Consider the following 138852-nt stretch of genomic DNA (forward strand, 5'->3'; position numbering starts at 1 on the left):
TAAAACGGCGTTTTAAGCGGCGTATCTATAGGCAGACGGCCACCCATACTGGGCGACGGGCGGCGAGAGAATATTCACTGGAAACACTCGCTGCTCAAGATTGAGCGACAATCGTGTAATTACACTGACTTTGTATGTAATCTCATCGGGCGAAAGATTCGCGTTGCGTCCGGTTTGAAATATGCTAACAGCTCCTAGCCTTGCATCGAGCAACACCTCGCAATCCAGACCAGAAAGGACGATGCAATTGCCGCTCATTAACCAGTTACGATGAAATGGAATGTTTTCTGTTTTAAAAACCCCTTCTTCTGTCATTACTAATTAACTTTAGCAAACACATTTCCATAGCAACAACCACGTCTCTCCTGTCTCTCTCATTTGTCAAGGCAGGACCGGGTGACCTTTCAGTCAAGGATTAAGTGTTTCAGTTTAGTCGACCATCTTACCAACGCACATATAGACTTACATTTCAATGCACGAGTGTGTACACACACACACACACACACACACACACACACACACACACACACACACACACACAAACACACAGACACACGCAGGATGTTTGTAATCGTGTGTTTTTGGCTGATTATAAAAAGTATGCATGTTCTAACAGACACACCATCTGAATGCAATATTTGCATCATTCTTTCATCTCACTTATGGGTGTAAACGGCAGAATGTATCATTAACAGTCCACTCCGGATCTCCTGTCCTCCTCAACCGAATGAACCTTCACATCATTTACTCATTAATGCAACAGTCACAAACCTTGCAACTGGAATAATGCTGTGGCATGATGTAAAGTAAAAAACCAAAAGAATTTAGATGCCAGCTTATATTAGCAGTCGATATAATATGCAACAGTGAATAATAAATATAAAAGCCAACAGCAACTTCAACTTATGTGAATTAAATCGTACTTTAATAACTTTGCTCATTGAACAGTCATGTCCTACATTAAGCACAAGAACTGCTGATATATATACATTTTTTTTTGGCCTTACAAACAGAAGTACACATCATGGGACCTGCTGTAAAAATCTAAGGCTGCCGCAACATGTCTGCATTATGTAAATGTGTACCGAGGAGTCTAAAGGGAACCAGTGCTTATTGTCCGTCAGTGGCTTTTTTATTAAAACTTACAAGACTCAAACCCTCCTCTCCTTTGCACCTATGGCAACGCACAAACACACACACACACGCACACACACACACGCACAGTCTTGTATTTCTATCCTTGTGGGGACCGTCCATTGACTCCCATTCATGTCTAGCCCCTAACCCTGACCCTTACCCTAACCCTAACCCACACCACAACAAAGCCTAACCCTAAAGAAATGTTTTTGCACTTTTACTTTTTTCAGTAACAACAACATGGTCAAGAAAACACTGTTTCTCCTACTTAGGACCGGAAAAAGGTCCCCACAAGGCACGTCGTTCCACGTTTTGCTATCCTTGTGGGGACATTTGGCCCCGACAAGGATAGAAATACAAGAACACACACACACACACACACACACACACACACACACACATACACACACACACACACACACAATTCACCCCCTCCTCAAGACTGTTAAGGTGGGAGTTAAAAAAAAAAGAAGTGAGATAGCCAAGTCACCAGCGAGCAGCAGTATTTAAAAAAAACCCAAACAAACAAACAAAAAAGCAAAACAACAACAACATGCAGCAGGTCATGCACGGACCAGCTCTTTGGGAAAACTCCCAAATAATAAAAATACTAATAATAATAATGGATTTTATTTGTAACGCACTTTACATTTGAGGGCAAATCTCAAAGTGCGCAGTCTCCCTTTGATCAGCTCAGGCCTGGAGTCTCTCATTCTCTGCACTGACTACAGATTTGCCAGGAGGTGGCAGCAGCACAATTCACATTTCAGCATGTGTCTGACATCCACAGCATGTGTCTGAGGCAGGACTGTGTCTCTGAGGCAGACACCCAAGGAGCCTTGCCAAACTTGCGAGGTCCTCCCAAGTAGACGGAGAGTCATGGCAACGCTTGACTGCCATGAATAATGAATGGATCACAGGTTCACTTTACAAGGAGCTTTTCAGGTTCACAAACCCACACGCGCTATATTCTCATTATCCGAGTGTGAACTGCCGTCCAGCGGACGGCGGCGCATGCCAGAAAACACTCACAAGTTCTGCATTCTGCTGAATATTTCTGAGAACACTGCTTGACAGGAACCCAGACATTTCAAATGCAATATCAGCAAGAAAATGAAATCATGTAGATGCAATTTTTGTATGAGGTTATCTGTTTAATTCATGCTGTGTGTGCACGGCGATCAGCATCTTGAATTACTTTTTGCAAAGTGAAACAGTTAAAATGTTTTAACTTAAATCTCAGGAACCTTGATGTTGTGGTTTAATCTGCTGCTTGACACATTTTGGAGACAAACTCCTCTGCAGCCAGAAGCTGCTAAAGACAGTTGAAACTTCATTTTGTGGTTTGTAGGAGGATGATGTGTCAAGGCGATGAGCTACAGACCAAAAGAGATCAAACGACAGAAGAAGTGAATTGTGCAGCTGGTGCCAGACTTTAGGATAAACTGTCATAAAAACCTTAACACCCGAAAAATGCTAGTTGTGTGCTCATAATTTTGTATTTGTGCAAAAAAAACCTCACAACTCAGGTTGCCTTTGTCAAGGCAGACACACATTAGAATATGCACACACACGGTTGAAAGATAAAACATGCCAGGCTCGTAACTGCTGTCCTCAAAGTGCCAGTCACAGTGGATCAATTTTCTAATCTTCACTGGCAGGGAGCCGACAGAAGAGCAGCTGCAAACAAAACAAGTTTAACAAAAGAACTTTGCAAATATTGAAGTTAATAATAGCGCTCAGATTTGTCAGACACATTTTCTGTGAAGTAACCGGTGAATTCCCCCCCCCCCCCCCCCCCCCCCCCCCCCGTGTGGCTCTGAGGATGTAGGCCGCTGACAGAAAGCACATCTCTGTCATTGAATTTTGCCTCCTCTGTTACTGAGCCACAGAACACGTTGGGGTATGAAGTGGCGAGACAGAGAGACCAGTCGGTCTGTGACTTTCTGCCAAAGCATGATGGAGTGATGCCCGTTTCCCATAATTCCAGAAGATAAATTTCCAGACCAATCAGCCCTGCGCCTGTATATCAATGTGGTCATGGAAATAATCCTAAAACTTGAGAATCAAGACCCCGTGTTGTGTAGCGTGCAGCCGTGCCCTTGAGTGTGGCACTTAAACCAGATTGCCCGTAAATCTCCAGCTCAATACAAGAGGCCCTCCTGTCAGCTGTGACGCACCTAAAAAGCTCTCCGGATTCAGGTATCAGGGACATTAGAGGAGGAATTAGAGTGAAAACAGGTGTAGGATGCTGCTGGAGGGTATCCAGTGTCCATATGACTCACAGCTAAATAAATCATTTTCAATTAATTTCTGTCACAGCAGAGGCAGGCGGCTCCGGAGTTTCGATGAATCTCTTGGGATATAGATATCACAATCCCTTTGGAGGTGTCTTCTTGTTTCAAAACTAATTTTCTTTATTTATTTGTGTGTTAATAATCTGTCTACTCATTGACTTCAAAGCAGCCCTTTAAAAGAAAAATAATATGGAATGAACACACACAACAACATGGAATTCAACATGGTTTAATGTTCAGACGAGGCTGTGAAAAAAGCTGCATGCCTCCACAGGCCCCTTTGTGATTGACTAATAAATTTTAATGGCCGCTTCACCTCGAACTTCTCGTTTGTAGAGCTGTAAAAGTCGAGAACATACTTTGTTGGCAAGATTTTTTTTTTTCCAATACCATCTACTCCACCAAGAATAAATCGTAAATGGATTTTTATTGTTCTTTCAGAAGAGAGATTCCGCAGAAAGGTCTGATTTTCGGTCAGTAATGTTTTGCTTGCTGCTGTTCAATCAATATTCCGTTTATATTATGATGATGGATGTAACGGTCTCAAAGTATTTCTTTCTTTTTTCTGGTTTACCATGCCAGTTTTGAGTGATGTTGACAGAAGAAGACAAGCTGTACAAGTTCTTCATATCAGACATGAATTCAGAGTTGATAGTTCACCTCACTGGTAAGAATGAAAACCACCCATCATGCAGCCGAGAACAAAAGGCAAAGCCATTTCATCGCCTGTGTGTCTCTTGTGTTTTGTTGGTGTCACTGTGCTTGGCATTGTGCTCCTCACTGTTTTCCTTGTCATGTGCATGATTTAGAGAGCTGTTCTCCAGCGAGGGTACAGAAAGTAGACTGACCTAATACAATATTCAGCAAGGTTCAGCTTTGAATTGACTATTAATGCAAATGTTGACAGAGAGAGGCTGCTTTGTGCAAATGAAATGCAGACATGTATAAGGGACAAAAAAAAAAATGTTTCTAAGAAAATGTATGTATATTTGCTTATTCGTTCTTTATTTTGAAGGTGACCACGCTTGTCAAAGGACCAGAAAGGAGAAAAACTAGTTTTCTTTAAACTGTAAACCTGAAAGAAAAGACACAAGTCATGATTTTTAATAAGTTAGTAATTTTCTGTTACTAAACTAGTGACAAAATGAAAATATTCACAATCCATAGAAAACATGTTCAGTGTATCAGCCTAGTTTTTGGTTGAACCTAAATTTTTTTTGAATGATACTGAAGCAGAGTTTTAATTTGTCCACTGGATCAATGACTTTTCTAAGTAGGTTATTTCTATGAAACACGCTTTTTTCTTGGTTTGTTTTTATACTTGTTTCTTTGTCTTTTCCAAATGTTCATCTCTACTGGTCCCTGTGGAAGTCGCTCCCATATAAACAAATCATTTTATGTTGCTGAGGCACCATTTCCCAGAGTAGGGGCCGGAGCACATGCTCATGTTGAAGTATTTTGTTTCTGGAATAAGTGTTTCAGGGAAATTAATCTCAGTCTTGTATTTGAATCAAGTTTAACATTTTAGCGTTGGGTGGGCCCCAGAAGGTTGTCTGATTTTTATCTGGACTGTGGCTAAAGTGTTTCACGGTTACTCCCACAAGCAGTGTAATGGTTTTACAGTGTAGTTTGATGCAGCTCACATTGATGCTCCCTTTATTTTCAAACTGTCGTACTCATTTGCAATCCCACTGAAAAGGGAACTCACCCGACTAAACCCTCAAACCACATGCTTTGTTGTCATCTCATCTATTATTGAGCACCAATCGCATCATTTAGATTCCTTATCTCAATCACTTCTTTGTTCTTTTCACCTGTGGTGTCGAAGTCATCAGAGGCCTCCAAGTTATTAAAACAAAGCCCCGAAGTAACATAAAACCTCTGTGCATAACAATAATGCTGCAAAAGCAATTTCAAACATTTCCAAAGTGGGAATTACAAAACAATCAACGCGCCTCCTATAATAAATATAGATGTACAAACGTTTGAGGTGATGTTGGTGCAGAAAATACAATGATATTGTAAGCGATAAGATATTTCTGGGGTGCAACTGAAACAACAAAGAAACCAAAGATACACGTGCATGTAATATGGTCAACAATACCTTTAGAAATTATATTATTTTGACACCTTTAAGATTAAACTTGTGCTATACATTAAACTCTAGAATGTGTATTTTAGTCACTAACTTGTTCTTCATGATAATGTTCTGCTCAAAACACTTAAAGACCTGGCTTTGATAAGGCATTGCCCTGAACCTCAGACTTTTAATGCAATACTTTGAAGCTCCATGGTGTTCATTTTCGGAGGCCAACATAAAAAAAACAAAAAGGCTGATGTTCTATTTATGTTTGCTACGGGTCCACGTGTCTGTGGAGGAAAACAAAGTTGAATAACACTCGCAGTACAAATATCCCTGAAGTGAAAGCTGTCTGAAGTCAAGGACACTCACAGTGAGAGCCGCCTGTGAAAAATGACCAGCGCTCTCAGCAGGACGCCAGTGGGGTCAAGGGTGTTGCTGATATTCTTGGTCTTAATGGACCAGCTCCGTCACCCAGAGGAAACCAGGCAATGACTGCCGAGCCTCCGAGTGACCCTTTCTGTTGACTAAGCACAGCTCTTGCTTCACTGGGTTCCTTTGGTACAGGCTTTCTTTTTTCTACTTCTTCTCCTTTTTTTTTTTTTTTACCTTCTTGTCACTGTGATCAAAACACAGTCCAGTAGGTAAACACATGGATTTGGGCAGTAAAGTGGTGCTGACTCTGCAATTGTCTGACACAGCATTATGGTCCACCTTCAGAGTATCAGAGGCAGATTACAGAGAGACACACAAAGCAGGACAGCGGCTCATGCAAACTTTATTTTTATTCATGAACCTAAACCAGAACAGTTGAGTATTTATTTCTGACAGTTACGTACCAAATAGCAGTTGTAGTCAGTCTAATCCATTTATAGCATGAATGAACACAGATGTCATTTATAAAAGAGAAGAGCCTACATTATTTAACAGGAATCCCAGTAAAAATTAATGACTTCAATGTATCAAAGTGTTCATCTATTTTAATCTACATGTTTTTTTACACCTTATATTATCCTTTAGATGTTTTAAAAGCACAATGCAATACAGAATTTGGTTTTATGAAGTGATTGTATACTCAAATACGTATATCAGAGGGGTTTCTTTCTTCTAACTTATTTATTGATGTAAATTATATCAATAAATATGTTGGCGCTTGTGTATTTAATGGAATGCCAGCCTCTGCTACCACTTGGGGGAGCAGTGATCACTCACAGACCATGAAAGACTAATGCTCCTCTTCTAATTATAGCGACATGAGAATAAATCTTCAAGAGAATGAAACTCACCCACTGGGACAGCCAGGCTTTGGGGGTCTTATCTCCACATGAAAATGTGTTATTTACAGAAATTAACATTCGCTTTTGTTCTGATTTTAAATATAATCACTAGCTTGGCGTTTTCATTATAACGTGTCACGCAGATGATTGTGAAGTCTGAGTTTCTGAGGGTTTCATTGGAGTTTGAAAATAGTTGCATGCAGAAAAATTGCATAGGTTAATTGTTTTAGTCAATTATTGAACTGGGATTGCAATAGTGTTCCTTGTATCCACAGACACTACACAAATGACCCAAAACAGCAGGAGATTTCCTCCTGAATTTTTTTTTCAGCAATACACCAAATACATTACAAAGAGGACAGAGGGGATGTTTCAGATCAGAGTTCAGTCGAATGAAATAATAACTGCCTCAGACACTCCTAAAACTTGCACCCTCGATAGAACTGTGTTCTTCTGTGTTCATTGTGATACGAAATCTAACCTGTTTCCTGTTGGTTTTAATTTTAAATAGATAGATAGATAGATAGATAGATAGATAGATAGATAGATAGATAGATAGATAGATAGATAGATAGATAGATAGATAGATAGATAGATAAATAGAGCTTGATAAACGTCCTGCCGCTGATTCCCCGGATTGCGCATAAAAGAATCAAGATATGATTAAGATGCCTTGTGAGTAAGACGTCTTGTCGATCCTTCGTGTACCTAGAACTGAGGAGCACCCCGCTCATTCACTGGACTTGTCAGAAAAATAGGGGGGCTCTTCCGCCTTCAGTAGGCGGGAGGTGTCACGTGACCCGGGGTCTCAGCAAATCAGGAGTAAGTGCGCATTGCGATCCTGTGCAGAGGGGCTGTTTTATTGAAGGGGCTGTTTTATTGAAGGGAAGCTTGTGATCAATGAGCGAGTGGAGCTGTCCACGGTGCTGAAACTAACTTCACCGTGCTCTGACTGGCTTTCAGCACCATGGACAGCTCCCCTTCCGTCAGAATGAACGCACATGTGTTAAACTCCCTGTATTTTTACACGTGAAACTTCTTTTCTTTCCTGCATGAATTATTATTATTATTATTATTATTATTATTATTATTATTATTATTATTATTATTATTGTTATTATTATTATTATTATTATTCCTGCTCCCATGGATGATGTTCTATTTAGATCTAATGTTACAGAAGCAACTTTACGACTTAAGTGCAGCTGAAGCAAAGGAAAGGCTTATGAGCAAACCGTATAGCTGTGGTCCAAATCCCTCCACAAATACAAAAACATAACTCCAATATCGTCTAACAGCTCTAGAACTAAATTTGTTGCTGCTGCTACGCCAAGACGTGGGGATGATTGGGTTTTGGCCTCTGTTTTATGCTTCCACAGCTGCTCAATCTCGGGTAGTTGGCTGTATTTCCTCGGGGTGATATAATTCCTCTTTTCCATTAATAACCAGGCCACCAGCTCTCACATCAATCTGCGGCTGCAGACACAGGCCCTGGACATAAAGGTGCTACAGTCCTGCATGGTCACACGGTCAGCAGCCAGTGAGGCTGAATGAAATCAGTTGCGTGTAAATCAGCACTGACAGCGAGATACGTGTTTCCTATGAAGTCAATAAATGAGAATTCAGCAAGGGATTTATGAATAGAGCTGTTCGACGGCTGGTGTGTGCAGAGGCAGTATCTCACAAAGCTGATGTGCATTGATGAAGTAACACTGAGTGAAGAGGAGCACATCTTTTCTGTTTCTCTGGCTGGACTTTTAAGGGGAAAGTTTTGTAATTGTGCGAACGCACAGGTGGATTTGCAAAGCGGCACTTAATTATATTAACATCGGTTAATTGTTCAGATGAGACCGGGGTTTGCGTCCCACGGTTGCAACCTTTTCATGACGTCGAGCCAGTTGTTTTGGTTCCCCCCTGCCCAATCGGAGGCTCCTCTCACAATCTACCGGAGCCGAAATGGATCTATTCACGCAGCGGCTCTGTCCTGCCGTCAGGACCAGAACGCCCTTTGTCGGGGGCTCTGTGGTACCTGGCCGCTGCTGCTTTAAACGGCAGCACTGACATGGGAACTCCGTTACAGCTGCAGAGCGATTTCTTTCCAGAGCAGCAGTTCCAGCACTGTAAGTATCAGCACTACTGCGGGCGGGAGGATCGGCGCGGCCAGCAGCACGACCAGCGCTGCACCTGCAATACCTGCACCGGTGATGCCAGAAAAAGCCTCGTCTTTCGCGGGACGTCGCCGACCACTGTGGGAACTTTAAGGACACCTTCGGAAACGTCTTCGAGGCAAGGCTGCCAGTACAGCGTCTGCGAGTTCACACCCTCTAGTCATGGTAGTTCCTCCAGACATCATCATCCTCACCATCAGCAGCAGCAGTGCCGCGATCGGCAGCGGGGCAGCCTGGGCAGCAGCCACAAAGACAGTAACTCCTACAATGAAATAGCCATGAGCAGCTGCAGATACAACGGCGGCGTGATGCGGCCGCTGAGCAACTTGAGCTCGTCCCGTAGAAACATACACGAGTTTGATTCCGAGTCCCAGCCTTTGCAGCCCATCTCAGCCGCAGATGCGTCGGACACTTTAGTATCCAAGCCGGAGAATAATTCCACCACCCTGATGCCTTACGCATCGGGAGACGGAGGGGGAGGCTGCAGCCACAGCGGCGGCAAATCGGGGAAAAAGAAGAACCAGAACATTGGGGAAAAGCTGGGACACAGGAGGGCCTTGTTTGAGAAAAGGAAGCGGCTCAGCGACTATGCTTTAATCTTTGGGATGTTTGGGATCGTTGTTATGGTTATAGAGACTGAACTCTCGTGGGGAGCCTACGGAAAGGTGCGTATTTACTCCCAAAGTGCTCGTCTTGCAGCATCACCCACATCCACACTCAGAGCGAATTCGTTGACACGAGACTGACACTGGCCATGCGTGTCTTTTTATTTATTTATTTATTTATTTATTTTATTTAACAACTTCTGTGAAGAGTATGAATGAAAAACAGCGACTTGGAGCAGAACGGGTCCGGGCTCACCGTGCCGTGTCCCGTCCACATGCAGGCCAAAAGGCCCACCGCTGTCCAACCATGAAGGGGAGCCCCAATAATACTAGAGGAAACTGCATTGTCAGAATATGTTGCAGTGCACCTGATCAACCTGAATGATTACTGTTTTCTTATCTGGCACAGACATAGTATGTCATGTAAGAATGTGTTTTGATGCCTTGGTGCTGTGTCCTTCTTGGCTTTAGTGTTGTTGCTCTTTTGCAGGAATCCCTGTACTCATTAGCTCTAAAATGCCTGATAAGCCTTTCTACAATCATTCTCCTGGGGCTGATTATCATATACCATGCAAGAGAGATACAGGTAATGTTGGACCACTTTCCTTCTTTTTTTTTAACTGTTGATTTTCACCACAGGGAACTGTCTGGCAATAATGCCAGCAAGATTGATCATGTTCAGTAAATGTTTAGTTTAATGGTGAAGCTGTGAGCATACACTTGATGTTTTATGATGGGGTTTGTAGTATTTACAGTGGGATTACATGTGATATTTATTGACTTAGTGAAAATCCACCTCTGCCTAAAGGGATTTTTTCATCATGTATAATTCAGCATTAACATTTAAAAACACAGGCTTTGAACAACTTGACAGGCCACATCTAAAAACCAAAAAGTCTGCTCAGCTCCACAAATGCTCAACAGTAAAGTATTTTTGCACTTGTAGACTGATTGTCATCTACTGGAGCCACTCTGCTCATCAGTGGCACATTTCGATAAGATTTAGGAACTTCCTCTCAGGTGTCAGGAGATGACTGATTGTCAACCTGTCCTGAGATGTTCCAACACTGCAGCTTTATGACCTGGCCTTGAAGCATTATTGCATTACTTACAGTTCTTCCTGCACTTCAGCACTCGTGTCTTTGTTAAGCAGCCACTAAATTAACGGTGCCACTTTCTGCTGGATGCATGTTGCCAAAGATGCTCCATGAATCAGAGGCATTACGGTACTTTCTGCTTTTAATGAAGTCAACTTGAAAGGTAAAAATAGAACCCCACTTGAAAGAAACACAACTCAAGCATTTTCTGAAATCTTAATTGACAGGATATTTAATCATGATAATGGATTTACTTTGTTTTACACAAGATAGTGATTTTCAGAATGGCTTTATCTAAATTTTGCAAGCTCAACCAGCTTTATCTGCAGTAATGGCTTTACTTAATTAGGTCTCAGATTTAACATGTAGAATAGATTTTTGTGAAACCTAAAGAATAGGATTGAACATCCATTTCTTATCATTAGCATAGGAAACTTGCATTAACTGCAGAATGTTCATCAGCTCTGTTGGTATATTTAGGACTTACAAGTCCTGTGGGAGTATCAGTCATTGAAATAACCCAACAGTAAAATGTGTCACCCCCCTCTTCAGATCTTGCATTGTAAACCTTTCTTTATAAAGCATGATAGAGAAGCACAGGCATCATTACCATATTTCAATGCACAACAGAGGCTTTTTCATTTTCCCTGCAGACAGAACCCAGTAGCTGTTTATAAATTAGAATGCATACTGTAAGTTTGCAGTAGAGTATCAAATTCATTCTTTCCTCCTCCAGTGTGTGCACATTTCACTCAAATGCTGTGCAAATTACTACTTTCACGGACAGAGTTTCCTCACCTTTTGCTTGTACTGATCCAGATTATTATAGCAGTTTAGATGTGATACAAAGGCACATTGTTTAGCTGGTTTCTACTTTCAGCAAGCATTCTGATATTGAGCTTTATCAGTCCTGCCTTGGCTGCATGCTTGTTGTCCCTGCTCCCATAAATCAGTTTGCATAAGAACTGCATTGTTCTACCTTGTTTGATTACAGTGGAAAATACATCCCTACAGTTATGATGCAGAAAATATGGATATGAAACCTGAATTTAACATGTTTTAAGAAGGTTTGGCAAATTAAATATTTGCTCTCAAGTGCCTTTTCTTTCTTCGTTATAACCAAGCTGAAAATGTAGCTCTGGGTGAAAAGCTCCTCTTTCAATCCCTTTAATTGTCAGGAGCTGAACATTTACCCCACAGGAAGGCTGTTCGAGCCTCTTTGATCCAGTCTCCTCTGACAGTCACGTCAATGTGCCAAACATTTTCCACCCTAGGTAGCGCTCTCTTCACGATAAAGACGTTTCCTCCTTTGCTGACCTAGAAAACTTTATTAAGGCAATTGTTTGCCTCTGAGCTGATTACTGCAATTCACTTCTCAGCACATAGCCACAATAATTGAAGTGGAAGCTGGAGCACTATGAATCACAAACATTCTAATGTCACTGCAGTCTTACTCAGGAAACCTTCCCCCGAAATATATAAGTTGATTATACGGTCTGTCATCAAATTCATCAAGTGCTTTTCGGAAGTGACTATCAGCCGTTTCCCGGGACCGACTCTGTCTGACTATTTGAACCCAATTCAGTGTTTTTAACGTCAACTTCCTCCACACCAGCTGCTCTTTTCCTTCCCCGCCTCGGGGTCTTTTGTGCCCGTTGTTGTTAATCTGTCATTACTGGGTTCCTGCAGACTGACATATGCACTGGTGCAGACACACACACACACACTGTACTTGCAGACCCCCAGTTTGCACGTAGACACGTTACACACACACACACAGAGGAATTCAGTCGAAATCCATCTTGCTAATGACACACACATGCACACAGAGAACTGCTGAAATGTGTCTTTCCCTCTCATTTCCTCTCCGCTCCTGTTTCATGTCACTCAATGCAACACTTTAACAAACTGTTTGGCTGGAAACATTTGATAAAAAACACAATCCAGCCTCAATTGTGTAAAACTTAAAGGTTGATTGAGTTAAATGGACTGGAATCTAGCATTAAGCCCTCTGAAATTAAAATATGACAGAGTATTAAATTAATCCAGGAGTCTTAAATCAGACTTACAATTCACTTTTTTGTCAGTGGTAAGGAGCTATGTCAGGTGCATGAGCAAACCACTTATCCTAGTGAAATGCAAACCTAATATGCAGGTCCTTTTGAGAATATCCTCAAACAGACAGTTTCTAAACGATACGCTTCAAGTATTTTCCTTATGGTTTCATAATTTAGCTTCTATAATGTCAAGCGACTTGGTCATAATTAAAAAAGTAGAGCATTTTTCTTGTTTAGTGCTCGGAGTTAAACTTTTAAAAAGTGAGATGGAAATGATGTAATTAACTTGCAGGTAGCATTATTGATGTGGAGCACGTTGTTTACAATTATTCATTTTTACCTCTATACTCTGTTCGAGTGAAGTTAATCATAACTTCTCTTCATCTGGGATGAGACTGATGAACAGTTTAAAAACTTTAAAAACATTTATTCACAATGACAGAACGAAGAAAAAGGCAGCAACTCTGAACACTGAAAACCGTTTGGATTTTGATATTAACGCGAGTAAAAAATTTTCCAGTCATCAAAGGGTTGATGAAGCCACGTTTCTCGCTCAGCTGTGGATGAGATGTTCTGTGACTCACACACGTTTCATTCGACTCCATGTGCATCATTTTATCAACGATAATGTGATGTCTTATAAACTGAGCTGCAAAGATCACAGGGGTCATTTCAAAGAAAAGATTCTTCTGAATCACCGAGGGCACTAAACAGCTGTATTCCCTGCTGGTGTTGTGTGCTCCCTTTAATTACTTCAAAGGCACTGATGTGTAAATTTGGCAGTGCTACAGGAAGCATTTTCTAAATCTTCTCATTACATAAAGACATTAATATGTGACTATATTATTGAGTAGTAACATATTATCCATTGTGAAAATCTCTCAGAGAAATATGACCAACAATCTAGATCAGCTGATTTAGAGAAACGAATGCAAGTTTTGGTTATGGAAGAAATGATAGTGAAGACGTACATAGCTGTTAAAGAAATCTAAAGTTTTTTGATGTAAATATAAGTTTAGGCTAAAAGTCTAAACTATATTACGGAGTTATAAAAGTTTTCAACTTTTTCAATGTCCAAATGCTGCTCTAGAAATAAACTTGCCTTGCACCATCTTATCAAATCAGATAAAAACCAGCACAGTGAAGTAAAAGGTGAAATATTTTCATCTGAAATGTTGCCGAGTGGAAGCTAAAGGTCATGAAATACAAAGTCTGACGAAGGAAATATACTTTAAATATGTGCTGCATTGAAGTTTAGATACTTGTCACTTTAGATTATGGCTTCCAAACACAGCGTCACCCCACCTGAACCCCCGCTTGGCCATTTGAATCCACTTCTCCTGCAGCTCTATACAACACTGCGACTTGCTCGCTGTTGATCTTTACTTAATTTCCATTGAGTGAGTCTCTGAGAGTCCAACTCACTTGGCAGTGTTGCAACATGAACTGCTATTTCTAAAGTGCACTTTGTGGGAAATTTTGCTCCTGCAGTGAAATAGATTATGCATGCACATTCATGTGTACTCACAGATGCCTGTCAGATGTAGAAGCACAGTTCAGGATGATGAAACATTTCCCCACCATTTCCATTACTTGTCAAACTCAGTAAATGCCCTCTGATTTTATATAAATCAGCTTTCTGCTTTTGCTTCTTTTTCTTTTTTAATAATTCAAGTTTTTCTCCGCTGTATGCCTGGGAAACTCCAAAGGTCAGGTCGGACAGGATAGGAGTTGGACAACAGCTGTCATTTCAGTTGTTTTGGGATGCGTATGCGGTGCTGTACTAGCACTGATGGGTGACCTACGGAGCTGCAGTGCATTAATGGGGAGGGATATTGTGTCCCTGTTATGTTCAGTGTGGCTGGATTCGTCCCAGTGTCGGACAGGAAGTGTAAAGTTTATTCCTCTTTCTGGGCTCATGAAGCATTTTGCATTTTCCTTTGAATAGTTCAGAGTTTGTTCCATTGATGTCTGTTGCTGACAGCTGGCGATCCACAGAAGCCATTTTTAGACTTTTAAGTTTATGGGGGTTTGTTGTGTTGGCAGGCAGCATCCTGCAGTACAGCATGAGTTTAAATGGAGAGGTTAGCATCTGTGGCTTTTGCTAACTTTGATTTGTCATTGTCACAGGCTGGTATGAAGTACAAGCTGGGAGCCTCTTCTCGATCGGTCTGCTGTGGTGGTTGATGAGTTTGGTCTCTCTCTCTCTCTCTCTCTCTCTCTTTTTCTTCCAAGCAGGCACAAAGTGACATTTTCAAAGTTTTCTCTCTTCTTGTCACATCAAAGGCTTGTTGCTGGGGGGCTTTGTGTTCAGGCCATTGCTGTGTCACTGTACCTTCTGATGACGGATCTGCTGAGTTTTCTTAAACTAACGCGAAGCGCTTTGGGGACTCTTGTGTCTTTGATGTGTGTGTGTGTTTAGATCGAAGCCAGCGCCGATGCTTCACAGTCACATAATGTTACATTTTACAATCTGCAGAAAAGATAAAATAACAACACACCGTCCAAACTGTGCCAGCGAATCCTGCCAAAGCCTGGCTTGGCCGTGCCTGTCAGCTCACTCCTGGGCGCTGCTGCTGCTGCGTATGTGTCCGAGATCTGGTGTAACTGCAGGAGACACTCTGCATTTCTCACAGTGAAATCTGTCCTCTACCTGAGACTCCAGACCGGAGTCAAATAACCACCACTGGCTGGTGACCTCGCTGTTTTCACTGAACATACAGGCTTTCAAGGGCAGAAGATACCCAGCCTCCCAAAGGGGTGAGAATCCCACAGATAATTTATTTATGGTATTTACCCAAATTGTACCCTTCGTGTCACTTTCAACATGCAGAGGATTTTAGATTATTAATTTGTCGAGCCTTGGCTGCAGCCACAGCGTTTTAGAGAATGAAGATTTATACAGGCTTTTACTTTGGCTCCGAGATCGTTCACTTTGCTGGAATAGAAGAATTGCATATGGAAATGTGAGACTTAATCTCGGAAACAAAAGCAAACTGAATCTGCCACTGCTTCAGATTTACTCCGCAAAGTGGCCTCTTAGTGGCTCACTTTGATATCATAAATAAAGCATTGCATTAATGTGTAATTGGACTGAACCCCTCAACCTAATTCACTAATGAGATTGAGCGATTTCATTCTCAGTGACAAGATATATGTTCCCATCTCCACATTACACAGATTAAATATTGAGCTGCACTCCATTAGTTATATTGGGAGTAGTGAAACCAGTAACCAACCCAGCTAACGTCGGCAGGTGAGCTCCTCGGAGACGGCGCTGCGTTGAAGCGGGGGAAGGATCCCAAACCTCCGCTGCACCGTCTCCCAGCCTGACATTAATGCGAAATCCCATGATGAGAGTATAGGGCATGCACTCTTAGTGATTAGACCGTATTTTGAGTTCATCAGAAAACAAGTTGAGTCCCGAGAGAGAGAGAGAGACGGGAGTGAAACGTGACGCCCGGATTTGTCCTCAGAAACAGTCGTCGCGTTGATTGTTTGTTCTGTGAGCTCTGTTGAGCAAAGCAGGAGGTTATTACGGGTGAGCTCCTGCACTTTAGTGCCACTGCGCAGAAAAGAAGAGAAGACAAAAGAGGGACATTTGCAGCGCTTCTTTGAATCTCCAAAACAGCTGTTTGCAAGTTAAGATAAGGAGTCAAGCCGAGAAAGACAAAGATGTGCAGGTCCGTAAAAATCACAGAGAGCTGTTAAGTCATGGCGGCGCTGTGGGCTGGAGCCAATGTAGGTGAAGGGTTACTTCCTGGACATGTCTCCAGTCCATCACAGCGCGAACACAATGACAACCACACACATTTTCACACCTGCAGGAGCTTTGGATGACCCTAACAAGCATGTCGTTAGACTGTGGGAGAAATCCACAGTGCACAGAAAGAACATGTGAAATCCACATTTAAAATCTGCATTAAAAAAAAAAAGAACTCTCAACTAGCGCCACTTCAAAGTACATTAGAGGATTTTTTTTTTTTTTAAGCTTTGGAAAATACAGCAAATTGTGGTCATTTTATCATTGTAGAATTTAATACTCGTTGAGGATTAGATGGTTTGGTTAGGCTCACTTGATTTTTCATTCCATTTTGGGGAAAAAAAAAAAACATTTGCATCGTCTGGTCAACATCTTAACTTTGTTTTCAGGCCTCCTTCAAAATTAATGATGTTCTCGTTAGCCAAAGCTCTTCTAACACGATGACAGTTCCTGCTGCACAGCAGCGTCCAACACTTCACAAAAAGACAACCGTCACAGAGCATACAGCATACAGCGTAGCGGTTAATGTTTGCCTAAGCTGACACTTTGAATTCCAACAGTTACTTTCCATTTACCTTCATGGTGTTTGAGTGAAGGCAGACTACAAAATATATCAGGACATCCCATCTATTTTGGATATAAACTGACCCCTTACAGAAGAATTCATATAGAATGAGAGTGTGTGTCGCATAGCTCTACCCAAAATTCAGTTTGTTCATCCCCGTGGCCGGAGGTCATTCGCCCGCTGCTGCGAAACTGTTTCACGGCAGCAACTGAATATAACTGTCAGTACGACTGTCCTGGCTTTGCTGAAAACTGAAAATACTGTAAACATCACTCCTGCTATTACTGTGCGTGCATTTCACCTACACTTCCACGTGCGTGCGTATGTGTGCTACTTGTGAGCCACTGTCCCATTCGAAGTATTTGAACTGTTTATGTAGCACAGAGCTGCTGTGATTGAATTCGCCCATGTAGGATGGATAAAGTCTTATCTTATGTTATCTTTCTTTAATTGGCTGTCTTATTTAAAATGTCAAAAGCCAGGTGTGAAGTGGAATGCAGCGTCGATGGAACAAAATGAGTGGAGCTGTTTACTTTTTAACTCATTATCTTTACCTCTGGTTAGTGAAGCTTGTGGAGGCGCCAGGCTGACTAACGTGACATGATCAATCATTGGTCAAGTTCCCAATAGCAAGAGCGTGTCTTCACAGGAACATGAAGTTTCACACTTTGATGACAGAATAATGATTAAAAAAGCAGTGAACAGAACAAATACCTTTGCTGTAATTTGAAAGCAACAGAGGGTTGTTAAGGGCGTTAGCTAATGATTGTTCCTTTGGCTGCAGATTAACAGCGTTTGCGGTTGAGGGACTCTGAAATCGCGCAGCAGCGACCCCACACAAGATAAGACAGCATTGTATCACTGTATCAATTTACATTTCATTTCATCATGGGGATCAATTAGAGTATCACTGCTAAAAGTAGCGGCATTAGAGTAATACATAACGTTAGTCACAGCGTTGTTTATACAAAACAGAAACGGCTGTTAAATCAACTCTTTTCACTGAGCGGGTTGACTCAGGTTACAACAGGAAAGCAGTCAGTTTGTGTCAAATTTGTGTAGTTTCTGTAAAGTGCTTATCACAGTATGGATATACAACGATTAAAAAAAAGTGCCACTCTTCTATTAGTGAATAAAATGGCACAGCAACACGTAGGGCTCATATCTGAGCTGTCCTGGTACTTTCAGTAACTCTGAGGCTCTGCTGCCCTCGACTGGTCTCATCATTCCAACAGTCCGGACAGAGATCAGCAGCTCTGATCACAGTGAGGGCCACAAAAATCACATCCTCACAACAGCACGTGCGATTTGTGAATGAGCACATCTATCGCAAAGATTTATTCAAGTTATGGTAGCTAACTGATTTTTTAAAAATTGGAACCTACGTCTCTAATTGTAATTACCATTTTATATTATTTGACCTTGAAATAAACTGTATTAGAGTAATTTGTAACAATTTCGATTGACATCTGGTTAAAACATGCTCAGTATGATCACAATCCGCCCATTAACTGTAAAGCAGATGATTTATTCATTGTTGGAAATTAGCTTGCAGAACAAAAGCTTCCTTGTCTTTTCATTAAGGATGGCACACTCGCAAAGTGCCAACCTATTAGTGACCTCCGCTTTTCATGACCAGATTTCCGTCCGAAAGTTTACATTATCTAACGCGGCCGTTCCAAGTCCTCATCCGTGTCTTTGAGTTGCACTTTCTTCTTCTTTTAAAGTGTTTTGATGCACTTATGAAGGACAGATCTGTGGATGAGGGGGAGTTTGCCAAGTTCACTGATGGATTTGATGTTGCCCGGCGTTTTGTGCTTGGCAATACTGCTGCTCCTCCTCCTCGCGGGGTGAGTTGGCCCTCCTCTCCTTCCAAATATTTCAGCATCCCCGGTGCGGTTCTCAAACTCAGAGGCCTTCTAAAAATAGTATTCTGATTCTGCTTCGTTTTCTGATGGGCATCCTCTGCCAAGCACAGACATAACTGTGTTACTCGGAGGGATTTTATTGATACCGAGCTCAAATGAGTAAAGAATGGGGACGCATTTGGCCCGCGTGCCACTATGGTAGACACGTCTGAGTTGGTGTGACTCAAAGCATGCCCCTCACATGCTAAACTGCAAAACGCTGTTTAACCAAAAAGAGCTGCAGTGCGCCAGAGTGCTGCCGCCGTCACTTTCGGTGCTCGCAGAGAGCGGGGCTCATACAGGAGGCTGGATATTGAACGCCTCGCTAACAGCTGGCTGTTCACCTGCCAATCGTAATCATGCGGTTCCCTGCAGGTTGGAGTCGCCCCAAACCCCACCTTCCTGCCCCCGTCTGTCACGGGGCGATCAGCACCGAGTTTCGCTCTGCCCTCGATGTTCAGGCCACCTGGACCAAGCGGACAGAGAAAAAGGAAAGGCTAACCCAACATATGGCAGAGCATGAAACAGTAGACGGCTTTTCATTTAAAATATAGGGTTTTACTTTGAAATGGATACAGGAAGGCACCACGTTCAGCTGGACGTTCTTATCTTACGGACAGGAACGAGTTCTGGAGTCCTGATCTGTGTGTTGTGGTTAAGAAAAGATGAATTAGGCAAAATAAATTAATTTAATTATTCTTTCTGTTCTCATAGTATATTGATTTATGCAGATTCCTTTATCTATCAAAAATCAATAAGGCAACAGGTCACTTTAACTCAATCTGACCGGCACAAATTAGATTTTTTTTTTTTTTTGGTCACTTTGAATGCCTTCCTAGTTGGTTCCTGCTGTTTCAGATGCCAGTCCTCACACGTCGGAGCGTTGTCCAGTCTTTGTGAGCGTCCTCGCAACAGTGAATAAGATCATTTCATGTTATTTATTCATAGGCATTAATTTGTTATCTTCCTGTAATCAATTGAATACTTCCCTGGCTCACTGGCTTCTCTTTATTCTGCTGGGTGTCGTCGCAGCGTGGTGTTTTCTCGGTTCAGTGTGTTTTTCCACTGCAGATGTTGCTTCTTCCACGTCTTTGTCATAACTGCTTGTTCTGCTGCTTGCATGGAATATTTCATGCTCTGAGGTAAAGGGCCCTTGAGGATTGTATTTCAGGTCATCCATTACCATAATTGCTTTTACTCACCAAGTAGGCTTTCCTTATGCAACCTGCTTTTAAATGTTTAATCACATTGTTTTGAGGTAACAAACTTTGTAACTGCTTTTGACAGGGCCGGTTTGTTGCTTGAAACGTAAAATAAAACGCGGCTCACGCTGTGTGCAAACAATAGATTTAGCTGCTTTCCGAGCTCTAATTCTGTAAGTAACAAAACCGTAGCAGAGCGAAGTCACAGCTTGTGTTTCCGTGTCTACATTACACTCCGCTGGAAAGCCGGACAGGGCGAGCTGTGGTTAGAGTTACACACTTCTCTGACAGATGTCAGTTTGTTAAAGGAGCTCGGTGTCGCTCATTTGATATGAACAACTGCCTCTGAAAGTTTAATTCATTTGTTGTTTTTAATCTTTGAGGGAGGGGGGGGGGGAGGCGGGCTTTGATTGTGGCTTTTAAATAAATATAAAGGAGGTAGTTGTAGCATTTGTTCAGGAACATGTGTTCGTTGTAGCATCTGCTGGGTTTTTCTTTTTTTCGTGATGTGCCAATTTGTTGACAGATGAAATATCTTGTACAGTAGCTGTTTGGCTCGTAAGTGGCTCGGAGGCTATAATAAGAACACAGTGCTCAGAGAAGTTTGTGTGTTAGAGTGAAGCGGCGGCCCTCGGAGCTGTCAGCGTCCAGCATGTGGAGCATTCATGTATGTCTGTGAGAGAAGCGGCAGCGCGCGGTGTTATTGATTGCTTTTTTTTTTTTTTTTTTCTTGTGTGCCTTTTTTTGTCCTTGAGTTAAACCCATTGACTGGGAGCTTTATTTTCAATACAAGAAATATGACTTTTTGAGCGATTCCATTTCATGAATCAGGGTGAATTTACAATCTAGGTCACTGATCCCATTAGCTCTCCATGAGTGGGACGATTTTTTTTTTTTTTTTAACTTCTATAATGAGGATTTCCAAATTATGCTAAATTGAGAGTAGCTGGCACGATGCCGAGTCGTGATGTGTCCCTCCAGTGTGTGCTGAGCATTACGAACATTTTATTCATCAGTCATAAAACTGCTGTTATGAAAGATATATAAGACATCTACTGAAATTAGAGAACAGAGAGGCTTTACGGAAATTAACTGGACTTAACTGAGCTCAATATTCATCATCACATTGCATAAAGCTCACTTTAGATCAGTGCTTCTGGAAGAGATTTTGGTAGGTCTCACATGAGAGACGTCAGAGAGATTCAGCTGAAGGAGAAAAATATCGGGGTGTTTAGCAGGATTTTTATTTTGTTTTTCATTTCTCTTCAATATTCTTTCTATATTCTGTATATAATATATCACAACTGCAATGAAGATGAATTATGTTTGAATTCTAAAAGCCCTAAGGTGCAACCAATCAACAGTTGCAGACATCCATGAAGATTAACCAGATATTTAAAGTTATAATGGTCTAATTAGAAGAACAAATGTGATGCTTTCTCCCCAAATGGATTGTTTATAATAACATCTTATCATGTGAAAAACATTAGAAAGTTCCGCATTCAAAAGGTGAGAAGAAACACAATTGAGCTCAAGCTCGGTGAGAAGTGGTTCACTGTCGCTCTCTTCAAGTTAAAATATGTAAATTTGAAAAGCATTCGGGGCTAATATGTAAAACAGCCTTTTAAAATGTGTGTGACACCGTTCAGACCATCGGCTTTACTGAGATACAGCCATGCAAATATGTTTGCAGGAGTGATTTAAGAGCAGATGAGGAGCTCGCCACTCTGATCCCCTCAGGGACGTTGTTTAAAAGAGTGTTGGTAATAACAGATAAAGTCCAATCTCCCTTAATCCGCTGCCTAGATTGCTGGATTCTGGACAGAGCCTTGGTCTGAGACTTTAGGGTTTGACCAGGAACATAAAGGGTCAGAAGATCTGACAGGCACTTAGCTCTAAATCCAGGACAGGCCTCAAAAGTTACCAATAAAACCTGTAAATCAATTAAAAGTTCACTGGAAGCCAAAGAAGAAAAAGCTAAAATAGGTATGATAAGCTGACTTTTAAACTAAAAATCCTGCCAGCAGGCGCCGTTCGCAACAAAAGAACCTCCTTCTTTAATAACCTCCTGCAGTAATTTTGATGATGAGCAGAGGTGAAAAATGAACCGCATTGTTGAGCTGCGGGCAAAAATATTGTACAGGGTATCTGAATAATTCTTCATTTTAAATCCTGAGGAGTCGCCGGACATCCCATAATTCATTACCAAGCACATTAGGGAGGTTCCCGACAAAATGTAATGGTGCAGTTTTTCTTGTCTTTTCTTTTTATCCCCCACCTTCAGTAAGGCGTCTGCTCTCACGGCATAAACAGCCGCCAGGAAACCTCACTCGTATTTGCTGACAGCAACATTTTGTGAAATATCTTCTGCCATTTGTGACGGCTCGGGGAGGAAGAGGACCTTGATGTGATTGAGTGGATGGAGCAGCGGCAGCTGCGGAGGAATGTCAGCGTGGCGCGTCAGAGGGAAAGAATTATTTAACTAATACAGGGAAAGTTAAGATGATCTGATAGCGTTTAATTTGCAACCAACGGCGGCAGAGAGGGGCGGGATTCAGATAGTCTATCTGCTGCTGTAGGCACGATCGGGGATCTCTGCGAGCGAGCTGGTGACGGCAGTCACGGCCTCGGCCCATTAGTTCGGGGTGAACACACTGCGCAGTGAATCTTCTGACTGAAGATAGCCGCAGATTGGATTGAAAGTGATGAAGAGGGGGAGAGAGGGTGAACAAGAGGCAGGAGCGGCAGCAGGAGTGACCATGTGAGCACGCTGCTTTATATGACGGCAGACAGGCTGGGGAAGAGTGATGAGAGGCGCTGAAATTCACTGGCTGCAAGGTCCCCGAGTGAAACGGCCTACCTTCTGGCCAGGGTGGCCAGGCGATCAGAACCTAATGCTAATGTGGGGGTGGCAGATGTTCTCATCAGTATAATGCTTTGAAGTAGAAATTGCTTACTGCACGCTGCTAATGTAACACATTTTATCTGAACCGGATAAAGAAGACCGAAAATGGAGAGAAACAGAGGATGCAGGGGGGAGGTTTGTGGCAGAATTTCACCTTAAAAAAACATTTACATCATCCACAGATCACATTATTAAAAAAAAAATAAAATGTTTCTTTGTTACTGGAAGGAGCCTTGTAAATATAATCCACAGAAATTATTATGTCAAAAACATCAAAAATATCCATCACTGTTAATCCTCAGAGTCAACGGATCACAAGATGGCCTCAAAATGTCTTGCTAAAAAATATAAAAACTCCAAAATATCGAGTTGAGATGATGTATGACAAAGTAAAGCAGATGGAATTGCAAAGCGTTTCAGCTTTCTTTCTTTCTTTTTTCAGTACTACTGCTGCTCTAAAACATACCCACTGGTTAAATTAAAGAGACAGCAACAAATAACATTTATTCTTAATTTAGTGTCTTCTTCTATCTTCACAACAGCCATTACACACCAGACAGGACACTGTTTACTTTGAAAAATACAGAACATATAAGATTAGTAACAATCTATCCGTAGGTGTTCTTATAATATGGTCAAAATTACAACCAACTAGTTGGAACAAACACAAAATCATAGAAAATCAATCAATCGTTTGGAAAATGCATTCAGAAAAACAAAGATGTGACATTTCAGCCTGCATCAGATTGTGCTGTTTATATCTGAGGGGCATTTCTGACCTTGACAGATTGAAGCTCCCTGCACACGATGTGAAAGTTATTCTTTGTTGTCTCGGTCTGAACCTCTTGTGCTGCAGCTCTTTTAAAAACGTGACTCACAAGAAGCGATTCAATAATTTGCCGGCTTATTTTTTAATGGGTTTAATGATTTCCTGCTGCTTGCTGTGTCAACATGATGAAAATGTTAGATGTCGTTCACCCTCCGCTGGCCTCACGCTGCCCTCTCCTTGCAGTTATTTATGGTGGACAACGCAGCCGACGACTGGAGGATAGCCATGACATACGAGCGCATCTTCTTCATCTGCCTGGAGATCCTGGTGTGCGCCATACACCCCATCCCGGGGAACTACACCTTCACCTGGACAGCGCGTTTGGCCTACTCCTATGTGCCATCCAAGACGGATGCGGACGTGGACATCATCCTGTCCATCCCCATGTTCCTGCGGCTGTACCTCATTGCTCGTGTCATGCTGCTGCACAGCAAGCTCTTCACGGATGCCTCGTCCCGCAGTATCGGTGCACTCAACAAGATTAACTTCAACACGCGCTTTGTGATGAAGACCCTCATGACCATCTGTCCCGGCACTGTGCTGCTGGTCTTCACCATCTCGCTATGGATCATCGCTGCGTGGACAGTGAGAGCTTGCGAGAGGTGCCTGGATCAGTTTCTCACGCTATGCCGTGCTGCTTCGCATTAAACATAGATAAGGCATAAAAATAGATAGTGTACACACATTGTAGCGCAGTTTGAGTCCTGGTATCAAGACAGAAGGATTTTACTCAGAGAAGATTAAAAGCTTGTACACACGATCAACATTTTGTAAAACACACCTTCTTTTTTTAAATCAAGCCGTAATGTCAGCTGCTGTAGGTATACTGAAAACTGGTCAATCTGTCATATTTAATTATTTATTGCAGATACCATGACAACCAGGACATAACCAGCAACTTCCTTGGAGCCATGTGGTTGATCTCAATCACATTTCTAACCATTGGATATGGGGACATGGTTCCACACACATACTGTGGGAAGGGAGTCTGTCTCCTGACTGGCATCATGGTGAGTTGAAAACAGAACATTGGTGGGACTGTTACTGTATGAACCAGAGGATTTCAGTGTGAGAGGATGAACCCCGTTTTACTGAGCTTTAAAAACATCGGGCTTCCATCAAAACTCCAAAAATCACGCTGTGTAATGCTTTGCCAAGCTGACACAGTGTGGTTGAACGTAATTCCATTGCACAAACAATTAATTATTTAACTAAAATTATGTTTTGTAATAATAATTAATATTTTTAGAATACTTTTTTTTAATTTTATTTTATTGTGAATTACTCTCAAAATGAGATGGAAAAGTCAGGATTGAAAAAGGCATCCCCCTGACCACTGGATTTTTCCTGCTGGGCCTCTGAAGCTCTCTGGGGCCCTCAAGAGGAGGCAGCTGCCTCACGCTGAAACCCACTGTTGTACAGCTCTTTTAGATTTATTTCTTCCTCCTATATCTTTGTCAACAAATAGTCCTGTTTATTGCAGAAACGTTATTCAAATTCCACATAACTTCAATCACATTTTCCAATCACGGTGATATATTATAGTTATAAATTTAAAAATACCATTTAGTGAATGGAGAAAATTCACAGTGTCAGCTGTCCTGAGCGTCACATTGCCCACTGACTGCAGCACCAGTGTAGATAAAGATGATCAAGAAAAAAAATGTGACTTAAAGGACCATGACAGGACTTTAAAGATCTATCATGCTGATATTATAAAGAAACAAATATTTCACTGATTTGAGCATCAGCCTCTCTCACCTTATACATTGCTAATAATTCATGAGTGAAGAGAAGGGCTGGGGAGAAAACGTGGATGAAAAAACCCACATGGTGTGTGTGTGTCTCTTCTCGTTGCCTCTCAGGGAGCCGGCTGCACTGCCTTGGTGGTCGCTGTGGTGGCAAAGAAACTGGAATTAACCAAAGCTGAAAAACATGTCCACAATTTTATGATGGACACCCAGCTAACAAAAAGAGTACGTAACATTTTGGCGTTGTATGAGAAACGTTGTTTTAATTACCTCTAATTTGTTGGCGAGCTAATAAATTGTTTGCGTTTCGCTTTTTAGGTGAAAAACACAGCTGCGAATGTTCTCAGGGAGACGTGGCTCATCTACAAGAACACCAAACTAGTGAGGAAGATGGACCACGCTAGAGTCAGGAAGCACCAGAGAAAGTTCCTCCAAGCCATTCATCAGTAGGTGCCGCCATCTTAACCCTGACCTGTCAGCTTCTGTTGGTCTAACACTGATCTTTATCCAGCAGCCCTTTCCTTTCAATCATCGGTGCAACACAAACCTGAAATCTGAATTGTTTGACACCTGTAGCAAAATAATGTTCTCATATTATCGAAACACGGTGACTTTGATTGCCATGTTTCAGCCGACGTGACAAACTTTCCAGATGTGATGATGAATTGTTCAAGTGAAATATGCATGGAAACTGGATTTATGTTAACATTACTGACACACGGGAGGCTGATTTAAAGCATTTATGAAGGTATGCGTTGGTCTGTTTAAAAGAGGCTTTGTTTAACTGTGTAAAACTCAATTGCACCTTGAAATATTCTGGAGTTACAGAATTCACAGCAGTGTAATATTGATTTCGCTCTCGCTCACTTCTCGCTGTCAGGTCGGCTCTTGCGTGTTTGTTTTTGCTGTGAGACAGGCGTCAGGCTGACCTCAGGGCCGACACATTTGGGTTTCTACTTCTCTAGCGGCTGGTCAGTCACTTACCTGTCAGCTAGTCTTTTAGTGGGTCCCCAAGGACCCCAAAGTGCTATCTCACTCCAAAACAGTATTGATTTTAGCCTCACCTCACTGTTGTTTTTCCTCCATCTACAGTGCTTACCAGCACATCGACTCTGTGGCTTCTTTTATTAACTGGCTATCAGCACCTCCTTTATTAAAATATACCAGTAAACGCACAGTATATTTTCAGTGTGTTGCTTTGTGCTCAACTAAAACGTCTTTTTTTCTTTATGTGGTTTTCTGTCAGTATATGGGTCTGTGTGGTCTCTCATGTGAAACTTTGATTTACTCATGAATCTTATCTTTATGTTTTAATGACATTAGAAAGTTAAATTGCAAAAAAAAGGAAAAAACAAAATACAGAGAAGCTGTCTCCTGCCGCTGCTGCTGCTGCTGCAACCTGCATCCCGATTTGTGCTGTTTATTTGCATTTTCTTGCCCTTGCAACCCATTTGGCCGTTGCTGTTACGTTTGGGTGGTTTGCAGCAGTGATGACAATGTCTTACGTCCGCCTTCGACTCTTGAGAACAACATATGGCTCTGAGGCTGAGGCTAAATCTATGAAGAGCCTGATTCAGTGGAAGAAAGTCACGTCCAGCTCTGTGTGACACCGGCTGCTCAGCATGGTCCCAGCATCCTCCCGTCACACCTTCATGATGCAAAGATTTCGCTGCCTTTGCGAGATAGAGTGCTCACAGCCCTGTGGGGAGAGTTTCGGGTCTTGCCCGCAACCTATATATGCCAGGTGTGATGAACAATCTCTGGATTGAGATTAAAGCAGAATAGGACAAGCGGAGGGCGGTAAATGGCCGACAGGTGTCCTTGACCTGTCAAGTGGCTGGCAGTAAACATCAAATCAGATGTTATCATGTTTGCTCCCTCCTGTAAAAGCCGCGAGACGGAGCTCGCGGTCCTCATCAGTCACAGTAAAGAATGAGAAGTGTAAACCCTTGCTAAATGGAGCCACGGACGCTTTGAGGCACTGTCCGTGTCGCTGAGTGTTTGCTCACTTTAATGGAGAGGTTGTTTTTATTTGCCGCGTTAACTGATAACTGGGATTAGGACCAGGCGAAAAAAAAGAAAAAAAAAGGGGGGGAGGATTAGATTTAGAGCACGAGCACAGCTGCAGCCACTGGAGAACAAAACAAAACAAAAAGTCCTCTAAGAAACGCCAGTTCCAGCGCAAAATAAGTGAGAGATGATTGCTGCTCCTCAGAGGTGAGGCGACAGTGTAAAGATGAGGGTTACAGCAGCCAGACTGGAGCAAACAGATTTCACCATCTGAATATGTTGATCTGATGCTGTAATAATTCATTTGTCTACTTCATGTTTCCTTTTTTTTTTTTTTTCCTGTTTGTGTCAACACAATGCAATAGAGCTCGAAAGTAAGTCTTCGCCTCACACGTAGATGCAGACCTGTCGTGTGCATGCTAACGAGAGCTTGTCCTTGAACCCGATAATGTTACTAAAAAAAAAAAAAAAAAAAAAAAAAATTACACTCCCTCATTTGATAAGTGAAATTCATGCCTCGAAAACGTTGCATCCAACTGCTTGACGCGACATGATGTCGTCATTTATTTCAAGCAGCCACAAAGGTTTCTATTAGTTCCAATGAGAGGCATGTCATTATTAGTGTCTACATTTCTCATCCAGTGTTCAAGTTTTCAAATTACCACTGCAGACACTCAACAGACTTCTGCTGCACACCGTTTCCACACCCACAGATGCATATTAAGTGAATTTCAGTTATCAGTGATGGAGGGTGTTTTTCTTTCCATTTCTGCATGGATGTGATGAGACTTTGATCTTTAATCAGAAAGCCACTGATTAAACTCCAATCAACTGTGTTTTCACATACCGAAGGATGACAACTAGAGCTCTACAGAAGACGGACCTGCAAGTTGCACAATGTGTTATATTACCTCCAAAAGGCAACCGAGCTGTCATGCTCATGTACAGACCGGGGCTCAGGGTCATCTTTCGGCGAGTGGAACCATTGTTACGCCTGTTTGACATTTGCAGCCACATTTCCTCCATTTCCCTGTTGGATGACACAGTAGCAGAGATTCGGTACGACCACGCCTGGCGAAACAGCGTACGGGCAAGGACATGCAGCTGTCATGCAGGAAGAAATAGGAGAGTTGGCGGCAGATGTAACTCAAACGCCGCAAAGGTCAGACGGTACAATGTACCGCGCCGCAGCTATGGTGTCGCACACGTGCGGCCGAATGTCTTACAGTCCACGGTGGCTGTGAAATCGAGTGTCTCGGAGCTATAAGACTGTCCCCTCTGGGAATGCTGTCCCTTTCCTTTACACAAGGTCCAAGTGGGAATCATAGCAGGAGGCACAACGCTGAGTGCTTGTTAGCTCAGAGATCAGTGAGTTGGAGAAGCAGGAAAGTGACCTGAGCCGAAGGTCACGGTAAAGCCTCAGAGCAATTCCGCTCAGGCTGGAGAGGCTGCGACTGTGACCGACAGTGTAATGCTGTCAGCAGGGACAGAGGAGTTAAAAAAAGAAGAAGGAAAAAAAAGTCAGGCCGCTGCAAAATGTTCATGCCGTCCATTATAGAAGAGACGCATTTGCATTTCGGTCCACGATGAGGTGAACGGAGGTCACAAAAAAGAAAGTATGCTGAAAAGATGTTTAAAAAAAAAAAAAAAACATTGAGCTGCACTAACAGAGATTGCCCTTACAGATTTAGTGGGCTTTTGAAAAGCTTAGCGTAGCTGTTTTCCCCTGATGAATAACAAGCAGATTCACATTGCCCATTCAGAAAGAGAGCAGCCCACCAGGACTGATTGACTCAAAGGAAAGACACGCAGAATATAAAGGACAGGATGAGGTGGTCGGCTCATCGTGACCTCGAGCTGCCACAAAAAACAACTATTGGTCATCCAACTGTGAAATGCATCTAACAGGTCTTACATCAACTCCAGAACCATTTAACATTGATAATCTAGTATCTATCACATTTTCAGGAGACTACTTCCTACTTTCTTTGTTTGGTTTTGAAGGGTAAAAATGCTGTTTTCCCGTCGTATTCTCTACAGTCTGCTGTGTAGGAAGCTTTTCAAGCTTCAATTGCCAGACTACAGTCCCTCCTTTGTAGTTTAGTTAAGTGACAGTGCACCCTCTGTCGGTCTAACCTGTCACGGTTTGCTTTTCCACATTTGCTTGTCTTCAGGAAACAGACACCTAATCCTGTTTTTGCACAAAAAACTGGTGCATCTGAACTAATTAGGAAAATCCCCAAAGGCCCATCAAACCCCTTACGGATCATGTCTGACGTTTACTTTGGACATGCACACCACATAATGATTGCCTCACTAAAACGGCATCGATTTCTCACTTGAATAATGGGTTTATTAATATCATTATTATTGACAATGGTATTATTTTATCACGGTGTGAAACAGTGCCAGACTGACCACCGTGATATTACTTTCTTTATTGGGTTATCTGGAATCTAACGGGCCTGTGGTGTTTCAGGAGGGCAGAAGAACCTCTTTAATATCTCAAAACCACATGTGGTTGACACGCTACAATCCTGCACAGTTGCTGTTTTTGAGCTCCCTGAGAAGCGGAGTGAAACTAGGCTCTAGGAGCCTAATTAAACAGGAGATGTGAATTATTTAAGCATGTTGCATGGAGTAGGTAAGCTATTTTTTTTTCCAGATATTGAGAGGAATTTCAGGGCAGCGAAAATGGATTTATAGATTAAATCTCACAAGCCGAGTGTCACAGGAGGGTTATGCCGTTGGGAAACTCTATGAAAGAGTGTTATTTATTTATTTTTTTAGCACGAATGAAAATTTGATATGAATGCATTAAAAGTCAAACTGTGAAGAGATGTAGATTTTTCCCTTTTTTCTGTCTTGAAATGAAAACAAAAGCAAATGTAAGTATCTGCTGTGCAGAGATTAAATAGGAGCCTAATAATATTTGGCATTTTAAATATTAGATCATGTATAATAAGAGAGAAAAGCAGTCATCCAGTCACTTTCGTTGCTTTGTGGAGTAGATAGAGGCCTCGGTGAACCCTGACTGCACCGTGTATGCACTCTGATGTGAGTTGTCCTCCTGTCTTCAGTATTGGTTGAGCAGGAATCAGAGCTGCTCTCATGCTCCTCTGAGGCAGCTCTCCTATTTTCCCCTGTGGTCTCCTCTCCACTTGCATGCAGCTCAACCAAACAGAGTGAACCCCTCCCCTTCCTGCAATCCCCCGCATTTCTCTACACACATCCTGTGCATGTCCTTAGGAGTGCTCTCCATGTGTATGCCCTGTGTGTGCACAACCTCAGAAAGAGAATGACCGCTTCTGATCGCCGGTTAATTCATTGGGTTCTGAATGGTCTTGTGTTCAGATTGAGAAGTGTTAAAATGGAGCAACGCAAGCTGAATGACCAAGCAAACTCACTAGTGGACCTTGCTAAGGTAAGATAGACTAACAGTCTCCTGCTGCTTTGTGCATTAGGATAACAATCCTTTCCTCTGTGTGACTGAATTCAATGCATGCGAGTTCACACCGCTGAATTGGTTGTGTTTTCTAATATCGTCAAAGTCTACAGGTGTCAAATAAACAGACAGGCTTTACATCTGGGTGATGATTCTGGTTAACTGCACTCAGACTGAAACTGCGTGTCAGATTGTGTGGGTATTAAATAATAACATCTCTTTATTTTGCAGCGTAAATTACCGCCCCCAGGACATGATCTCCTGAAAATTACTCAATGAAAGAAACAAAGAAACCCTGTTTGCATATGCAAAGACCCAGTACAGTTTTTCACTTGCTGTATTCTCTGATGTTTGTCTCCAGATGCACTAAACAGAAGCCGACAAACCTTAGGGAAAGACCAGGCAGTGCGCCAGCCTGACACAGCAGAAACAGCAACCTGGGAAGGGAGACACACTGTGATCTGATGATTCAGCCAGAAATAAAGGCAGAGAGAGGGAAGCTAGAAAGGCAGAGCGCTTTGACATTCAGAAGTACACCACAGTCACACTGGATACATTCCAGCATGTCATGAAAGGAATTAGTTAATATTGCCTAATCACCCCGTGGTGTAAAACAGCAGCGAGAGTTGGGATATGACATTGGGTAAGGTGGCCGGTGGCCAGTACGCCTCAGCTGGAGTTTTAATTGTTGTTATAACATTCTGTTGCCTTCAGAGGGCACTGTGGATTCGGTCTTTTCTCGCTCTCAGTGGGAAGATGGGAGCTAAATAGAGCTGAACATATCTTTGGAAGATGCATCGCCACTGCAGTGCTCTGTGAAATTCCTCAGATCACATTGTATCCCCTTCAATTCATCATCGCCACTGTATTCTCTTTTAGGTTACGTTTCCTCCCTTTCTTTGTGAAAGCAGTGAAGCATTTGCTGAACGCCGTTATTCCTCCACAGCATTTCTCTCATTTACCATTCAGGCTGAATTACATGTCCTCAAATTGCAAAATTGCTCACTGAAGCTATAGTTTGAAACAATCTTCAGCTGCTTTCCTCTCTCTCTTCTTCTCTTATCATTTTGTTCAGAAATAGGCTGATGGGACCATTTTAAGGTTTTATTTCATGGCTGAAGTGGATCTATAATAACCGCCTGTATTCTTTGCTCCATCAGTTCTCTCCTCTATTTATAATATCTCGCGAATTAATGGGTTCGAGCTCTTTTGAGCAGCACTATTCAACATGTACTGCTCTGATTCCTCTTTTTACAGAAGAGGCCCTCACCTAAGTTTCTTAGAATCTACGTTTGTGACTGCTTACAAGTCACGGGTGCTCTTAATAGCGGCAAAACCATGACATTTCAAGATATTATGGATTAATATCATTATTATTATGCTCAGTCATCCGCGGAGAGCTGATGCTTCTTTAGTTCTCACGGATTCACATAGACAGTCAATTCCAAAGTTCCTGCCCCAGATAAGAAGAGGACAAGGTAAGTGATGGATCCCATCGCCTGCGAGCTGCCAGGGGTTATTAGACTGTTCAATGAATAATACGCCAGAAGTCAGCTTCTCGCAGGATCACTCCATGACACCTATATTTGTTGATGATCACACTGGAAGAAAGAACTTCGGAGATTATTGAAACCAGCAGCCAGGGTGTATTTTTAAAGACTCCTAACAGATGGCTGATGGATCAAAGGAGCGGAAAGCATCACGCCAAGTCAGCAGGCACCTTTCCTGTCTCGTCAAGGTCATTGAGTAATATACTCCAGTCTGCCCGGAAGCACGACTTGCTGTAAATGGTATAAAACTTGCCCTTGTGGGTCAGTTTCTAATGGAGATTGTGATTGCAATGGAAGCTTAGCATTTAAAGCTCAAACAAAAAAAAAAGAAAAGAAAAAAAGAGAGAATCTTGAACTAATGTTTGTCTGGTCTGACCTTTTTTGATAGATGATGGAAGGTATTTTCCTTCGTAGGGGAGTTCCTCAAACGCCAAGACTGCTGCCATGGACTCATTCACATTTTACATTCCCTGAATTTGAAGTTTAAGAAATGATTTGATGTGTTTCTTTTTTTCTGTCACCATTACATATGTACATTATATATCTGATTAACAAATTTACGCATAGGTTAAAACAAATCTGTTTAAAATGATAACCCCATACCATAACCCCTTCTCTTTTTTTCTGAGCCGGCAGACTTAAACACACAAACTTAAACACCTTCCAGAGTGTGGTCGAACGAGTCCCCTCAGACCTTGAACACCACTTCAAACCAACTCACAGCAGACGTGCTATTTGTCCTGAAAACCTTCCTGTTATTTATTGTTTTGTTTTGTTTTGTTTTTTATTAAAAGATAAAATTGTGAAGTGATTGTGAATTGTGAATATGATTGTGAACTGTTCTTGAGACCTATAGATGATTTAAAAAAGATGATACTTGCTGTGTAGGGGGTTTCAGTTTAAATATTTGTTTATAGTAAGAGAAATAGTGTCAATCTGAATCTCTTGGTTTCTTGTTTTTCCTTTCCTCTTCTTCTCAGAGAGAACACTGAGCACTTTCAATTTCCTGTTCAATGAAGTGTCTATTTTAAAATGCAATCTTGTTTTCATTTGCTTTGTGTTTTTTATTTGGTTATGGAGAAACCCAGCACTCTCAGGATGCCTTGTAAAGGTGACACCAGTTTGGAAAGCGATGCCCATTAAGCGCGTTTCCCTCTCTCCTGTTCCAGACCCAGAACATCATGTATGACATGATATCGGACTTGAACGAGAGAGGCGAGGACATGGAGAAGAGGATTGCCCTGCTGGAGACAAAGCTGGAGACTCTACTGAGCAACTTGCAAGCTCTGCCTGGACTCATCAGCCAGGTCATCAGCCAGCAGCACAGGGACTTCCTGGAGGTGCAGCTCCAGCCTTACGACAAACACAGCCCTGAGCGCTCACAGTCAGTGTCTCGACGGAGGTCGTCCTCCACAGCACCGCCCACCTCCTCCGAGAGCAGCTAGAGTCCAAGGGGATTGCCTCCACTGAAGACTTTTGCCATCATATGGCCAAGTTGCATTTATCGTAAAGCCTTATGGTTTCAATAAGTATTATCCAAATTCTGATGACAGAATCCAAGACACTGGGGACAATGCATTTTAATGGATAACTTCATGCTGTTATTTGTTTTTTATTACCTCAGAAGATGTTGTTATCCTTGCCCTGGTGACATGACCACAAATAATGGCGCTTCCCTCAGTACAAAAGGCCTATCGACGAGGCTATGACGAGAACTCTACTCCATCTCTATGCAGAGGTAGCCAGTTTTAGATGGCAAGATTACCAAGTGTGAAACTATTGCACTAAAATAGTGCTTCTCACAGACGTTGCGCTTCTTGCCGGCTCGGTTCTGTTGCTGTGTTCCTCAAAGCAAACTGAGAAACCACTGAGAAAATCAGCCAGGAAGCATGTCAGTGACAGTGAGGAACAGTGCTGCGTTTTAAGGACTGGAGTGAACTGAGAGCAGAAGGCAGTTCAAAATCGCTCCTACACACTGTCACTCAGAGATAACTTAAAAAGCTTGAAATGAGGAAAAAAAAGCATATATCTTTTAGGTTAGAAACAGCATCAACTATAGCGGTTTTCTTTTTTGCAGAGTGCCCCTGTAGAATGACTATTTTTGGGGCGACGTTGCAAATAATTTATTCCTCTAGTCAAAATGAATGCATCAAAATCTGTACTTGCACTTACTTTTTAATCAATGCACTTCAATGCTGACTGACATATGATATAAAGATGCGTTGCTCATTAAAATAAGAACATTTGAGATGTTTGGGCATGGGTTTATTATTGTCAATCCTCAAGTCGTGGCTAAGTGTTAATGACATAATTCAAAGCCCCTTTTTTTTCCCCACATAAAAGCATCAACAGAAACCAGTAGCAGTTTATAGAAATGTACTGAGTAATCATAAATTCAGTAATTATCCCACATCACGCTGTGTCTCACCTCCCGTCCTTCTTTCATATGCTATTTATGCTTGCTGTCATTCCAGCTGGGCACCAAGAAATGCTGAACAACAACAATAACGACAACAACAACAACAACAACAACCATAAACCGTATCTACCTTTTGAAAATAAAAAGCCTATTTTTATATACTATGATGAGGACAAGCACACCTCCTGCAATTAAACACAAACAATAGGATCTAGAGAAGGCAGATTCAGCATATCTAGCATATGGTTTAAGACATTTTGGACTGGAGATCAGATACATAACATTTTCTATGAGATTATTTCCTAATCCATAATTATGAACTGATTTAAAAACTGCAATATTCTTCAGACTGTGTTTATTTTTTACAGAAAATGCTTTGAGTGGCACTGTCGGTTGCGCTGGAAGGGCAGAAACTGGTGACCCCTATTTCAACTGACTGATATTTACTGGATTTTGAAGTTTGAATGTCCAAAATTTGTATTGAAATACTTTTGATTTTGATTTAGATGTCTTCCTCGGCCATTTATGCAGTCTGTCTCCATATCAACTGTTTGAAAAGCCCTGGTGTGCCCAATATACCCTCGAGGCATCAATATTCAGTATATGACTGTAGTTGTTATTGTAACCTATTCCAGGTTCGCAGAGCATCGCATGGTTCAGAGATCTGACGGCCGCTCATCCAGACAGTAGCACTGATCTTGTTCAACCAGCTCACCCTCCAACCAATAAATCAATCAGAAGGTCAACACAACTGCAGATGATCAGTCCACACACCTTAGCAGCATAGAAACCAATGAGAGATTATACTGTATGCGACTTAAATGATAAACAATTAAACAAATTTAAAAAAACACAATTTGACAGGCCTGTGTCCTTCTGTTAATGTGTGATCATTTATACTGGATATGATGATATCAATTCTGTATTCGTTGTGTGTCTCCCTGAAGAACAGAAAAGGAATTACATGTATACTGTTAGATATCTAGAAAAGTCATTTTGTTCACCCTGCATCTGTTCAATTTCATTATGCAACCTTTCCCACTTTTTCACTGAAGGAACAGTATGCAAACGTGTTCCTCAACCTGCACGAAAGGGTCAAATTTTCCCTCTTCCTTTACTTGCAGGCTCGATAGTGCTGACAGGTGGCTGAATGGGAATCCAGCACTGTAGTTTCGCGCTCACCTCGCAGCAAGAAAAGTCATAGATTGAAATACCAGAAGGGCATTTCTGTGTGATGTTTGCATGTTCTTCCCGTGCATGCCTGGGTTTTCCGCAGGTACTTCCTAAAGATATTTCCTCTCGTAGTCCAAAAACCATGCATATGAGACTATTTGGTGACCCTAAAATTGACCTTACAGGAGTGAATGTGAGGATTTAGTTATCTCTCTCTCTCTCTCTCTCTCTCTCTCTCTGTTTACCCTGTAATGGACTGGCGACCTGCATAGGGTGTTTCCTGCCCTCACCCATAGTTCCATATTGAATGTGTGTGTGACTGTCTACCTCTCTCGGTTTGCCCTTTTATGTAGTAGTAAGGTGTCCAAGTTTTACTCTGCCTTTGTCCATAGTTATCTGGGATCAGTTTCAATGCCCCAGGACCCCACATTGGACAAAGGAGTAAAGAAAAAAAGACATGGGATTGTGTGTGTTGTACAGTGAACCAGGTGACATACACACACAACGATCAACTTACCCACACAGAATAAAAGATAATGATTTTTTTCTTTTTTTCATTAAAGCACCCGTGGAACAACCACAGTAAAATATAATTTTATATTATAACAACCATATTGATCACCTTCTTTATGAAGTTTTAGCCAGGAGGGGTTCTATCACAGCCCATCGCAGGGCTAACAGAAGCAAACTCAAACACATACACATTCTCATGTCATTTTGGCTGTTTTGAGTGTTAAGGAAATGTCTAAACACTCAGAGGAAGAGCACTCAAACGCCACATGGAGAGGCCAAGAAGTCCTGCAGACAGGTAAGGTTGTGAACCACTGCACCACCCTGTGGCCAGCATCTGCAGTCGTTCTCAAATTCATATACAGAGGAATTATGTGACAAAAATGATCCTTATAGTGATGTAGTCTCAATAATCCAGGATTAAAATCAATAAACATGAGAGGTGATGGAAAACTGACCTTTGTGCCAATTGATGGTATTTATATCAGACAAATGCTGAATGTTTGGAACAGGGAAACGTATTAAATTAACCAGATTAAGTTACATTTTAAGGATTACAACTCAAAATCCGCAATGGCACCTGCAAAATATATAAAAACAAACAGGTGTGAGCTGAATTCCTAGACTCAAATTAAAGCCAAGCAAGTGGAATAATTTAGAAAAAAAAAGATTTTTTTTTTGCAATTTTTGGAAATAATTTTTTGGAAGGACGCTTCAGTACTTACCCAGTACTTTGTTAAGCATGAGATACGTGCGCAAAACTGTGCTATCTCTGCGTGGAGATTCATTTCTCTAAACTCTTTCCACACTCGTTTTCCTGCGCGTCAAAGCTCAGGGCACAGCGCGCCTCACGAGAGTCTCGCAGTCTCGCGAGATTTCCAGCAAGCCGGCGCACAGCCGCAGAAGTGTAGCGTGCATGCTAACGCAGCACCCAACTTTTCCCAACTTTCATTAGAAATCTCCCCACTTCCTCTCCTTGTAACGTGAATCGTCCCCTGGAAGCGCCGCCAACATGAGCATACTCGCCAAAATAGCAGAGATCGAAAATGAGGTGAGGCGAAAAGAGACTCGTTGAATCAGTCACGCTGTAGCTAAACACTGACGCTAGCATGGACGCCGCTCAGCAGGGCCTCGGTTTATCCTCCTAATATTTCTGATTATTAACAGTTTATAACACATATTGGGGCGGTGTTTTGAATTAGATCATGAAGTCAGATAGATGAGTTTCGTATCGTCGCTGTCGTTGATAGTGGATATTTATTAATGAGGGTTGGCTAGCTGGCTAGCAACCGCGTAAAAGCTCGATGTTGTAAAAAAAAATCACTTTCCACTGAAAATGTACAGCTATCCTGGATTATTATTTATTATTATGAGGTTTCCTCTATCCAAACATGCAAGATATGACCGTAACGTGCCTGTCATCTAAAGCAGTATTCCTGTATTGGTTCGTATTTCAGACTGTGAACTATTATAGTTCACATAAAATGCCACATTGGTCAGGTTGTGTTCTAGTTTGACATTATTTCTTCATTTACTACCATTATTTTACAAGACAATCACAAATTAGGATTCTTCTCATTCCAACTTTTATTTTCACACATACTAAGGTGGGCATAGTACCTTCATATACTAAAGTTTTTGCAGTATACAGTTGCTGAGTGAAATTGTTAAATAAAAATTGTTAAATAAGAGAGTCTAAATTAAGAAACAAATAATTTTTATTTCAAAATGTTAATAAATGCATGCTATCAATGACACATTAAGGAATTATTAACTTCAAGGATTTTTTTTTCTCCAAATAACCCATTCTTGTCAGATAATCTTTTCCCCTGAATTTTCAAACCTTGTCAACAACACAGATGAGTAAGGATTAATTTTAGGATATTTATTGACATAAATAATTGAGCTTTATAGTTTGTTTCGTGGGACACAGAATACTACAGAAATTATGTGTGACACTGATTCCCCAGAATCAGCTCCATGTGTGCAACTTTATTACACAAAAACATCACAAATAGTTGGATAATGAAATTGTTTGACAACTCAAGTCGTGTTTTCAGTGAAAGTGAAGACAAAAGAACCCATTTACTGACAGAAATGTAGTTATTTTCTTTGGTTGAGAGGCTGCTTTAGTCTTCATGTTGTTCATGATGTGTTATTTATAGAGCATAATTATTTAAAAGATATTTTGTGTTTATGTTCCATAAAACTTGAAAAAAAGCTATTGTTGTATTTTTAGTTTCCATAGAGAAGACACATTCTTTCTATCATTGTTTCATGCTCGGGATTTATAGGTTCCGTTCCCGCCATTGATTGTAGAAAATAGATCACTTTAGACGCGTAAAAGCATTTTAACCTCTGAGAAGCCTCATGTATGATTATGATATCTTGAACTAACATAACCAAGTGTCTTCATTTCTGAAAATCAAAGTATGGTTCCCTGAGACGAGATTGGTGAGGCTGAATGTTCTGTAATTCACTGGAAAGCATAATAAAGTGAGTGTGAGCAGCTGAAATGTTTTCCTGCTCAGTCACAGACAGAATAACTCGGTTATTGCTGTTAATATCGAGCAGTTTTTTCCTCCTGCTGCAGAGAGTTTGTGTGCAGTCATGTAAATTTGGCTTCAATTGATTAATCACAGGCAAGTTAATTGTCATGCGGCAAACTCACACAATAAAATCCATGTGCTTCATAAGATTTCAAGAGAACGCAGTGTTTACATTCTGTTTATTATGATTCAGACCTGTTGGTAACTGTAGGAATTCAAGCATATAGTGGCCAAAACTATAGAAAGTTATCTTAATTTTAAGATTTTTTGTAATATTTTTTAACTGTTTTTTAACAGAAAAAACTGTTGGCTTGTTTTTGTTCTCTGTATATTCCAAAAACTGACTTTCATCCCTGTTTTCCTGCTTATTGTAGATGGCCAGGACGCAGAGGAACAAGGCCACAGCTCACCACTTGGGTCTGCTCAAAGCACGTCTGGCCAAACTGAGGAGGGAACTGATCACACCTAAAGGAGGCAGTGGTGGTGGAACAGGAGAAGGTGAGATCGCAGCACTGATTATTCACACCACCCATCACTTATATCGACTAGTCTCACCTCTAAAATATTTCAATGGTCTGATTTTTAGGTTTTGATGTGGCAAAAACTGGTGATGCTCGCATCGGCTTCGTGGGTTTTCCTTCAGTGGGAAAATCTACGCTGCTCAGCAACCTTGCGGGTGTATATTCTGAGGTTGCTGCCTATGAGTTCACCACCCTTACCACAGTTCCTGGAGTCATTCGTTATAAAGGCGCCAAAATTCAGGTACTCGAGGTTCTTGTTTGTGTAATGGCTGCTTAAATAGTTTACAGTTTGTTCATTGTTTTCTTCTTTTTTTTCCCCCCACCGCAGCTCCTGGATCTACCAGGAATCATTGAGGGGGCCAAGGATGGCAAAGGCAGAGGAAGACAAGTCATCGCAGGTGAAGAAGGATTCACAAATGTTTGTGAAATCTGAGACTGAAATTAATGCATTTGACATATTCAAGTTGGACGTATGAACATTGATTGATGACACCAGAATGCTAGAATGAACAGTTTGTCTGTAGTAAGAGAACTGCATCATTACTGTACTGAACAGTCCATTCAGTCTGAATCTACTGAAGAAGGGACTCCTCCCCCCCTCCGAGTCATTTGGTGTCTTTATCTCGCCCCTCCCTCTGTCTCCCTCTTCCAGTGGCCCGGACCTGCAATCTCATCCTGATAGTGCTCGATGTGTTGAAGCCTCTCGGCCACAAGAAGCTAATAGAGCACGAGCTGGAGGGCTTCGGCATCCGGCTCAACAAGCAGCCGCCCAACATTGGTTTCAAGAAGAAGGACAAAGGAGGCATCAATTTTACCGCGACAGTATGTGTCACCCCATACTGCACGGCAGGACTGTAACACAGAGGTGCAAGCGTTTGGATTTCAGCGAGCCACGGAAATTAAAATGCATCTTGCTATCGGCAAAAATTAAAAAAAGAAAAGTCTTGCTAGTACAGCAAATAACTGTTGCCTCTATGGTGGAAATTCAAACTATCTGGATTCCCCTTACAATGTGCAATATTCATATTGTGCTCGCTTCCACAGAGTGTCAATTATTAATGAAGTTGGATCTTTATGAGTGTGAAGTATTTACATTTTCCCCCTGTGTGTTTCGTCTCTCCCTCTCCAGTGCGCACAAAGCGAGCTCGACGCCGACACGGTGAAGAGCATCCTGGCTGAGTACAAGATCCACAACGCCGACATCACTCTGCGCAGCGACTCCACGGCGGATGACCTCATTGACGTGGTGGAGGGAAATCGGTAAGCTGCTGAAGTGCCAGAATGGGCCCGCCTCCCTCCCTCGCTCGCTGGGAGGGTGGGTGGGTGTGGCCTGCCGGAATCTTAAAAGTGGATTCCCACTACACCAATGCAGATATGCAGTGAAGAAATGCTGCTCGTGTGTCTCACTGCACTGTAGCCAAACGGCGAAGCAGCTATCCGATTAATGGGCGACCAAGAGTCACACATGCCATAAACTAGAGCTTTTTTTTTATTATTATTACATATGAAAGAATGCTGCTGAAGAATCGCAGAGACTAACGTGTGCGAACGCTCTGCATCTTTTCAAGAAATAATAGTGAATGTAAAGTAGAAAAATTAGCGTTATACCGTAACTATGTTTTATAGTGTCTCTCATTTTTATGTGCTTGTCTCATACAGCTAAAAAAAAAATAAAAAATATTTTGACCTTGTTGCCTACAAGTAAGGAGAAGTGGATTTGTCTTTTTTTTGTTTTGTTTTTTTACTTGTGTCCAAATGTAGTAATGCAGCTTCCAGCGTGCTGCAGTAACATGATCACGGCAGCAGCAGTAGATGGGATATATCAGTCAGCGAGTGAACACTTTGTCCTCAAATCTGATGGGCTCGATACATGAAGACCACAGTAGCGTGTGCCGTGGGGCGTCTCCTAAGCTGCAGCTTTCGTGATCTTCGTCAGTGTTTGTTAAAAGTGGTGACATTGTCGTGGGAGATTAAGGCTCATTAATCCACATCGAGGTCCCACCTCGGCACTTAACAGGACTTAAAATATCTGCTGCTCGCGTCTTTGGGTTGTTTCTGCAGCAGAAGAAGGAGCCGCCCAATATTAAGCAGGCACGCTTCACGTTATGGCTGATTGATGTCCGCAGTATTTCTTCAGAGGTTAGCAGAAACTATATTTAAAGGCTCGTGGCAGCAAGGACACACTGTTCTCACTTTCCTTGAAGAAATCACAGAATCAGTCAAGACTGCAGCACACTTAACACACTCTGGCTTTTTTCTCATCAGGGTCTACATCCCGTGCATCTATGTGCTCAACAAGATCGACCAGATCTCCATCGAGGAGCTGGACATCATCTACAAGGTGCCGCACTGCGTGCCCATCTCCGCCCACCACCGCTGGAACTTCGACGACCTGCTGGAGAAGATGTGGGACTACCTGAAACTCGTGCGCATGTACGTCACTTTAAGGAACCGGTGGAGATTTTTTTTTGTTGTTATTTTGAGATGTGCTTGTTGATTTTTGTGTTTGTTTGTCTGCAGCTACACCAAACCCAAAGGCCAGCTCCCCGACTACACGTCTCCCGTCGTGCTGCCCGACGAGCGAACTTCAGTGGAGGACTTCTGCCTGAAAATTCACAAAAACCTAATCAAAGAGTTCAAGTAGTGAGTATCCGAAACCTGGCTTGAAAAAACCTGACCCTTAATACTAAATAGTTGTTGTACACCATTCATTGGAGAGGTTATATATTTTTTTCTGTTATTTCTCATGTTTTGAACAGATTTACAAATTTAAGGCCGAATCCCAACAATAGGAGCGGCATCTCCCCCAAATATTTTTTTTTTAAGGTTATTGGTAATATTTATTAACTAAAAGATTTAACATACTCTGTATTGTCACAAATTAACATTTTTTCTTATCCAGGTTATAAAAAAAATAACATCAGTGTCTCTGAGGCCCACATACTGAAAAATTAAATAATTTAACTATATATTTAAAAAAGGAAAGAAAAAACTTCTTCACTCTGTTTGGTTAAGGTAGATTACCTTTTAATATTGTGGCACATTATTGGTTAACCATAAGTTGCAACTACAGCATTGAGATCCTGAGTCAAACAGAGCAGCCGTCAATCAAATAAATGGGGGAAAAAAAAGTCTTTCCTTAGCTGGAAAGTAAAATTTTAAACAAATTTCAGTATGATATCTTTTTATTATTTAAATTTCCAGTCTGTGGCACGTACCAAGCAAGCATTAAATGTGCAGTTTTTATTGAAAGTGATATAAGATGAGAGCTGGGATCGTCAATCAGACTGTGTGTTGCTGCTGTGCAGCATTTAACCATCCTCACGGGAGTCGAAGAGTCAAACGTGCGCTTTAGTGCCTTTGTCCTCAAAAGGTGTCCTCATACAGTAAAGGTTGCAGGGTTGGTGGAGCCATCGTTGTTGCTCAAGCTAAAATAAAGTACCCGTCTGCTTTGAGATGAGCTCAGTCGTTTATTTTTGTTTATTGGTTTTGAACATTATGAATGAAAAGCGGTAAATAACTCTCTGCCCTTTGTTTTCCAGTGCACTTGTGTGGGGCTCGTCTGTGAAACATAATCCACAAAAGGTGGGCAAAGATCACGTGTTGGAGGATGAAGATGTTATCCAGCTGGTGAAAAAATAAATTGAAAAAAACGAGGCGATCATTTCCCTGCATGGCCTGTGTATCACAAAGTGTTCTGTACAGTCGAAAATCTCCAAACAGAGCCCCTTTGTCATGTGGTTTCAAGTTTTTTGGCTTTAATTTAACACCATGAATAGTTCATATTGAATGCTGGGTAAGGCTTGCAATAAAATCTGAATATAAACTGTACAATAAATACATAATAAACCTGTCTTCTCTGCGCATCGTCATTTATTTGAAGCGTTGTAGTGAGATTTAGCGTGTTTTCTCTGAACTGAATGCGTCTGGTCTCAGACTGAGGCGTTGCGGAGTGTATCAGGCAACAACATGCCACAAACATTTCAGTCTGGCTCGGAGAGAGAGAGAAAAAAAAAAAAGGTCTCATTTCAAAGCTGTGTCCAGCTAAGTGATTTATGTGACATTGATGATGAAGGCAGTTATTCAGGCCCGTCTCCCGCTCCCTCTCTCTGGTGGGGACGGCCACTCAGGTTAATCAGTTCATTCACTCAGATGCAGTCTGGTGGGGGGGGGTCACCGGATGCCAGCTGTTCACAAGTAACTCCGCCGAGTGAAATAAAAGTTTTATCAGAGCCCGGTGCAGTTGTGAAAGCTGGCACTATGTCATATCAGTATGTAGCAACCGGCCTGCGGTGGAGTTGCGGGGGCCATTTTGTGCTCGTGAGTTAGGTGGATAGCGCCACTGCATACGTAATATGAACTGTAGCATGACGGAGTCGGCCTGAACGTTTGCAGAACAGGACTGCCGCAGTGGTTTTGAAGCTCCAGTCAACTGCGGAAAAGACGTTGGCTTTTCTAAATGTATGTTTTTAATTGCTTTGCGAATATATTGAGAAACGGCCTTCAGGAAACAACATTTCACAGTAACTGAGCATAGATCAATGTAAAATGTTACATTGCAAGGATTATAAATCGCATGTTATAACGGCGAAAGAAACATCTCAGTACTGGACGGCCAGCGTAAGAAATGTTCTCTTGGTTTAAAACATGTTGCATGAACACCAGCTTAAAGTGCGACTCGGATACAAAGCCAGGTCATTGTCAAAATCATCGTTAACACAGCGGTCACATTGTGTTTGAGTCCGAACATCAATGAACGGAACCATTTGGGCTCGTATGAAGAGATAATTTAATGAACAGCCCAAACAACAGAGGCTGGCGACACCTGCGACACTTTAATGGCGCAATAAGGATGCTCTCAGGAGTGTATACGAAACAGTTCCTTTAAAGCAAAGGGCCACTTTTTACTAAAAGCTGCAGTGGTTGAAGGTAATGCCTGTCTGTCCAGCAGTAACAGCAAGATCGACCCTCCTCCGACGCCGCCTCTTCCCCACCCCCTTTTACCCTGTAAATTATAGCAGCACTTTAGCTAATGAAAGAGTTGAAGACTGGGCACTAATAAAAGCCATTAAGTGAATAAAGCACTTCCCCCTCTAACAAAATTAAAGAATCTACCCATTTGGAGAGGGAGGACTCTGTATTAATATTTATGAAATGCGGAACCCAAGCGGCCCCCCCCGCCTAGACTACCCAACCCACATCCAATCCCAGCCTGACCAAGTCCTCCTTGCCAGTGCACCTATCCCAAGAGAACATCGCCAACCCCTCCTAGCTTGAAGGAGGGGCAGGAGATGGGGACTTGAAGGGTGCTGAGGACGCAGTCAGGACAGTCTGTCTCCAGTAGAGCTGGCTGGAAGACCCCAAGACTCAGCTGAGAGCGGCCAGCCGCCTCCGACGCCGCTCGACCCGCCCGCGCCTCGCCTCCGCTTTGGGCCCGGCGGATGGGAAAGGTGGGTTCCTCGGAAAGACCACATGCGTAGAGGTAGCTTTTCAAAGACAAGTGTTAAGAATAACTCTTGAGTTTGTGTTTGTCAGTTTGGTCGGTCTTCATGACCTTTCATTGGAAGAAGATAGGATTTAATTTATTTGCTTTACATCATAGCATTCTTCAGTCAGGTTTGAAGCTTAACTAAAAATCCATAGAGTCAAAAAGTTGTTTGCAACTTCCGAGAGACGTCGAGTATGACGAGTTCTGCTGAGTTTTGAAGGAAGACTTATCGTCCAAAACAAGGTAAGAAAAAGCATCATGAAGTTTCACAATCATCCGTGTGTAAAAACCATCCCATCATCCAAACCGCAACATTCTCATCGTCCCGTCAAACAGTGGTCTGTTTCACCGCCGCCACCTACCATCTCCACCCAAGGAACACCCATTTTCTTGCCATTTGGTCGCAACGCATGCTTGGTTTCACTCCAGTGCAAAAAAAAATCTGCATCATGGTATCATTTCATCTCACAAAGTGGTTTAGTTGGCCGAGCTCTAATTCGGTTATGGCACCATTCCCCCTCTCATTTTGGTAAGACGTCCCCGGGGAGCCCAAAGAGACACAAGAGAAGGTAACAAGATTGTCCGACCTCTAGGAGGGACGGCTCTCTTAGCCTGATGGCATCACGGCGCTTGACATTGCACTCAGTGACCGTTAACATGGTTACGACTGAAATGTCACAAATGGTTGTTTTTAGTCAGAGGAGTAGACGAATGTCCCTAAATGGACTGAAGTTAAAAGGAAAAAAAGGAAAGCTTTTACTGTAGTTCTTGGGGTCATTGGTATTTCTCCCCACATGGCTAATTTTTAGTCAATTACCAGCTAAATATCAGGGACTGGAGTCTATGAGACGTAGCGGTTCGTAACAAGATTCCCTAACTGTGTATCCATTGATCACTTGGAGAATAACCCAGAAGACTGATGGTGAAACAAATGAAATTAAACCCACATTTCATTTATCGGGCCCGCTATAAATGTTTTATCTTTCTCTTGAAAATGTTAAAGATTTGAATGTGTTTTGTTGTAAAATAGAAATTTTTGGTAGCTTTTTTGTTTCCCGTGCGTCTCAGAGTCGGGCGTGAGGGGCGAGAGGGTGGGGTTTGTCGCAGTTTGTGCGCAGTGAGGGTGTAGCCTCTTTACCGCAGTGAGCCATGACCTATGACTAATACTTTTTTTTTTCTTGTATTCTGCAGATGTTTTTATTTTACCTGTACTGTGTTACCAATGGTTCACTCCTTTTAAACAATCAACCGAGATCTTTTCCACCATATCTTTTAGGACTTTGTGCGATTTTTGAGGATGCAGCTGAACCACGGAGGCTGACCTTCAACGAAACTGAGAAAACAATGCTGTAATTCACTACTTCTTTCAGCGTTGCCGTCGCCACTAACAGGGAATGACTTGATCAAGTTTGACGAATCAACAAAATGCATATTTTCCCTTCAATCGTCCTCTTACAGAATAACTGAATCAGTTTCCGTCTCTGAGCCGGACCGGTACATTCTGCGGAGAGTTTTGCCCAGGACCCCATTGTGCTTGATCTAACCATGCAGTGCGTCTTCTGTCCATGGTTGTGCCAAGCACCTTGGAGGCTTGCGAGCACGATCTGCTGTCTGTTTTCAACACTTGAGGTTTTTCCTCACAGCTTTTGGTAGATTTAGCAGTTTTGACTTAGCAATACTATTAAAAAAACAACAAACAAACAAACTATTATATTTTACTTTAAAAAAATATCTGAGTATTAATGTACTTTGAATATGGTGTGAGATTTTTGAAGTTTAATTTCCACTCAAGATGTATTCTAAGATGTAGGACGATGACCAATAAATGCAATCTAAACCTTCTGTGTGATTTACTGGAGGTGATTTTATCCAAGCGCGCACGGTAAAGAAAATGGTTCCGTTTATGTCATTCATGTTGTGTAGATAAAGCTGTCATTTTCTCGAAGCTCGATGGTCAAAATATGACAGATTTGTGGGGACGATCAATTACGCTAAGTGCCCGGCAGCTTTTAGCTCCGTCCAATAACTTAACCAGAAGTGACAGACTGAAAAAAAACGTGTCGTCTGTTAGGACAGCAGACGCATCAGGGATCTGTAAATCAAACAGCGAGACACTGCACAGCATCTTAAATATAAAAGGCACTCTGTTGTAGAGTTGCCTATGTTCTGATGAAATTATGACTTCTCGTTTCTAATGCAGTCGGTGTTGTCTCATCAGTCAAATGCATCAAACCAATAAATATCAAACGTGAAAACAAGACTTCTCATTTCTTTGCGACTCTTTTTTTTGTGGGTATTTTATGAAATACACACTATGAAATGTTTTCTTCCAACATCCTGAAGGTGAATGCAGAGATCAATACAACGATAGCCGTGCCATGACCCAATGATCTTCATACTCTTGCAGTATTTATTCCCACTTTTATGGCATTTAACTTCATCGCAGAAAATGAACTTTTTATGAAACGTAACCTTGCCTTCATTATATTCCACACACACACACAAATATTGCAAAGCTGTCACAATCCATCTAACCTTCATCAAACTGTCCTCCCAGACGTTAATGAAGTGGTCTGCTCCTCATAAATCCACAACTGTAGCGGCTGTCTTATTCAAACTTATTTCATTTATCATTTCTAGTTACACTTATCAAAGCACTGGCGTCAAGGGGAACATTAACACCGACTACATTTTGCTCAGAATTCCTGCGTACGCTGTGACACTGAGGCCGGGCGCCGCTGAGCCGGGCGCGTCGAAACTGACAACCAATTTAGCCATTATGGAAATAAGCCAGGACATCATTGATTTTATCGATCACGGCCTCCTTTGTCCAACATGTCAGAGTGTTGTAGGTGAAATAAATTAGAGGAGTCAGACTGGGGGAATCGTGGAATGAAGATGAAAGGGAGGGCTGAGTGAAGGGCGCCGATAAACTGGCACACAGTTCACAGCGGAAACCTATTTTCAGATGCTATATTAGAATAACCTCACAAACTAAATCCACAAGCTTTTTTTTTGTACTGCCAACCTATTTCACACACATCATAGGGTGAAGTTTACTTATTCATACGATTCTGGTACAGTGTGAAAACTCTCATTATTTATTCACATAACTTGACCCATTCATATACATCCAACAGACAATTGAGGTAGGTGAAACTTAGTAGTCGTGCAGAGATTAGCTGGAAAAGTACTGGCTCACAGTACAGGATAACTTTTTTTTATGATTGCACTTAAATAAGTCACTGAATAAGTGCTCTGTTGCTGTGAAACTGCTTCATCATCTCAGGTCTTCCTTTTCAGATTACACTTAGACCTTAGGCGTATTTCTTTTTATTGGGTTTTGACTGTCCTGTAGCATATGCATTAATTTATACTCAGAGATTTTACATTTCAGCCTTGAAAGAAAAAGAAGCAACATGACTAAGGAACACATTAAGATAATCTACAGATGTATTGGTTGGTTTTATTTTGTAGAGTCTACAGATACCAATCATAATCCAAACACATGCATTAAAATAGGCATTTTTAAATTTCCAAAAGGTGTTAAGTGAATGTGATTTTCTTGCTATGGAGTGGTGACCTGTTCAGCCTTTACCTGGTCTTCAGCCAAAGTCAGCTGGGATTGGTTTGAGCACCACAAGACAACAACCCTGGGTTTGAACTGTGTAGAACTCATGAACCAAATTTTATAAATACATTAAAAAAAGACAAATTATTGCAACATATTAGAAAATACACTCCCTAGTTGTGCATTACATCCTCAGTATGTCACAGGTATTCTTGGGACTGTTAGGCGGTGCTTAGCAGTAGATCGCTGAGGGACCTCTCGTCCGGACAATGAACGTCCGGGTTCCAGATCATCTCCTTAGATCAGACTAAAGTCGCTGCTTTGCCCAAACACAAACGCTTCTTCTCTGGCGGTGCTCAAATCAACATAAAAACTCAATACAATGCACATAAAGATGTCTTTATTCGATTCAATTAGTCACTCTTCCATTAAAATCATACAGATTACAAGCGTGCCAGCTCATATTCACACAATCTTATTCAGCTCCTAAAGAAATTCACGTGGTTACAAATATTACACTGCCTGCAGAAAGGAAACAAAAACCATTACGTGACGGCTCTTTTAGACGACTGCAAATGGCACACAGGTCGTCTATATGTGACAAGAGCAGTAAAATGTTACATTCGCACACAAACTTCACATTAGCAAACATTGCCTCATGTTACACCGGGGAGTTATCAGCTCGACCACTTCTCAAGCATTTCCCCCTCACAGCTTCCTTATATCAAGCATCTTGTGTTGCCCTTTATTCAATTAAAGAGAAATACTTCACAACATGAGAGGATTATGCACATTTTTGACACAGTAAAGACAATGATGGGAAAGCAGAACTCACTTTTGACTCTGAGGCAGCTGAACCACTCAGATGTATCATCCACAGATGTGAAAACTTTTAGGGGGGGAAAGATGAAATGTTTTTTTTCCAACACAACAGATTTTAGGATACTAGTGCCAGTCTGTCAGGCTGTAAACAGTGTACTTTATTAGGCGATGCTTTTTCTTTACATTCAAAACACCCCCTGCATATATAGTTCATTAAAAATGCGACACGGGAGATGTGAAAGGACGAATTCTGTGGAGTTTCAGTCAGAATAACGTTAACAAAAACGGTAGAGATAAAATGTGAGGGAGAGAGGAAAAAAAAAAAAACCACGCACACACATAACAGAGGTTGCTTAATTGCAAAAACAGAAGTTTCCAGTACTCAGGAGATGGTTTCATGAATGTACATGACCTACAGTAACACAAATATAACGCAAAACCCCACAAACTCCCACGAGTGCAAATTATTCCTATGGACACTGGAACAACAAAGATAAACTCAGAGCTGAAATGAGATAACTTGTAGTAACTCAAAAGGAAAATTAATCTTGAATGTGGCACGAGAACACTACGGTACTCGAAAAAGGGCACTGTCTGTTAAAGATGTGTCTCTGTGTGATCGCCTTGCTAGAAGCACGTGAGTGTTGTATCTGAGGAGTTCCGTGGTTGTTATAAGACACTTTGCCCCGAATGCTGAAGGACTGGTTTGTTTTCACAAGGCTGGCAGCTTTCAACACTCACACAGGCACGGTGAGATGGACAGTCTGAAACCTCAACAGTTCCTGATAGTTGAACCAACGATAATCCTCTCAAAAAGAAAAAAAAAAAAAAAGCTCTAGTCAGCTCTCGCCCAATTCTGAGTATTTCCTCCAGTCGCACTGCGCTTTTTAACCTGCCGTGCCCTATCACATAATTCACTCACTCAGCAGGCAAACAGGACAATACTGAATCCATCACATGAAGAACAGCTGTTAGAGTGATCCCTGGAGCGGCCTCAGATCATCGCCTGTCAGTGCATACTGTACGTTTGGCCAGCGGCTTACAGTTCGGCTTGTCACGGCTACCTTTCAATGTCAAATGCAGCAGAAATCCCTTCCACACTCGCGCGGCTGCTGCGGACGATCTGAGGAGAGTGTTAAGTTTCGTTAAACACCGGAAGACCAGCCAGAGGAGGACAAATATTGGAGAAACTGTGCTTTGGCAGATGCATTTTTCTACAATGAGGGAATTTGGCTCGGAGTCAGTTTGTACATCATCACCGAAAAGGGCAAAAATGTCTCGTGGCGTCGGCTGGGAGAGGAAAGCTAGTGCCGGGACCAGCAGCCTGCATGACAACGTCCAAAGCAACACTTTCTCCAGAGGACAGCGACGCTGTCAACAGTGCAGTCCAACCGTTCTTTCACGCCTCCGCTCAGCCCAGTAGAAGCACATCTGTTTATGGATAATGCAAATTGCAATCTTCAACTGATGCATCATAACGTACCAATGAAGTTGGAGGGTTTTATTGGGACTTGAGTGCAATGAAAACACAGCAAACAAACCCCTGGTCTAAAATGACATTCGGCCTAAGCGTAGATCTGCCCAGACGTGCCTGTGTGAGCATTTTCCCCGGCGAGGCGCTCCTGGCTCGCCTGCCGGTTGGCGTCGCTCGATTTAATGACCCCAACGTAGTCGTGAATCCCTACTTCCAAGTTTTTGGCCCGCAAGGCAGCAGAATGCAGCTTGTCCAGGAAGTCCGGCATGCCTGACCAGTACAGAAAGGACAGTTTTGTCAGAAAGACAATATTTAAATAGATCATAATAAATCACAATGCAAGGAATGAAATGAAAATTGTACACATGCACAGAAATCTACATGTATGTCTAACTACCACAGGTGCATTTGTGATCTGGTAACTTTCCTGATTTAGAAGATTTATTCCTTAACCCTTTCGAAGTATCAATTTTCACATTCATTTGTAAAAGACGATGAAAAGACTTTTATCATATTATAACAATTTCAATATTATACACATTGAAGGAAAATAACGTGAAAACAAGTGCCATATTCAGCCCTAACAAATTTCAACCAATAACGAGCTCACCACTTGACACCATCCAGCTCACGCAGTATCGAGGAAAGACAGTCTGAGGGTCGTCACTGTAGACAAGCATGTAATCAAATCCGTTCTGTGAACAAACGAAAAACACAAGTTTTAGCTGCTGCGATGTACAGAAAACCGGACAACTTGAGCGCCATCACATATATCACAGACCTCATCAAAGGACTTGTGTGGGCGAATAACCATCTTTGACTGGTACGAATGGACTCTCACAAACTCCTGCGTCTCTGGCACTCGGGGATGCTGCACAGCTCTACAAAGACAGGAAATAGGAGCACGTTATGGACCATGCATCAAAAGCTCCATTAGAGTTGATTGTAAACAGGATAATTTCTCGTGGACGTACCTGGATATCAAAATCATCAGGTTACTGTCGACGTCAACATCGTAACGACGAACATACACATAATCTCTTGAATACATGGGGTACTGTGAAGGAAGATTAAACACCAATCAACAACTGACATCTCCAAAGAAGATGCATTTGACCAGAGGTGGAAGGAGCGCAGATAAATTGCAATCAAGCAGCAGTTGTTCATTAACTGTTTTATGGTGTATTTCATTGTCAACAGTTGGTATTTAATGCATTTACCTGTATTAAACAGCAATAAAAAAAAACATCTTTCAGAAGATTAAATTTTGACAAACTCACAGGAAAATGCGTTGCCCAGTGCACAACTTCAGAGCCCGTATAGGCATCTCTGTCCACCACTTCAAGCTTGATGACCAGAGAATCCCACTTCTTCCTGTACTCAGTGTCCAACTAGGGGAAAGGTAAAAGGCGCAGGTCAAAATAGCACAAGAGTCAGAGTTGCTTTAGGTCCGTAGGCATGTGGGAATGGCACATGGCTGCTGATAAAGCCACGCTCTGCAGGCATTGAGGTATGGCAACAGTAAACAAAGCTAAATACTTCAGACACGTGATCAAAGAACAACCACACATAATAAATTAATCACAGGTAAAGGACCACTTGTACTGTCGGCTAAACTCCGAATTGCGACCTTCACAGCTGCATCGTATGATGGTTCAGAGGGTTAAACCTCAGATATAAAATGATTGCCACAAATCTAATTCCCTGATAAGGAATTAACAGGAGAGGTCTTCCTCCTTCACCCAGAGCTGAAGAAGTTTTACATAATTTCCACAGTGATTAAAAACCGACCGAGTCCAGATAACAGAAAGGATTGAAGTACCTGCACATTGAAGAACTGTCTCGGTGTGACGTCGTTGTAGGAGCCTAATACTGAAAAACAGAGATGGAACAACAAGGGCTGATTCTTTAGACAGGTCAACTCAAACATACGTTTTGTGTCAGTAAACTCTGTTAAACATAAAAGGTTCCTGACCTCTATATTCATAAAGGTGGCTGTTGGGAATCGGCCGCTTCCACACTTTGAAGTCTTTCTTATCTATCACAACCTCCCAGCCTTGTTCCTGTTGTTCTGACACGGGCCCTGAAGATGAGCTGAGGCGTTTGGCGTTCTCCAGGGCCTGGAGTTCAAGTCCACACCTTTGGGAGGGATGCAGATACCAAGACAGGTTTATTACACTGCACAGCTGACAGCACAGTTCAGTGGCAGAAATATGAAACATTGCACTGAACATACAAACTGCAAATAAGCAAAATCCTATGTTATCAGAGAAGTGTTAATATAACATAAACCGCTATGACTTTATCTTACAAGTGTCTCTAATCATTTTCTTTAGACATTACTGAATATTGGACCCTAAAGTCTTCAGTATTGTGGTTATAGTATTCTGATATAAAAAGAAAACTCCAACAAGCAATAAGGAAAACAAAATCTATGTTTGTTTCCACATTTACTCTGCAACAGAGTGCAATAATTCAAATCATATAGCCAATGTCAGAAGAGCCATTTGTGGGTATAAACAAGCTTTAGGAGCATTGGAAGCAATGGTAGGCCCCCACAGACTCTGTTCTCAACATTATAGAATCTAAATGCAATTCCATTGAAAGACAGATGAAATTGTGCTAACTTCAGTATAGGATTGCTTCAAAAAACTGTCTGGAAGTTGACCAGAAGAATTTATTCCATTCTGTATGTAAAATGTGGTCAAAATACTGATCTTTATCTGTTCAGTCACTTTTCGTCAGACTCTGAATCCTTCTGCAGAGTACTGCATAAACTCTGCACATATATATTATGCATTTATGTGGGCTTTTCATGAAAGACCTCCAACCTGCTTATTTCCTCGTCTTGGATCTTTTCGTTCTCCCACATGAAGACACCAGCCAACGCCGCGATGAGCTTCCCGTTGGAGGAGTGCTTGCTCTGGAACCTGCGCCATATGTTCCCAACCAGGGTCCTTCTGGTTCGCTCGGAGTACAAGTTGGAGTACAGCTCTCCCACCTGACAGGCCCGCCGGAGCCTCTGGCCGGTCACGAAGCCGCAGTGGTCCGCGAATATCGACAGCAAGCCTTTCCTCTTCGGCGCAGACCCCGCGGCCTCGGCTGCACCCACACCTGCCCTCTGCAGCCAGGACAGCAGCAGGCCCATGCTCCTGCCCAGCCACGGCAGCCTGTCCAGCTTCTCTCTGCCCTCCTCCACGGTGCGCCGGAGGGACCTGCTGCTCTGCCGGAGCCTCATCGTCGTGACGCCGATGTCGCAGATCGGACGACGGGGCACCGAGTGAAACATGACAGCTGTGACCGTGACACAAGTTCCCCAAAGACACGATCAATCTCAGAGGAAATGGCAAACGGCGAGGTTAGACAAACAACCCGGCAGCCAAAACAAATAACCCGCAAAGCTCAAACGCGTATCGGCTCTGCCTGTGCAATAATGACAACGTTTCGACAGCAAAGGTCATAACTTTACTGGCTGCAACACTGATTGTCAACCTCTCTGTGAGCACGCGACTAGCAGTGTTAGCATTATCCGCCTGCTCCTACTGGCTGCGTTCCGGACGAACAGCGCCCCCTGCTGCACTGGAGGACCAGAGCTGCTGGTAAAGTCACAGTAAATGTCATTGCTACCTCTCAAAATGACTAACAGCTACAACGCGGCCAAACTACGAAAATTACTAGTCACATGTCAACTTTCCTGCATGCTGTAATGTTAATAACCGTGTTGTGAAATGACTGTCTTACTCTGTCACGTTGCGTATCGGTCGTGCAGATCCTCACGTTTTTCAAAGCGTTTGACCTCCTCCTCCTCCCGCAGCGTATTCTACCCAGACACCCCCGAAGCCCGCCCTACGCACCGCGATCCGCTCGTTCATTGGACAGTTTTTTGCTCACGACAGAATAATATTGGTCTGAAGAGAAGCCAGTCTTCTCAAGGCACGAGCACGCTCGCTAATCCAGTGCGCCTCGAACAAAGCTGCGTGTCACGCCCCCTTTCAGGACCCTCGCGTGAACTGTGTCTGTGTCCCTGCTGAGAGGGACAGATTACGCTTCAGATCGGACAAACTGCAGACAGGGTGAAGACAGGCGCCCCCCAGCGGCCATATCGAGGCCACATGGCCTGTATTAAGTAACCTGGCACGTGTGTGATATGGAAAAGCATGCTATAAGACTGCTAGACAAATATAATACACCAAGTAACATCATTTGAACTACTTAAATAGACCTCAATATAAATAATAATAAAAAAAAAATCCAAAATTTAGAACTGGAATGTATTTATTCTTGACTTAAAACAGTGTTACCATAGTATATATATCTAAACATAAACAATTTTGTTTATGATTTTAGTCACTCTTGTTAGAGGTTTAGTTCTAAATTTTATAGTGACTTTACATAACATGAGCTTTCTTATTTCTCAACCATCTTCTGAACCACTGTAGCCAGCAGGGCCGTGGGACGCTGGACCGGATCCTAGGTGAACCTAAGGTACACTGTGGACGAGCCATCAGTCACACACACTCACATTCAACCCTGACAATTAACATAAAATGAAATGGACTGTGGGAGGAAACTTGAGTAAATGGAAAAAACCCACACATGCCCAGCAGGAGCACACAAACCCAACATGCAGCAGCCCTCAAAACCAGTCTGCGCTTGGACTAGATATATTGTTGCTATGAAGTGAGAATGACAATCACTACACCTACTGTGCAGCACTGGAAAATAATTACATGTGTTCAAAGATGCCTTATGAAGTGAGTGAACTAATATATTGTATTTGGAAATACATGATTAATTGTGGGATTATTGAAAGTGCTAATTATAAATTGTTGAACACGAAGTTTTTAAGCAACTAATTTCAATAAACAAATTTCAAATATCAAGATTTGAAGGACAGGAATCTTCAGTTTTATTATGTCAGCATTTTATTATTTAAAACCAAAATTGATAAGTCTACAATGTCACACTATCTTTCCTTTCCTGCATAAAACTTGTTTGCAGATTTTAAAGAGATTTGGAACCTGGAACTTCACATGGTGTCTCTCGCTTTAATTGACCATATTTGGTGAACATAGAATGTAGAATTCATTTGAAAAGAGATCCTTTTACCTGTGCTGGTCCCCACTGTTCAAACAGGCAATAAGAAATGGCCTTTATTTGATGTACACTTTGCTTTTGACGTCACAGGAAGATATGCCATGCACCAAGCTATATCCTGTAAAATACTGTGATGAAACAAACATTATCTTATGTTTATCTAAAAGCACATATCCATTATGAGTCATAAGCAATATACGTCAAGACCAGCAAGCCATGTCAAAGTGATCAAGACCCTACAGGTCTGAACCTGTTTATGGCTGCTGACTTCAACCACTGGCTTCTCATTTTCTGGGGGCTTAAGAATCCCTTCTCAAGGGACCTTTATCCTTAAATCAGGGGATTTTTGGTGTGAAAAAAAAACACAGACCTACTGCAAATATGTATAATTGCAGCAATCAGTTATGAATTAAAGGCATTAAAATACAAATCCTTGTTCTGATAGATACCCTGATGTCAATATGATTTCTTAGTTTACTAATTAATTGACTTGAAAACACGACAGATAAATAAATAATAAGACGGATAAATACCGCACACTGTCCAAGCTGTTAGTACAATCATGACCGCCAGAGGACGCTGTTCAACCACACAGGAGATTACAGTTGTAATTAAATCTTGAATTCCGGATATCTAATTAATATTAGGGATTTTTTTTTTCAAAGCTTAAGAAAACAGTCACACAATTTGTTACACACCTGAGATATTTTCAGAGATTTGGATGGACAGAGAAACAATTAACTGATGTACATCATGGAAAGTCCAAAAATATAGAACCAGGGAACCAGAACAGTACAAAAAAAAAAACATACTTGTGTGTGGAATCACATTTTTATTAGACACGGAAAGCACGAAAGTTGTTACCAGTAATGGGACCCCTTGGACAGGTGTAAGCTCCTGTATGCTGTACTGTTCGAAATGAAATGAGAAAATGCAAACATTCAATTAATAGATTATATTTCAGTAATATTCTATCACTGCAGGCTATTATTGAACAGCTACACTGTAATTTCCTCTGTTTTTTTCATGAATTGGGTCAGTGTTACACTGAAAGGGAAGCTCCACAGGCAGCTGCTCCTCTCTTTTCCAGAGACTTCTGCACTTTGGAGGAGCTCGCTTTTTGGTGGCCTCGGCTTCTTCTGCTTTGGGGAGAAGGAGAAGCTCTCGGTGTGTGACTGGGGGATGTGGGCGTCAAGACACAGACGACGACATCTGTTCAATTTGCGGAAGAAGCTTTGGAAAACGAAAAAAAAAAAAAAAACCTCACCCACAGCGTGGTTATGAAACACACTCAGTCCCACCCCTTTGAAAATGCTGCGTTTAGGTGCAAGGAGAAAAAAACAGTTAAATATTCCTGGAAACTAAAAGGGGGGAAAAAAAACTCCCTGATCTTCGAATAATTGACGTAAAACAAGGGATAATGAAGGGAGTGTCACCAAGCCATCTCCACGTTCTCCTGTTGCAGCATGCACACTGCAATCCTGTTGACACCACACCTCATTGTTTGCCTCCTCCTGGTTGTCATGCAAACGAAAAACACGCAATTACTATCATCTTCACAACATCCTGTATTTTGCTGCGCGCATCGTGCGCGCCAACATAAACCTTAATGCCGCATGATGACGGAGCCGTGAGCAAAGAAAACGACTTTTGTTCTGAGGATCAATGTTGTTTTCATTCACGACTAAATGCACCTCAGTGACTGTAAAGTCTTCTGTCAATGCTGTTATCACGATGACAAACACTGGGTGTTTTTCGGCACTGTTTTAAAGTGGCATTGTTTCTCTTTGTGGGAAAAAACAAGGGATAACCTCTGTTTGTATTTCATCTATTGATTTCTGTTTACCCAGTGCTAGACTTCAGATGATAAATACAACTTACTGAGTCATATCTTTTGAACAGTACCAATTTCCTGTAATTGAGTTTAATTGTATATACTGAAAAAAAGCCCATTTCAAGCCTTCAAAGTCCAGTGTTTTACCAATTAATGTGTAAAATCTGTCAAACAAATGAAAACTTCTCATTCTGGTAGCATTAAACTTAAAATTACACATTTTGAACCTTTTACCTCAGCAGTTTTTGCTTTTATATTCATGTCTAGTTTTGTATATTTTATATTTGAAGCCTATAACTCACAAAAGGCCATAATTGTCACAATCAAAACGTTTAAAGTGCTTAAAACCTTTCAGTTCATATGTTGAGTCTACTGAGTTAGTTATATCACTTGTTTAAGACATTCTATTTTTTTTGCAATGCACCTATAGATAGATAGAAAGAGAGCGACAAAGAAAGTGTGAGAGAGCGAGTGAGACAGATAAGAGAGTGTGTCTTGAACCTTCTCAAAACAGCAGTTAGTGGAACCATGAACAGATTATATAACAGCCTCTGTGCACAGACATGCAAAGGCTCCACCAAAATTGAAAGAGACACCAAACACTTATAAAGCATCCGCAGACAGTTTGTTCCATGCATTTAGTCTTTCATAGGTTTTCCATTCCTCTCTGGGAGCTGTTTTTTTTTATGTCTCACTACTTTATATCTTCTTGTGGTTGTTTTATAGGCAAGATTTATGCTTTTTTGCATTCCGGCTGGCTTAGTGTTAATTGCCCAATTTTGGTTGTATTGCCTCTATTAGTAACCATTCTTTGTTGTGTGGGTGTATTATCATCCTTTTTCATCTTATTTTAATTAAGCTCATTTTTTTCTATTGTTACTTTATTCATACTAATTTTACTTGTAATCACTTCATGAAATGACTTGTCTGTGTATGAGAGAGACAATTATGTTAATTTACTTTGATATATTATGATATAATATGTTGTTATAGTCATTTTGTTTTTTGAAGGAATTTGTGTCTCTTTTGGTTTTGTCTTGTTTCCTCTCTTTTATGTCTCTTTTAAGGATAAGGTACATCTGTGGGATAAGCTCACTGAGGCCTTAACTCCTTGGCAAGACGGTTTGTGTTTGGTATACACATCCAGTCTTCTCTCCTTAATATAACCACCCTGTAAGTGATGAAGCAGGTGCCAGGAATTCACTGGAAACGTGCTTTAGCTTTGTAAGGCACCTGACTATGTGTTGTAGATCGGCTGAAAAACCCCCCCAGATACATTCTGCTTTCTCTTTTCATGATCTTTAATGAATAGAAATCTTACAGAAGGTTTTCCTCTATTTTTCTTTCTCAACAGTTGAATGAAAAACATGTCTCTTACCATGAAATCAGTTAAAACAATAAAAAGTTAAATTTACCTTTCATGCAAGTGAGCATAGCAATCTTATGTTATTGAATGAAATTGCCAATTTTCTGTTACATTGGATTGACTCTTGACTATCAGTTCATACCTTTTATTGTTTGTAAGTATGTACTTCCACATATCATTTTACTGATGCAAAATGACTTTGGACCAAACCACTGTGAGAAATAAAAGGGTGCATTTACAACCCTTTAAGAATATTTGGGGCTTTATCATTAGTGTTTCAATGCATATAATTTCTTGAAACCAATAATTATGCAAAACAACAATCACCACATGGTGACAGCTTTCTTTGTCCACGTATTCAGCCTATGGATGCACTTGAGAAGCTGTACATTACTGACCCATCACCCCAGACTGAGAGGAAATTTCCACTCCTGATTCTTGCTCTATTGTTTCTACATTCAAGCTGCTTCTTTTCATGGAAGTAATGTGTCTGAAGCATTTTTATTGGCGATCTGTTGATACACAAGTTAATGAGTAAATAGTTTTATAAGTGGTGATGTTGTAAAAGAGACTTGTCCGGGGGATCGTCTGACGAACGCAGGACACGCAGCGGTCACATGATGAGTGAGAAGAAAAGCCCCCCTGCCGACAGCCGGGAGGATGAACAGGAGGAGGAAGAGGAGGAGGGGAAAGGGGCGGGGCTATCGGAAGGGTGTAAAAAAGAACCGAGCTCAACCGGCACGAGCAAGTTCCACACACATGCGACAGCGGGGCTTTCATTCAAACTGAGAGGCGTCTGGATTTTCTCTTATCTACTCATATCTCCGTAGATATTGTTTTTTTGGAATAGTCAGTCGGTTTTTTTTTCTATTTACTCCAGGCAGCCTTTTTTTCCCAGAGGATTTATTTCATAATCAATTTAATTTTTCATTATCCCGCGCGCGCTATCGTAACGTTACGTCTGTGCGCGCGCGCGCTAATTAGCTTACTGACTAGCAAGAACTATTCTTCGCCGGACTGAGAACTGCATCGCGTGGTAAGCGTTTTATTTATTCGTTCATTCATTGTGGTTGTCGGTCTTCATTGTGTCTGGTTTCGTGAATATGTAATATGAGGTAAGTCACAGTTCGATGTAGGGGGTCAAGCTAATGCTAACCACACTTTCAGTATGAAGCCGTCGTACATTCAGTACGGTAAGAGGCGTGATGGTGAGCTCGGGTAACAATGCCTGACATCTACTATAACACCCGGCTGAATACTTAGTTTGACCGTTTCCACCGTGCGCTCCGGTTAACGGGAGCGGGGAGTGGCGAGGAGGGCGTTCTCCGCGTCCACGCTAAGCTGAAGTCAGCGGCGCTGACCATCTGTTTGGTTCACGCTCCACAGTTTAATTTAAATTGGCAGACACACACGCACTTCACACCGAGCACGGCGTCTGCCACACGGGTCTGCCCGGCGGTACCGCATCGGTGTCCCGTGCGTTCCCCGGATTGAGTCACATCCGGTTGCGCCCCCCTTCGACGAGAAACCACGTCAAACGCCACTAATCGGCATTTTAGCGGCGGCCTTACCGGGGAAAATTACCGACTTAACGACAAGAGTGGAACAGTGTGCGCAGCCCGGCCTCGAACTCCAGTGACTGTGTTTTATGAATGGATGGCGACACGTGCACACACGCGACACGTTTACTGCGTCTTTTCTAATGATAAAGACTCGTTTTATTTCCCGGCCGGAATTAATGGCCCCAGTCATTACTGGAACTGCAATAAACAATAACACGATTCATCGCGTGTGTCTCGAGGCTAAACGCTGCAGTCCTCTGACTCGTGGTGCTTCATGCGCCATTTACCAAACATGGCTTCCTGGTCGGTTTTCAGCAAAAAGCAGTAACTTGAGGTTGTCTTCCTGTTGGGAGCTTTTGCCACTGGTACAGCTTGCTTGGTTACACCGGTGTAAACACAGTGTAAACAAAGCAAAGATCACCATAGCGTGAAGTGAAAAAGAGGCATCTGTATAACTTTTATCAGATAAAATATGTATGAATATCCCTATTCACCTGGAACAAAAAATTAATAAATAAAGAGTGAAGCAGAAACTGAGTTACATTTGGGTGGGAAGGACTAATTTTCTCAGCTAGGTCCACTCTAGACTTGAAAAGTAGCTGAAAAGATTGTCTTATAGGGAACATACATCTCTTGGTATTATCCAGAAATTGTTCTGTGATTGCATATCATTTCATCTTATGAGTTGTTTGTGTCTCTTTGACGTTGTCATAAATAATTATGGAGCCAAGAGTAAACATGTTTTGTCTTTCTGTTTTTGTCTTTCAGGATGTACTCCCGCTCATCTGCTGTCACAGTTGCACGATGGCTGGTTGTTATCTCTGCCTGTTAGCTCAGTGCCCAAAGAACAGCAACATATTTAGTATAATTACAGGATAGCAATAAATCTTCACTTTACCTCTGGTTTATCTCAGCTGTCGTAAAGTCAATTTCTGATAAACCTTTTTTTTAAAGTTTGCACTGCTTAGTCTAAAAAAACCTGTTAAAACAGGTGGGCCTAAAAAAAAAAGTTAATTTATTTATTTTACTTTATACCTCTAACAATATTTTAGTAGCTGCTGTTTAGAAATAGCCATTTTTCAGACGTTAATTTCCTTTTAAGATTGTGAAGCAATTCCTGTACAAACTACAGTCATGGTTTCTACGACGACGGCTGTTGCAATAATACTGACCACAGGGGTGGCAGTCTCCGGTCCTCTCACAAATTACTTGTGGTTGCTGATCGTAGGCTTTATCATTGCCTTCATCTTAGCCTTTTCCGTGGGTGCCAATGATGTCGCTAACTCATTCGGCACAGCTGTCGGCTCTGGTGTTGTCACCCTGCGACAGGCTTGCATTCTGGCTACTGTGTTTGAAACCCTGGGCTCCGTGCTCCTCGGGGCCAAAGTGAGCGAAACCATCCGCAAAGGCATCATCGACGTGAGCATGTACAATGACACTCAGCATATCATGATGGCTGGATCCGTCAGTGCTATGGTTGGTAAGTAAACAAGTTTGGTTTGTGTGCCTTGTGAGCAAAGATTTGCATGTGGGACTTGTTGAGCAAGAAAATGGAACAGCCGATGCAACACTTTGCTGTGGTGTTATATCTGTTCTTGGTTGCATTAAAAGTAATTGGTGAATTCACTGGTTTTTTCACATCAGTTTAACTGTAAATTATTTTTGTTTCTTTGTCGTTTTCAGGTTCCGCTGTGTGGCAGCTGGCCGCCTCCTTCCTCAAGCTCCCAATCTCTGGTACACACTGCATTGTTGGTGCTACTATTGGCTTCTCGCTGGTTGCCAAAGGCCATCAGGGAGTCAAGTGGTTCGAACTCCTCCGTATTGGTAAGTCAGTCTAATAAGCCGACCTAGAAATGTTGCCCAAGTTGCATCAGAGAGTTTAACAGTGTCTTTGTCAGGTGCAACTGTGAATGCTGTCATCTGGTGTAATGTTGTGTTCAACGTTTAGGAAGGGTTTTCAAGAATTTCAAGTTGTGATTACTGTAACTCATGTTTCAGAGAAGGTGGTTTAGCAAAAAAAGATATATAAGAATTCTACTTGGAGTTTTATAAGTGAAGTTGCATTGGGGGACGCTTGAAGTAACTGCACCTCTGCAAACTTGATTTTCATTTTTAAAACAATTGGTATAAGAAATGTTAGTCATCTGTTTGTAAGAAACTCTTGAAGTTTGTACGTTTTGTCTCCCTCGAGAGCTCTCAGGTATGAAATGACTGAGATCTTATGTCATCGTTCAAACTGCTGTAGCTACTTTATTGCTCAGACTGGGATACACAGTGACAGAAGCAGTGTGTTTCTTAGTTAATTCTGGTTTGTGAGGGTTTCTGCCTTTCAGGAATTGTCTTTCTTAGTAAGAATTTTTGAGCATAAAGCAGTTGTAAAAAGGGAACTATTTTTGGATGTGGTTTCCAGAGTGACATACTTCTGTCAATAGTAGGTTGTTTTTGTGCGAGTTATTTGATATTGCTTCTCAACTAAATTCTAATGATTATCTTCATTTTATTTCCAGTTTCATCCTGGTTCCTGAGTCCACTTTTGTCTGGAATAATGTCCGGCATTGTGTTCTACTTTGTGCGCATGTTCATTTTACGCAAGGTAAGCCTGATGTTATCAGATCATAGGGATTTTGTGAAAGAATATCTCTCCGGTTGAATGTGTTTGGGATACTGTACTACATAGTGACCAAAGTGAAATTAAAGAAATCCTTTTTACACAAGCTGAAAAAGGGTACTGTCCTCAGAAATGTTTCCTTATCCACGCATGGCTCAGGTTACTGCTGTGTCCGTGTTGTGCCATCAGCTGTGATACTCATGAAAAATGGGGTATTTCCTTTCAGGGGGTGTGACACTTTCATCCTTTTTTTTATGTCTGAGTCAATGCTTTGTTTTGTCCCTGTAGAAAGACCCCGTTCCTAATGGATTGAAGGCCTTACCTGTCTTCTATGCTGTGACCATGGGGATCAACCTGTTCTCCATCATGTACACTGGAGCTCCGAGTGAGTAACCTTGTTTGGTTTTGCTCTCCATGTCTGCCCACAGCCACAGCTTAAAATAAACGGCTCAGACAGCCGGATGCCCACACATATTCCAGACTGAACCAGGCTGCATTTTTAACAGATGTTGTGTTTATTTTAACATGTTTTTTTGGGGGGGCTCTCTTGACTGTGGTTGTATGTGGGTCATGGCTTGAATGAAGTTTTTAGAGTGGAGCTCGACAGGGAGCTGGAAATAAAAGGCTTCACTTAACTCTTGATGTCACTGTTTGCATCCTTCAGACATGTTGGCGGAAAAGAGAAGTAAAGAGGGTTTTGTTGAAAATGGTCACAATTGTCTGAATTGGTTGTTTTCTGTAGTGATGCTTTTAATACTTGCTGGTTTTTGGTCTTGAAGAAACTCGTTATTAAATGAGCAACTTTTGCTCCTTTTGTTCTCTTGTCTCTACAGGGCCTTACAGTTCAAGAAGTTAGCTGGCTTGGGCCATTTAATGGCTGCCACAGGCCAGAGTTTGTCCACATACGGTGCGCTGATGTGTGCATGCACATCAGCACGCTGACAGAGAGGAGATCACTTGCAGTCCCAGCATAGCTTATGTCCCTGGTTAGTCAGGCACATTTTGTACAGTTGTGCGAAGTCTTTCACACTTTAACACAACATACTCGTGGGCCTGTAAATTGGACTTCGCTATTTGAAAGGTGTGAGACTGTACATTTGACACCTAAGCAGACTTACAGCATTCTTTCTCAAAGTGCCTGTAATTAGTGATACCTGTTCAGACCAACATTCACATGTTCTATCTACTGTACATAAGGACAGATTTTCCCCACACATAGGATACTGTTAAAATTTCAGAACCAGTGGAACATGTAACATTTAGCAGCTAAATGAGTCATGTGTCACGTCTAATTCAACATTCATCATTTGATCACTTTAAAGAAGCAATCCTGATCCTCAAAGTCAGGCACTTGATAGTGATATCAGGCACTGATGTGTGCATTATTACAACATTGCTGCAGCAGCAGCTCATTACTGCTGGTATATGCACTCTAATGCAGCAACGGCGTCCACACACTACGTGTCTGGTTTCTTGTGATAAGACTCAGCAGTGTCCCTGCTTTACATGCTGCCACAGTGGTGCGTTCGACACCCAGACGTATTGCAGCACATTCCTACACTCAATACATGCACCAGCGTCAGAGACCTCAAGTCAGCATCTGCAAACATGATAGAAATGTGGAGCGAAGCGTTTGTGGATCATCTGGTCTTCCCTTATGGATGAGGCCTGGTGTCTAAGTTTCCTCACACCTTATAAATCACTCACTTGCTGTCACTCTCCAGCAGCCCCGTTGAATTTAAACGGCAAATCTACCCCGAAGCACATTCAAAATCTCATCCCTACTTCCTTTTTTAATGTCCCTCAAATGCTTGTCACCTGTACAGGAGGTTTAATTGCTTCCTGCGTTGGAATGGAATTACTGCCAACTCATCTGAACTTCTTGGAAATATAAGGAACTGCCCTGAACTCTACCCATGTTATTGACTTTCAGGGAAATGTCACAGATCCTGCCCCACATGCAGATTCAATCGCAATACTTTGTTTGCAGCATACCAGTGTGTATTTCAAAGTGCTGAGTGTCACGGTGTCAGTACATTCTGACCCCTCGCTGCAGCCCCAATTGATAAAACTTCAATGTGTTTAGCTGGATACAAATTTTCTGCCTGGGTTGCCCCCTGAAAAACAAACACCCGGTTGCGTTGGTGACTCGAGTGAAGCCAAACAATTGGAACCATCGCAGCACGCGTGACTTGTTTTCACATGTGGTACAGCCCTGAAAAAGAATAATCTAATGAGATTGATGGTGCTATTGTCTACTGGCTTCTCTATTGGGAGGAGTGAATGTAAGGCTTATAGATCTCCTCAGTGCTGACAATTTAATATAGCCGTCATGTAATCCTAACGCCATCCATGGTTGCTTCTCATCTAGTTCTACACAAAATCATTCAGAAATGGCGAGAGGCTCCTTGCTAAGTGACTCATCAGTCGTCACTTTTAATGGCCGTCATAATTGAGACCGGAGGTGGACGACATGTACTGTACAGACAAAATAACATGTTATTGTGTAATGTGGGCCACAGGATATACGGGCTGCAGGGAGGGGTTTGGAACGCAGCCGTGGTCAGATTTAATTTCCTGTGTAGTCCCACTCGTCCCACTGAATGGTTGTGGTTCGAACTCGCCCCTTTATGTAGGAGGGAGCATCGGATTTCTAGCAAGCATTTTCTTTTAAATTCATACTTTTCTAGTTTCCTTTGGAGGGGGAAAAAAAAAAGTTTTGCTCAAATAAGTAGCCTTTTCTGCAGATGGTGTTTGATTTTTCGGTTGACTTCCTTACCCTTTTTGTTTTCAATTCTTTTTTTTTATATATATATATTTATTTCATTTGGTGTGGGGTCAGGTTGCATTTAGACTGACTGTTCAATGTGGAACTAGTCCACACCTGCTCCTGAGTGTCCAACCACATGAGAGTGAGACATCCAGTCTGCTCCAGTCACGGACGGGAGGTTCAGCTGTTACCGTGCCGCCTTCTGCTTTTCCTCCCATGTCTCCTGTCCTGAGGGGAGTGAGCCTCCATTGCGTAACTAAATAAACATCAGTTAGGTGCTCTGCAGCCTCTTGCTGCAGCGTGACTCAGTGGAAAGAGGGCAAACTGTGTGGACTATGTCCTCAAATAAGCACAGGGACCAAGACATTCATCATGTACTCTTGGCCTCCAATTGCTTTATCTTTATTTCACACTTCCTTAATAGTCTTATAAATGTGTAAAACAGCTTTTATATTCCAAGCGTGCATGATCAAGGTCACTTCACTAGAGGTGAAGCAAGACTCTGTAGCGGCTGTTGTCTTTGTTCTCAGCCACACTGCTGAGTTGCTTTGTGTCCGTGTAAGAAAGATGACTATGTCCCATGGGAAATTTAAATAGTGGCTCTCTCTGCCAGCACGCACGCTACGTCTTCTGCTGCACCGGGTTTGCTGCAGTCTTGGCAAGCGGTTTGCGCTCTTGCTACAGGGAATGGCTGCCCACCTTGTATTTTGCTTTTTCTGCTTAAGAACCGTCTCCTTGTAAGGGAACGAATCTTCCTTGTGCTCTTGGTAGCTCGGCAGTTGGGGGTCATGGTGACATTCATGCTCTCTCGCCTGTTAGCTGTTGCATAACTTTTCACATCTAGGGGTGCACACACACACACACACACACACACACTCACCATTCAACTTACGTGGCACAATGAAGCTATGCAGCATTGCTTGTCACAGCTAGAGGCGAAAGATGGCACGTAAGGCTCAATGTGTTTGGTAGTTGCTGTCCTGAAGTGAATTTTCACTCGCTGGTGCCATGATTGTGTAAAGCCACGCTCCCTGGAGATTGTGCCATCCTGTTTATGATCCATGGCCAGTGAATTATTTGTGAATGAAGTAAAGACGTTTTATGAGCAATTCAAAGAGATACACACACACACACACACACAGATAATGAAGGGAGACATGACTCTGGTTTTAATGTTCACCATGTTCCTCTTAAAGCCCCATTTCCTTTATGTAGAACTGCAGTTGCTGTAACTCTGTGTGCTGTCTGCCAGTAAAGGGAGCATCTGCTGCCTTGTTTTTTTTTTTAAACTGCCTTCTTCTATTTGCCCTTGTGTTTGTTTGTGGCCCATGGAAACCCCACAGTGCTAGGATTTGACAAGATCCCTTGGTGGGGCATCCTTCTCATCTCTCTGGGCTGCTCTCTGCTGACCGCCATTGTGGTCTGGTTCATTGTCTGCCCTCATCTGAAGAAGAAGATTGAACGTAAGTGCCGCTCATATTTTTTCATTGCCTTCCGATGACTCAGTTGTCCTCTGCAATCCTGCCTTACATGCTTTTTAACCATAAAGACAAATGAGAGGCGCAGCATTGCTCATGCAACACAACCTATTGTTAGCAGGGGCTCGTTTTAATCCATCAAATGGAGCTCAGGGATTTTTCGTCACAATGCACTCGCTCTAATGAAAATGATCCAAAAATATTGCCACTAGTTGTTTTTTTTTCTCTGTCATCCTGGATTAATGGACAAACCATTGCTGAGTCACAAAGCTTTGCACACCATATGTGTGAATTTGGTTTTTGAAGTGTAATTGTAGTTCCTTTCTTCTCTGAACAATGCAGAGCTATTGACCAAACTTGCAACATACCCGTCTTACCTAACCCAGGAAGCGCACAAAAGTTACATGAGCTTTTTTTATTACGTTTTTAAAGCAACGTCTGAATCAGAGTTTGGGCGTTTTAGTTATAGTAAACTTGACTCGCACTCGGCGCCGTAATTTTTATACTATTGAGTGACCCTGACTCCTTCACCTGCTGAGTAGTAGTAGTAACAACAGCAGGTTTATTTGACGAAGCACGATTCTGTGTAGATTAGCCTCCATCCAGGAGACAAGCTGACTAATTGGGTCATTGGGATCCACTAATTGGTCTTTACCTGCTCGACTAAAATAAGACCAGGTTGACTTAAGGTGTTGCCGCGGCATTTGCGGTCCGCTTGAAAGAGGTTGCCGAGGCTGACCGAGGGCTTCGGCTCCAGCTCCGACCAGTTTGGGTGGCGCAACGTGGCCACCTGGGCAGAGCATTAATACAAGTATCTAGTAAAAAATATTGGTATCCCTTTCGCTTTAAAACTACAAACAAATATGTGAAGCACATGCTGTGTCAAGTCTTCTCACCTTCCACGATTTAGACCACCGGCAGTAGTGTAAATATGTTCCTTGTAATCCATTTATCTGATCCTGTCAGCATAGGGGCTCACTTCTGAACATTTATAGGACAAAGGCTTTTCTGGCTCTGCTGGTTATGCAATTCTTATGACTCCCTACAGCTTAGGTTGGAAAAGAAATGAACACGCTGTACTTGGATTTCCCTCTCCTGTGCCGTGTATGCGTTTGGACAAGATCCAAGCAATATCTCACTCACTTGCAACCTCTCCCCCTACTAGGAGATATCAAGTCTTCCAGCCCTTCTGAGAGCCCCTTGATGGAGAAGAGGGAGCTCAAGGAGGCCCAGTGTCCAATCCTGAAGCAGACTGCCAAGGAGTCGTCCACTCCGGCTGCACCAGCTGACGGTCAGAGCGCCGCCGCTCAGCCCCCAGTCGCCCCCGAGGAGCGCAGGGTGGCGTTCAACATCGGCGATTCCGACGACGCCGAGAACAACAAGGAACGCAAAGTAGCGTTCGACATCGGAGATTCTGATGACACGGAGTACACCAGCGTCGGTGATGGTAAGTGCGCCAGCAGGCAGTGTTGTTAATGGTTTGATGTGTGATTAAAGCGTTGCAGCGACAGCCGCATGGCTGCAGGGCAGGAAGTTTATCCATGCAGCTATTAGAAAAGGTATGCACTGGGTGGATTTGTAGCATAACTACATGTTGTACCTGTTGTTGATTTGCTCTATGAATGTAACAGGCCTCCACCACACAAAACAAGCTTTTACACAAAACTTTATTCGGGTAAAGATGCTTCCGCAAGTCATACCTTCTCGAACCTGTTTAGAATTGGAAAATTAGTCTTGGATGTAAACCAGATCCGGGATTTATTTGTTGAAACTTGCAGCCGTGCCAGGTAATTGAAAGTCACCAGCCGCTGTTATGCAATCCACTTTTATGTAATCCACTTTCATAGTTTTATGATTTGCCCAAAAATGTAAACGCGAAGTAAGACACGAGACGCGGTACACGTGTTTGAATGACTTTGTTTATTCTTGCTTTTTCTCCAGCGCCCAAACAGACTCAAACAAACGATCAGCTCAACAACCAGCACAGCAACGGCGTCGCGAATGCTCCCAACCAGGTCCAGTTCAACAACCAAGTTCAGTTCAACAACCGGCCGGCACAGATTCCAAACAACGGTTACAGCCAGTATCACACCGTGCACAAGGACTCCGGGCTCTACAAGGACCTCCTGCATAAGCTCCACCTGGCCAAGGTTGGCGACTGCATGGGAGAGGGCGGCGACAGGCCCATCCGGCGCAACAACAGCTACACCTCCTACACCATGGCCATCATCGGCATGCACGGAGACTTCAAGCATAAGGAAGGGGATTTCCGTGCCAGTGAAGATGGCGACAAAGCCCCGGGAACCGGCGGCCAGGACAGGAAGCGCATCCGCATGGACAGCTACACCAGCTACTGCAATGCCGTCGCAGAGCACACAACTCCCGAAACTCTGGGGGAGAGTGACGTGACACTAGAGATCGGGAATCAGGACGCCGGCAGCAGCCACAGCTCTTTGGACGAAGACGGACTCGATGCAGACAAGCCGGAAGTCTCGGCTCTGTTTCAGTTCCTCCAGATCCTCACCGCTTGCTTCGGATCGTTCGCCCACGGAGGAAACGATGTGAGGTGTGTATTCTCCTTATGAAGCTTGTGCTCTCATCAAACGTATGAGGAAATTTTGTTCTGGCTGCTTGTCGGTGACCTTTTTTTGAATATCCGGTTAACATATTTTCCTCTTCTGTCCCGCAGTAATGCCATTGGACCTTTGGTTGCTCTGTGGTTGGTTTACGAAACGGGCAGCGTGACCTCGAACGCACAGACACCCATCTGGCTGCTGCTGTACGGCGGCGTGGGCATCTGCATGGGCCTGTGGGTGTGGGGGCGCCGCGTGATTCAGACCATGGGCAGGGACCTCACCCCCATCACCCCTTCAAGGTACAGACTCCACAGACAGCACTCAATCTGAGTCACGCTCACCACATCCTCCTCAGACATTACCAGCTCAGACAAATCCATGACTTCTTTTTTTCTTTCTTTTTTTCCCCCTGCAGTGGTTTCAGCATTGAGCTGGCCTCAGCCGTGACCGTCGTGGTTGCCTCAAACATTGGCCTGCCTGTCTCCACCACCCACTGCAAGGTAAGCTGGTCAAGCCCTGTGGTCGGGGAGTTCAGCAGAGAGGCGGAGGAACAGACTGTTGAGTGTGAGCAGGGTCCTGTAAACAGTCTGGAAAGACGTCTGGTTTTAGAACAGTGTTTTTCTCAAAAAAAAACAAAAAAAAAAAAACCTCTTCTCTATATTTCCAGGTGGGCTCGGTGGTAGCTGTGGGGTGGCTGCGCTCGAGAAAGGCCGTGGACTGGCGTCTCTTCAGGAACATCTTCATGGCCTGGTTCGTGACGGTGCCGATCTCCGGCCTGATCAGCGCCGCCATCATGGCCATCTTCCTCCAGGTCATCTGAGCGGAGAGCTGCGCCCCGAGCAGGGAAGGAGAACGACGCCGCTCCAGCGCGGACCAGGAGAAAGGGAGGGAGAGAGAAGTTGGATGGCCAAAATATATTGCTTACCTCAAGCCAACAACTTTGGAAGAAAAAGGAATTTAAAAAAAGAAAAGTGTGAGAGGACTTGTGACCTGGGCCTGTGGTTGACGGCTGCATCATTTTTTCAACCTAGAATTTGCTGTTTGTTCCATTGTGGTCACATATAACTTCCAGTGGGAAGCTTACATTTCTTTGTTCTGGATTGCTTTTTCATACTTCATCTTTCTGTAAAAAGTTAATCAAAACACGTGATTGCTTTCTTTTCTTTTTTTACTTTACGATTATGTATATACAACCGTGTTGTTTTTAATTTTGAACATTAGACAGAAATGAACAACTTGAGATGCAGTATTAGCCTCATACAGATGTAACTCCAGTTGAAACACATGTTGAAACTAATGTAGACGTGAAAACAGTATTTTGAGGCTAAACCAAGATTACTGGTGTGTTTTTATTTTTTTCACACTGATTCTGAATTTGGTTGCTTTGGGGTTTTTTTTTTTGTTTTTCGTTTTAACTCTGTATCTGGACCCCCAGTATCCCCTCAAAAGGACAAAAATCATTCTCACTAACGAGGAAAAAGGTAATTTTTCAGCTTATGTTGGTATTTTCTACAACAACATATCACTGCAGTTTTAATTTACTGTGCTGGAGGTGACTGTACGCCTGCAGACAGACACGAGAAATACTGTATTAGTATTCATTTGTTAAAAGTCATTACAATTCCTAGCAAGAAAAGGCAAAGGCCAAACTGCAGAAGCGAGCGATCTTTTATCTGCTCTTCACGTGAACCTCATGAGGCTTTTCTCTCTTCTCGATCAGCGCTACAGTAGCTGCCTGAGCTCGTTTACTTCGGTTTGAGAAATGTCAACAGCAGAATGTCAAACTTATGTGTTCTCAAACAAGACCTTAAGTCTCCTGTTAAAACTTGATTGCATCATCTTCGATGGTTTAAATGCTTTAGGCCTGCTTCATACTCGTATTTGGGTTTTTTTTCCCCCTGAATTCACCTTGTACCAGCTACCTTCCAGTAAGCATTTTGTTTCTGTGGAGTTCGCAGCGGCCTGGATTTTTTTTTTTTTTTTTTTTTTTTTTTTTTTTGAGGTGGTGACGTTTCCTTTCTTCCTTCAATTAGCAACTGCGAGGAGAAAACGGGAAGCTTTGAAACTGGAAGTTATATAACTGGGTGGTTTATTGTCGAGCAGATCTGTCCTCCTGTATGAATGAGCGCAGATATATACTACATTGCATGCCACCAGCGCGTGGTCATTTGGCTGCAGTACTAAATGCATTTCAGACCTATAGATGCTGTAGTTGCCTTAATTGTTTTATTTTCCCTTAGGTACCAAAGAGAGAAAAAAAATTCTTGTCTTTTTTTAATGCACATCAACATAATTTGATCCACGTTTGTGGATTTAAATGAAAAAAAAAAAAAGAAAATAAAAATGGGAAAATACTTGTGTTGGAGTTTTTGTTGTTACACATTTGCATCAGTAGAGAAAGTACACACACACAACTCTGAAGTACAAAGTATTGCTGAACCCAACATTAAGCAAGGCTCAGTTTTAGTCTTTAGTAACTTTGAGGATAAAATTGAAAATCTAACGTCTTTATGTCCCTGTAATTTATAATAAAACCTACAGGTAAAGTAAAACTGAACTTTTTTTGATTACATCTGGTGCCCCACATCTTGATTTTATCACACTTTATAAACCAAAGCATGAATCAGACGTCCTTTCACACCAGCTGGGAGTAGGAAGTGTTCATCAATGGAAAAATAAAAGCTTCACTTAATGTATGAGAGGTTTAAATGATCTTGCATTTTCATTTTTGGCACAATTCTAAAAATCCCACACAAGCAGCACTTCAATCATTGTGTGACTTGTGATTTCCTGTAACACATTTTTAATTCGGGAAGAAACAAAGTTACCAAGCATGGCCGCTTGTTTAACCAAAAACAAAACAAAAAACTCAAAAGTCAAGTACTTGGAGTATAGAACTAAGAAGCAGCTCAGTGTAGCCGAGCTTTCTCTCTGAGGCTGTGGACGTGCAGAATGTTATCTGCGTCACGGTCATGTGGCAGCTCAGGAGTCTCCAGTTTATCTGGTCTCCCTCTTACGTTTGTCCGTTTAATGTCTGGCATTCATAACTCAGAAGCACTGCAGTCACATTCTTAAAAACAGACTTGAGAAGGCACAATCTTTCATTTGAGAAAAATAAATGGAGTGCTAAAAAAAAACTTTGCCCTTTGTACTCTCACTCAAATGGAGGCAAGGATGACCTCAGAATGTTTGAATGAATCAATATTTGCATTCTGGGAACTGGCAGAGCCATTACAGTTCATTAAAGGGTTCGTGGCTGGAAAAGCAATTCATGCTATTGTAGTTTTTGATTCTTATTGTTAAAGCAGTTAATTTAATAACTTTGAGTACAAATCCTATCATACGTGAGAGTAGCCCTGCTGCTGCAAAATGGACAGGTCAGTTTCCCATCGGCCGTCAGCGCGCGGCCTCCACGGCCGAACGGCGTCCCAGAGGAGGATGGGTTTACGTGTTTTCATTAGGTGCAACGCAGATACTCATCACGACGGCACAAAGCGTCCGTTTCTGATCACGGGGCGTATCGGATTAGTATCACCCGGGCCGCGGTTACACAAACACTGTTGTGAAATCTTTTCATGAAGCGGCTGCCTGAAAAGCACATGACACCCGACAAAAGGAGACGGCCAGGTCGAACAGACAGGTGGGATTGTTCCCGTTTTTATTGACAGTAAGCTCGGCGCAGCTCAGGCACCGGGTGGCGGGCGGGCGGGCGGGCGCTGGGGTGGGCTTGCGGCTTACTCCGTTCCATCTGTGACGCAGACACACACAAACACACACACACATTATCTTTTAGTGCCTTATGGGGACGATGCATTTGCACCAGTAGTGTGTTTCTCTCTGGCACTCGGGCTTCGGTCCCCACCAGTACAGAAAGACAGAGTCACACAGGCACACAAAGGATTCCTTCACGCCATCTTTACATTGAAAACACCTCATGATCCAGTAGTTTTCCAGACCTCTGGATCGTGCCTTTGTGAATCACATCCCTCCTGTGCATTTAAGATGATGTGACTCAGTCGTCCTCCTGCGCGGCTGTCGATGAGTGACGACGCATCTGTGTGTGATTTTTTTTTTTTTTTTTTTTACAACTGCAAAGTGAGAAAGTGGCGACCGGACTCCCAAAGGAGCCACATATACAGTACGACTGCAGGGTAACAGCCACACGATTTCCTCAATATTAAACCAGTGCATCTTTCAGGGCAGGGACAATGCATCCTTGGTCCTAAAATAACCAGGGGAAGATGATACAGTATAAATCAAGCACAATAAGCACCCAGGGACAGACGTCTCGGAGTGTCCTGGATTCTCGTCCTAGATTTACTCACACACACACGATGAAGGCCCGCACTCAAACAAACAATCCTTCCATCTCATTTTTGAGGTCAAGAAATGAATCTGGTCTGTGTGGTGACTTGGACCTTTTTTATAAGTGCAAATTAAAGTGACAAAAATACCACTTTGGGTGTTTTTGTTTACAAGCTTGCAAGTTGTAAAATTTGTTTTGACCTTGAACCAATTGACTATAAAAGACTATTTTTTTCCTTCTTTTGACACTATTTCAATCCAGCTGAGGCCGGCTGTGACCGCCTCTGTTTTTTTTTTTTTCAATTCAGCTTGTTGCATAACCTACAATTTAAACTTAACTGCAGTTACTCAAAGCACTTCGGCACAGCTTGCCTCAGCCGGTACTTCTGAGTGAGGAGTGAGCTTCATTGAAATCTTAGTCACACTGTTTCCACCAGACAGCAAAGTGAAAAAAAAAAAAAAAAAAAAAAATGGAGGAGGATTTTAGTGTGTGCGTGTGTGTGTGGTAAGCGCAGTACTGAAATGTGTTCTGGGGGGAGTTTCACCTTGCTGCGTGGGCTCGTCCTGACTGGCCTCACCTGCAGAGGACGTGTGAGAAAATGGGAAATTACAGCAGGAAGCCGCGGGGCTGCTCTCGCATGTGATTTCAGTGCTTTTGGTGGCTCTCACCCAAACTGCTGACAGTCTCTGCCGCAGCCTCCTGGTGCTCTGAACAAAAAAAAAAAACAAAAAATAAAACATTTCATTCATCGTAAGGTTGCGTGCAAGCCTGTTTCAAAAGGAAGACTTCTGTTTTTTTTTTTTTCCTACAAATGTGTGTTACTGTTACTGTTACTGTGACGATTTACAACACTCACCTCGCTTCTGTTTCCCTGTCAAAAACAATGCAGACAGATATTAACAGTGATAGAAGAACAGAAGCCACAATCACAGCTTTAATGTGCTCAAATAAACTGCCTGGAAAAAGAAAAGAAAAAAAAAGAAATAAAGTATGGTAAAGCTTACCGTCGCTCTCCTCAGAGGACTCAGACTCAGATTCTGTCAGACATACAGTAAGTCACAATTTACAATCCACTGCATTGTTGCCGTCTGCTACACTGTCCTTTATTGCCATCTGCAGGCTGCTGCTCGCACAGTGAGGCCTTTCTTACCCTTCTGAGCGGCGGCGTCCGGAGTCCCGCCTCCGCCTGCCGAGCACAGGGCCGCAGTTATGCAAAGTCTGAAACGTTCAGGCGGAGCGCCGCGCACTGAGTCGGGACGCACCTGTCTTGTCGCTCGGGGCTTCGACGTGCTCCTCCACTGTTTGGAAAGGTTTCAACAGGTGACTCTGGTGTTTTCACAGCTACAGGATGTTCAGGTGTGAAGGAGAACTCACCGGATCCGTCCTGAGCAGCTTCTGGAAGAAACATTTCCAGCAGTGTTTTAACAGGTGAACCTGGATTACTTGTTATTTAGTCTAACAGGAAGTCAGTATTTGAGGTTATGTTTCTCACCGTAGCGGGAATCTTCGGTCTGCTCCTCTGTAACTGGATTGGAAATGAGAAGTGGTTATAAATAAATACATTTTAGTTACAGGAAATCATTTGGGTTTTGCAACGAGGCATTGAACCCACCGTTCATCTGAGCTGCTTTTTCCTTTTGAGCAGCCTCAAACTCCATCTGATCTGAAGAGACGAGAGGATGAAATGATGCAAAACTACAGAGAAATGGGCTTTTATTATTACTGTATTATCAATATGAATGGTAAACATCTATAAAAGGTTATTTGCTAAATGATAAATCATATTTATGGGTTCTGATCTTAAAAAAAAATCAAGTGATTTATCTGATCCCTTGAAATATTCAAACATTTTCAGGTATTGTATTTTCGACTGTGATGACTCAAAAGCTAAAATTATATTAAAAAAAACCCTGTAAAATAAAATTAAGAACTGAAACAAGAGAAGTTTCAGTTTATGTGCATTAAAACAGAATCATTTCAGTTTGAATCAGTGATTTTCTGAGATGCTCATGTAGGCAAGCTGATTTTGTTTTCATTAATTTATATTATGCAGCTGCTTTATCTGATATTTGTGCATCTTTGTCTGGTCTTGCACAGGACTTGATTTCTGTCATGTTTAAAAGTATTGTGTCAATAAACTTTATGGACAAATGTCATAATGGAAACATGAAAATCAATATTTTAAAGTGAAACAGTGGTGGAGGTTTTACTGCACCAAGGACTTATGTATAGTTTCTTCTATAATATAATGTCTTTTTGTATGTTAGTGTTTAGTTCTTTATGACAACAAATAAAAAAACCCAGTACTTTCTGAACAGCACAAAGCGGTGCGCTATACCTATTTTCTTTAGCTCTGCTAGTCCATCTGCAAAAAAACAAAAACAAAAACAAAAACAAAAGATCATCAGCTTCACTGTAACACGGATGACTGTTTTTGGAACAGAAGCATTGAAAAATAAAAATTCTCACCATGTTCAGCAGCTTTTTCCTCTTTCTCTGCAGATTCCAGAGATGCTGAAAGCACTACAAGACATCACAGCATCCATCAGAATACAGCTGGACTCACATATTTCATAAAATCTCCTTTCATATATATATTTATTCTTATACTGGCTGAGATCAGTGGGTTTTCAGTTTGGTTTTCCTTACCAGAGTGAAACGCTGCCACAGCCAGGAAAACGAAGAGCGGCGCCACGAACCTCATCTCTGCCGCCGGTCTGGTCGGAGGAAGACAATTCGGGTGTCACTCGAAACAGTTTGGAGGCTTGTTGACAGTTTTAAGGCCTTTTATGTCTTCAGTCTCATCACATGTCGACAAAGGACAGGCGGCTCTGGTACCATTGTCCCCCCCCACCCCCCACCCTACCTGAGGGGACAGCTGGGTGGCACGTCGGCTCACAAACGCATCCTTATTCAGCCTGTCAATGCTGCGCATTGTTGGCTCCTCGGTCACACGGGCCTTTATTTGGGGGGGATCTGATTTAAGGAAAGAAAAAACAAGAAGAAAAAGAGAAAGTGGCGCTCTATGTATCTGACCTCCAAACAATGCTGGCTCCCTTTAATGGATGGAGGGTGATTTCACTGAGACGGGTCACGCCGAAATTCTGCAAGACAACTCTTCAATTTATCAGAAACACTGAAAACATTTCGAAAACGTGGCCCAAACCCAGTAGTGAAATGACAGAAAACACTCCGAATTACAGAGAAATTTAAATAGAGCAGGATGTTTCAAAAAATGAGACAAGACTTTTAATTCAGCAAAGAGTTTGGAACAAAATAAATGACTAAAACGATGTGTTTCAACAAAGTTTCATCATTTATTGTGATTGTAAACACTTTGAACAAACGGTGCATTGTGGGAACGTCCAGTTTCTCTTTAAAATCAACTGGGACAAGTATCAAAGTCTGCAAATGGTCTGTTAAAGTGCACAATTAATCTTACAAAACAAAAAAAATCTAGAAAAACACTTCTGTCAAACTGCTTAAGAAACAATTAGCAAAACTAGCTTTTTGTCTTTATATTTCCAACAACCTGAAAGTGGCCTTGATAGGAAGAGTTTCTTTACACATGACACAGAACACAAACGGAGTCTAAACACTCCTCCATAATTCAGACCGAAGCCCAGAAATGTATCAGTGCAGCTTAGACCTAGTGTGGGAATATATATTTATATTTACTCTGACGATCATTAAAGGATCGGTCATGTACTTCAACAGATTTAAGGCACAAATCATTGTTGGGAAAAGCTGCATTTAGAGACACTTCAGTGGGATGAGACAGTCCAATCACACTCCAATTAACATAAGCAAAGAAAAAAAAATAAAGCTTTTCTAAAACGGCATCAGCAGATTCCCAATAGTCATCGATCAGCAGACAGAAAACGGATCACAAGAGAAAGAACAAAGAGCTTGCTTGAAGCAGATTTCTTTTCCTAGACGTTGTCGTACCACGTTAGTCACACAGTTAAAAAAATAAACATTTTGCTGAAGACATTTCAGTGTGTCTCCTCTGCAGTGCAGCACGTTTCACAGTGTTTATGCAGTTCAGGTGGGTTTCAGAGAACCGAGCTGCAGGTCGAGCTGCAGGTCCTGGAGATGAGATCTTTTTATATATATATATATATATATATATATATATATATATATATATATATATATATATATATATATTTTTTTTTTTTTTTTTTTTTGTAACCCCATTCAACTTTGTTTGCTTGTTGTGCTGTTCGTATAAAACCACAGTCCTGCAGTGAGGAGCCGAGAGGTGGAAAAGTGACTTTACAGTAGTCCAACAGTGTGAGAGGTTTCAAAAAGCAAACCTGAGATCAGATATAACTCCTGATTAATTAGAGAAAGTTTTCAAACAAAACATGGTCACAAGGGTGAAGCTGTCTCTTCTGAGTAAACCCGTTTAAAGGTCAAATAATAGAAGTTTCCTGCACAGTTTGAGTCAAACTCAGTGGCCTGAAATGAGAAAACTGTGGAGTTACCAGAAGGTCAGAGCTACCTTTGAAATCCTTCATATTAAAAAAAAAAAAAACTGCATGACTCAAGTTTAACTGAATGCTTGTCAAGTGTTTATGTGACAGCAGATGTTTTCATTTGCAACAAGAAGCCCTGCTGGTTTTTCAGTAGCTCAGATCTCAGCTCCAAAACATGATTTCTAAATCTTATTAACTGTTTAACAATCTATTTTTGTATAAATGCATCAAAAAATTACGAAAGAGTTGATTCTTATTTTTTGAACACTTCCAACTAAAAACAGAAATGTTTCCAGCATTTCAAAGCTTTGATTCTGCTACTTTTTTTTTTTAATACTCTTGTTTTTTGTTCCATTTTATTGCTTTGACTTAAAAGCTAAAGTTCTAAACAAAGAAACTAAACATTATTGTGATAGTTCAGTTTATGTGCCATTTTTAAATGTATGAAAGAATGAAATTTGAGGAAAAAGTAGCTTTCTGACTGAACCTCTTCTAGATGGATCTGTAGTGTAGAAAAATAGCTTCTTTTTTTTTTAGTGTTTTTCACCGTTTTCTAAGGCAGCGACGGCCCACTCCCAGCATCCTCACCAGCAACAGACTAATTATTACTGATTTGAACAATATCAGATAATCTTGGTGACTGAATTTCATTAAAACAAAAATCTAGCTGAATGCCTGAATTAAGTTTATCAAATGACTGGAAATGCATTGATTGGATATTTTTCATCTACAATGGATTAATTAGAATTATCACGTCAAAATGACTTTCCTCCAATCCTCATCAATTTTTAGAAACGGGTGTCAGGGGTTAAAAAAAAAAAGGGTCAGAGCGGCATGCGGCCCAACTGTGCTCCATCTGATCTTCAGAAGGTAGTGAAAACACTTTAAGGACCATAAATCAACAATCTCGCCTGAGCGCCAAACGTTACGGCCCTGATTGACTCTGCTTCGCGGTTCTCAGGAGTAGTTTCAGTTCTCACTTGATTCAGAGTTCTCCCCTCAGGCGGGTGTGCAGATCCTCCTGGTCCACCTTCGTCCCCTGCTCGTGCCAGCGGTGGTGCGCCAGCAGGGCGGCGTTCCTGGCGGAGATGGCGCTCATCTCCATGGCGCTGGCCGCCCACTCCACGGCGTTGAGGTAGTACATCCGGTCGTGCAGGATGAAGGGCGGCGACCGGCGCTGCGGCGGACGGTAAGACGGGTAAGCCAGCCACGGGGTCTCGGAGACGGAGTCGTACGACAGGAACATGCTCTGCAGCTGCTCCTGAGTGAGGGGCTGAGGGGAGAACACCTTCCACACTTTGGCCTGGCTGGCCGGAGGTCGCTTGTAGCCCTCGGGGATGTGCACGGGGTCGAGCGAGCTCAGGCTGTGGATGACCGAGCCCTTGGAGTCCACCGTGAGGACGTCGGACACGGTGAACTCGGAGGCCGGCTCGGCCGTCCCCAGGTAAGACACGTTCAGCAGCCCGTGCACCAGCGTGGCGACCGTCTGGTGGTAGCGCCCCGGGTAATGCGACGGGATTGGAGGGGAGAAGCCCGAGAAGGCGATGTCAGATTTCCCCTGGTGAAGCGGCGTCGCTACGATCACGATGTCGTACAGGCCGTGCGCCGATCCCGACTCCCCAACGTAGTTCACCTCATAGAAACCGGCTGTTGTACCTAAAAAACAGAGATTTTTGGGGGGGGAAAGTTTAGAAGAAATTAGGAAAGTAATATCAGATCTAGTCTTGCTACGTAGAAGGAATAGGAATTTCACCTCTCTTGGACGGTCGGACCTTGTATGAAATGGAAGTCACTTTTCCAGAGATGAGCTCACTTCTGCTGTGGTACAGCAGTCCTAAACACACCCTCTTATTACCCCCGTCCACTGCCCACAGGCCTGAATCTGCCCCCGCGAGCGACACTGCACCTGCACAACAACAACAACAACACACACACAGATTCTGAGTAACGCAATTAAGCAACAGTGCCACTTCCAGATGTGATGTATTCTCACACTGTGGAACTTACCCACGAAGCCGTTGATGCGAACGCTTTGGCCGTAGTTGACTCGGGTTATTGGAGCCACGATTTCATTGAGGAAGACCTGTGAGAATCCGTCTGCCAGCATGGCCTCCTCCAGGGTCTGATTCATCAAAGTCAGAAAGCTATCGCCACCCATGGCGTGCAGGAGCTTCTCCACGCTGGAGAAGGAGTAGCCATACTGCTGGTACTGGTAGATCCTGTAGAATTAAAAGAAAAAAAGATTTATAAAAAAAATGTGCAGGTGCTTATTAATCTTGTGTTAAAGGGATGAACCAGCTCACCTCATGAATTTGTCCAAAACACCTTCCACCCACATCTGCATTCGAATAAAGTTTAGCCCATACCGCCAGAGCATTTTCAGGAAGTTAATTATAAACCAGTTGCTCTCTTCAAACACCAGCTCCTTCCCATCGAAGATGGCCATTTTAGAAGGGAGGTCTTTCCTCGGGGGAAGACCTGAAGACATCAGAAACATAAATTGTAGTCACATTTTAAATGCAACCATTTTTTTTTTTAAAGATCTCCATGTCAAATCTTTCATCAGACAAGATTATGGTAACAGAGGCTTTACCTATTTTTTCAATGAAGTGCTTCATGTGCAGGTTCAGAGGATGGATCACCGAGCCTCCAGTCTCATACTCATAATCTCCCATCTTCACTGTCGCCAGCCTCCCGCCAACGGAGCCAGATTCAAACACATCGATCTTCACCACGGGTCCGAACTCCTCTCTCAGGTAAAACGCTGCTGCTGTTCCGCCGATGCCTCCTCCAATCACAGCTGCACAGCGCAGAGAAAGAAAGACTGAATGTTAGTCTGGACACTTCCTAAAGGTGAGGTCCATCACAGAGGAGGTTACCTATCTTCTTGGGCTGATCCTGCAGCTCTGGGGCTGAGGCCAGACTTCTCCTCCCAGAGTGCCAGAGCCCCAGGAGGAGCAGGGCTCTCAGAGACAGGGTGTGCGGGTTCATGGCGGACTTCTACAGCTCCGTGCCGGCGAGCATCTGCTGAGACCACCGGACAAACAGCACCGGGCCACGGTCAAACGCTTCACCCAGGAAATCGCCAGAGGTGTGTGAGTCAAAGCAGAACTTCAGGAGATAAGGTGTTCAGAGTTCACCGAGGACTCACTTTCCAAGAGGCGCACTTCCTGAAGACTTCCAAACTCTCAGAAACTTCAGCCAGACGGCTTCGACGAGCAGCCCAGCTCTTCTCGCACACACCCGAAAAACAGAAAAGTGAAGTAATAACTGGCTAAACCCGTTAAAAGGGTGAATCGAGTCGGGGTGAGACCGCGGACGTCTTCAAGCATTGACACACACACTTCCGGCCATACTGAGACTTTCACAATAAGAACCAGCGTGAGCAAGGCGTTATCTTTTAATCTTTTAAGATTCATAATCTTTAACATTAATTCTGTAATTGATTCGAAGCCATTCCTCCGTTTAACTGATCTATATTTTATATAAAAGTGCATATACATATTTTAAAAAGGTAATAGATTTTTCATATTTTATATCAATCAAAATGTTATTTTTATTCTGTTTAAACAATAGAAAGAAACTGAACATAATTAAATGTTGGGATTGAGATACTGTGTTTTCGGATTTTCGTGATTTGTAGGCAAACATTATATAAGAATGACACAAAAGTTGTAAGACTTACTTTTTTCCTATAAAACAGCTTATCTTCCAGGGGTGTTCTTTGTACAATTGAAGTTTCAGCATCATATGACTGTAAGCTGCACGTTAGACCAAATAAAAGTCTCATCATATGCTGTTTAGAATTACAGTTTGCCACATCAAAGTGTTTGCAAAAAAGTTTTAGGTTTTTTAAACACTTCTTTTATTTTGAAGGATAAACTGAACGGAAGTTTTTTTAATACTCATAAATATTTTAATATATATATATATCTTTCGTTCCAAATCTCCTTGTTGAAATATTTTAGATAAATATTTTTGTGAAGACTTGACAATTGAATTTAGACAATTGAGATAATCTATGTATTTCGTAAAATAAACGGAAGCGTACAATGTCATTAGCGGAAGTAAACGGGAAGTGACGCAACAGTCGGCGTCTTGAGCCATGCTTGAATGGAGGTGACCTTAGTTTTTATTAAATTGTAGAATCAAAAGGCTTAGCTACAGTTTGGCGGTATACACCACGGGTCGGCGCAGCGGGGCGGTTTGTGGATGAGAAGCTAAAGTTTGTAGAGGAGCACAGTTTTTCAGACATGGCTGAGGGGCAGCAGGCGCGCGTGCAGGCTGTAGTCGAAGACATGGTGCAGAGTCTGGAGAGGGACCACATCCGCAAGATGCAGGTAGGAGGCACATGTTTCGGGTCAAAGTTTGTGCACACAGTTTGGAATCTGTAAGCTCACGTCTGGATCGTGTGTGGCCCGGTCTCGTGCAGGGTCGCATGTTCAGGTGCAGCGCAGACTGCTGCGATCGCTCCTCGGACTCCATGTCTCAGGTGCATCACTGCATCGAGAGGTGTCACGCTCCTCTGGCCAAAGCTCAGGGCCTGGTCACCTCAGAGCTGGAGAAGTTTCAGGTGAGGTTCATCTCAGCACCTGGCTCAGGTTACAGCACTGTCAAAAATGTTCTTTTGTTTTTAGTTCAAACTAAACTACACTACAAAGGATTAGGCAAACATGCCACACAGGATATATTAAATCAGGCTTATTTTGATTTTATGTATGTAGAATTGTTCATAACTGTAATGAATGAGTGCTTCTTTCCCCCTTTTTCAAGATAACTTCAGCTATTAATACCTGACTGTGATTCTGTTACAGGGGTTCCTCTGTTCTCACTAATCTACGGGCACATTTCTGTATTTCCATACTTTCTGGGCACTTACTGAATTTATTACAATTCATGAGTTATGGTAGTGAGATGATTTGGGTCTTATTGTCAGTGTTGACAGAATACAAATCAAAGCATTAATGCATCTCTTCCTATTTAGATTATTTAAGTCACTGGTTTTAAACATTTTCCTTCCTTAAAGACTCCTCAGCTTGACTCTAATAAGGGCTGCAAACTTCGTTTCTGATCAGTAATCTGTCAAAACATAGTGAAGTCCAACACACCCACTTTCAAAACTATACGAAATCATGCACTTTCCAAATAAATGGGATTTTCTCACATCTGCTCAGGATTGTAGAGTCTAGGTATTCTTTGACAGTTGCAGCCCTATGAAAACCTCAAAGTGGAACTGAATTAGTTGTTTTTGTTTGTAATATATATATATATATATATATATATATATATATATAAAGATGATTAAAATGCTTAATTAACTTGAGATAATTTCTTTTTAGAAATACAGACTCAACATTTATACCCACATAAGTGAAACAAAAAAGGCTTTGAAATGTCATATTGTGGCACGGGAGTTGTCAATGTTTGGAAGGATGAGCCTCCCTCCTTGAACTTGGCCTGTAATGTTAGCTCTCACCTCACACATGCTTTGTCTTACATCACGTAGTGATTTCTGTTTTAATACCAGACTTTCAGATTTTCCCTTATTGGAAAATTGAATTTATAGTGTTTGTTTCTACTCTCTGAGTCAACGACTTGAGATGCTTGACTAAAAGAAGACGAATGGCTGAATTTATGCCATGTTAATGCTTCTTACACACATCACATTCAGTTTATGTTGTAAATGTAAGTGTACCAGGAAGCGCTGGTAGAATATCAAAGATACCATTATGCTACAAAATATCATTCAAACATTTGTCTAAACCTGCTCATTTTTTTTCCTCCTTGTTTGGCTAAAATGACCAAACCATCTTCACTCTGCTCCGTCAGGATCGTCTCGCCAGATGCACCATGCACTGCAACGATAAGGCCAAGGATCTATTTGACTCCGGCGCCAAGGAGCCGGCCGTCCGCGCGCTGATGGACCGCTGCGTGAGCAGCTGCGTGGACGACCACGTGAACTTGATCCCCAGCATGACCCGCAGGCTCCAAGAGAACCTGGACTCTATAGAGTAGGGAGGGTCAGTACGGGAGTCTGCACTCTCCCGGGCCCATCTCACACTCACACACACACACACTCGCAGAGCAGAGCTTGGTCGGTCACCAGATGACTAGCAGGGCAGGAGCACCGCAGCAGGTTGAGACGGTCAACCAGCCTGAAGGTTTCTGGGGGTTTTAAACTACCCACTGTGAGATCGTCAGCTCTCTCTGCAACAAGAAAGAACTTCAGCCATGCAAACTGTGTCAAGTCATTTAGTGTGAATGACTTATTAGATCTATTAATATTCTTTTCACAGTGCAGATCTGGGCACTGCTTTTTAAACTGGGGTGAAAACTTTCATCGGTCAACTCTGTTTTTGTCATATGTTTCCTAAAAACTACAAAAATGTTGTGAAAACTGGATTATGTCTCTCTGAAGCTTCAGGGTACTGTGTGGATGGAGCCTTGTTTGTTGCTAATAAACTTGACTGCCATCTACTGGATGTTTGTGTAATTTTTTTAATGCCTCATGTTGGATAGGAAACCAAGAAATGAGCTTTTTTTTTGATTCAGTATCATTAAGCATCTATGTTAAATCATAAGAGTGAATTCCAGATTTGAATTCTGATTTAAGCTTTGGTGACACTTCCTAGATTGAATTGATCCTACCTCAAAGCTTCGGTGTTTAAACACTTGAGCATTACAACACTTTGTTAGAGCTTTAGAAAAAAACACAGAATGATGACAGATCGCTTTTGTGACATGTATTTTAATAACAGGAATATACTCAATAATATACAAATGATACAAGAAAGGCAACGGTTTTCGATGGCGCCTCCACGAATGGAATTAAAAAAAAAAAACAGCAGTGAACACACAGTTCATTTCATGAAAATGTTAGTGGTCCAGATATACGTAGTATAATGGTTTAACTGACAGCTGCTGGTGGAAGAAGGTTACAAGTGTAGAACAACCGCTAAAGGCTACAGTCAGGATAAAGGGAAGTCACTAAATTTGAATGGAAGCTCTTTGGTGGCTGGAAATATTTCTGTATTTAAAATATGACCACAGATATCGCCAGACCTTGAAGGTTTGTAATATGTAAGTCTGAAAGCATTTTCAGTCACCTAAACCTCTATATTTTGTATTTTCAATAAAACAATGGCAAGACATTAAACCAAAAGGATATGTCGACATTCACCGAGGCTGTTAGCTACTGAGCCATGAACCGTAAGATCTCCCTATGCAGGTTTTAATGAAGACCTTCACTATCAGGAGATAGCACCACAGCCCATCAGGAAGGGCAGTTCATTGGCAGTGGAGAATTATTTTTTCTTTTTTCCCAAAAGAAACATCCATACAAGTATAGAAAACAATAAATAAGGCCAAATAAAAACATCTTTAAATTTTGAACTTAATGAACAGTTGCAGCAGTACGTCAGTAAATTTCTGCTTCAGAACACAGAATCCCCGCGTTTCGCGAGGCGGATAAACAATATGAGGTAACAAGCGATTTACAGACTCGCCAGACAAAGACAGATCAGAGAATTCATGTGGAAAACATGTCAACGAAAACTAGAAAGACACCTGACGTTGTGGTGGGAGCAGCTTGGGAACTGTGTCCCTGTGAGCCAATCAGAAACCAGGAGGAGACTGAAGGACGTCAGAGTTTTGCTGGTAAAATGCTGCAGAGACCTTCTGAACATCTGAGGCGTTTCCACACCAGGACAGTAGTGTCGATGTTACAACTCCCACCATTTATGAAAATAAGGCTGAAGGACAGAATCCTGTCGTCTGGACAGATTCCCCATGTTTCAGATTAACATTTTCAAATTACATTTTCTCCCACAGCTGATTTTTTTTCTTCTTTTTTTACAGTTGAAATAGTGACTAACCTTAATATATGCTCAAATATAACTGACACAAAACAATCGTGCGACAAAGAGCTGTTTTTGACTGCATCTGACGGTCCGGAGGTGACGTCCATCTCGTGCCGTCGTCGGCCGCGATCCACCCCACTGGGCAGGCCGAGCAGCGTTTGGTGTAGCAGCAGGGATGTGCGGAGGCACGTCTGAACTCTACATTCGTCCTCAGTTGAAATACACCTTCAGTCGTGCTGTTGTCAGTGTTTCTTCTGCGCCGCCGTTCGCTGGTGTTCCAGGATGATAATGCCCTCAATGCCACTAGTGTACGGTCAAAGCACCTCGCCCAGTCGCCACGTCCTCATCCTAATGCCACGGCTGTTATGTGAAGATGGTTATATGTCTTCTTTCAGTGCAGGATGTCCACAAACCTCAATGAACGAGCCTAAATGCTGAATACAGATAGAATACACCTGCCCCCAAGAAACTTCTCACGGAGCTACAGGGCATGCAGACCCAATGTCCAAAGTCAAAATGGGTGTTTAAAAAAAAATGATGGTGGATTGTACAAACAAGCTTGCGTCAGTGTCTCTGCGTTACCGGACCGCCGGTGGGTATGAATGGTGGCCATCAGGACATGCTGCCGCGCGTCGTGCTCTCCTGCTCTGCAGGATCCAGCCGGTGGTCTGAATGAGGCGACGTGTACAGGAAGTTGCAGCAGACGTAGAGAGGGAATGATAGCAACCGGCTGTCCAGGTTCATCACCACATACTCCTGTAGGGATCAGTAAAGGCAAGCGTGAGATCTGGTCTGAACGGAGGCGGCTGGAGTGACGGACGAGCGGCCGCAGCGCTCACTGACCTGGTCTTTTTCCAGAGTGAGAAGCTGGTAACCTGTGGAACGACTGCAGATCAGTTTTCCACGGGTATCAAAGGAGGCGAGACGTAGCCTTGAATTTTTTAAAAGAAGTCATAAGTTAGTTCATTTGAAAGCTTTTGGTGAATAAAAAATGGCAAATTATTATTTGAATGGGATTACTATGAAGGCAAAGTAACTCAAGCAAACTGTCTTTTTTTTTGTTTTTTGTTTTTTAACCAGGCATCCTTGAGATAAAAAACTGTTTTTTTCCAGTTTAACTGACCTGTAAGCCAGGTGTCTCCGTGGCTGCAGACTCACAGCGCCCCCACATGGTTGACTTAAGGTATTCCTCTTAAAGACTATGAAACGGTTTGTGTAGGTCACCAACAGGTCGAAGCCAAAGTTAAAGCCCGTCCACCGCCAGCAGTACTGGGAAAAGAAGAAGGCCTCGGTTATCGACCAAAGTAGAAAAAAAAAAAAAAAAACGTTCCATGAACTTTGGAATAACAGCTTACATCTCCATCTTTAGTCAGTTTCCTTCCACACCGCATGCTGCTCAGCTCAAACTCGTCTTTGTTTGGTTCCTGGGGACTAATGACAAACGCGTTTGGTAACTTTCGAATCTCAGTAGACAAATAAAATATGAAGCCACTGTGTGAGGAAAAAAAGCCTCCAAAGAATCAATATATTGATTTAGTCCCATGAACTCACCCATTATCGTTGTCAAACTCTGTTCGGAGCATTGCAAACCACTGAGTTTTGTACACGTGCATTAGCCAGTCTGAAACATCAGGGGTAAAGAGAGAAGTATTAAACAAATATATTCTGAACAGGGTTTAAACGGTGTTTTAGGGGAACTAGATTAATGGTAGATTTACATCTTAAAGGACACACATCTTACCAGGAGGCAAAATATTGTCTCTCTCCAGGATTCGTGCGGATGCGAGGTCGTTGATGATGTACTGAAGTCGCACGAACTTGAAGACTGAACGAAAAGGGACGCCTTCCTCCGTGTTCAAGAAAGGCTCCCTCTCACACATGTCTGCACGATGACAGTGACAGAAGAGAGAGGAAATAAAAGAAGCATGTTACTACCTTCATTCAAAAATCTGAAAGAAGATCCCACTTGAACCGAGGTGGCTTTCACATTACCGTACCCGTCCTGCGTTTGCAGAGCCAGGCATCAGCGTCGGCCAGGAGCTGCTTGATGGGTCCGTCCCACGACGGGTTGAGCTGGAGAAACATCCACTGCAGAGGCAAAATGATCGACAGCTCCAATAAAGACGGGGACAGCAGCACGGTGAGCGCATCTGAAAGCAATGCTTTCCACCGACCTTTTTCAGAGCTGTGTAAACATCCATCTCCACCTGCATGACAAACAGGTCGGATGACTGGATGAGCTGCTCCATCACCTCCGCACTGGAAACCAAGTGCAGACGGAATCAGTTAAATGGTTTAAATCTTAAAAAATGGGATGGTAAAGCAGCAGAGACAGTTATGTGTAAAAATAACTCAAAAACTAAACCCAATGATTTACAGATGCAGTCACAATTCACAAGTACCCAAGTTCTTTCATCAGGTCGACGTTTTGGTGGGTCATAAGGTTGTTCAGGAGCCACTCAAGGCACCTGCAAATATAAAACACACACATGATAGGAATATTCAAAAGAAAACTAAATTGAGATATATTCAATAAAAGGTCTGTAAACTCACTTTTTCATGACTGAATCCAGGCCATAGATGCTGGCACACGTGTAGTAACCGCACACTGTCTTGGCACTGATGTTTTCCTTCATGGTTTCGCCACACTGCTGGATCAAACCGTCCTGCCACGCCACGAGCACAAAGTAAGACTCAACCAGGACTTCACTCTTGTAACTTACAGTCATTTTGCATTTAAGGCAGAACGTACTGACCAGCTGCAGCATGCAGGCAGCGGCGAGAATACTGACGACTCTGCTCGGCTTGATCAGAACGTCGTCTCTGTACAGGGATCCAAACACGACCTGCAGGGCTGCAGAACGCAGAAAAGTAAACGCCGTGAATAAAAGAAGTGAGGGGTGGCGGAGAGGTGCTCAGAATTTGCTGTCTGTGAATTTCACCTTCAGTGTCAATGTTCTGGTCTGGGATCTCCAAGTTGATCTCCATCATGTTGGATTCTTTCCAAGAGCCGCTGAACATACTGGAGAAATAACCCGACTGCAAGATGCAAGAAAGTAAGGCAACGAGTTCAAAATAACTTGCAATGCTGAAATAATGCAAAAGGATTTATCACTGCTTGTCTTCAGGAAGCGGCGTGTCTCCTGTACCTGGCACAGGTAGACTTTGTGGAGGTTCCACTCCTGTCCCAGAGCGCAGATGCGGATGTCGCTGTTCTCCCCGTTCAAGAACAAGGTCTGATAAATATATTTTGATGTGCTTTTCAATTTCTTCCTGCTCAAGAGAAAAATGAAAATCAGAGGCAGTGACACCAAAACACAGGTGGCAGAGGTGTGGTGGTTGCTGCTTTGGCCGGACGTGCCTGCGAGGTGTATCCAGGATGGCGTCATCTTCCTCCTGTTCGCTGTCACAGTCGCACTGGGCGTTTCGTTTTCTCTTCTTGCACTCGCAGCTGTGTTTGCGCGTGGTACTCTGGCCCTCTGAAGCCTCCTCTGGCTGAGAGGAGGACTGAAACCTGCTGCCCAGACTTCCCATCTCTGTTCTTCAACAAAAATGCATCAACAGACACATGATCACCTTGAGTACCACCAGGAGGGCTTGGCAAGAAAAGCAGCGAACAAAAGAAGAAAGAAAAGAAGCATCTTTTTCATTAAAATAATAGCACAGTCTCACAGTCAATGACTTATTTTTGGTTGTGTAGCAGCTAGTTGTCTCTGTCAGAGTCATGAAACCCGGGACGTGATGGTAGACAGTCCTTTGTGTCTACAGATGGCATTCACATGAGGTTTTCCTTGACGTTGAGATTGCCGTGGGAGCTTTGTCTCAGATATGAAAAGAATGTCAATTTTGGGAAACAAAACAAAACATCATCTGCAGTAGAGAAGTGTTCGGAGTAAACACTTCCCAAGTGTCACCTGAAAAGCCTCAGCCAAGTAGAATAATGAAGGATTTTTACTCGTACAGACAAACAACTGTCAGTAAGAGTCAGCTTGTTTTTGTATCAAAAACAGAACTCTGCAAGTCAATATCATTGTTTCTCTTTGGAGTTCTGGTTGGTGTAGCTCTGTGATAAAGAATAACTCTGTTACTCTCCTGACTCAGTAACAGCACATGCTGCGTCAGTTTTCATCATCATGTGATATCTTGATAAATTACTTGTTTTCACACATTTCTACGGAATTAAATATCCAAGCATTAGTGGAACTGGATCTGAAAAAAAATCTGGCAGTGGATGGTTGTCAATGATTTTCTGTCTAAACTGCTGTGGATTACAACTCATTATCATACTCACTTTTTTAAATTGCAATAAAAATTCAAACTGATGAAGTTTGATGAGATGCTTTTGAAAAAGCCCGCATTCGTTGTTGTTGTTGTAACAATGCTCCCGAGCATTTTAATCTTGCTCTGCTGAAAAACCTGTGAATTCCTTTCCTAAATATACATTCAAAAGGGATATACGATTGTGTGATAATAATCAGAGACATGTGACACCTATGAAAAAAGTACCAAACTGGCTCTGCTAATGCTAAACAGCTTTCCTTTGCTGGGGCCATTGACTGTTGTATTGACTTCCAGGTCCTGATGATTAGGTGTCAGATTGGCACCTTTCAAGACAGACTTATGGACCAGAGGAAGAACCCTGATCCATATTTGCTGATTTCTGGATATCATATGGTCGTACTTTTCGAGTGGGATTAAATAAAACCAGAGTGCATTTGAACACATACACACGAGTCCCACAGCAAGGCAGTACTCACATTCACACCAGGCGACTGCGACTTGGAAAACTTACCCAGTGGATCTCGTCTGGCAGGCCGAGGAGGGAGAGGTGTGTGCTCAACGTGGACCGCCGGCTTCGGCTGACTATCGAACCAGTCTCGATCCAGTCAGAGGGGAGCTAACCTGGGAGCTAGCTCAGCTGGCTAATTCACCAGCAGAACCACGTCTGAAAACAATAACAGCGTGACTCCTCGCCGGTTGCACCTCTTCCAAATCCTCCAGATTGAAAACCTCAATCTGGCCCCAGTGACATTTTTTTATATTAAAGCGAGATTACACTCTACTGATGATAAGGATGGTGATGATAACGTGAAAACTGCCCTGAAAAATACTGCTGCTGCTTTTGTGATTCTTCTTCTCTCGTTGGTTATGCCAACTCACACTCTCTGAGCTCAGGAGCGCCCCCAGCGGCAGGATGACGGAATCACACAAGTTGGCGAGTTAACCTCAGTTTTTTTTTTCAGTGAACTTTTCATGCATGCAAGACCTATCATACCTGTACTATAACATTTTGCCCCCATCATTTATATTTTCATCATGTAAGTCATGATAATCAAAAGCTATTTTTTTCATATTTACAAATAAAAATTTAGAAAATTCCTTAACCCTCCTTTTTTGGCCTTCATTGAAAAAAATGTCATTGATGTGGAACATCATCAATGACATTTTTTTAATGTGACGAATTAGAATAAATTACCATTATGTATTACTCTTACTAGATTTCAAAGTTACCCCATATTGCATGGCAGTGGCCTCCGCTGGTATGTGAATGGGTGAATGTGATGCAGTGTAAAATGCTTTGGGCTCTGCTGTAGCAATGTAGAAAGCAGTATATAAGTGTAGTCCATTTTAATGTGATACCTTTGCCCAGTTAATATCATGAGTGTGTCACAGTTTACTGCACTCTCTCGTAAACACGAGACATCCACACACTTGTACTTTCGCCCTTGCAGCTGTGTACAGACACCGAGGAACCTCCCAGAGCAGAGATAGCAGTGTGACAGATAACAGGGAGAGAGAGGGCACTGGGTGGGTGGCGGTGGTGGTGGTGTGTGTGTGTGTGTGTGTGTGTTGCGAGGAGATGGGTTCATCATGAAAGCATTCATTATTTACGAGGCTATTTCTAAACTTGGACAATGTTTTGACTTCACCAGGTGTCAATACTGTACCCATGAACAAAATGTGATTTTTTTTTTCTTTTGCGATTTGGAACATGACCCATATTATGATGTAGTATAAGTACATTGATGAAAATAGAAAATTCGGGACACAGTAATTTAAAATTTGGCATTTTGAGAATGGCAAAAAGGCCACATATGAAATTATTACAGCACTATTGAAGCACCTTCCCCAGATTTCAAAACATTAAATAAATAAATGTTCATACCAATGAAAGAAAGAAATAAAGTAAGATTGTTTGACATAAAGGGGCAGATCACATAACTTTGGAATAATGAGAAACTTTGTCTTGGGTTGTTGTGTTTTTTCTTTTGTTATTGAATAAATTAAAAGTTACAGACAAACTAAAGAAAGAAAGAAAGAAAGAAAGAAAGAAAGAAAGAAAGAAAGAAAGAAAGAAAGAAAGAATTATTTGTTTTTATATTTATTGTGACTTATATGTGAGACAGGATATGACGTAAAGGAAGTACTCCAAAGGGCGGGGTCTTTTGAAGAATCAGCCAATGAACGATGAGCACTTCTTTCACAACATTCCAATCGCTCCCAGCCCTCCTCCTCCTCCTCCTCCTCCTCCTCCTCCGCCTGCTCCTGCTCCTCTCTGCCGGACAGTCCTGTGTGGGGGTGTTTTCCTGTGACACGTAAACTCTGCATTTCACAGGCTCTTTCATTCCTCCTCGCAGGACACGTCCTCCCGGGGCAGGGAGTGCACAGAGACCCCCTGTCCCGCCCCGGAGCCCAGACCTGCCGAGACATGGAGGCACGAGACGCGATCGCAGGTGATGTTGTTATTAGCAAAGACAGCGTGTTGTTTATGTAACCTGATTATCTGTTATACGGTTGTTTCAGTCTGTACACGGCAGCTAAGTATTTTATAACTCGCGCATGTTTAAAATATAAGGTGTGTTTACTCCACGAGCCTTTACCTCTGGTGCTGGACATTACTTTTTGTTTGCTTGTGTTTCAACCAGGTGCTCTTGTGAGCAGTGATGGAGAAGAACACACTTCACCAAAGACAGAAGCTCCAGAAACAGAGCAATCACAAACCAAAACCAGGATGGAGAAGATCTTTGGGTTCAAGAAGGAGGACCTGAGTTCCTGGGAGAGCCTGGTGACCCTCCTGAACCGTCCCACTGATCCTGCATGTCTTGGCATCTTCCGCTGCTTGTTTGGTAAACGTGCTTAATCTGGCTCCAGGACATCTTGCTGTCTTACACCTTAAAAATAGTGCCTCTTCTTACCATGCTTCTCTCCCACAGGTTTGCTGATGGCTATAGACGTCACGCAGGAGCGTGGGCTCAGTCACCTAGACTACAAGTACCTGGATGGAGCCCCTGTCTGCCGCTTTCCCCTCTTCAACTTTCTGCAGCCGCTGCCACTGGACTGGATGTACCTGGTATATCTGGTTCTGTTCCTCGGTGGGTCACAGTCTTTGTTTTATGTGTGCGTTCACACCTGTTTTCCGAGGCTTGCTAGACTCAGGGACCCCTCTTTTTATGTCTTTTCTGTCTGAGCGGATGCAGCAGTTTATAAGGGGGCTGACTCTCTGGGGGGGCATGACTGTGGTTAAGATTAAAGCACTGTGTCTGCTACACCTAGAATATTTTCACCTGGGGCACACAGCTCCCGTAAGACCTGTTCTGCCAGGCTTCTCATCAGAAAGTTTTTTTTTTTTTAAGTTTGATCATCAAAATGTGATTGAAGGAGACATTGATTCCCAAACTACTCCCAGTAAAGACGGCCTGGCATAGTTGCTGATTGACATGATTGCTGTGTGTGTGTGACTAACAGGAGCGTTGGGGCTGCTGAAGCAGTATTAAAAAAGTTCTATGAATTCCGTTTACCATTTAAAAACTGATCATAATGACGACAAGCTAACTGAACCAATAATGATCAACTAAAAGGAAATGATCTGGACTGCAAATCTGATGTTTCAGTATGCAAAAAAACCACCATGTGCACAATTTTCTTGATTCAGATGATGATTTTCCCCTAAAATCTAATCTCGTTTTCACATCATAAGGAAATACAAAATCATATAGTTTGCTGTAAATTTGAAATGCCTGTTTTATGTTTCCACATGCAAAATATTATATTACCATCAGCTCAATACATTTGTTTCACATAATCCATTAATTCACTGTTGTTTTTTAAATAGAACATTGTACATTATGATGCCAGGCAACTGCATGGCATGTCAAGCATTTGATGTATTTTGATTTATATAGTCAAACAGTACAGCTACAATTTATATTTAGTGGTTTTCTCATTCAAAAAGAGAATTTAATAGGCTTTAATGGTTTGTGGATAATCTGTTCTCTAAATTTTATATTTTGTATTGAACGTGAATAAATTTGAGCTTCATCTGTTTAAGGAAGTACAAAACAACAGTTAAAGATAGAATGTCACAGATAGAATGACACACAATGCTTAATAATAGCCTGATATAGTGACTGACTTGCTTATTTTATTCATATTTGTATCGAAGGCTCGCTGGGCATCATGCTCGGCTGTTTCTACCGCCTCTCTTGCCTCTTGTTCATCTCCACATACTGGTACATCTTCTTTCTGGACAAAACGACTTGGAACAATCACTCATACCTCTACGGCCTCATTGGGTTTCAGCTCACGCTCATGGATGGCAACAGATACTGGTGAGACAGTCTTTCATGTCTGTGTGTGTTTCTATGTGTGTGTTTCTATGTGTATGCACTGATTAGTCATGTCTGTATGTGTCTTTCTGTAGGTCGATTGATGGATTGCGAAGGCCGTCCATAAGAAACGCTCATGTTCCTCTATGGAACTACACCTTGCTGAGGACACAGGTTTAGTGTTTTGTTTTTTTTTTTTTTGTTTTTTTTTTTTTTATGTTTGACAAAAATTTTGATGCGTTTTCTTTGATTTGGGAATTCCGACAGCTCACATCTGTGCTTGCTCTTGTCTACAGATATTTATCGTGTACTTCATTGCTGGAATCAAAAAGCTGGACGCTGATTGGGTGGAGGGATACTCCATGTCATACCTGGCACATCACTGGCTTTTCGATCCTTTCAAGTGGGTGTTATGTATTATTGAACCACCTTCGTCACTGCGTATTAAACCTTTGGCAAACCTCACTAATCAACTTGTATTTTATTCTTTTTTCTTCCCCAGAGTGATTCTTCCTGTGGAGTTAGTAAGCCTGCTGGTGGTGCATGGAGGCGGTCTCATCCTGGATCTGACTGCTGGATATCTGCTGTTTTTTGACGCCACGCGGCCTTATGCATTTTTCTTTGTCAGCTACTTCCACTGTATGAACTCTCAGCTGTTCAGCATCGGTCAGTGTGCCGCCTTTCTCTCTTATAAGCGCGTTTAAAGCTGCTTTGCTTCCCTAATGAGAACGTCTGTGCTTCCCAGGAATGTTCTCCTACACAATGCTGGCCACCAGTCCCCTCTTCTGCTACCCCGACTGGCCGAGAAGGTTTTTTGACCGTTTCCCATCGTTCCTGAAGGCAGTCCTGCCGCTCACGTCGGCGGAGCCCCAGCGCAGCACCTCCTGTGTTTACCAGGGCGACCAGACTTCAAGCGGTGAACGGCAGCAGGCCCCAGCTGCTCCGAAAGCCCCCAAACTGAGACTCAGGCACAAGCTGAGAGCCATCTTTACCATTCTCTATATTGCCGAGCAGTTTTTCATGCCCTACTCCCACTTCATCACGCAGGTACATGTTTAGAAAGATTGAACTTTCGTGCATATTGCTTTCATTCTTTGCTCTGAGATCATCCGTTTTCACTCTGAACAAAAGCTTTTTAGAGTTTATCTGAGTTTTCAGTTCGAGAGTTGCTCAATCAGAGTCAACAGTCATTTGTCCACAGCAAACAGCAGCTCAGACCGGCGAGGTCAGCAGACGAGTGGAAGATTTCGAAATCTCCATCATGCAGCCTCTGATAACCTGAACGTTTGGCGGTTTAATTCTGACGAAATGCTTAAACGGCTGTTCTGCTGTTCAGGGATACAACAACTGGACTAATGGCTTGTACGGATACTCTTGGGACATGATGGTTCACTCTCGAAGCCACCAGCATGTGAAGGTGACCTACAAAGATGGAAAAACGGGGGAAATCGGATACCTGAACCCGGGGGTGAGTCACACACCGCAGGTTCAACATGTTCCGTTTGAGCAATGCCACCTTTGTGGATCAATTTATTGTTGCCAAGTGTTTGAGACATCACCTTTTTACTGCCCATTTACAAGCGCCAACATGTTCTACCTCTTCTTCTCTGGATTAACCCGAGTGACTCACCACACAATGCGGTGTAATCCTGTTTGCGTGCTGTAGGTGTTCACACAGAGCCGTCGCTGGAAAGACCACGGAGACATGCTGAAGCAGTACGCCACGTGCCTGAGCCACTTCCTGCCGCGCTACAACATCTCCGAGCCCGAGATCTACTTCGACATCTGGGTGTCCATCAATGAGCGCTTCCAGCAGAGGTGTGTGGGAGCCTGTGTGCGGCGCCGTGCACGGTTCTGTGAGAGTGTTGAGGCTGAAATATCCTCTGGGCTTTTCGGTTCTTTTAAGGATCTTTGACCCCCGTGTTGACATCGTGAAGGCCGAATGGTCACCTTTCCGACCGAACCCCTGGCTGATGCCCCTGCTGGTTGACCTCTCACCCTGGAGGACGAAATTCCAGGAGATTGAGGGCAGCTTGGACAATCAGACCGAGATCGTCTTCATAGCTGATTTCCCAGGTTACAACCGTCTCCATTATTCATCATAAATATGTGCATTTTCTTTCATTATGTATATTTATTAGGGATGTGCGATACCACTTTTTTTCAGACCGATACCAAGTAGGAGTACTTCATCTTCAGTACTCACCGATACCGATACTTGCATACCGATACTTTATACACATAAAATTTAAAATAATGCAATGAGATTATTTTTGAAAATGAATTTTATTTCCAATAAAAAAGCAGCCCAGTCACTATGTTTAAGTCCAAAATAATAGTCTGAAAAATAAAACAAGCAACTGAGTTTGCACTTATTTAAATGAAATTAAGTGCAAGATAAAACAATTTCTCTGAGTTTTACACTTTACATAAACTAAGGTTTTTAAATGTACTAATTTGAATGATTTTTTTTATGAACTAAAGTCAAAGATAGAACAGCCCCTGAGTTTAAAGAGTTGCTCGTGTTATTTGTGTAGCTCTAGGATCTCTGCTCTTCAGTTTCTCGGCCTTCTGCAGAGTTTGCCGTCGAGTTGCTGCCGGAGTTTTCTTTCTTCCAGCACAACAGCGTCAGACTCTCGTCCACAAGTTTCGCCCTGAGGTGTTTCAACAAATTACTAGTGGTAAATGAACAACATCGCGCACCTCCTTTAGCAATTTTAGCATTGCAGAGTTAGCATTCTGCAAAGCTCGGCTCGTTTTCACTTATATAACAGAATTTCCACACCGGCGGTTCTGGTGAGCTGAGCAGCCGTTCTGGATTCATCCTGTTGTCTCTGCTCTGGATGAAACTCATGGAGAAGTCAGCCCGCTGCAGTGTAGCCCTGCGCCTGTCAGCGCTCCAGAGAGGAGCTTCTTCCTCTTTCATGTTTGTCGGCAGCTTGCATCCCATTCGGTTGCACTACCGCCAACTGCTGGTGAGGAGGGCTTACTACGCGTGGGGTTTTCTTGCCTTGAGTATCGGCGGCTGGCATCGGTAGGCTTCACGAGTACCCGATACCTTGAAATAAGGCCAGTATCGGCCCGATACCGATACCTGGTATCGGTACTCGCACATCCCTAATATTTATTGTTGATCTTACTATGACTGCACTTCACCTGTTAGGCCTCCACTTAGAAAACTTTGTGAGTGAGGATCTGGGAAACACCAGCATCCACGTGCTGCAAGGCAACCTGAATGTGGAGATAGTGGAGGAGAAGAAGAACTACACTGTGAAGCCTGGTGAGCAGATCAAGGTAAAAATGCACACCATCACAACAAACGGCGTTACCTTTCTAAAAGGAAAGACTCCAGTCGTCACTGTGGTGTGAATGTGTCCAGGTCCCTGCTGGAGCGTATCATAAGGTGTACACGGTGTCTGACGACCCGTCGTGCTACATGTACGTCTACGTGAACACCACCGAGGCGGCGCTGCAGGAGAACTTCACCAAGCTCTACGAACTCCAGGAGCGCGTTCGCAACGGGACAGGTGAGACGCTTCCAGCACCGATCAAACAGGTTGTCCTTCAGAGAAATACTTTATTAATCCTTGGGGGAAATTTTTCTTAATGTAGCTCAGCATTCAAAGAAGACTGAATTAATAGCAAAGAAGTTAAAATATATATATATGATATGATTAAAAAAATGGTTTAAAAGATAAGTTGGATCTTGGACTTGTATTAAAAACCTTTTTCTAGATGTTTAGCAGTATAAAAGATTAAATGAAATAAGTTAAGTCATATTAACCCTCAGCAAAGATTAGAAATGGTCTCTTAGATGTTGGAATACAGCTGTAGTATTTGTTTATTGGAGGCTCGTTGAAACATGGAAGAAGTTCTTGTTCTACAGGTTGTTGCTCATGAACTTCAAGAATTCCGTAAATGCCTCAACTGTCATCTAATAAATGAACAATAAAGGGTGTGGATAAACTGGAAATACACCTTAGTTAATATCGCACGTGTTTTTTGCTCTTGTTTATTTTCTAATTGACGCTCAATTGGTTTAGAGATTGGGAGTCCCTTGTGACTTTAAACACAGCTCTTTACGGTTTTCAACCTTGCTGAATGAATTCATGGCATGGTATTTCTTAATAAATGTAAAGAACATAAATAACTGTGACTCTAAACGTTCCAGCAGACTTGAGCGGTCCGTGTCTCGCCCACAGAAACCGAGCCTCTTCCTCCGGAGCTGCAGCCCCTCGTCGCCGCGGACGACGACGAGGGAGCGGAGGTCAACGCCACCGACCCCATCGTGAAGCTGTTCCTGAAGAGGCAGCGCAGGATGAAGGAGGTGAAGAAGCGCAGAGAGGCCGGCGTGCTGGAGAGACTGGAGCGGTTTGCCGTCAAGAAATACTACACAATACGACGAGGGTACGCGTCTCCACAGAGCTCGTCCGGTCACGAAGGATTCATCTCATCAGCTCTGTTCACCTCTGTCCTTTTAGATTCCTGATGACGGCCATTGCAATGAGAAACCTGGCGGTGGGCCTTCCGCCGCTGGAGCAGCTGACCAGGGAGGTGGAGTTCGCCAACATGAAAGGACCTCAGGCGGAAGCCGCTCCAGACGAACGGCTCAAGGATGAAGTGGGTCACGGAGAACTTTAACGCCGCCCAGAACAGACATGCTCAGGTGTTTGATGCGCAGGCGCGTGCGTGTATCGACGTGCGCTTCCCCTGCCGGACTGTTACTTCACTGGGACATTTCCACCCAGGGATCCAAGGATTTAAGATTTTCTCCTCTCCTGAAATAGTTGGCATTCCAGAGGATGAATGTTTCTGTTACTGCTGCAAAACTGCTTTGTGAAAATTCAAGGAAACTTAATTAAAAATGATCTTACAGCTTTACTGACTGTTAAGATCATTTCATGAAAATAATATGCTGTGAAAGCTGCTTTGTTTTAAGTGAGACGTGGGGAAAACAGGAAACTTGTGATGGGGTGGGTTCAGTTTTCATGGAGACAGAATTCATTGAACCTGCTGATTTTGTTTTTAATTCCAGTCTTCAATGATCAAAAGCCAACAGGTTTGCAGAGAGAGTGGGAATATACTGTTTTCAAGGAATATACTGTTTATCTTTAGTCCTATGATGTGACAAAATCACTTCATTACAGTCAATGGGGCTGCTACGCTATTGACAGAATTTTCTAAGTTTTTTTTTTTTTAATAAATAACCATTGTTTTCAACAATTCAAGTGTTGCTTCACTTCTTTAGGTTTATTTTTTAAACTCTTGTGTCAGTATGAAGAGAACCATCTACAGTCATGACTTCCATCACACTGCAACAAGCAGAGCGGTGCTGGAAGTTTGACACAATTAAAGCCAACACGACAAATGTTGCTCGTGGAAATAACTTTATTGTTAGTATCTTACATAAAACCCTTTTTAAAGTGCTACAGTGGGATTTTTCCCTGTTCACTGTAGGTTGGTGGTATGGCACAGAAAAGACACTTCACATACACAACATTAGTTACACATCAAAGATACGATATAAATCTGTGAGATGGGTTTCTAGATGATTCACTTTGTTAAAACACAAAAATCTTGAACTCTTTAGTGGAGTCTCGCTCTTCCAAGATGAACGTCATTCAGTACGAATGTGTCGTCGTCACTGTGGTGCAGTGGAGGTCCAGTCACATCGGAAAGCTTCAAAAGGCTGGTCATCGTAACTACTGTCCCGAACAGTGAAGCACAACACGACAGCAGCACGAAACAGTCACTTGGGAGTGTTTTACACGTGGAGAGGTTTTTGCAGTTTTACATAATCAGTCACAATAACAACAAAGACATTTTACTGATTTCATATTGCACAGTGTTTCTCTGTTTCTTTAAATCTAGACTTTCACAAACAAATGAAACAAAAACACTCCGTGTCCCTTTACGTGCTGGGAGGAAGACTCCACTACTGGCACTAATGATAACGGGTTCCAGGCTGATCTTCAGTGAGTCGGATCAACATGCTCCTCAGTTTCACACAAACTGAGGTTAGCCAGTGGCTACGGTCACCGAGACGCCACTGCACAGAGTCTGGAGATGATTATTCTTATATTTGAGACCATTTACTAGGAGCAGGCTTGTTGACGACAACTTCATTTAAATATCTTCTGAAGAGATTTTACTTAAATGAGCCGTCAGTAGTGTCAGACGGTAACAGCGCTCTGACAGCGTCTCCACCTAGTGTTGCAAAAATGTGATAATCTCAAGAGGAAGGTGAAGGAAACCTAATAATTATAGATAATAATGTAGAAGAACCCTAGAGTTTGAAGTTATTATACTTCTTCAATCAGCATCTGAAACTCGTGACGTCTTTCTCCGCTGACAGCGTATTTCTGCCGAGTGGCGCTGTAGTTCACAAAATAAACAGGATCCACGTCACCGCCAACCATCGCTTTTTGAAGCTGTAGTTATCTCCAGCGACTGGCTCCATTTGGCAGCTCAAAAGGGAACTTCTGAAGGGAGAGAGGCCACAGCGGGAGTGGCTCCTCTCTGCCGGCAGGCCGTGACTCACTGAAGGCCACAGTCCAGCCAAATGCACTCTGCCACACTAACCTCCAGAGCTGCAATCTGCAGGTATTTCCTGTCTGGCTCTGACCTCAGGAACCAGTCACGATCTTTTATTTTCAATCATTTTTAGCCCCTTCTTTTAGTGGATGGTTTAGCTGGGTATTGATGCCACTCATTATCCTCCCGAGTAATAAATAAATAAATTCATTATTAGCTGCGTTAGTTATTTCATTATTCAACTAAACTTGTCAAACTGCTTCGTTGATGATTTCAGTCAAAAGTACCTTTTGAAAGTTACTGGTTGAAGAGATGATGGATGATTTAGTGTTCAGTGCTTAAAATGAGGTGATATGCTTTTACGGTCCTGATATTCTAAAAACAGAAAGCATCTTTTCGTTACACGACTCTGGAGACGTGGAGGCGGCTCAGTACGTCTTGCTAACGCGCCCCGTCTTTCCCGACACGGCGATGTGAAGCGTCCCTTCACGGCGGTGTCTCCTCTTTCAGGGCTCTACCTCGGCTGAAGGTCTGGATAGAAGACGCCGTGGATCACGCCCTCGATCACCACGTTGGAAAACACATCTGGAGGCGAGGAGGGAAATATTAAAAAAGGACGTTCTCATTTAAAGAGCTGCAGTTCAAGCGAGGTTCCTCGCCCCTCTGGGGGGCACCAGAGAGCTTCAGGGGGATACATTCTTTCATGAATGGTTTAAGGAATTTAAATTGCAAATAAAAGCTATATTACAACAATTTTTTTCAGTGAGATTAACTGGATATAAACTAAGCTTCAGTGCAAGTTTCAATGAGTTGTCGTCCCCCTCATTTTAAACTCCTCCCTCTGCTAAATGAATGAATAATGCTTTTAAACTCAGAGGAACTGGACCCACCGTGTGCAGGAGACAGCAGGTAGGGGTCTCGCAGGAACAGCAAGACGGGCTGATGTGAGAGTTTACTGGAAAATTAAAAAAAACACCAAAGACGAACAAGTCAGATCAATCGCATGAGCAAATAATTATGAAAACAGAGAACATAGCTTTGAAAAGGGAGTGAAGTTCAAGTGTAATGCAAACAGAGGCTGAAATGTTAAACAGGTTAAAGTTCAAAGAGAGAACGTGACTTCCAGCAGGTCACAACCCCATGATTCACCTCGACTCCTCAGATTCTGTGTCGAACGACCTGAAGGGAAAAAAAACAAACAGAGAAAACAAGTCATGCCACACAGTCCTCCTCTCTCTCTCCTGGGAACACACTGCTCTTTTATTTTACAGACAAGCTGCACTTTCAACTCACCCACAGCTTTCGGTTTTTGGCACGGAGGGAAAATGGCGGATGTTCAGGAAATCCAGGAATATCTTTGGGAGAACTTCATTTTCCATAATTATGGTCTGGAAAAACAAAAAAAAAAAAACAAAAAACAAAAGCAAATGTCAGTGTGTGGATGGAGGAGAGCTGCAGCGCCCGCCGTGACCTCTGCATGGAGTGGACCGTGCACATCACACACTGATGAGAGAAACGCCAGTGAGAACTTCACTCCAGCCTCAACAGAAAAAGAGAACGTGAGCTGCAGTACCTGCAGGTAGAACTCCAGGCCCTGCCTCCTCTGCTCCAGGACTTTAGGAATCCAGTTTCTCACATGTTTGGAGGGGATTTCAGGAGGCTTTATGCTCTTCTTTAGCTGGAAAGATTAAAAACAAAACAATAAAATACATATATAGACACATATACATATACAGTGGCTTGTAAAAACATTTCAGCAGCCAAATAGTCAGAAGCTATTTTTTTTTCTTGGACCAGAGGAAAACCACACTTCAGTCTGGGCCGTCCAGAGCAGCGGCCGATACCCCAGAGGGATGCCACGGAGGAAAAACATGTCTTTTCTGCTCCAAAAAGAAACACTGCAGCCACCAGCCAGAGTCCAAAGATGTTTTTCTCATTTGAAACGTTTCTCCGCTTCCGACTCTTCAAAACCCAATAAATACTTTAGCCGTCTGCTAAGCGCGTTAGTGTAAAAAGACATTTTTCTTTGATATTATTGTGTCAAATGCAGATAAATTCACACATTTTTGTAGCTTAAGTGTTAAAATCCACTTTTGGGACAAACATACAAAACAAAACCAGCCAGGAAAAGAATGCTGGCAGCTCTGAAAAGCCCCAAATCAGGTGTACCAAACTAGAATAGTTAAACATCGACAAAAAAAAGGTAATTTCACTTCATTTAAACACTTTTATTTGAAAATTCTGACTTAATTCTTGAATGCAATTTTTTTCTTAATCTGTTCAGAACAACTTGCACTAAGGAATTGCATTTAAAAGAACAGGTTAATTAAACTGGAACTTTAATAATGTAAAAAAAAAAAACTTAAATTAAAATATGCCAATGGTAAATTAGAGAAAGTTAAATCTCATTTCTCTGTGGTGCTACGGCACAAATTACAGCTGAAGTTCAGCTTGACTCTTGACGTTTACACCGGCATGCTAAAATGTCACCAGCACAAACTTCTGATGTCGATGAAGAGAGGAGGAAGAGGACGATTAACCAGTGCAAAGCAAACCGACTGCTTCCTGCTGAGATTTCCTCTGCAGGATGGTAAACCTGCCAGTTTGTAAAGACTTTCATAACCATGTCAGTTTGTCAGTGTTTGCCCTGCAAACAAAGTGTCTGCTGAGATCAGGAGGATTTAACCTGCATCAATAAATGACACATAACATTGCAGTTGGTCTAAATCTTCTCACCATTTTATGCAGAGCGTGGAATTCGCTGTAGCGCTTCTCGACGGTGTGCTGCCGGCCGTTCATCAGCACGTCGATTTTAAAGACCTGAAACAAAGAGGAAAGAGAATAATCACTCGGGCAGAGATGTCCCAACTCTATGTCGTCCATACAGTCAGTGTGTGTCAGTTAATGTCGACGTCAGCGAGTTGCAGAGGGGAAACATCTGGCCGCTGTGGGAGGGAAAAAAGATGATCTGTTAAAAAGCTTCAGCTCACTTCCCTTGATCAGCTGGATAATTCTGTGAAAGCGACAGTCTCTTCACTCGTGTTTCATAACGAGGAGGTTCATACTAAAAGATGGCAGCCTTCTTCATGTAACTCAGGACTGGAAACAAACATTTCTACAAAGTCTCTCAAGACAGGTGATGTAATTAAAAACAGATATAAATGTAATTTATATCACACTATTCATGCACAGTCCTTTAATAAAATAAGTAAAATCAATTGTTGATTCAGTCCTGTTGAGAAGTGTGTGTCAGCAGTCCTCGGGTGTTCAGGGAGTTTGTTCCACTGAGGAACACATTCTGGGAACTGAAAGCTGCTTCTCCTTGGTTGATGGGAACACGAAAGTCAACCTCTCCCTGGAGACCTGGGGGGTCTGGATGTTTCTTATTCTACAAGCAAATCTGAGATGCATTTCTGCCCATTACATTACAGTGAAGTCTAAACAACTGGTGGACACACAACTCTCAGAAACCAACAGCAAGCAGAAGCCTGGACTGGCAAATCTGATTGTGAAATCCTGAGCAGGCAGAGCCTCGACCCCCCCTCTAATCTCTGCCCCCCTGTGGCGCCCCCCTGGTGAAAGTGGCCCCTTTCAGGACAGCAGAGCTTCATTCAGCTCGGATCTCATTTTAATGATGTTACAGGGAGACAGCTGGAGGTCTGCTGGATTCAGAGAGCCACATGTCCGGGAGGGGGGTCCTGAAATAGACGCAATGTTTCAATCCAGCCTGGGTTTTATTTGGATGCAAGAGGAGAGGACATAAATCTGACAAGAGGAGGTAAAAATACTGCAGTTCACAATGGCTACACAAACGGTATTCGAGCTGATATGGGAAACTGATAACACACACAGACAGACAGATAGATAGCTGGATAGATGGACGCTCACCGTGTATCCTTTCTCCACCGAGTTATTTTCGAAGCGAAACGACGGGATCGACACGCTCACCGGGTGCATCTTGGTAAACGAGAGAGAAAAAAACTCTGATACGAAGAAAACGTCTAGTCTTTTCTCTCTCACACACACAGTCACACTCACTCACTCTGTCTTTCTCTCACACACACACACATACACACACACTCACTATGCTGCTGGTGGTCTACTCCAGTTTGTGACAGCCTGATAAAAATCACTGAAAACAAACGGGCGGGGATCAGGCTCAGCGGCGCCCCCTGCTGGAGCGGAGGCTCGCAGCACTGCAGGCAGAGCCGGGCTGGGTGGTGTGTGTGGTGGTGTGTGTGTGCTTTACAAACGGACAAGTGTGCAGCAATATGCATAAATAATTCTGCAAATAAACTGTTCGCCGCAATACTCCTACATGTGGGAGCATTATTTATCATATCATTAAATATGTATTTGACGTTGACATATTGATTTTCAAAAAACATTTATTTTAAAATGTATCAATAATGTAAAAAAAGAATACAAAATTTGAAAAAAAAAACACATGTACAGGTATTTTAGAGTATAATGGATAAATATTGGTCCTGGAGTGTGACAATCAGTGTTTGTTCTTAATTTTGTTTTGTTTTCTAATTATGATATCTATTATATTAATTTTTATGATATAACAATAACACCAATTAAATATTAATTATTCTTAATAAGAATGTACTTTGATTATTATATAAATATTATTATCAATGTCTGTTATGTGTTGTATTCATGTTCAAAATTACAATAACTTATTCTTTTGACCAAATATGTGAACAGCTGTTTAAAAGATATGAATTAATCAATATTTTTATGTTTTCTTGGAATGCGACAGTTCACCAAACACTTGGCTGTGTCATCATGTGGGAGAGGAGGGTTAACAAATGATATTAATAATGACCTAAATGAAATTTGCTAATAAAACCTTGAATGGTGGTTAGTGGTATATGATTAAAAACGCCACTTAAAGTGATGAATTGTAATGGTGATTGATTAAGTCATTATGGAACAATAAACAAAAACCACATAATGGAAATATGAGGCCACAGGGTGAAACAGTGGTTATAGCGCTCCCGCTTCACAGTGAGGTTATGGGTTACACTGGTCGGGCCTTTCTGTGTGGCATTTACATCTACCCACCGTGTGTGTGCTTGGATTTCCTCCATTTACTCGTTTCCTCCCAAGGTCCAAAAACATACACGTGAGGTTAAATGTTGACCTTAAGGTGTATGTGTGTATGGTTGTCTGTCTCTGTGTGACTGCTCTGTGATTGACTGGTGGCCTGACCTGGATTTATCCTGCCCTCACCCATAGTTAGTTGGGATTAGTGTGCCCTTTGACCCTGGATTACGTAAGCAGAAAAGAAGATGAATGATGGAAATATAAAAATAATCTGTGAAAATGTTGATCTGCCACAATTTCATTACCATTCAGACTTCAAAATCCAACTGTTTTTAAATCTTAACATAATGGCTGATCCCTTCACCTTCTAGGGAAAAAAATTATATGTTGAAGGTTAAAAGCATCAGTATGTGTAATTATTTTCCACAAAAACCTCAAGAAACATCATGATTAAAAGAAATAGTCAAACTTTGACATTATTAAAGTAATCTCTATGTGGATCTTGACAGTAGTTTGCAAAATCCTTTGTAATTTGTAAAAATCTTCAAGAAATCTAATGGCATGAAAGCACAAACATTTAAAAACTGTGGCCAATAATTTATACCTTTCTACTCAATCTTTAGACATCCTGGTCCTTTAGCTGTGGCAGTCAAGACAATCTAACAAACCCGCAAAATCACAATCATTCTGTGACGCTATGTCAAAGACGATAACACACTTTGACCCAAAGACACCCAGAGACGGAGAGGTGGAAACCACAATAGCAGATTATCAACAAACTGTTAAAACTTCATCATCCATGTTCGTCACGTAACTACTCCTGCTTCATTTTACGATATTGCAATGTCAGACATCTTATTCTTTGAGATCAATGAAAAGTTATACAGATTTATGTTCACATAAGGTTATGATTTAATCAATTATCCTTATGCTGATTTCTCAACACAAGGGTCACCGGCTGAACGGCTAAATGCTTAAAAATTTAAAAAAAAAAAAAAAAAAGAGGAGCAGTGAGACAAGATGAAAGAGCTCACTTGTCACAAAATTTTATTCAAGTATGTTTTTGTCCAAAGTTCTTGAGTAAAGAGTTCCACCTATAGTTTATAAATATATATATAAAAAAACATATTTGAGACTGATTTCATTCATCAGAGTAAGCAGGCTTATGTTTTCATTTTGCAAAGCTCCCAATTTTCATGGCTTGGTTTACTTCTTTAATTATTTTACACGAGGTATAAAATGCAAGCTTACAGTACAAATTCACACAGGAAGAAAAACTTAAGAGAAAAGCTGAGAAAAGAATATGCTTCTCAGTAGGGAAATAAGAAAGCACTATTCCACGCAAGCAAAGACAAGTTCTGCATTATGAGATGCTGCGATTTCATTATCCTGGCAGTATTTACAATACAAAGAATGAATGTTTTGATAAATCTTTTTATCTTTTGTTGTCTTTTATATGCAGTCCTCTCTGTTGCTTGCCAGCTGAGACACTCTGGGTGGCTGTTGTTTCTTAATATCTGAAAAAGCAAAGCACAAATATGTCAAAACAGCGCGAAAAGCGGCTGGAGGCTGAATGGCATGAGTCACAACAGACGCCCCACTCACGTTGACATGTGACAACCGGAGACATAGGCGTAGCTGCCAGTGTAGCGAACGTCGCAGCGCACGATGTTGTTGGTGTAATCTGATTCCTCGATTTGATAGTAAGGATTCACGTTGATCTGCGTGGAAAAAAGAGCGCAAGAATTTGACTCTGAAGAAACATTGTTCTGTGCGTCAGGAGGGAGGGATCTGGGTTTTTTTTTTTTGGTTTTTTTTTCAGTCAAACCTTCAGGGTGTAATGTCCCGGCTTCACATCTGTGATGTCGATCCACTGGCAGTCGATGTCGGCATTGTAGGTGTCATAACATCCCGGACTCAGGCCCTGCACATTGAACGGCAACCAAATAAAACATGACACGAACAAACTCCTTACGGGACAGTTCAGGTTACTGAAGATGAAATAGCCAGAGCAGGTCAAAGAGGAACACTTGATGAAAAAGGAATTCAGTTGTGAAACAGTTCAGACAAGTGGGATCGTCTTCGAAGAGAAGCCGGAAACCATTAAATCACCATCACCACTGGCTCGTGCAGAAAGGAAATACTGAAGCTGTTCTGTCTGAAAATTCAAGGCGCCTCAGGAATAAGGGACCCGTTTGTCACGTTTGTCATCTAAACTCTGCTCAGGCATATAGAGGCTACATAACTCCTTTAGGAAATAATTAAAAGAATGTAGACGTTTGGGCCGTTATGCTTTATATATGCAGTGATGTATTTCCCGTAGTCAGATAATATTCCTGTGTTCTCCGTTAGATCTGCAGTTGCTTGGAGGAGTCAGAATTAGGCTGGCACTCAGTTGTTTTAGCTGGCAGGAGCTAACTGAGTGAAAGCTGACCACATGAAAGAAGCCAATGCAAGTTGTACTCAGAACAGAGACGTGTTGATACAGTCAGTCTGCAAGAAAACACCTGTGGCTCTAAAACACACAAAGTGATTTGCATATTTGATTTGGCACAACTTACAGCCGTAACCATCAATCTGTGTCTTTGGAAGCAGCAGCAGAAATAGAGAAGGCGCTGCTCCAGTCAGGATGTTTTTAGAAGAAAACCTCAGTTTTTAAATAATTCAGTTTAATGTATCATCGTGTAGAACAAAAGCATAATTTGAATTAAAAAAAACCAAAGTGCGTTCTAACCATCTGACTGGTTAAAGTAGCCACCTTTGGCAGATATGACAGCGGAACAGATTAGTGGCTTTCTTTCAACGATGGAAATCAAGTATTCTTCAGATAGTCCTTCCCAGTTCGGTTGCAGAAGTTCCAATAAACGCGTGGCGCCTGCCCAGTTCAGCCCAAACCAGCTTGATGGGATTTAAGTCTGGAGACTCTGCTGGCCACTCCATGTTTTCAAGTTATCATCCTGTTCTTTCAGCCTCGTGATCTAGAACGCACCAGAAAGATGCCACAGAATGCTAGAGTAGCTGTATTGGTTCAGGCTGCTTCTCACTCGCTATAAGTCTTTGACCTTGGATCCAGCAGGTCAGCAACAGACAGTCATGCTTCTTCACTCTTTGACAGGTGAAACAGTAAAACACTGTGGGACTGTCCTGTCTCATACCTGAAGCGCTCAGAGCTGCTGCAAGATGACCCAAAGATTTTAAATGCTGACTCATCAGTCCAAAATACCTTCTTCCAGTCTTCAGCAGTCCAATGAGTGTTTCACAGTCCGGATACACCTGCTTATCTTATTCTGATGCCTCAGCAACGGCTGTCTTGCTGCAACATGTACGGTGAAACTAGGAGTCGAAATCGTCTCTCACTCTCTCTCTCTCTCTCTCTCTCACTCTCTCTCTCTCTCTCTGTAATCATTAACATTTTGCCGTCAGTAATGAAAAGGGTCGATATATTTTCTGGGTGTCTCACCTTTCAGTAGAGCAGACAGTTTGTGAGAACATGCTTAAGAGTTCTGTGGAAAGCTGCAGGCTTCGGCCAACATTAGTCAGAAAAGAAACACTCTGGCAGGGAATATTTCAGACCTTTCAGCAAATTACCAGACCAGATAAGTCCCAAAGTCAAGTCATTTTATGAAGTTCCAGGTCTTGCAATATTTAAAGTCTTAGGCCTAAATGAAGGAGACAAGTTTTGGACATATTTCTGTTTGAGGAATTACTGTTAAAAAGGCATGAGGTTGTAATTTTTCTTTAAAGATATGTACTAGTTCAGGTTTGAAACAAAGATATTAGTATGATTTTTTTTAAATAATGAACTACTACTTAATGAAAGATAAACATGTGCAGTTGTCATTAATTATTGCAGAAGTCTGAAATTCAAATGATTCAAGGTCCATTATTATCTCATTGGAGGACAACTAATAAAATGTACTTATTAATTATGGACTGCGATTGCTAATATATACATTTTCAAAAGAACATAATCCGTTTCCTATTGCTTAGGAAACTGATATTTTATTTGTGGGAGGAATAGAAAAGTAACCAAACTGCATGAGCGTATATTTCTGACAGCACATCGTGGGCCAGAAGTCGAGGGCTTGGTGCTTAAGACTGCTGATTTATGAGTTATTATGCTATTTTCTGGTCTGGTTCAGTAGAGGTCAGACTGGAAAGTATGTGATTCCTGGACTGGAACGAGTTTGGCACCCCTGCTTGGCCTTAAACTTTATACCAAGGTATTTTGACCATCTAGTTTACAAGCTGTCAGGCCATCAGAAAAACAGTGAATATAATAAAAAAGAGAAATGTTAAAGGCAGCGATAACGACAGCAGGTATGTTTTTCACTTTGAGACCTGAGTGTGAGAGGTGCAGGCAAACCGCCGGTAATATCCGTAGTCACAGGACGTGTCCTCCAGGCAGAAGCTGGCCTTGTGGCCCTCTGCCACCGAGCGCTGAGTGGTGTGATCCAGCAGGTCGTAGTGGCTGAACTCGTCCATGCTGTGGAAATGCCTGTGGATCAGCAGGAAAGAGATCAACCACTGAGGAGACCGAGTGCCACACGACTGAGGCGCTGTTAGTTCTTGAATCATTCTCCCAGAACTGAATGAGCACTGAACGTATTTCAACTCAATGACTGCGCGTCGATGAGGCTAAAACACGACAGATGTTTCCTTTATTCTTCATGTACATGGTTCTGTGGACCTACAGCGACTCTGAATCTGGATAAACGCCACTATCTCAAGGAAAGAGTTTGTTTAATGAGTCAAATGCAGCCTGGATTTCAACATCAGTTGACTTTCAAAACACTGACAGAAATCCATACAGTCTGCATTAACAGTGTACTGGCTCTCTGCCAGATGTGCTACATTCAGGGAACTGCAGCAGACCTCTTGATTCAGAACATAACTGTGGAATGAGGTAGTTTCTTTGGAAATGGGGGAAAAAAAAGAAAAGCAACTGCCGAGCATTTTTCCATCAGTTCAAACACAGGACATACCAGCAGGTTTCCTTTAGGGCTCATTATGTGCATCATGCAGCCTAATTTGAACACGTACAGCTGTAAATGAACCGAAACTAAAGGTTATGTGAAGTTCAGCCTCTTTGTCTTTTGACAGGTTATACAAGTTTTACTGGCTTTACAAAAAGACTGTGGCATTAAAAATAAACCCATTTAAAAACCTTAAAATGCAAATAAAACTTGTGTTATGACATCCATGCTGGTATCCTGATCTCTGCAAGAAGCAGAAAAAGGCAAATGATTTTTTCTCATAATTCCACTCATAGGTGTGTTGATTGACTTTGACTGTGTCAGCACATCTTTTCACCAAGTTCACAAACAGCCTCGTCCGTCTCCAGTTCAAACTCAGAGAAGAAATGATTAATGGGCGCAAACGAAATGGAAAGCCTGCCTACATTCTGAGAACCGCTGGTTTAAAATAATTTAAAGTTGACTGTTAATTACACAAAGCCATGTGTCGCGTCTCCAAAGCAGTCAGCTGAAAATGTAGAGCAGACTTTGGGGAGGAGGATGAATATTTCTTATCAGTCTGTTCAAAGACGTTAAACAGATTCCCTCTCAAAAGTAAACACATGATCTGTAAAAAAAGGTGGAATAGAGAAGAGCTTAATGACAAATCCAGCTTTAGTGCAAAACCAAAAGAGTAAAAGTTAAAGGTTATGTATAAAAGTTTACTCGATGCATTCAAAATGAAAAAAACATGAGTCTTGCTTTGTGATGCTTATTGCTGCTAATAATACTTTATAAAGTGAAAAACATCAGGATTGCGTGTTCTCCTCCATCCCTGCAACCTAAAGTTGCCTGGAGGTGTGCGTACGTGCGTATATGCACGTGTGTGTGTGTGTGTGTGTGTGTGTGTGTGTGTGTGTGTGTGTGTGTGTGTGTGTGTGAGACAGTCTGTCCCTCTGACGGACCGGAGACCTGTCCAGGGTGTAACCTGTGGTTCAGGCTCGGTGAAACGGAGGCTCGTCGTCCCACGCTTTTAAAAAACCCCATGCTTAAAAGCGTGAGCTGACAGGCCGGAGACGTGTGTGACGGCGAGGCGGACGGCGCCGATCTGTGGTTAGACTCACTGGTGACAGCTGTGCCACTCCCAGGCGTAGCGCGGCCTGCTGGGGAGGAAGTCGGCGGTCCCCTGGTTCTTGACTTTCTGGGGGAACCTCAGCAGCATGCGCGTGTCGTAGTCTCTGACGGACGACCTGTAGGCCGAGCTGCGAGCGGGAGGACACGACAAGTGCATGAGCGTCCGCGGGAGAGAAGCAAAGAGGAGCCTTTCCTCCGCCTTCCTCCACCCCGCAGTGTCTTTTCTGGACACGATGACGTCGCTCAGATTGCTTTTCCTGCTTCATCTCCTCCAGACGGAGTGAGAGCAGCCTGCGAGTAAATGGCGGGTGGAAAAAGTCTTTAGGAGGCACGTGGTTGTTTGGGTTAGTTCTCGATAATGTGTTTACCATTCAGGCTTTCTCTCCCAGGGCAAACTATGATTAAGCTTTTACTGAAATCCGCCACCCCGCCCTCTGCTCCATCAGCGGCAGGATTTGGTTAATTTTACCTCATTTTATGCTTCCACCGGGCAGCACTCACCACAAACACTTGAGGTGGTTGTTATGGCTCAGAGCTCTGTGAATCACACTCAGACATGGCTGCAAACCAAACAGATATTTTTTCCTCCCGGATCAGTCCGGACGGTCGCCTACCTTGACAAGCAGTTCTCCTCAGCTGCACATCTCAAGTTGTACATTGGCACTCTCTGAGCGTAAGCTGAGGCTTGGATATAGTACGGGTCCGGCACAAGATCAGGGAGGCCTACAACACACAAAGCAGAAACCACATCAGAGCAGGGTGCAATAAACAAAGAGAAACAAAGACAGATGAAAGAAAACAGTAATCAGTGAGACACGATATTTGCGTTTTCCCCACTTCAACTGATGGCACACACAAACACACACACACACGGGAGACAAAGCTGACACACTCCACTGTAAAAACACATTTTGGGTTTCAGCTGCTTCAGCTCAACCAAGATCAACTGAAATCCTGAAAGTTTGTGGCTATTATAGAAGGCAAATTAATCATATTGCCACTATGTCACATTTTGTTGCTTTAATTTCTCTTCTTTTGTGATGTTATGATGCCACTGCTGCCATTTAAGCTGACACAGTTAGGAAAAGTTGACCCTATTCTTCATCAAACTCCATGTAGACCATCAGGATATAATGTCATATCTTTCACAATGCAAACTTTTAATTCTAAAAATCTTGAATAATCTGTGTGTTCAGATGACACTTTTCTTGGCTTGTCTATTTCAACTGTGATAAACAAACTGTTCAGTCCAGGCATGTCTGCTTCATCCCTGATGTGTGTGACCACAGAGTGGTGTGTTTAGTGTGCTTCTCTTACCGTACTGATGGTACCTCGTGCCATATCCGGGTCTCCCCCTCGGTCTCGGCCTCTCATAAACGTCATAGTGATTGTAATAAGGATTATCGTGGTCGATGGATTTGTAGGGGTCGTAGGGGTCGTCACCGACCATCATGTCCTCTCTCCGGGGCAGAGGCGGGCTCACGGTGACCTTTTCCTGGGTGTCATTGGCGCGTCGGCTCGTCGGCGTCTCCGTGCGCTCGTGGTGATGCTGGTGTCCCCTCAGGAGCCTCTGGAGCGGCTGTGGGATGCTCCGGGGTTGGGAGGCAGGCCGGGGAGGCTGCTGCTGCTGCTGCTGCTGCTGCTCCACCGGCTGGCTCCGGGCGTCCTGATTCCTCCCCGCCGCGTCCCGGATGATGGTGAGCGGTCGTGGCTGCACTTGCTCCTGCGGCGCGCCTCTGCGCCGCGCGGGCTGATACTCCGAGCCGTGGCTCAAAATGCTAAAAACATTCCCGTTGTGTGACCACTGGAGCGTCTGCCGGAGAGCCGCTCTTCGTTCATTCCCTTGCTGCGTGGCGGGATTTGTCTGACATTGGGCAACTTGCAGGGTAACAAACGCGCACACACAGATGCACGCGTACGCGTAACGCGGCGCGCCAAATACGCGCAGCCCCATCGTGAACTCAGGCCGACTGTGACAAAGTGAGTATGAGAACGACCCAGGCAGCTTCCTTTACCTTAGATATCCTTCATGTCTGTTTAAAGGATATCCCGTGAGCACTGAAGAAACACTAAGTTTCTGCGCGTCCTCGTTCACTCATATCGCTGTGCAGCAGCAGCAGCCCGCAGATGCGCTCTGTGAGAAGATGATGATGATGGTGAGGAGGAGGAGGAGGAGAAGGAGGAGGAGGAGTTCAGCATTCGGAGTGTCTGATTCCGTTACACAAGTCTTCTTGCTCATATAACCGCTGGATAGGAGATCGTGCTCCGCCAAATGTGTTTGATAACTTCTGGAGGTGGCTCTTTTACAGCACGTCAACAAGTCGTGAGACCTATTTCCTTTATTATAAACAACAGATGGATATTTAAATTTGGAACCTCGGAGATTTGCAAACTTCATGTGAAAGCAAATTAATTTTCATCCTAACGCCTGAACAATGTAACAAATGTCTTAAAAACTCCCTAAAGTGTTGTCCTTTTTTTCTTCTCTTGACTTCAACTAAAAGTCATGATCTATGGATTTTCTCTTGACTGCTGGATGAACTCCCAACCAACATACAACACTTACTGCCAAAAAATCTCCTACACTTATCCACTTTTTCAGAGGAGGATCCCAGGAACCTATGAAACTACTGTGATGCCCGTCCATCTCACAGTGAATTCTCAGGTCATCATGAGTCTTTGCCAAGTGAGAAACAACCCAGAGTTATAGTGACACATATCTGCCTGCTGGGGACAGACTCCTGACCCAAAGCTCTGGTCCAGATCGGTCCAAGTATTTTCCCGGTCGCCACCACACATATAATATATAGGTTGGCCAACTTAATCCAAGGTTTTCATTTTCTTCACTCAAGCAAACCGGGGAATTCTTTGTAGCATCTACAGAATCGACCACAGAATGGCTGCTAAACCATAAAACAACAGCCTGTGAAAAGTTTACAGTCTCTCAAGTCACAAAAGTTTTATGAGAACTGTTGACTTGAAAGCAAGATTATTTTAAAGTCATTTATAAAGGAGAGGTGGTTATTGTCTCAACTCCCATCAACATATAATGCAGTGATTTTTTTTTAGCTCTCATTACTGGTCTGTGAATGAATTTGTATCGAGAAAGGATATAAATAAATGTTTCACTTGCAAAATTGTGCAATTGTGGCACAAGAGTATCTTTAACTGTGCATAGAAGTATAGGCAAATTAAAAATCTCATTCAATGCCAAGATGGAGGACATAAACAAGGACACTGAAGCCGAAACAAAGGAAATATTTATTGAATGGTGTGATCCAATAAATACAAAGTTCAAAAACTAATATGAAGGATTAACAAAAAAGGGATCACAGTTGTGGAAAGACGAGCGAATGGACAAGTGCATGAGAAAACATTACACTTGATCAGACACAGGTGTAAAGAATCAAAGCGAACTGTGATGTGAGACACGACCGGATTCAGAGCATGACTTGGAAACTGAAAGCAGACAGAATTAATATGACTGCAGTGGAGACGTGACAGACCTGACGCCTGCGAAGAAACATTTACAGCTGAAACAAACATGATTCAATACTCAATAGCACGGCTCTGACGAATAACAGGAACTAGAACAGCCATGAAGAACGAACAAAACCAGATGAAGGATGAAGGTCTGCTTGAGAGTAACATGACCAGACAGTGAATTTTAGTAAAACAGGAAAACATGAATGTCTGATTACTTCATGGTTACCGGTAAAACACATGGGAAACAAACGATGTAGACATAAAACAGGGGAAAAAAAACAACAACAAAAAACACAAAACTGCACATCGAAGTGTTGCAAGGAGTCCTTAGCGTTTCATCCAGGTACGCTGCGACGGTAACAACCCAGGTTATGTTCAGGAGCTCAACAGGCATAAAAGAAAGCCGACTTTACAATCAGCTGTTTTGGAGGAATGCCCTCTCCTTTTTGTTTTTCTACTTGTAGAAATAGTGCTTGAGAGTGCAAAAATAAAGAGAATATACCTAGATTCCAATAACAGACAGGCTGTTGGAAATCCAAACTGGTGATTTTTTTCATTACTACAATCATAATAAATTGTTAATATAACCTTTCATTATCTAGAAACTGCTGAATAAATAAAACACAAGACTGCTGTTACTCTTAAAACCGCTGTTTCAACTGTATGAAAATGAAGCCTGGAGCAAGCAGACTGCTGAATATACAGAATGAATGCATGTCAACATTACTGGACACATATCTCCCTCCCAGTTTTACTGTAACAACTACTGTAACAAATGGGATGAGGATTCAGAAAGCTGTGAAAATCACCTCTGTCTCAACAGGAGCAGAGAAAAGACTTGGCAAAAAAAAAAGTACAAGACTCCTAAAATACTTTCTGAGTCTGAAAACGCTTCTATCTGATGATAGAACAAAGTGATTTAATCGTGCTGTGAATTTCTCGAGAGTCTGCTGTATTGTTTTTGGACGACGAGAGGCAGACGTCATCTTACAGTCATGTGAGGGTACATTTCAGCTTGAATAAACCGCCAGGACCAATCGGGTGGGAGCTGGAGTTAAAGGAAACTATATCCTCCCTGTAGAGTCATATGAAGTAGAAGAAGAAAAAAAATATGACTCTAGACGGAGAAGCCAAAAACTCCAGACATTGCATTCATGAAAAAGAAACACTGGTTCTTGATTATCAGCTGCAAAGAATAAAAAAAGAACAAAAGGTCAAGAAATGTATTTTTGATTCTTACAAACCTTTTTCCAAATTTCGTAACATCAGGAATGAAAGCCACGGTTGCTCAGCAAATGTATCTCTGTCTCTTCAGAGATGTCGTCTGGCCAAAGTAATGAATGTTTTTTATTTTAAAAGATAAAACTGCTAAAGAAGCACCTCGTTCAGCTGTGATATGATTGTGATTTTGTTTGAAGCATAACTTATGTCCACCCCTGTCCTTCCACATACCGACAGCTCCTCCGGAGAGTTGAAACTATGTGCACTCCTGGGCTGTCTCCTTTCTCTTCCCCTCCACACCAGCCGGACTGTCAGAACCAGCTGTACCCGCTCACTGATTTATTTTGCTGCTATAACTGATTGAACTTTCTCTCTCTGCAGCAGCCGCCGCCTGGCTCTGCAGCCAGGGCAGCACAGCGTTCCCTCACGCAGCTCTGAGACATCTGCAAGGAATTAGCCCAGTTCTTTTGTCCACGTTGCTGGAATTCACCCCGCTTTCTGATTTTTTTTTTTTTTTTGGGCACACGACTGAGAAAAAGAATTCTGAATAAATCCCCATTTGATATTCAGAAGAAGGAGGGAAAGCGGCAACAAGTTCTTCTCCAGCAGACGAAAGAAGAAAGGAGCTAAATTTACCATCATATTTACTCTGATGGACATTTTCATGTATATATTTAAGTACTTACAGGTCCAAATGTCTAGATTTAAGAAAGAATGATCTATATTCTTTTAATCATTCATTCATCATGAAATGGGGCCACACACAACCCTGAGAACATCTGCGGTGAGGCCGACATTCCTGATCTAGTCTGAAGACTTTACTCCACTTTCTTCAGACTCTCACTGTGTATCTCAGCATTTCCTTCTCCAGTGGATTCTCCCTCCCTCCTCCCTCATTGCAGCCTCTTCAAATAACGTTCAGCTCAGCGTAAACCTCCACGACAGAGACAGACGTTTCAAATATTTTCTCGTCTTTCGTAAATACTGGGTTTCCAGTATTTGAGGGCTTGTACCACAGACACACAAACACACACAGACATGCTTCCATCTTGTCGGGGGACATTACCTTCATTACTCTAAACTCAGCCGTGACTTCTGCTTCATTCTTACCTTCATTTTTTTTCAAACTTTAAATTGTTGAGCTTTGCGGACTTGATTAATGTCCACATATTTCAGTCTGGTCCCCATAATGTGTGTGTAACTGACAGGTTTTGGTACACACACATACACACACACAGTGTGGTGGCCTACGTGGCAATCCCCACATCCACTGCAGTGTGTGCAGCCACGAGGAGGAGCACTTTATCAAGACACGGCCCAGAGGCACCGTGTGTGCAGTGACTCACACAGATTTGAGACATTTTCACTCCAGTGTCTCCTCTTATTCCAGAGACGGCGTTACAGCACCAACAGATGTTTTGACTAATAACTCCACAAGCCTTTATCTGAGGAATGCCTGTATCTAATGAAATCATGTCTGTCAGTCTCAACCTTCTGACTGAAACTATCTTATGAACTTTTTTCAAAAATGATATGAATTGCATTTAGTGACATTCTTCTACAGATTTACATGTTTTTACTTGTACTTTGCATTTAGTTTGAGCTGCCAGGTGCCTGTCAGTCCATATTTCATTCTTTCTGCCTCCTTGTTGTTGGTCTCCGCCTCCTCCTGTGGAAAACAGTTAGGTTCTCCCGTGTGTTCTCCAGCTGATCACTCACTGTGTCTGATGTTTGATGTCGAGCAGGTGGTTCACGGGTGGAGTTTACAGCATTCTCACTGGAAACAGCTGTCTGCCAAGTCTTGGTGGGTGGGGGGTGGGGTGGGGTGGGGGGTGGGGTGTTTATAGAGTGAACTATAAACCGTAAATCTGTGGGTGGGAAACAAAACAATGTGCTGAAAGATCATATAAAGATCTTGAAGCTACTGTGTGATAGTTTTCTCTGTATACAGGATGCATCGTCTAAAAGGTCGATAGTGCAAAGACAAAAAGGCATTTACTCATTTACATGAGGTAGTTATGCTGTAGCCTCAAATACTTTTTCTATTTTTAGTTTCAAAACATACAAACTCCAAAGTGAGAGTCCCTGAAGCTTTCAGGCTGCCAGACACTACACCACAGTGCAGCCCTGTGTTTTAATCATAGCTTATATATTCTGTATGAGAGTTTTCATGTATTTTTCTGTTATTTACCTTTATTTCCTGGTAATGCTCCTTTTCTTTCTTGGTGCAAAAACATATAGAACAGGTGGGCTGGAAACTGGAAACTTTAAGAACAGTGACGCAGCAAATGTATTTTTCAACCAAAGCAAAAGTGTTGGTCCTGCAAATAATTCAGTAATAGAATACATTTCATCGATATGCTCACAGGTAAAATGTTATATAACTTGTAGACTCAAAACTAAAATCTCATAGATTCTTTTCCAGATGAAGGACGTCACTGTAACGACTCCAATTCCAGAGAAGGCTGGCACGACGTGTAAAATGTTATTAAAAACAGAAGTCAATGCCAGACATCTGTCGGACTGTCAGGGCCAAACCGGACTGAAGGACTGCTCACCCGAAGAAACAGTGGCTCCATCTAGAGGAGAGGCACAGCCCATGTTTTCCTTTCACTGACAGCCGCCTTTTTTTTCTTTTTTATTTGCTTTTTTGCTTTCGTGAAGTGAAGTTTTCTCTGGAAGAGACCTGTTAGTTACATTTACTTTAAATAAATAAATGCTATGTGACGAACTAATCTGTGCATGTTAAACCATCTCTGTGCTTTAACAAACTACACATAACATTACTGTAGTGTTTCTGTGACATATTGGCCCAAGCTGTCAACACTTTGTGGGCCAGTTTGACAAGTGATTGAATTCGACCGGAGCCACATCATTTCCAGTGGTTGGGAATGAATTGGTGAAACACACAATGATGGAACGTTTGAGTTAGTCACTAAGTATTATATCAAGGTTTGGAAGGAGAAGTCAGAGCCTGCTGTGATGGACGTGTAGCAGGTAGCTCTGTCTTAACAGGTTTAATAGACATCCCTTAAACTCGAAGACATACGTTTAGAACCTCTAAAACGCGATGAGTAGGAAGCCGACAAGAAGAGGACTGACAAGTGCGACAAAAACGACAACTGAAGAAGAAATGTCCAAGAACGACGGGATTCAGGAACGAGAAGATGGTGACTAGCTAATGAGTGCTAACAGGTTAGCCACGGCTTCAACTCAGATTTCTCCAACGTTGAGTGAGCTGTTTGATGACCTGCGATGCTTCAAAAAGGACATTAAGGATGCATTTCTGGAAATGAAACTCGATATGACCAAGACCCTGAGAGAAGAGCTCACTACGTTTAAAAAAGGATGTCAACGACAAGCTAACGGAGCAGGTGGCTACATTAGCATCCCACAGCAAAGCCATTATCGAGACCCAAGAGCGCATCATGGATATAGAAGCAAGTGGCCCGGTTACGGGAGACGCCCTGCTCGACCTGAGAAAGGAGCAACTCAAACTACACGAAAAAGTGACAGATTTGGAAAGCAGATCTAGAAGCAACAATATTTGCATACATGGGGTGCCACAAGAGTCAGAAGGAGACTTCGTGATCACATTTGTGACGAATCTGACTGCTCACCACTGAGCTACCGCTACCGGAAAACACCTCCCTGACGGTCTTCAGTGGGGACAGGGGTCCTGTCGCTTAGACGACATGACTGGTCTTGCTCGCTGCTGTGTTTTCCCTGGGGGAATACAGGCTGCGGTGGTGGACCCTGGTGCATGCTGGGTGGGCTCTGTCTAGGCCTGGCCCGGCGTGTGTGTGTTTACTGTCGTTATGTCACAACTGTTTTCTGACACGTGTGTGGTCAGCGCCTTGGTGCGACGGCGCTTGACCTCAGTGTCGTGGGGGCTCGGTGGGCGGTGCCTGGTGTACGGCCTGCTTTGCTCCTTCTTCTGCGCTAATCTTGTCAGCCTGTCCAGCTGGGGCTACATTAATCCCTACGGCCTCCGCCTTGGTATGTTACCAATAGCGAAGCCCGTAGGTGGGCTAAGCATCACACGAAGTACAAATAATAGTTACTAGATGTAACTACAGTTTTTTTTTTAAATTTATTTTCATTCAAAAGGTAACACAAAAAATATACATAAAAGGCAATAATACAATACAAGAACGAATGAAAAAGGAGCAGAAAGAAGAATAACTTGTAATGTCTGCCCCTTCTTTCATCATATCATATTTTCCCAATATTTACAAACACCATCATCTTTTTCCACCTGATTTTACACTAGTTACACACACCTATTACCTTCTTTTAAAATTTCTATCCCATCTATCTTAATTGATATATCTATATTATTTCCTCTATCATTAAACAATATAAAATTAGTTTTTTTTTTAACATTTAAAACTAATTTGTTGCTATCAAACCACTGTTTTATCTTCTTGAGTTCTATATTAGCTACTTCTACTGTTTATATTAACTGAGATGATCTCATTAATAATTTTTGATTTTAACTATGTACTGATGTACAGCGCAACTCCTCCTCCTCGTTTGTCTCAGTTTTAGGAACGTGTGTGTGCCCACCTACCTGCAATCCCAGCTGGACTGCCTCTCTTCCATGAGCTGACTCGAAGTGAGATTGAGGGGCTCACCTGGCTTATATAGCCATGGTGAGGGGCGTGGCTTGCGCCACAGCACGTACAGGATTGCTGCGGCAACTGCTTTGATCTGTCTGTATCTGGCTTGGGCCAAGAGAGAAGTTACCAATAGCGAAGCCCGTAGGTGGGCACGCACACACTCGTAGAACTGTAGTTACGTCCAGTAACTCTTATTTTCCAGGTGTTTCACAGGTAATGAAGGCGGTTTAGGAGGAGGTGGATACTGGCAGGTTAATGAAGGGCAACGGGGAGGTGTTTTAAGTAGAGGGGGCTAGCAACTGAATGAATCGAGGAGTGACGTTATTGCATTTTTTCCCCTGTTGTATAGCGCATTGCCACTCGGGCTACTACCTGGAAGCCATATGATACATACAAATAAACATTCAGAAGTTCTAAAAAATTCACATTTTATCACATGACAAGAACAGACGAGAACAAACACTTCCACAGCAGTAAATCACTGCCATTTTAAGCACTGTCCTTGGTGCTGAAGAAGCAAGAAAAAAAAAAAAAGTCAGGTGTTGTCTCCTGAGGAGACGGGTTGTGCTAAGCTGCTAGCTTACGTGACTTCAGTTTCAGCTGCCACTATGCTGTTGTTTTTACCTTTGTCATCCTCGGGAACATTCGATTTGAATTTTTTGGAAGTTTTCTCTTCTGCTTGCTGTCTGCCATCATTGTTTGATTGCGAATGTGACCAAGTCGAGTTTTTTTTTTAACACAGTGGATCACAATCACTTTAAATAACACTACTTATAGAGCTACAAAATTTGGAGATTTTTATATTTACAACGCCAGCTGGTGAAGACCAGCATCCCCAAGGTTATCCTGCATATGAAGGCCGCAGATTCGTTGGACTGATGGACCAAAGAGAGAATCATCAAAATAGACTTTCCTTTATTTAATTTTAACATTCATTTTTAATAAATAGTAATACATTAATAAATGTATTTCCTTGCACACGCTCATTCATTCAATTAAAACAAAATTACAAAATGGAAACGTTAGGTTAGTCACGTAACCCCGGTTCTCTGATAACCGAGTGAGTTATCTCACTATGGGGAAACACCTCCTGACATGACCGATCATGGAAGCTCCAATGACACCACGTCTGTCATGTGACAGACCAATCATCTCGAGATGCATGGGGCAGCCCGCCCCCCCTTGTAAGTAGCCCCCGCACTGCACCCACCATTCTCAAGCGTAATTCTTCCACCCCACTGATGCAAGTAGGGCAGTGTTGTGAGATACCTCACTCAGTTATCAGAGAACCAGGGTTACGTGAGTAACCTAAAGTTCTCTTTCAAACCTCGCTCGGTATCTCACTATGGGAGATATAGCCCACTCCCAGATTTGCATGCTCCGAAGCCCACAAAGCCATGGCCCGCGATGGGTCAACACCCTCAACCCTCCGCGAGGGCTCGCACGTAATTAAGATGTACCCGCACTCAGGACTGAAAGAGCCAGAGATGTCTCGGTCACATGCAGCCTGTAATATCGGATGAATGTGTGTGGGGACGCCCAGCTGGCAGCGGCACAAATGTCCCAGAATTCTCGACCACGGACAGAGAAGTTCTGGGCCTCATCTGACTTAAATACAAAATGTCTACGTTTCCAGTCAAAGAAGGAGCTTCTCTCCCTGGTAGCAGCCATGACTTCAGCAGCAGGTGGTAAAATTCATGGCAACGCGTGCTGTTTCATTCACGGTTAAACATATCAGAAGAGGCTGGTCCAAGACAGCGGTCGATGTGGAGTCTATTATTTATATATCTACGGTGTCTGTTGTTTATAGGCCTACGATGTGGCGGATTGTGCCGTAAAGTGCTGTAAAGTGCCGTAAAGTGTCACAATGTCTGTGGCGCGCATGTCTGTTGTTGTTGGTATATTCCGTCTGATTTTCAATCCCGCTCAGTAATCCGTGTTTTTATCAGAAGTACCTGTAACGAGATTACATATTTTTTGCGTCTACTGTAACGGATTACAGTTGCAATTTTTTTGTATCCTGATTACGTAACGCCATTACATGTAATCCGTTACTCCCCAACCCTGAATGTAACATTAAATGAAACTATTCACCATAAGCAAATGTGATGCCCACCAGTGTGTGCCCACTTGTGTGAATATATTTTTGTGTTTATTTGAGTTTTGCCCTTTGATGTTTTTGTAATATTTTGTGAAGAAGACTTATAAAAGGTATGATTTGTGAAATCGAAATGTAGTCGCAGCACTCCAACCAGTAGGAGGCACTGTGAGCCTGTGGTATCTGTCACCTCACCCTCTGGTTCACTCTCATAACTGCATGGTCCGGAGAAGGAGAAGACACGGCTCCCGTGTCATCACTTCTACTTTATCATTTCAGGTATGAAACATGCCCATAAACCAATGAAAGTGTCCAGAAAACTCACAAATGTTTTGAGTTTGGTTTTGGCGAGATGCAATTGACTCAGATGATCAGTAGAGTGCTTAATTTTGTGCTTTTGGGACCACATGGCAGTCAGAAGTGACAAAGATGGCGGTGTGGCACGCAAATACAGTTAAAAGATATCTTTATATTTCTTTGTGTGGGCAGCACGATTCATTTCTGTTGATGAAAGAATGCTTTTGTGATTTATTTGGCTCCATGACATGATTTCATTAAGTTTAATTGATGTGTATCTAAAGGAACTGTTAAAAAGAGGTTAAATAGTAAAATGTTTATTAAAAATAAGTAAATTCATGTTATTGTAAAGATTATCTGGTTAAAAAGTCTGAAAGTTGTGTCTATTTACATGATTCAGTTTTGCAAAAGTCCATGAATATACTTTACAGTATTTAGTGAGATGCATATCAAGTGCATGTGTTGCCATGACATTATGTGATGTGGATTTTGGATGAATGACTTTGAAAGATGTGACAGATTTGTTTATATTTTGCAAAAGACCTGGTGTAAGAAACACATGTTTTGTGAACTTGTGAATATGTCTTCAGAGATAAAAAGAAACAGTGATTTGCTGGTTACCTTTGAAAATGGACAATGTGAATGAACAGTAAATAGCATGATGTGTTTAATAAAGATAACTGCATGATCCAGAGAAGGAGAAGCCACGGCTCCCGTGTCATCACTTCTACTTTATCATTTCAGCAACATATAACTGCCCACGGGAGCCGCAGCCCGGTACCCGTAACACAAACATACAAAATGAGATAGCAAGAAAAATGTGCTTGGTGCAGAAAAAGTTTATTTAAGTGCAACATGCGACATACAATAAGAAAGTTGCAGTAAAACTAGTTTTACAGACAACAAATGCTATAGCTTTAGTGAAAGAAGATTTGCAAACAATCCTTTCATATTCATAGTAACTCTGGTATTTCCCATAATTTAAACTGTCCTTTACATTCTCAGTTCAATATATTTCGTGCTGTAACAGAGTTCAAGAGATTAGCCAAAATCACATTTAACCTTCATTAAAAATAATCAAAAATTTGTTCGTCCTTCATTAAAGGGGTACAGCGCAGTTTTAAATATTAAATTTTCAATTATTCACACCCACACACGTTTTCACCTTTGCCTGATGGGCAGCAAGAGCTATTTTTGCAAATTCGCAGTCGCTCCTATTTTCCTGTGCAGCGCACTGAAGGCACAGCAATATGAGTGATTCGGGTATGAATCGCTCTGAGCTTGACGTAATGCGCGCTCCCGCTGGCCTGGTAATCCTAAAGTTTCGATTTGTCCGCCACTACTCCGCCAGACGCTTAGCAGCAACAACTGAGCAGTACTGAGGATGGAGCTTCCAGAAAGTAAGAAAAGACCAGCTTCTAGCACTGCCACAACTCCAGCACAGACCCCACCAGGCAAAATAAACTTACATTTTACTCAAGCGCTGCTAAAAGAGCGAAGAAGGAGTTCCCCTCTTCTGTGCACGTACATGGGCACAAGCCACAGACACGAGCTTTTCACTAAGCTACAGTTACGCCTAAGGCCTGCAGGGGTCGGTGTTTCGCATAAAACAAGCAAACTGCGCTGTGCTCCTTTAAAGCTATAGTGCGTAACTTCGGTCGCCCTCTAGCGGAATTCTGCGTTCTTACAACAATAAAGCCGGCGCTTCCACATGACGTACACCCCGGTGTTCCCCCTCCTCCCCCCTCCCCCTCTCCCCCCAATCTGCCACAGTGATTCGCGTTTCCACAGCGCCAATCACCGTTGGAAACGGTTTTTATTGTGTGTGAATAAGGACAGCTGGTGAAAAAAAGACGGACTCTACCGAAGAGGTAATTATTGTTTTTTTTTTTTTTTTCTGCCACAGAAACGCAAATAGCTTATTACAAATGGGAGACAAAGTGCCTGCTAATTTGTACCTGACAAGTTTGCCTTCTCCGTCGGTCACTTTCCTTCTCCCAACCGTCCAGGCTTTTTTTCTGGTGGTATGATCCACTCCAGGACTCTTTCTCGGCCATTTCTTTGGATTATCCGCCATGCCGCTTCCTCATTCTGCCTGAGCTGAGCCTGTTGCTATGAGACGCTCTGCGCGTCCTCCCCCTCCCTTCTTGTTGTGACGTAAAATGCGTAATTTCCTGCTCGCCAGCGCGGGAATTTCGCCGGTCGACACGCAAAGCAAGAAATATATATATTGAAAAATCCCGCGACATGTTAGAGGAGCCGATCGGCTTAATCTGCATTTTGTCATCTCCACTAGTAGTGGCTTGGCTAAAACAGACGTTCATAGACATTTAAAAGTTACGCACTATAGCTTTAAAGTATTAAACATGTGAACACATCCTACCCACAAGAGGAAAAACACTGAACTACTAATAAAGTTAAAGCTCGTGTCCGGAGTTTTGAAAGAATGGGATTTTTTTTTTTATCCAACGTCTCAGGGTTCTGCCCTCCCTCTGCTTTCGTGAGCGACCAAGCCATGCCCCTTTAGTTGTGCACGCGCATTACACGTCAGGTGAAAATGAGTCCCTCCGAGTCCGCAAGCATCCTACATGTTTAGCTGTTGACGGTCGATGTTCAGCAGACAATGGATACATCCAAGGTAAGCGGGGCCAGCTGCTCCACAGCTAACTCACCTCTGCCTGGGCGAGCGGCCGTGCTCTCTGGCTGTGACGCTGCGTGCACACTTTGATTGACAGCATGACAAAGCGGAAGCTCGAAGTCTATTGGCTGAAGCTGACCGGTGCTTTTTCGGATAACATGGGGGTCTATGAGATGAAGGCGGAGCTCATAAATAAATTTTTATATTGCTTTATGCTAATATTATATTATAGTATCAAACCAGACTAACACATTTAAGCTCTGTTAAAAAATGATACATATATTGGAAATGAACGGAAACGCCAGACACGAACTTTAAGGTTCACTGTAAAGTTGACTTCAATGTAAATATTCAGCTGAAGAAGATAAACCAAAAGCATTTAAAGGTGGTTTGGTTTGGAAGAAACGAGTCTCTCACAGAGTGCAGACTCAGAGCAGGCATCATGTGAAGAAGCTTTTGGTGCTCGTCCCAGCGGGCCGATCGCTCCGATCCCCCTGTGTGACGACGAGCACCAATTTGTTGTTGCGCAGTGGGTCCACACTGTGTGCACTGCTGAAGAGAGCGCAGAGAAAGCTGAACTAGAAGATCCCAAGATGACACCCGTCTCAGAGCCGTAACAGCTCTGCTCTCTTGTCGACAATCTGACGGAAGCAAGTGATTTTTTTCAGAAGATGGCCGGAAGTTGCCCAGGAGGACCAAGAATGGAGTCTGCGGATGTGAGGCGCTAATGTTGGACTCTGGTGGTCTGGACAGGTCTCTGGGGCCTGGGGGGGTCCTGCTGGGCCTGCAGGGAAACAAAAATTTATCAAATATACAGTATACAGTATTTCAAAACTCTGATAAACAGGTTTGCGTCCTGATTTGGTTTGTAAAAATCCAAATTCCCAGGACTGCATTGAAAAAATAAAAAAAAAATTGCTCTCTTTGAACACAGAAACAAACATCAGACCTTTCCCAGCTGGCTGGTTTCAGCTTAATAGATGATAAAGTTTGTCATTTTTGGAACCACAGATCACATGTATTTATTTCTAACTTTGACTGCAATGACGTTTTTATTTTTATATTTCCTGTTCTCCTACTGTTTGATTCCTGTGTAGATCAGGTTGTCAGAATGAGATATTAGACTTTACCAGCATTCTAACTTTCGTGTTCAAACTACATCACAATAGTGTTTCTACATGCTTGAACTTGACATTAATTCACCATTTTGAACTATTCACAATGGACTATTGACAATGGACTGAGACCTGATCCAGTCAGTTGTGAGTAACTTCTTTGTTTATTTTTCATTTTTCCGGTAAAGTTTCCGGTGGTGGTTGCGTGCCGTTGTCTTCGCTGTGCTGCAACTCGACGAAAAACTTGAATTTCTCGAAATCAAAGCAAATGAACGACTAACCTGCGACAGCATCCTGATAGATAAGCAGAGGATATTCACGGACGCGGATTGGAATACGGATACCGGATCAGGAAAGGCTTGTTTCTGCGCGAGCGGAGCGGTGCCGGTTAGCCTAAAAGCTAACTTTGTTGTGAACTTGATGATCTGTGCTTGTGAAGTGACTCGCAAACACAATGCCGCCGGAAAAAAACCCTGCCGCGGAGGACGTCGAAGACCTGAGAAAAGCGATCGATTCACTTACGGAGGCAGTGGCGATAATAACAGACTGGCAAAAACAATCAAAAGCTGACGTGGATGCTGGAGAAATCAGAAAGACGCTCGTCACTTTGAAGGAGGAGACCACAGTGATTAAAAAACAGCAAAAAAAAATTCTTCAGCTGATGGAGGAGGTGTGACAGCTAAGGATTTTAAACACTGAAAAAAACAATAAAATCGTGGACTTGGAACGGAGAATTGAGGGCTTGGAACAATATTCAAGAATGAATGACGTTGTCATTTCGGGACTCAAAATCAAACCCAGATCATATGCAAGAGCTGTGACTGCCAGCGTCGGGTCTGAGGAGCTGGTGGCGGACTCTGCGGAAAAGCAGGTTGCTGCTTTTCTATAGTCCAGGGGGGTCTCCCTGGATTTAGATGACGTTGAGGCCTGCCACCCTCTCCCCAGCAGGAAGGACAACGTGATGCCAGCAGTGATCATGAGATTTGTGAATAGAAAGAAAAAGATAGAGATGTTAAAGGTGCTGTAGGCAGGATTCCGCATCTCCGCCATCTTGCTTAGGGTTACCTAAGTATAATGGCGTTTTGACCCATCTAAGATGGCGATTTGAAACCCAGCACAGCCAATCCTGTCCTGTTTTCTCTGACATCAAGCCCTTACGCAAGTTAAGCCCCTCCCACAAGAACGTGCGACGAACCCCCCTCGACCAATCATGGTTAAAGTCTCATGGGCTCTTCTGATAGGTCAAAGATACCTGGAGCTGTCGAGATTCCTTTTCAGCTCAGAACAGAGACAGATGGAAACGCTGTGCCCTCGCGGTAGTGCAATTATGCTACACTCCTAAAGGATTATCAATGGATATTCTAACATTTAATCCAAAGAAAACACAGAAAAATTAGCATTGACTAGCAAAATCCTGCCTACAGCACCTTTAAAGCAAGGAAAAAAACTAAAAGGAGCCACCGTATTTATGAATGATCATCTGACAAGAAGGAATGGTGAAATAGTCCGCAAAGCAGTGTTCTTGAAGGAACAAAACAAAATACAACACACATGGGTGAGTAACTGCAAAATATACATCAAACTGAATGGGTCACCAGAGAATGCCAGGGTTCTGATTATCAGGAGTCTGGAGGAGTTGGACAAGTATGATGCAGGTGTCTGACCCAGCAAGGTAATAAACTTCTTCTCAAGCCATGGCGCATATGAACTCACCAACTGAATATCAACGTTGGAGAGATTGAATATTGGACAATAATTTCTATGAGTTGAATCCTTTTGAGGTTACAGAGCACAAAGACCATGATCCAGAAAATGGCATTGATCCAGACAACACTTTTTACTCGAATATAAATATCAACTGTAAATATTATTCAGAAGATGATTATAACTCTTCAATAGTAGGAGCATGTACAAAAATGTTGACAGCATTAAAGAATACCTGCAAAAATTTAAATTCCCTTTCAGCATTGTTACAATTTCGGAAACGTGGTTAAATCAAGACAAGGGTAGGCTATAGATTTTATACTGGATGGATATGAGCTCAGCTACAGAAACAGAGATAATACAATTGGAGGAGGAGTAGCGATTTATGTAAATAAGGAAATAAATTATAAAATTGTTGGCAAAATGACGGATGCCATTGAGGGACTACTGGAATGCATTTCAATTGAGATAAACTGTGAAAGGAAAAAAAACATTATAGTAACTTGCTTATACAGAACACCAGGGTCAAGTATTGAATTATTTATGGATTGGATAGGAAAACTGTTTTCGAGCACACAAAAAATATTATGTATCACTGACTGGTGATTTCAATATAGATTTAATTAATCACAATAGACATAAAATAACTGACAATTTTATGAATCACATGTACAGTATGGGATTATTTCCTGCAATTACTAGGCCTAGCAGAATAACAGCGCAGAGTGCAACTCTTATCGACAATATTTTCACAAATGACATTGAAAGAATCAAATTAAGTGGATTAATGATTTGTGACTTAACTGACCATCTACCAGTTTTTACTGTTTGTAATGACGGCTACAGGAAGAGAGGGGAAATACTAAATCATATTTACAGAAGAATGTTATCAGTGAGAAGTACTGAAGCCTTTAAACAGGACCTAGTAATCCAAGACTGGAACACTGTGATGAGAGACAAGGATGTGGACAGTGCTTATAACTTATTCTTGGACACATTTTGTAACTTATATAATAAACATTGCCCTGTCCAAAAACATAAAATAAACAACAAACGTGAAAAATGTCCCTGGATGAGCAAGGGTCTGCAAAATGCTTGTAAGAAAAAAAAATAACTTATATAAACAGTTCTTGAAAGTAAGATCGGAGGAAGCTGAAAGGAAATATAAAACATACAAAAATAAATTAACATTTTAAGGAATAGTAAAAAAGTGTATTATGAACAGATTCTAAATAGAAATAAAAACAACACCAAAGGAATCTGGAATATAATGAATGGATTACTCAAGGAAAATAGGAATAAAGGTGATACATACCCAGAATATTTTATGGAAGATAGTAATGAAAATTATAATATGCAAAGTGTTGTAAATAATTTCAATGCGTTCTTTGTAAATGTTGGGCCTGACCTAGCAGCCAGAATCCAGGATAGGAAGGAATTCACTCTCTCATTAATTGAAAGAAATCCTAACAGTATTTTTTTGCCTGGCATTAACGAAGAGGAGATCGGAGCAATAGTCAATAAGTGTAATAATAAATGTTCTGCCGATTGTTTTGATATAGACATGAGAGTTGTTAAAAAAGTCAAGGACAGTATCTTAAAACCATTTACTTATATATGTAATATATCTCTGCAAAGTGGGAAATTCCCTAACAAAATGAAAACTGGTCAAGTGCAAGAAGAAGCTGATTTTTGTCTTACATTTTAAGCACAGGATTGAAAATTAAGTATGGGTTGATTTTATAATGTTTGCCTTCAGTGGTTGTAGCCAGGTTCAGTGATTTTGCATAGCATATTGCATGGCACATTAAAATCTATAAATAACAAAGTAAATTGTTGTTTAATGGTAAAACACAGTGAAAGTAATGTTAAATATCAATCTATACTGTATTTTTCATTTGCAGTGCAAAATTGTAAATTAAAGCTAGGGTCGACGATCTTGGAAAAGTAGCACAAATGTAGCATCTCCCCAAGGCTCCGCCCAGCTTCCACTCCATTGGAGGAGCTCCCGTTGGGAGCGAAAGCACTGGACGCGGAAGTGCCGCGCGCGCACGGAGGCGCCACGCGCACGGAGTGTGTGATCGCCTCCAATGTCATTAACCTTTCTGACTGCCCGCACACAACACGCATAGGAGCGCAGCGCACCCGCTCCGCTTCGTTCGATTTTTCACGCGAGCCGCGAGTGCCGAGAGCACCTTGGCAGCGCGCGTGCGCGCTGAACCAGGGACAGTGCACGCCATTGAAATATACGCGCAGGGGGCTGGTAGGACGGTGAAGGGATTTGATTGGTTCCTGAAGAGCGGTCCGCGCGATACGATTGGTCGGAGTTTTTACACTCCTGTGGCCGCTACAATTGTCAGACTTTTTCTGCACCTTTTTCCGTCCACATAATGAATTGACTTCTTCCAGGGGGCAAGGAGCATTTCACTCAGTATTACAAATAGTGCTTTTGGACAACATCGTCTACCCTAGCTTTAAGTAAATATGTAAATTTTACAGGAACATAATGGCAACCCAGTTGCCAGTTTTTTACTGTTTTTTTCACAGTAGACATTTTTTTTTTTGTATTTACAGTGCAAAACTGTAAATTTATGCAACAGGAAAAAGCCGTTATAATTTACAGTAAAATAATGGCAACCAAGCTGCCAGCTCTTTAGCGTTTTTTTTACAGTACACACTTGTTTTTACCTTTACAGTACAAAACTGTAAGTTTATGCGACAGGAAAAACCTGTTAATTTTACAGTAAAATAATGGCAACCAAGCTGCCAGCTCTTTACTGTTTTTTTACAGGAAAATTTCTAACAGTGTAGGAAAACAAGACAAGATGAATAAAAATAAAAATTTTAGTGCCGGTGCAGAACAACCGGCGCCTGTGCAGGGCCTCTGTTTCCATGCGGCCAGGTCCAGACGTGGGATGGCGGAGCACGGGGTGACCGAGTTATTACTGGAGATGACGGAGAAGACGTCCCTGGGCATGGAGGTGATGCCGGTGTTGTCGCAGATTATCCTGGCCAGTGAAGCTCTGGACAACGCGGCCCTCTGCCTCGTGGAGAACACATTACTATTTTCGTACCACAGCCTGAAAAATGTTTCAAACAAAAGGGAAACAAAACAAATTGATGTTACTTCAAGCCTCAGTCAAAATGCAGACAATTTACGATGTTAAAGACAATCAACATTTTACAATGGAGCATACAATAAAACAAATGTAAATATATGTTGTGGAAATGTGAATAGTTACCTATAGAGTGCTACTACAAAGACTGTCCACTCTTGAAATGTGCTTATTTGGTTCATTAATGCTAATGTATTCCCATGAAATTAGCAGTGAATACACACAAACACTGACCTGTCACCGTCACGGATGTTCTTGAATTGTCTCGCAATGAGACAGGCAAAGAGAGACCCAACTCGTCCACCTGTCACAAAAGGCTCGGCCACACCTGCAAGCCACACGTCAATGTTGTCAGGTGTGCCGTAGTGCTGAAAGAGGCTCCGGGCCAGGTCCTCGTTATTCAGGACACGAGCCAGCTCTGCCTGGTTCCTGGGTTGAGACAGGCCACAGAATTTGCGCCAGGTATTATATCCTGTGGACATTAATGGATAAATGTCAGGTCAGTTACAGCAGAAGTCAAACACAATGACACAAAAACCTGAATATGACCGAGATATGTACCAGGCAGGCCGTGGTCACGCCCTCTCTGCATGTTGAGGGAGCCCAAGTCCAACGCAATTTGCTGCACAAACTGGAACAACCGCTCCCTCAGAGCGTCCACCATCGTGTGATTCTGGAATTTCAGTTCGGCAGGACGGCCGATCAAACCACGCAGCACCGAGTCAATTCCAACTGGAGGGATGACAGGAATATGAGGCTCCCAATTTAATAGACAATTACAGATTAGTGACAGTTTACCCTGTGCAACTCACTCTCAAAGAGGATTCTCCAGGGGGTGAAGAACGCCTCGAACACGGGGATGTTGCCAAACTGAGGGTCTTGTAAGTAGTTCGCACCCAGGTGGGAGAAAGTTGGCTGAATAGCCAGGTGAGCAAAGCGGTAAGCTGCTGTTGCAAAGACGTTGGAGATGCTGGGGTCGACGCTGTGATTGTATCCGGTGTAATTGCCAGTCATGTTTTTCACTGCCTCCTCCCCCAGAATATGCGACAGGTAGTCTTTGAACGCAAACACCTGAGAGAGCGCGACACACAGACGCTCAGTTTGGCAGAATTACGACTTCTCTGAACAAACATGGCCAACTGCTTGGTTTAGTTACCTGTGTGTAGGCGCCCATGATCTTGCGGGCCTCCTGGTAAAGGGTCTCACTGTCCCACTGTGGGTTCAGTCTCCTCAGCTCACGAGCCAGCCGGTTGTGCTCACGCAAGAACAATGTGTGAAGCGATGTCAGGGCAGCGTTCTCGTCAACACGGACGTCACCTTATAAAGCAAGTAAGTGAAAGATGTTTGAGTGCTGTTTAGTCATCAAAGTACTTAAAGGTGCATTACGGAGTTTCAGCTTTAAAAATACTTATTTTCCACCATAAATATGTTACAAATATTCAACTGTGTGTACAATGTGCCCTGATATATTCATTGTAAGTACCGTTAACAGCATTAAATTGTCACTTGAATGTTACAGTGCTGGTCCGGCACCAGAATTTTTTTTGTTGAGAATTTGAGAGAATGTGACGTAATGCGCGCTCCCGCTGACCTGATATCCCTAAGTTTCGTTTTGTCCGCCATTACTCCGCCAGATGCTTTACTGAGCAGTATTGAGGATGGAGCTTCCAGAAAGTAAGAAAGGACCAGCTTCTAGCACTGCCACAACTCCGGAAAAGACCCCACCAGGCAAAAGAAACTTAAATTTTACTCGAGCGCGACTAAAAGAGCAAGGAAGGAGATCCCCTCTTGTGTGCACGTACATGGACGCAAGCCACAGGCACCAGCATTTCACTAAGCTGCCGTTACGCCCAAGGCTTGCAGGGGCCATTGTTTCACATAAAACGTGCAAACTCCTTAATGCACTTTTAATAATGTTTGTATATTGTAATAACTCATTTTCAACAACTACGTAACTATCAATAAGTACTATGATATTTTCTTAAATAACAATATCTGATACATCTTATTATCTGCTGACTATCTCAATAATATCCAATGATTGAAGGGCATCCATTTTAACAACAAAAGCTTCATTAAAGGAAAGTTTGTCCCATAAAAAGTTAAAAAACCTTCTGGATAGTTATAAATAACCCTTGCAGTTAATTTCCGTTCTTCTTGTTCCTGTGGTAGATTCCTACTGACAGATGAGGAAATCACTGGGTTACAGATTCTGAAGCTTCTACTTCCAATAAAAAAACTTTCATGACTACTCACCAGCGATGAAGCAAGGTATCTCCCTGGCGTTGGTGTCGTTGGTGACTCTTCTGCGAGTGGCACACGCGTTCACCTGCAGAGGGTGGAAGGGCAGCACCTCGCGGCCGTTGTCTGTGAACTCCTCATTAACTTTCAACAGGCCGCCGTCGTCAGTGAGGTTGCGCAGATCCAGAGCGAGCTTCTCCTCGGAGCCGTACACCTGGCTGATATCTAAGAAGGCCGTTGCCGCATTGATCTGCTGCCTCACGTTGGGAGTTCCACTGAAATTATAGGCTGGGAATCCTGTCCCACAAGCGCCGGCCGATCGGAATGCAGGAATGCAGCTGTCCGTGGGGAGGTGAGGGTCACCGGGGGGAATCTGTACCGAAGAGGAGAGAGTTGAGGTGATGGAGCCGATGGTTAAGGACGGAAACGGCATCTCTGCAGAACGCTTTGAGGCTCAACACCAACCGGGATGGGGATGCACGGCTCACCGCGCTGGCAGCTCTCGTCACAGTTCACCCCGTTGCTGAAGGACCTGATGCTCGGCGAGAAGGGCGTGAAGCTGAGGTCGTGGTCGTTCCACTGACTGTATATTGTGACCATGCGGGTGATCTCCGTGTCATTGACCACCTCCGCATCCATCATCCTTAGGATATTGTTGGACACCTGTCTGACCTGAGATGAAGCAGATTGCAGTCGTTTCAATCCTCTGTCACTGTTTGAATAATTCACTGAAGATGATCGTTCGGGGCATGGAGGCCATACCAGCGGGAGGAAGAAGTTGTTGATCCTTTCACTTCTGTTTCCTTTGGGTTCAGAAATACCATCATCGTATTCAGCAGGCTGCCAGCGGACAAGAGGGGTGTTGGAGGCCCCTTTACGAGTGGCTTTTCTAGAGAGAAAACAAGAGAAACAAGAGATGAGCTGTTTGAGAAACCTCAGGAAAGTGTAGACATCTTTTTGCAACAACGGCCTCACAGCTATATTTCAAACTTTCCTTCAAATGCCAGTTGCATATATATACATACATATATTTATGAAGAAAAAAAAACTGTGTTCTCGCCACCCCGGCGGTATTGTGTCTTTCTCCTTCAAGCTCGGGTCCTCTACCAGAGGCCTGGGAGCTTGAGGGTTCTGCGCAGGATCTTAGCTGTTCCTAGGATTGTGCTCTTCTGAACAGAGATCTAAGATGTTGTTCCTGGTATCTGCTGGAGCCATCCTCCCAGCTTGGGGGTTACTGCTCCCAGTGTCCCGATCACTACTGGTATCACTGTGGCCTTCACACCCCACATGCTCTCTGCTTCTTCCCTCAACCCTTGGTATTTCTCCAGCTTCTCATGCTCCTTTTTCCTGATGTTGCCATCACTTGGGATTGCTACATCTATCTCCACAGCTGTCTTCTGCTGTTTATCCACCACCACTATGTCAGGTTGATTGGCCATCACCTGCTTGTCAGTCTGGATCTGAAAGTCCCACAGGATCTTGACTCGATTGTTCTCGACCACCTTTGGAGGTGTCTCCCATCTTGACCCTGGGATCTCCAGTCCATACTCGGTACATATGTTCCTGTACACGATGCCCGCTACCTGGTTGTGCCGTTTCATGTATGCCTTGCCTGCCAGCATCTTACACCCTGCTGTGATGTACTGTACTGTCTCTGGAGCTTCTTTGCACAGTCTGCACCTGGGGTCTTTTGTGGTGTGGTAGATCCCGGCCTCTATTGATCTTGTGTTAAGGACCTGTTCTTGTGCAGCCATGATTAGTGCCCCTGTGCTGTCCCTCAGTCCAGCCTTTTCCAGCCACTGGTATATTTTCCCAAAGTCAGCCACTTCTTCAATTTGTTGGTGGTACATGCCATGCAGGGCTTTGTCTGTCCATGATAGCTCCTCTGGCTCCTCCTTACTGGGCTTTTGATGTCTGAGGCATTCACTTAGCAGATCATCACTGGGGGACATCTTCTCGGTATACTCATGGAGGCTCTTGGTTTCCTCCTGGATAGTGGCTCTGACACTCACTAGTCCTCGGCCTCCCTCCTTTCTCTTTGTGTATAACCTCAGTATGCTGGACTTAGGGTGGAACTCTCCATGCATTGTAAGGAGCTCTCTTGTCTTTTTATCAGTGGCTTGCATTTCTTCCAGTGGCCAGGATATTATGCCAGCAGGGTATCTGATTACTGGCAGTATGGACCGAGTATGGACTGGAGGTCCCTGGGTCAAGATGGGAGACACCTCCAAAGGTGGTCGAGAACAATGGAGCCAAGATCCTGTGGGACTTCCAGATCCAGACTGACAAGCAGGTGATGGCCAATCAACCTGACATAGTGGTGGTGGATAAACAGCAGAAGACAGCTGTGGTGATAAAGGAGAAAAAGGAGCACGAGAAGCTGGAGAAGTACCAAGGGTTGAGGGAAAAAGTAGAGAGAGTGTGGGACATGAAGACAACAGTGATACCAGTAGTGATTGGGACACTGGGAGCAGTAACCCCCAAGCGGGAGGATGGCTCCAGCAGATACCAGGAACAACATCTTAGATCTCTGTTCAAAAGAGCACAATCCTAGGAACAGCTAAGATCCTGCGCAGAACCCTCAAGCTCCCAGGCCTCTGGTAGAGGACCCGAGCTTGAAGGAGACAGACACAATAGCACCGGGTGGGGAGAACACATATATATATATATATATATATATATATATATATATATATATATATATATATATATATATATATATATATTTATGTATATATCAGTATATATATATATCAGTATCTATATATTGATGTATATATATCGCATAATTTTTCTGCGATTAATCGCAGAAAAATTATGCGATTAATCGTGATTAAAAAATTTAATCGTTGCCCAGCACTAATATATATATATATATATATATATGTGTCTGTGTGTGTGTGTGTGTGTGTGTGTGTGTA

The 138852-nt window shown here is 42.6% G+C and overlaps 11 protein-coding genes and 2 long non-coding RNA genes across 19 annotated transcripts in view; 5 read left to right on the top strand and 8 right to left on the bottom strand.

Moving 5' to 3' along the window:
- Positions 1 to 8780: 8780 nt before the first annotated feature.
- On the top strand, positions 8781 to 35881 carry kcnn2 (potassium calcium-activated channel subfamily N member 2). 2 transcript variants are annotated; one of them, XM_030084601.1, is made up of 9 exons: positions 8781 to 9624; positions 10055 to 10150; positions 24073 to 24491; positions 24758 to 24899; positions 25755 to 25865; positions 25959 to 26086; positions 28016 to 28024; positions 31005 to 31074; positions 33815 to 35881. In XM_030084601.1, exons 1-9 carry the CDS (start codon positions 8854 to 8856, stop codon positions 34088 to 34090), a joined length of 2022 nt encoding a protein of 673 aa, XP_029940461.1. In that variant the 5' UTR covers positions 8781 to 8853; the 3' UTR covers positions 34091 to 35881. The 2 variants fall into 2 exon arrangements, with proteins under 2 accessions (XP_029940461.1, XP_029940462.1); XM_030084602.1 differs by lacking the exons at positions 28016 to 28024; positions 31005 to 31074 and having other exon boundaries at positions 33815 to 33935.
- A 1746-nt stretch (positions 35882 to 37627) lies between these two features.
- Positions 37628 to 43667, top strand: drg1 (developmentally regulated GTP binding protein 1). Its single transcript, XM_030084603.1, has 9 exons — positions 37628 to 37798; positions 39671 to 39794; positions 39883 to 40058; positions 40146 to 40215; positions 40470 to 40639; positions 40947 to 41077; positions 42083 to 42250; positions 42338 to 42460; positions 43360 to 43667. Exons 1-9 carry the CDS (start codon positions 37760 to 37762, stop codon positions 43457 to 43459), a joined length of 1101 nt encoding a protein of 366 aa, XP_029940463.1. The 5' UTR covers positions 37628 to 37759; the 3' UTR covers positions 43460 to 43667.
- Positions 43668 to 49790: 6123 nt separating this feature from the next.
- stard7 (StAR related lipid transfer domain containing 7) lies at positions 49791 to 54994 on the bottom strand. Of its 2 annotated transcripts, XM_030085223.1 has the most exons (9): positions 54914 to 54994; positions 54004 to 54466; positions 53148 to 53311; positions 52995 to 53044; positions 52453 to 52563; positions 52147 to 52229; positions 51954 to 52053; positions 51783 to 51867; positions 49791 to 51442 (listed from the first exon to the last, which is right to left on the bottom strand). In XM_030085223.1, the coding sequence occupies exons 2-9, from the start codon at positions 54459 to 54461 to the stop codon at positions 51264 to 51266; spliced, it is 1230 nt and encodes a 409-aa protein (XP_029941083.1). In that variant the 5' UTR covers positions 54462 to 54466; positions 54914 to 54994; the 3' UTR covers positions 49791 to 51263. The 2 variants fall into 2 exon arrangements, with proteins under 2 accessions (XP_029941083.1, XP_029941082.1); XM_030085222.1 differs by lacking the exon at positions 54914 to 54994 and having other exon boundaries at positions 54004 to 54773.
- Positions 54995 to 60210: 5216 nt separating this feature from the next.
- Positions 60211 to 72070, top strand: slc20a1b (solute carrier family 20 member 1b). Its single transcript, XM_030084612.1, has 11 exons — positions 60211 to 60505; positions 61800 to 62511; positions 62715 to 62855; positions 63539 to 63624; positions 63928 to 64024; positions 67753 to 67872; positions 69053 to 69334; positions 69829 to 70453; positions 70577 to 70762; positions 70879 to 70963; positions 71131 to 72070. The coding sequence occupies exons 2-11, from the start codon at positions 62166 to 62168 to the stop codon at positions 71281 to 71283; spliced, it is 2121 nt and encodes a 706-aa protein (XP_029940472.1). The 5' UTR covers positions 60211 to 60505; positions 61800 to 62165; the 3' UTR covers positions 71284 to 72070.
- Positions 72071 to 74882: 2812 nt separating this feature from the next.
- LOC115383106 (uncharacterized) lies at positions 74883 to 75953 on the bottom strand. Of its 2 annotated transcripts, XR_003930632.1 has the most exons (3): positions 75774 to 75953; positions 75626 to 75640; positions 74883 to 75476 (listed from the first exon to the last, which is right to left on the bottom strand). It is a non-coding gene; the product is annotated as an uncharacterized LOC115383106 (long non-coding RNA). The 2 variants fall into 2 exon arrangements; XR_003930631.1 differs by lacking the exon at positions 75774 to 75953 and having other exon boundaries at positions 75626 to 75717.
- A 308-nt stretch (positions 75954 to 76261) lies between these two features.
- Positions 76262 to 77528, bottom strand: LOC115383105 (uncharacterized). The gene is made up of 5 exons (XR_003930630.1): positions 77419 to 77528; positions 77239 to 77292; positions 77108 to 77134; positions 76382 to 76432; positions 76262 to 76294 (listed from the first exon to the last, which is right to left on the bottom strand). It is a non-coding gene; the product is annotated as an uncharacterized LOC115383105 (long non-coding RNA).
- Positions 77529 to 79553: 2025 nt separating this feature from the next.
- On the bottom strand, positions 79554 to 82589 carry pcyox1 (prenylcysteine oxidase 1). Of its 2 annotated transcripts, none has more exons than XM_030085157.1 (7): positions 82402 to 82589; positions 82130 to 82274; positions 81844 to 82050; positions 81554 to 81728; positions 81258 to 81469; positions 81004 to 81156; positions 79554 to 80906 (listed from the first exon to the last, which is right to left on the bottom strand). In XM_030085157.1, the coding sequence occupies exons 2-7, from the start codon at positions 82239 to 82241 to the stop codon at positions 80236 to 80238; spliced, it is 1530 nt and encodes a 509-aa protein (XP_029941017.1). In that variant the 5' UTR covers positions 82242 to 82274; positions 82402 to 82589; the 3' UTR covers positions 79554 to 80235. The 2 variants fall into 2 exon arrangements, with proteins under 2 accessions (XP_029941017.1, XP_029941020.1); XM_030085160.1 differs by having other exon boundaries at positions 82130 to 82277.
- A 723-nt stretch (positions 82590 to 83312) lies between these two features.
- On the top strand, positions 83313 to 106333 carry fam136a (family with sequence similarity 136 member A). Of its 2 annotated transcripts, XR_003930580.1 has the most exons (4): positions 83313 to 83590; positions 83683 to 83823; positions 85080 to 85324; positions 106313 to 106333. XR_003930580.1 is itself a non-coding variant. In XM_030084389.1 (3 exons), the coding sequence occupies exons 1-3, from the start codon at positions 83504 to 83506 to the stop codon at positions 85263 to 85265; spliced, it is 414 nt and encodes a 137-aa protein (XP_029940249.1). In that variant the 5' UTR covers positions 83313 to 83503; the 3' UTR covers positions 85266 to 85711. The 2 variants fall into 2 exon arrangements, 1 of the variants encoding a protein (XP_029940249.1); XM_030084389.1 differs by lacking the exon at positions 106313 to 106333 and having other exon boundaries at positions 85080 to 85711.
- gmcl1 (germ cell-less, spermatogenesis associated) lies at positions 85981 to 92237 on the bottom strand. Its single transcript, XM_030084386.1, has 15 exons — positions 91902 to 92237; positions 90471 to 90650; positions 90259 to 90382; positions 90052 to 90148; positions 89866 to 89963; positions 89663 to 89775; positions 89512 to 89577; positions 89284 to 89368; positions 89107 to 89197; positions 88851 to 88991; positions 88661 to 88730; positions 88465 to 88540; positions 88233 to 88378; positions 87953 to 88040; positions 85981 to 87865 (listed from the first exon to the last, which is right to left on the bottom strand). Exons 2-15 carry the CDS (start codon positions 90641 to 90643, stop codon positions 87722 to 87724), a joined length of 1512 nt encoding a protein of 503 aa, XP_029940246.1. The 5' UTR covers positions 90644 to 90650; positions 91902 to 92237; the 3' UTR covers positions 85981 to 87721.
- ggcx (gamma-glutamyl carboxylase) lies at positions 93636 to 100932 on the top strand. The gene is made up of 15 exons (XM_030084385.1): positions 93636 to 93843; positions 94036 to 94236; positions 94324 to 94482; positions 95553 to 95718; positions 95811 to 95889; positions 96012 to 96118; positions 96218 to 96381; positions 96461 to 96762; positions 97052 to 97183; positions 97382 to 97533; positions 97622 to 97791; positions 98879 to 99009; positions 99095 to 99242; positions 99918 to 100122; positions 100197 to 100932. Exons 1-15 carry the CDS (start codon positions 93819 to 93821, stop codon positions 100354 to 100356), a joined length of 2301 nt encoding a protein of 766 aa, XP_029940245.1. The 5' UTR covers positions 93636 to 93818; the 3' UTR covers positions 100357 to 100932.
- On the bottom strand, positions 101086 to 106342 carry snx24 (sorting nexin 24). The gene is made up of 7 exons (XM_030084388.1): positions 106138 to 106342; positions 104986 to 105069; positions 103823 to 103927; positions 103543 to 103637; positions 103399 to 103428; positions 103140 to 103204; positions 101086 to 102834 (listed from the first exon to the last, which is right to left on the bottom strand). The coding sequence occupies exons 1-7, from the start codon at positions 106204 to 106206 to the stop codon at positions 102764 to 102766; spliced, it is 519 nt and encodes a 172-aa protein (XP_029940248.1). The 5' UTR covers positions 106207 to 106342; the 3' UTR covers positions 101086 to 102763.
- Positions 106343 to 108306: 1964 nt separating this feature from the next.
- Positions 108307 to 115498, bottom strand: loxa (lysyl oxidase a). Its single transcript, XM_030084387.1, has 7 exons — positions 114711 to 115498; positions 114008 to 114116; positions 113384 to 113521; positions 111646 to 111802; positions 109133 to 109228; positions 108910 to 109025; positions 108307 to 108821 (listed from the first exon to the last, which is right to left on the bottom strand). Exons 1-7 carry the CDS (start codon positions 115345 to 115347, stop codon positions 108815 to 108817), a joined length of 1260 nt encoding a protein of 419 aa, XP_029940247.1. The 5' UTR covers positions 115348 to 115498; the 3' UTR covers positions 108307 to 108814.
- Positions 115499 to 132988: 17490 nt separating this feature from the next.
- Positions 132989 to 138852, bottom strand: part of LOC115383035 (eosinophil peroxidase-like) — a 40180-nt gene continuing 34316 nt past the window's right edge. For both annotated transcript variants that reach the window (XM_030085046.1, XM_030085044.1), the window contains exons 6-13: positions 136694 to 136820; positions 136397 to 136603; positions 135947 to 136304; positions 134847 to 135007; positions 134503 to 134761; positions 134252 to 134422; positions 133925 to 134162; positions 132989 to 133654 (exon numbers count right to left, since the gene is read on the bottom strand). In XM_030085046.1, coding sequence (XP_029940906.1) covers positions 133360 to 133654; positions 133925 to 134162; positions 134252 to 134422; positions 134503 to 134761; positions 134847 to 135007; positions 135947 to 136304; positions 136397 to 136603; positions 136694 to 136820 — 1816 coding nt within the window. In that variant the 3' untranslated portion in view covers positions 132989 to 133359. The remainder of the gene's footprint in view (positions 133655 to 133924; positions 134163 to 134251; positions 134423 to 134502; positions 134762 to 134846; positions 135008 to 135946; positions 136305 to 136396; positions 136604 to 136693; positions 136821 to 138852) is intronic.

Source organism: Salarias fasciatus, assembly GCF_902148845.1.
Source record: "Salarias fasciatus chromosome 7 unlocalized genomic scaffold, fSalaFa1.1 super_scaffold_4, whole genome shotgun sequence".
Classification (NCBI taxonomy): domain Eukaryota; kingdom Metazoa; phylum Chordata; class Actinopteri; order Blenniiformes; family Blenniidae; genus Salarias; species Salarias fasciatus.

What these genes read in the sequence shown, in the direction of transcription:
- kcnn2 (XM_030084601.1), top strand. Translation starts at nt 8,854, where the DNA reads ATGGGAACTCCGTTACAGCTGCAGAGCGATTTCTTTCCAGAGCAGCAG. An exon ending in ACCATGCAAGAGAGATACAG is followed by an intron (nt 10,151 to 24,072) that starts GTAATGTTGGAC and finishes CTCTCCTTGCAG; the next exon opens with TTATTTATGGTGGACAACGC. An exon ending in ACACCCAGCTAACAAAAAGA is followed by an intron (nt 25,866 to 25,958) that starts GTACGTAACATT and finishes TTCGCTTTTTAG; the next exon opens with GTGAAAAACACAGCTGCGAA.
- drg1 (XM_030084603.1), top strand. Translation starts at nt 37,760, where the DNA reads ATGAGCATACTCGCCAAAATAGCAGAGATCGAAAATGAG. An exon ending in AGGAAGACAAGTCATCGCAG is followed by an intron (nt 40,216 to 40,469) that starts GTGAAGAAGGAT and finishes TCCCTCTTCCAG; the next exon opens with TGGCCCGGACCTGCAATCTC. An exon ending in GACGTGGTGGAGGGAAATCG is followed by an intron (nt 41,078 to 42,082) that starts GTAAGCTGCTGA and finishes TTTTCTCATCAG; the next exon opens with GGTCTACATCCCGTGCATCT.
- stard7 (XM_030085223.1), bottom strand. Translation starts at nt 54,461, where the DNA reads ATGTTTCACTCGGTGCCCCGTCGTCCGATCTGCGACATCGGCGTCACG. An exon ending in CTGATGATTTTGATATCCAG is followed by an intron (nt 52,054 to 52,146) that starts GTACGTCCACGA and finishes CTGTCTTTGTAG; the next exon opens with AGCTGTGCAGCATCCCCGAG. An exon ending in GAGCTGGATGGTGTCAAGTG is followed by an intron (nt 51,443 to 51,782) that starts GTGAGCTCGTTA and finishes TGTACTGGTCAG; the next exon opens with GCATGCCGGACTTCCTGGAC.
- slc20a1b (XM_030084612.1), top strand. Translation starts at nt 62,166, where the DNA reads ATGGTTTCTACGACGACGGCTGTTGCAATAATACTGACCACAGGGGTG. An exon ending in TCTGAAGAAGAAGATTGAAC is followed by an intron (nt 67,873 to 69,052) that starts GTAAGTGCCGCT and finishes TCCCCCTACTAG; the next exon opens with GAGATATCAAGTCTTCCAGC. An exon ending in ACCCCCATCACCCCTTCAAG is followed by an intron (nt 70,763 to 70,878) that starts GTACAGACTCCA and finishes TTCCCCCTGCAG; the next exon opens with TGGTTTCAGCATTGAGCTGG.
- pcyox1 (XM_030085157.1), bottom strand. Translation starts at nt 82,241, where the DNA reads ATGAACCCGCACACCCTGTCTCTGAGAGCCCTGCTCCTCCTGGGGCTC. An exon ending in GGATCAGCCCAAGAAGATAG is followed by an intron (nt 82,051 to 82,129) that starts GTAACCTCCTCT and finishes TGCGCTGTGCAG; the next exon opens with CTGTGATTGGAGGAGGCATC. An exon ending in GTTTTGGACAAATTCATGAG is followed by an intron (nt 81,470 to 81,553) that starts GTGAGCTGGTTC and finishes TTAATTCTACAG; the next exon opens with GATCTACCAGTACCAGCAGT.
- fam136a (XM_030084389.1), top strand. Translation starts at nt 83,504, where the DNA reads ATGGCTGAGGGGCAGCAGGCGCGCGTGCAGGCTGTAGTCGAAGACATG. An exon ending in ACCACATCCGCAAGATGCAG is followed by an intron (nt 83,591 to 83,682) that starts GTAGGAGGCACA and finishes GGTCTCGTGCAG; the next exon opens with GGTCGCATGTTCAGGTGCAG. An exon ending in CAGAGCTGGAGAAGTTTCAG is followed by an intron (nt 83,824 to 85,079) that starts GTGAGGTTCATC and finishes CTGCTCCGTCAG; the next exon opens with GATCGTCTCGCCAGATGCAC.
- gmcl1 (XM_030084386.1), bottom strand. Translation starts at nt 90,643, where the DNA reads ATGGGAAGTCTGGGCAGCAGGTTTCAGTCCTCCTCTCAGCCAGAGGAG. An exon ending in AGACAATATTTTGCCTCCTG is followed by an intron (nt 88,731 to 88,850) that starts GTAAGATGTGTG and finishes CTGATGTTTCAG; the next exon opens with ACTGGCTAATGCACGTGTAC. An exon ending in CGGAGACACCTGGCTTACAG is followed by an intron (nt 88,041 to 88,232) that starts GTCAGTTAAACT and finishes AAAAAATTCAAG; the next exon opens with GCTACGTCTCGCCTCCTTTG.
- ggcx (XM_030084385.1), top strand. Translation starts at nt 93,819, where the DNA reads ATGGAGGCACGAGACGCGATCGCAG. An exon ending in ATGGATGGCAACAGATACTG is followed by an intron (nt 95,719 to 95,810) that starts GTGAGACAGTCT and finishes GTCTTTCTGTAG; the next exon opens with GTCGATTGATGGATTGCGAA. An exon ending in ACACCTTGCTGAGGACACAG is followed by an intron (nt 95,890 to 96,011) that starts GTTTAGTGTTTT and finishes TCTTGTCTACAG; the next exon opens with ATATTTATCGTGTACTTCAT.
- snx24 (XM_030084388.1), bottom strand. Translation starts at nt 106,206, where the DNA reads ATGCACCCGGTGAGCGTGTCGATCCCGTCGTTTCGCTTCGAAAATAAC. An exon ending in GCCTGGAGTTCTACCTGCAG is followed by an intron (nt 103,638 to 103,822) that starts GTACTGCAGCTC and finishes TTGTTTTTCCAG; the next exon opens with ACCATAATTATGGAAAATGA. An exon ending in CCAAAAACCGAAAGCTGTGG is followed by an intron (nt 103,429 to 103,542) that starts GTGAGTTGAAAG and finishes TTTTCCCTTCAG; the next exon opens with GTCGTTCGACACAGAATCTG.
- loxa (XM_030084387.1), bottom strand. Translation starts at nt 115,347, where the DNA reads ATGGGGCTGCGCGTATTTGGCGCGCCGCGTTACGCGTACGCGTGCATC. An exon ending in CCTGCACCTCTCACACTCAG is followed by an intron (nt 109,229 to 111,645) that starts GTCTCAAAGTGA and finishes TTCAATGTGCAG; the next exon opens with GGCCTGAGTCCGGGATGTTA. An exon ending in CGGGACATTACACCCTGAAG is followed by an intron (nt 109,026 to 109,132) that starts GTTTGACTGAAA and finishes TTTTCCACGCAG; the next exon opens with ATCAACGTGAATCCTTACTA.